Source organism: Mustelus asterias, chromosome 2 (genome assembly GCF_964213995.1).
Source record: "Mustelus asterias chromosome 2, sMusAst1.hap1.1, whole genome shotgun sequence".
In the NCBI taxonomy this organism is placed as follows: Eukaryota; Metazoa; Chordata; class Chondrichthyes; order Carcharhiniformes; family Triakidae; genus Mustelus; species Mustelus asterias.
Genome location: NC_135802.1, coordinates 120,461,296 through 120,588,920, shown reverse-complemented (window position 1 = coordinate 120,588,920; position 127,625 = coordinate 120,461,296). Strand labels below are relative to the sequence as shown.

Here is a 127,625-nt window from a genome sequence, read left to right as displayed (position 1 = left end):
ACATCGTGGGCCGAAGGGCCTGTTCTGCGCTGTAATGTTCTATGTTCTATGTTCTATGGTTGGAATGTGAGTCTTTACAGGTAATCAGGTCTTCACAGATACAGACAATGTGAGTGGAGAGAGGGTTAAGCACAGGTTAAAGTGGTGTCTCCAGCCAGGACAGTTAGTGAAATTTTGCAAGCCCAGGCAAGTCATGGGGGTTACAGATAATGTGACATGAACCCAAGATCCCGGTTGAGGCCGTCCTCATGTGTGCGGAACTTGGCTATCAGTTTTTGCTTGGCGATTCTGCGTTGTGTGTCGTGAAGGCATGTCATCGATGAAGACAAACATCTCACCATGTCATCGATGAAGACGAACATCTTGCCAAGGCCATCCCCACACCCCCACGTCTTGCCTTCAAACAACCGCACAACTGTTTTTGCTTCACTTTGGAAGCAAAAACAAGAAGGCAGATTACTACCTGAATGGCTGTAAATTGGGAGACGGGAGTGTGCAGCGGGACCTGGGTGTCCTTGTGCACCAGTCACTGAAGGTATGCATGCAGGTACAGCAGGCGGTAAAGAAGGCAAATGGCACGTTGGCCTTCATTGCGAGAGGTTTTGAGTACAGGAGCAGGGATGTGTTGTTGCAATTATACAGGGCTTTGGTGAGGCCACACTGAGAGTATTGTGTGGATGTTCTTACTCTCGAGGGAGTGCAGCAAAGGTTTACCAGGCTGATTCCAGGAATGGCGGAACTGATGTACAAGCAGAGATTGATTAGGTTAGGATTGTTTTCACTGGCGTTCAGATAAATGAGGGGGGATCTCATAGAGATTTATAAAATTCTAATGGGTCTAGATAGGGTAGATGCAGGGTGGATATTCCTGATGGTGGGGGTATCCAGAACCAAGGGTCAGAGTCTGAAGATTCAGGGTAGACCATTTTGGATGGAGGTGAGGAGACATTTCTTCACCCAAAGAATGGTCAGCCTGTGGAATTCATTACCACAGGAAGTAGTTGATGCCAAAATAGTGATGTATTCAAGAGGCGGCTGGATATAGCACTTGGACGAATGGGATCAAAGGTTATGGGGTAAAAAGAGGATTTTAATGAATGGCAGAGCAGGCTCGAAGGGCCAAATGGCCTCCTTCTGCTCCTATCTTCTTTTACTCTCGAGGGAGTGCAGCAAAGGTTTACCAGGCTGATTCCAGGAATGGCGGAACTGATGTACAAGCAGAGATTGATTAGGTTAGGATTGTTTTCACTGGCGTTCAGATAAATGAGGGGGGATCTCATAGAGATTTATAAAATTCTAATGGGTCTAGATAGGGTAGATGCAGGGTGGATATTCCTGATGGTGGGGGTATCCAGAACCAAGGGTCAGAGTCTGAAGATTCAGGGTAGACCATTTTGGATGGAGGTGAGGAGACATTTCTTCACCCAAAGAATGGTCAGCCTGTGGAATTCATTACCACAGGAAGTAGTTGATGCCAAAATAGTGATGTATTCAAGAGGCGGCTGGATATAGCACTTGGACGAATGGGATCAAAGGTTATGGGGTAAAAAGAGGATTTTAATGAATGGCAGAGCAGGCTCGAAGGGCCAAATGGCCTCCTTCTGCTCCTATCTTCTATGTTTCTAATTATCATTAGAAGAAGCAACCTGGCCAGCATTCTTCATATCCACACGTACCACACTACAAACCGTGACACTCTCTTAGCAGCAGCAGAGTGAAGGTTCAAACCCGAAAGATTCATAGTTCCAAAATGACGGCCCACCACACATCAACATTGCTCATATACAGAATGATGCCAAATATCAGCATTTAATTGGCATTGAAGCAGCTGCTACGCAGACAACAGGATAACCAGGCAATACTGATGTTGATATTGATGAAGCTTGGAAGTCACTGAGTCCAATCATGTATAACACAGTAGCAGTATATCTACCATGACAAGGTAGATGCTGAGAGGTTGCTTCCCCTTGTGGGAGAATCTAGGACCAGAGGGCATAATCTCAGAGAAATCACCCAATTAAAACAGAAATGAGGAGGAATTTCTTCATAGGGTAGTGAATTCGTGAAATTCTTTACCACAGAAGGCTGTAGAGGCTGAGTTGTTGATCAGTTTTAATCAGTAAGGGAATTAAGGCTTATGGGGATAAGATGGGAAAGTGAAGTTGAGAATTATCACATCAGATCAGTCATGATCTCACTGAATGACGAAGCAGACTTGATGGGTCAAATGACCTACTTTTGCTCCTATGCCTCATGTCTTATGGTCTTATAGCAGCAACATTTGATAAAGGTGGAAACTGCGACAAAGGCTGGTTTGAGACCCACTCAGCTAAGATGAAATCTCATATTGAGGCAAAAAGCAAAGCTTACCTGGTACACAATATAAAACTAACACTGCATAACTTGAAAACAGCCAAGGTAGTTGTGCACAAGACAGAAAGATACTCTGCAAATAAATACTGGACTAACCAATGTCAAGAAATTGAAACTGCCTGTGACAATGGAAATCTATGAGCTATGTATAATAGGATAAAGAAGGTGCTTGGTCCTACCCTACCATCACCAATGTTGCCCCCCCCCCCCCCCCCCCCGCTGCCCAGAAATTTGCAGATGGTGAAGTACTCATTGACGAAACAGACATCCTGCTGGGTTGAACACGACTCTGCGCTTTATTCTCATGAGATGGCCATCTCCCAGTCTGCGGTTGATGCCCTCACACAGCTACCTGTTGTGGTGAGTTAAATGAAGAACCCTCATCGCTGAGCTAAAAAACTATTGATTATTTAGCAAGCAGAAAGATACCTGGCAAGGGTGGAATTCTAGCCAACCTGTTTAAGTATGGAATTCCATCTGTAGTGACATTCGTGTGCTAAATATATGTGACATGAATGAGGAACGTGAATTCCATTTGCTTGAGGATGTCTGGTGGGGTGCATTTACAGCTAAGTCAGTACAAGCAATAGAGCAACTTCTATTCACATTGTTTAGGATACTGTGGTGCAGAGAGACCGTGGCTCCTGGTCACATGATGACTCAGTTACCTGGCTTATTGAACTTCTTAAAGGCACTTCACAACACCATCTATTGCCATACCTTCATAACCTTCCCCTTCACTGTTGGGAGACAGGACATATACGATCAAAAGGACCACATAAAGGAGATTGCAATAACTACAGGGACATCTCACTCCTTAGAGTCACTGAAAAGGTCTTTTCCAGGATCATGCTTAAAAAGCTGTATTTACTTTCACACCGAGTATATCCAGAAGCAGAGTGTAGTTTCATTGTTTGTGGATCTATGGTGGACATGATCTTCTCCATACACCAGCAACAAGAGAAGTATAGGGAATAGGATATACCCCTTTATCTTACTTTTGTAAATCTCACTAACATAGAATCATAGAGCTTTACAGCATGGAAACAGGCCCTTCGGCCCAACTTGTCCGTGCCACCCTTTTTTATAAAACACCTAAACTAATCCCAATTGCCCGCATTTGGCCCATAACCCTCTATACCCATCTTACCCATGTCTAAATGCTTTTTAAAGGACAAACTTGTACCCGCCTCTACTACTACCTCTGGCAGCTTGTTCCAGACACTCACCACCCTCTGTGAGAAAAAACCGCCCCTCTGTACACTTTTATATCTCTCCCCTCTCACCTTAAACCTATGCTCTCTAGTTTTAGACTCCCCTACCTTTGGGAAAAGATATTGACTATCTAGCTGATCTATGCCCCTCATTATTTTATAGACCTCTATAAGATCATCCCTCAGCCTTCTACGCTCCAGAGAAAAAAGTCCAGCCTTTCCTTATAACTCAACATGACCAACACTGTCAGCAAGGTAGGACTCTATGGGCCTTTAGGAAAATTGACTGTCCACCTCAGCCTCATTTTCTCCTTCCAGGACACCAAACACTGCACTGTATAGTTTGATAGCTCCACTGCTGACAGTTTTAGGGAGAAGAATGGAGTGGAACAGGGCTGTATCCAAGCCCCTACTTTCTATGGTATTCCCCATGCTCCTGATCTTTCTTTCTCTGCAGATATGGAAGCAGTTTACCTGAATACTGATCAGACAACAAGCTCTGCAATCTGTCCAGACTGTAAATGAAGACAAGAATACAGCATGCCTTGTCACATATGTTGATAATGCTGTGCTCACCACTCAAAGACACTCAACTACAAAGACTGATGGACAGTGTCCAATGCTTGTAACTTGTTCTTCCTGATTACAAGCAAAAGAAAAACTGTGATTATGGGACAGGGTGTCACATGTCTACCTCTGATCACTCTAAATGGGGGACAGTGGCGTAGTGGTATTATCACTATACCAGTAATCCAGAGACCCAGGGTAATGGTCTGGGGACTCAAGGCAGATGGTGAAATTTAAGTTCAATACAAATCGATTATTGTAAAATCCCATCTGGTTCACCAATGTCCTTTTAGGAAGCAAATCTACTGCACTACTTGGTCTGGCCTACAAGTGACTCCAGTGGTTGGCTTTTAAATGCCCTCTGAAATGGCCTACTCAGTTTAAGGGCAATTAGGGGTGGCAATAAATGCTGACTCAGCCAGCAACGCCCACATCCCATGAATGAATAAAAAGAAATACCCCGTTGAAAGTAGTTAGCAAATTCTGCTATCTTGGGTCCACAGTGACAGACAATCTGTCTAATAGAAGCATAGAAGACAGGAGGCCATTTGGCCCTTCGAGCCTGCTCTGCCATTCATCACTATCATGGCTGATCATCCAGCTCAATAGTCTAATCCTGCTTTTTCCCCATAACCTTTGATCCCATTCGCCCCAAGTCCTATATCTAGCTGCCTCTTGAATACATTCAATGTTTTAGCATCAACTACTTCCTGTGATAATGAATTCCATAGGCTCACCACTCTTTGGGTGAAGAAATGTCTCCTCACTTCCGTCCTAAATAGCCTACCCTGAATCCTCAGACTGTGACCCCGGTTCTGGACACACCCACCATTGGGAATATCTACCCTGCATCTATCCTGTCTACTCCTGTTAGAATTTTATATATCTCTATGAGAGCCCCACCCCTCATTTGTCTGAACTCCAGTGAAAACAATCCTAACCTAGTCAATCTCTCCTCATACATCAGTCCTGCCATCCCCGGAATGAGCCTGGTAAACCTTCGCTGCACTCCCTCAGAAAAGGAGACCAAAACTGCACACAATATTCTAGGTGCGGCCTCACTGAGGCCCTGTATAATTGCAACGAATTGGACTCCTCCGGAAGGCCGCTGCCCTCGACTTGACATGTATGCCCAAGCCGTCAGGAGGTGCATCAACACCAAATTCATCAGCCGCACTCACAAGACAGCCCCGAACATCACCCAAGCACAACATAACGCCATCCACGCTCTCAAGACCAACCGCAACATTGTCATCAAACCAGCAGACAAAGGAGGGGCCATCGTCATACTGAACAGAACGGATTACTGCAAAGAAGTGTACCGACAACTAAACAACGAGGAACACTACAGACAGTTACCTGCAGATCTGACCAAAGAACACATCCGTCAACTTAACACTCTGATCAAGACCTTTGATCCAGACCTTCAGAACACCCTCCGTGCTCTCATCCCACATACTCCCCGCGTTGGAGATCTCTACTGCCTCCCGAAGATACACAAGGCAAACACACCCGGCCGTTCCATCGTATCGGGCAATGGGACCCTGTGCGAGAACCTCTCCGGATATGTCGAGGGCATCCTGAAACCCATTGTACAAAGAACCCCCAGCTTTTGTCGCGACACGACGGACTTCCTACAGAAACTCGGCACACATGGAGCAGTTGAACCAGGAGCGCTCCTCGTCACAATGGATGTCTCGGCACTCTACACCAGCATCCCCCATGACGATGGCATTGCTGCAACGGCCTCAGTGCTCAGCGCCAACAACTGCCAGTTTCCAGATGCAATTTTACATCTCATCCGCTTCATCCTGGACCACAATATCTTCACCTTCAACAACCAGTTCTTCATCCAGACACACGGAACAGCCATGGGGACCAAATTCGCACCTCAATATGCCAACATCTTCATGCACAGGTTCAAACAAGACTTCTTCACCGCATGGGACCTTCAACCGATGCTATACACTAGATACATCGATTACATTTTCTTCCTTTGGACTCATGGTGAACAATCACTGAAACAACTCTATGATGACATCAACAAGTTCCATCCCACCATCAGACTCACCATAGACTACTCTCCGGAATCGGTTGCATTCTTGGACACACGCATCTCCATTAAGGACGGTCACCTCAGCACCTCACTGTACCGCAAGCCCACGGATAACCTCACGATGCTCCACTTCTCCAGCTTCCACCCTAAACACGTTAAAGAAGCTATCCCCTATGGACAAGCCCTCCGTATACACAGGATCTGCTCGGATGAGGAGGATCGCAACAGACACCTCCAGACGCTGAAAGATGCCCTCATAAGAACAGGATATGGCGCTCGACTCATTGATCAACAGTTCCAACGTGCCACAGCGAAAAACTGCACCGACCTCCTCAGAAGACAAACACGGGACACAGTGGACAGAGTACCCTTCGTTGTCCAGTACTTCCCCGGAGCGGAGAAGCTACGGCATCTCCTCCGGAGCCTTCAACATGTCATTGATGAAGACGAACATCTCGCCATGGCCATCCCCACACCCCCACTTCTTGCCTTCAAACAACCGCACAACCTCAAACAGACCATTGTCCGCAGCAAACTACCCAGCCTTCAGGAGAACAGTGACCATGACACCACACAACCCTGCCACAGCAACCTCTGCAAGACATGCCGGATCATCGACACAGATGCCATCATCTCACGTGAGAACACCATCCACCAGGTACACGGTACATACTCTTGCAACTCGGCCAACGTTGTCTACCTGATACACTGCAAGAAAGGATGTCCCGAGGCATGGTACATTGGGGAAACTATGCAGACGCTGCGACAACGGATGAATGAACACCGCTCGACAATCAGCAGGCAAGACTGTTCTCTTCCTGTTGGGGAGCACTTCAGCGATCACGGGCATTCGGCCTCTGATATTCGGGTAAGCGTTCTCCAAGGCGGCCTTCGCAACACACGACGGCGCAGAGTCGCTGAGCAGAAACTGATAGCCAAGTTCCGCACACACGAGGACGGCCTCAACCGGGATATTGGGTTCATGTCACACTATTTGTAACCCCCACAGAGTTTCACTGGCTGTCTTGTCTGGAGACAATACACATCTTTTTAGCCTGTCTTGATGCTCTCTCCACTCACGTTGTTTTGTTTCTTAAAGACTTGATTAGTTGTAAGTATTCGCATTCCAACCATTATTCATGTAAATTGAGTTTGTGTCTTTATATGCTCTGTTTGTGAACAGAATTCCCACTCACCTGAAGAAGGGGCTTGCAGCTCCGAAAGCTTGTGTGGCTTTTGCTACCAAATAAACCTGTTGGACTTTAACCTGGTGTTGTTAAACTTCTTAATTGCAACAACACATCCCTGCTCCTGTACTCAAAACCTCTTGCAATGAAGGCCAACATACTATTTGCCTTCTTTACCGCCTGCATGCTTACCTTCAGCGACTGGTGCACAAGGACACCCAGGTCCCGCTGCATACTCCCGTCTCCCAATTTACAGCCACTCAGGTAGTAATCTGCCTTCTTGTTTTTGCTTCCAAAGTGAATAACCTCACAATTATCCAAATTATACTGCATCTGCCATTGATTTGCCCACTCACCCAACCTGTCCAGATCATGCTGAAGGATCTCTGCTGAGTGGAGGATCCATCTCGGCCTCCTTTGGAGTCCTCAGCATTGCAGATCTCAGTCTTCTGCCAATTCAATTCACTCGACTTGATATCAAGAAACAGCCGAACACACTGGATATTACAAAGGCTATGGACCTTGACAATATTCCAGCAATAGTACTAAAGATTCAGGTTCCAGAACTTGTCGCACCTCTAACCAAGCTGTTCCAGTACAGCTACAATACTGGCATCTAGCCAGCCACGTAGAAAATTGTCCAGGTATGTCTTGTACACAAGAAACAGATCAGCCATGATCTGATTGAATGGCAGATAAGGCTTGAAGGGCCTACTTCTGCTCTTAATTCCTATGTTCCACCGATACCTATGAATCCCCTCTGTTCCAAGACCGCATTGGGAAGTAGCTGAACATCCTTGGGTTTTATCATCAAGAACAAGCTGAGGCCAAGTGTAGAAAGTGAAAGGAATGCATGTCAACACGGGCACCCCACCCACTGCTTCTCCAACCACTGTCTGCCCCACTTGTGACAGAGACTGCAGGTCACCCACTGGACTCCTCAGTCACCTGAGAACTCATATTTAGTGTGGAAGCAAGTCATGCTTGACTCCGAGGGACTACCGCAGAAGAAGAAAACCAGCGGCTTCCTGGAAACATATTGGCAGTTAAAATCCCCTTCCATAATTCAGATCTTGAAATTACAGAAATATTTTTATATAGTTCACCAATTTCACATTCTTCTGATCTAAATAATCAAAAAAACCTATCACTTATTGCTTTTTTAACGCGATGAGCAACGATATCATTAACTCATGTTCTCTGACTGAATATAATTTCTATGACATCAAAGATGTTTTCATTTTGTCACTCCTGTAAATAACTGAAGGATTAAAACAATTTCTGGTATTTTAGTCTAAAAAGCAGTCTGGTACAATCTAGAATGAAGATTCTGCCAAGCATCTATCTTCAGTACAATGCTAAAACAAAAACTAAATACTCTAGAAATCTGAAATAATGGGTCCGATTTTACCAAAAAATCGCGGCAAAGTTGGGCGTCGGGCCTAAAACGCGATCTGCACCCAATTCTGAGCAGATTGCGCCTTTACCAATGGCCGATCCGGGCGCTGCTCCGGTGCGCGCCCGAATCGGCCAGCGCGATGATTTAAATTCATTTGCATGCATTTAAATCAACTGAATGAACTTCCTGCCCAACTTTACCAGATATTTCCACTTTACCACCGTTCGGCCCAATTCGCATCTGCGCTTTAAACGACCTGCTGGATAAAAGTCCGAAATTGACTCGTATTCAGTCGGGGAACGGTGAAGCCAATCGCCCCCGACCATCCTTCGCGGACCACTCCCGCGAACCACCCCGGCAGCCCACCCCCGCCCCCCCCCAATCGGACCCCCCTGAGAGGCAGGCCCCGCTGGCAGCCCCGCCCCCTCCCCCCCCAGACTCCCCTGGGAGGCACACCCCCGACCTACCTTGATCGCTGGTCTCCCTCCACCATCCTTCCGATCTGCAGTCCGTCCACAGCTTCCTGCATGTTCCTGGCCTTGCTCTGCCTTTCCCTGGGGGCGGTGGTGGGGGGGGGGGGGGGAATGCAGAAAGGGAGTGACGTCTCCACCTTTCCCTGGGGGGGGGGAGGGGGGATGGAGAAGGGGAGTGACATGTCTGCCTTTCCCTGGGTGGGGGGGATGGAGAAGGGGAGTGACGTGTCTGCCTTTCCCCAGGGGTGGGGGGTGATGGAGAAGGGGAGTGATGTGTCTGACTTTCCCTGTGGGGGGTGCTGCCAGTCTGCGGCCGCGGCCAATCCCTCCTCCCCACCAGTGGAGGGAACCGAGGAGGGATTCCCCACCAGGGGCAGACACGTCACTCCCCTTCTCCATCCCCCCCCTAATATTAATAATATTTCAAAATGTATATCCCCCCATGCATGTCCTGTAATATTATCCCAGATTTTGGACTGTCAGGTTTTTGGTTCCTGTGATTATAACGTGGACATTATCCTCCAAAGGGAATTCCTTTCATCCTCTCTGCTGTCTGCGCTGCTTTGCCTTTCGCGCCTGCGGTCTGTTCCGAACTGCGCATGCGCAGTTCGGAACTCCGGCCGCTCCAACAGCGCTAAGCCCCGCCCACTAGACCGGCGCCGAAAAAAGGCGTATGGGCGCGCTGGAGCGCGGCTGCCGGGTTCGGATCCGTTTGACGACCGGACCCGGCACTTAGTCCCGATTTGGTAAAATCGGCCCCAATATCTGGCAGGGCTGAAAAGTGTGACAAAGGGTCAAATGTACAAGTTTCCATTTGTACAGTTTAGATATCTACTTATATTCTGTGACCACACTGAGGGGATCATTTAATATTCCTACAAATTACTTTAACTCCAGTTTAGCTAATAGAAGGAGACACGCTCAATTTGCCTACAATTTTTAATTGGGAAGATCCTGTCTCCTTCATTTAATCATACTAGGATTGAGCTGAATTAGCAAACAGTACATTTCATCAACATGCCAAATAATTGCATTGAAAGGGAAACATGGGAAAGGAGAGATTCTATTTATCTCAAATCATCTGCCATGCCAAGAATTCTACAGATTTACTGACGTTGCCCAAAAGTCCAGAATGTGAATGAAGAGTGAATTTTTAGTTGAATTGTAAAGACTGTGAACCTCAAATTCTGTTAATCTGCTTCAATGGAATTTTAATATGATCTGGGATCTAGAAATATTTAATTCCAAGAGCCAAGGACAGAACTTTTTTAAAAATGTTGAAGTTGGCAATTGTTCAACATGTCAATGACAATTTGAAGAGCTTTAAAGTATAATGCTGAGTATGCAAGAGTAATACATTCCAAAAATCAACAACTCAAGCTAAAGAAATCTGACTTAAGTGGATTAACAAATGATAGAAGAAAAATGATTTCTACAAATCTAGCAGAAGGAAAGCAGCAAGATTTCACTGTGTCATATATACTAATTGCAGAAAAAAGCTAACAAAAGTGATCAGAGAAGCAAAGAAAAACATAAAAGAGGAGATGCTAAGTATATAAATAAAAAAGAACTAAAACAAGTAAATCACGTGTTTATTTTGTAGTACAGAGCTTAAGTACTGCTTAAAAAAAGAGACATACTATCAAAGCTTTTCATTTTCTTGTAGGAGAGGAGAACTGAGCTCAGCAGGGGGTCAGCCAGGGGGCAAGGAAAATTAGCACATCAGCAGCACCCTCACTGCAGACTGCCTGTCTCTGCATATACATGAAATAGACAGCGCAGACAAAAGGTGGATGTTTCACTATATCTATCAACAGGATACAGCTGAATGTCCTTGCTAACAGCACCAAAACTGTAATAATGACATAATTAAATGACCATTGTCTGGACGGACATTCCGTCTGTCCACCACTAAAGATTATGACATTACCAATGGGGCGCGATTAAACAGCTATTGTCTTGGGCCTACGTTTTTGTATCATATGGAAATAATTTACCAGCGTGCGTGACTAGAAACAATTATCTTTAGTAGAAGTTGAAAGAATTGCCCTATAAAAAGGCTAACTGTACATAATTAAGCAGAGCAGACTGAAGAAGCCTTAGGAATTCTTCAGTTTTCCTCTCCTTATCGATAAGAAGGCAATAAAGGATCCATCACCCACAAACGCTGTGTCTGAATATCTTTTGAGCTCCAACACTTGCACTCATCAAGACAGCTGTACAAGATAAACCCACAATAATGTGAACAACAATATATCATATGGGAAGAGAGTGCTGATTGGTTGGCAAGTTGGCTCTAATTAGTAGTGGTATTGCCATGGAGAATGTAGCAGTGAACAGTTAAAAGTTAACTACCAAGCTTTTGTTTCAAATTCAAATTATGCAGGTTGACTCATTGTCAAAGCATTGCAAAATTTGAGCAAAATGTGAAGCTAGTTGTTGCATGCTCTTACTATGCAGTAGCAACACAAGTAGCATTCTCCAGTATGCTGCAGTCAAGCCAAAATGATGTTCCGCCTATCAGACAAGTAAGGGGTGATTTTCCGACCTCACTGTGCCTGGCGTGGATCATGCCGATCCTGGAAAACAGCATGTAAGCCTAAAAATTGGTTTTGCGCCTGGCACCAAATGGTTTGCAATCATTCCGGTCCCTTTCTGCTGGTATGAGGCTGATTAGCATGAGACTGACTGGATTTCAATCTTATTAGCGAGTTTGGCACGCGATCGTCTCCCCCTCTCAAAAGGTTTCCACCTCTCCGGCTGAAAGTCACATGGGTGCATGGGGTTATGACTAGGGCTATGAAGGGGGGGCTATGATGGGGGTGGGGGAGTGTCGGGGGTCTGAAGGGGGACATATTGCGAGGACCCCAATGCCAGCAAACTGTCGGGGAAGGTGGTTATGGGGAAACATTCTACCAATTATTGGAGGGGGGGGGCGGGGTCCTGATGTCCTTGGGGGGGAAGGAGGTGGTCTTCCAGTCCACTGTAAGATTGTGGCACCCTTTCAAAATGGTGCATGTTTAGCCCTCCCCAGGACTGGCGCAAAACTTACAGCTCTCCCAAAAGATGACTAAGTGTGGGATCATTGCGGTCCAGTCCATGCCTGACAGACTGGCGAAATTTGCTCCTGTTTTCTCGCCATTCTCATACCTAATCATTTTTTGGGAAAATTCCATCCTGGTACATGAATTTCAGTGCTGGTATTATACTAGGTACGTAGCTTGGACATCCCATTGACTGGTGGATTGTATCAAATAGCTGTTTGGGATGGATAAATTACTGACTGTACCCAAGCAGTCCATCTTGCAAAACTCTAAACATATGTCCAGCATGAGATGTGATTCTGCGATTGGACAACACTTGCTAAACAATGCTGATTGTGCTAATTGTTGGACTGGAAACCAATTTAGGATTCTCAATTGGACTTGCAGTGTGGTTTACTTAAGCCCTGTATTTTAACATACATTTCCTTTGCAGGAAGGAGCATGTCTACAAATTAACTTTTTACAACCAAACAAAAGCTTGGGAGACTGCCATTCCCTGATTCATTCCTCATGGCAATGCCTTGACCAATCATACCTGTCTGGTTTCAATTTGAAACAAAAGCTTGGCAGTTAACTGTTTTCTGCTTTTAAGTTTACTATGAAAATTCCCTAGTTGCCACACTCCGGCACCTATTCGGGTACACTGAGGGAGAATTTAGCATGGCCAATGCACCTAACCATCACATCTGTCGGACTATGGGAGGAACCCGGAGTATCCAGAGGAAACCCACACAGACACGGAGCGAACATGCAGACTCGGCACAGATAGTGACCTAAACTGGGAATCAAACCCGGGTCCCTGTTGCTGTGAGGCAGCAGTGCTAACCACTGTGCCACCCCATGCTGCTGTGCTGTATTCTCCATGTAAAACCACTCCCAGAGTTCACTTGTCAACAAATTAGCACACTCATTGGCCGCTCTGCCTGATGAGCACAAGATGAAAAGCTTTCATAATATATCTCTTTTTCAGCAATACTTAAATCACAAGTGATATTATTTATTTAAAGAATGTTGGGAGAAATCAGGCTTTGTGAGGTACTGACAATTACATGAAAGACAACTCTGTTGCCCTTCAAAGAAAGTGACAAATTAGGGGGCAAAAAGCAGTAGCAGACATTAATTTAACTTCTGTCAATACAAATTAATGGAATTGATTATGAGCATTTTAATTGAGCAGTCAAATCAAAGTAATTATTAATTATACATTACACATTCTGAGTGCCTCAAATTCCACCCATTCATGTTCCCTATGCTTTCACCTTCCCACTCTCCATTTCCTTTCCAGCCAAACTCCCGTTTTCATCACCACTGTTCCAAAATGTGTATTGAATGACCAACTCAAACCTTTTATCCTTCCCTCTGCTTGCTTCATTATTGATTACTCCACTCTTCATCTATTTTCTTCCACTTCAGGCTGATTGCTGGGAAAACAAAGGTCGTCTCACCCTTCAAATGTTTTTAATTATTACTGAAACAAAACGAAAATACTGCAAATGCTGGAAATCTGAAATGAAAACAGACTATTTCCTCAGGTGGATGGAGCTATTACAAGGGGGCATAACTATAGGGTTCATGGTGGGAGATACAGGAAGGATATCAGAGGTAGGTTCTTTACGCAGAGAGTGGTTGGGGTGTGGAATGGACTGCCTGCAGTGATAGTGGAGTCAGACACTTTAGGAACATTTAAGCGGTTATTGGATAGGCACATGGAGCACACCAGGATGATAGGGAGTGGGATAGCTTGATCTTGGTTTCAGATAAAGCTCGGCACAACATCGTGGGCCGAAGGGCCTGTTCTGTGCTGTACTGTTCTATGTTCTAAAATGCTGGATATACCCAGCAGGCTTGGCAGTATCTGTGGAGGGAGGTCTCTCAACACATTCAATTTAAAATTCTCATCCTAATATTGAAATATCTTCATGGCTTTCTCCTACTTACCTTTGTAATCTCTGACAGCCTTAATTCTCTGCGAATTCAGACTCTGGCCTTTTGCACTTTCCAAAATCCAGTCATTAAACCATTTAGGCCCTCAACTTCAAATTTTCATTCTTAAGCCTCTCCTCCTTTACGATCCTTCTTAAACCTAGATCTTTGACTAACCTTTAAGTCATCCTTCCAAATATCGCCTTTGTTGTGGAAGTTTGTGATTATGCTTCCGTGTAGTATCTTGTTTTTTTCTGTTAATGATGTGATGTAAATATCAGTTACTGTGGTAAAAAAAAACCTTTAAATTCCTTAATTTTGGTTTTGTACAGAATATTTCTTTTTGGTGTTGCAGCGGGCAAGATATTGCTTTTAGTCTCTGAAACCTGGATTTCATTCCAATTTAGTGCTGCTGGCAAAGTTACTCACAAAAGCTTAAATATTGATAGAAACCTCACGCAGTGGAGGGAATATTGTGAGGCTGAGGCACATTGCTGGAGCAGAGAAAAAGGAAAACGCACCGCCACGCGAGCATTTAATACTGAAATAGAAAAAAACGTTCTATTTCCTCAGGATTGATAACCATCCCAATTCATGAAGAAAACAACAACTCCCTGTATTGATGCATTAGGAAGAATGTGTCATGTATCAAATGGAATATGTTCTCGCATTAATTCCACTCGTGCCCTAACAGTTCCTGATGTTGGTGTAATCTCTGTCAGTATGCTGCTGGCAGTGGGGAAGCGGAGGATGAAGGAGCAGAAACGAAAGGGAAATGAATGAATGATCGCCGCCATCCCCTGGCTGGGTGACAGAGAGAGCAATGCTGCTGTGTGGGATGTGCCAGTTGGAAGGTTGGCTCTGAGGGCGGCTTTGTGAGGACACAATGGTCCGCAGCCGGCCGGCCTGAGGGAGTTTGCAGGTTCGAGATCGCAGGCGGCGCCGAGTCTCCCAATCAGCCTTCCAGAGCTGTGATGATCTGAATCGGGTGTTTCCCGGTGAACCGAACCGCCGCCTTGCAAACGGCTGCAGCCTGTGAGAGAGTGTGTGGCCGAGCCCTCACTGCCGCTCCCCAGCCCGCCATGTCCATTCAAATATTCGCTCCATTCCCCTCAGCATTGTAAACCCTTCCCCCTCATTCTCCTCCTGTCCACACACCTCCCCCAGTCTCCCTCCTCCCTCGGTCAGAGACACTGTCTCTCTCTCTCCCCCCTGCCTTCCCCCGCACTATGAGTGAGCGGCAGCTGCTGCCGCGCCAGGACGGGCTGAGGGAGAGCGCCAGCGGCGGCGACAACAACGGGGCCTCGGCTGACAGTGGCGGCGGCACGCCAGACGGGGGCGCTCTGGGCGGAGGCTCGCTGGCGGCCGGTCACAGGAGAGGCCGGGAGGAGGAGGAGGAGGCGGCGGAGGGCGGCGAGAGAGACAGGCTGATCTGGGCCAGAGCCGAGGATAGGAAGGGCTGCAGCCCCGCCAGGCAGCAGAAGCGGCCCCCCGAACAGGAAGGCTACCAGAGCGGCCCTCTCTCCTGCTCCAATGATGCCGAATCTCTGTGCAGCAGCAGCAGCAGCTTTCGCAACGGAGGCATCACCCCCACTTGCAGAATCTGCTTCCAGGGCTCAGAGCAGGTAAGAGAAACCTGTGAACACACACTGAACTCTCCATCTTCCTGCAACACCAGAGCTGTCCAAGATCATGCCTATTCACACCATCATATTTCCTCTTAAATCCTCAAGGAAACATGCGTAACTATTACAACTTTGGAATTGGATCATTTGCGGTGATGTGCATACTCTGGAGGCACATGACACACTGGCTGGGTGTCTGACTGGAGAGATACAGTGCGGTTACTTTCAGCACCCTGGTCAGCTCCACCGTTATATTTTCTCGCAGTTCATTTGTGCTCCTCTGTGTGCCAGCAGAGTATGCCGGCTCATCACTCACTTGATACCGCCATTTCTATTAATAAAAGGGTGGAAGGGATCGGTACACTGAGCAAATTAACTCTTTCCATCAGAACAAAACATTTGCGATTTTAATGCCATTTTCAAAACTCTACTCTTCATATTTCAGGTAACTAAAACAACACACAGTTAATAGGTCCATTTAGAAAATATGCCTGTTATTTAAAAACAATGGGGAAGCCCGTCCTCAAGTCGCATCTTCGGGTTTTACAATTAAAATTCAATACAATGATATATTTTCAGGTTTGTGCTTATTCTGTACTTGTTAAAATCGTCTCCACTTGGAGCACGGCACTTGTTAAAATCGATAAGGAACTTGTAGCATTTTACCAGTGACAAGGTGGATGTTTGGGATAATTCAATTTGAGTGACTTAATAGTTCATTTGCACTTTAGATGTGAGTAATTTAAGAATTTTACTCTTTGAAAACACCAGAAATTATTTGCTATCAGTGTGGCGTCATTTAATTATATATATAAATAAAATTCCATAATTGCCCCATCGAAGGCACACAATCCAGATGCCGGGATGGCATTGTGGAGCGTTAACAATACATTTCAGTTTTTTTCGTCAAATAGGAATTGTTTCTCTGAAGAGAATTATCTAATAAATATCCATGTCCCCAGCCAGAATTTTTCTCCGAGTTCATATTTACCTAAAAATTTGCTTAAGCTTTTGTCTTATCCTCAGTTTGTTTTAGAGCATAACAGGCTGGGCATGGTGTAATAGCATCAAGAAAGACATCGTCCAAGCTCAGGCTAAACCAGGCGCAGAAAATTCCTCTTTACTAAATATTAAGAAATCATAGAATAGAGAACAAAAGGAAGACAGGATAACAGTGTTAATCAAAACAGAATCCAGCACAACACCAGAACATGAGATAATGCAAAAGGTATTTGGTTAGAGTCAAGGAATAAGAAAAGAGTTCTTACTTTATTCAGAGCCTACTGTAGGTCAAGGGTGAAAGAGTTGTAGAGGTTTACAGCGTGGAAACAGGCTCTTCGGCCCAACTTGTCGATGTTGTCCAGTTTTTACCATTAAGCCCGCATTTGATCCATATCCTTCTATATCCATCCATGCCCAATATATGTTATCCAATTATATCCATGTAACTGTCTAAATGCTTTTTAAAAGACAAAATTGTACCCGGCTCTACTACTATCTCTAGCAGCTCATTCCAGACACTCACCATCCTCTATGTGAAAAAATTGCCCCTCTGGACCCTTTTGTATCTCTCCCCCTCACTTAAACCTATGCTCTCTAGTTTTAGACTCCCCTGCCTTTGGGAAAAGATGTTGACTACCTTATCTATGCCCCTCATTATTTTATAGATCTCTATAAGATCACTCCTGAGCCTCCAGGGAAAAAAGTCCTAGTCTATCCAGTCTCTCATAACTCAAACCATCAAGTCCAGGTAGCATCCTAGTAAATCTTTTCTGCACTCTTTCTAATTTAATAATATCCTTTCTATAAAATGATGTACACAATATTCCAAGTGTGACTTTGTACAACTTCAACAAGACATCCCAACTCCTGTATTCAATGTTTTGACCAATGAAACCAAGCATGCTGAATGCCTTCTTCACCATTCTGTCCACCTGTGACTCCACTTTCAAGGAGCTATGAACCTGTACCTCTAGATCTCTTTGTTCTATAACTCTCCCCAGCGCCCTACCATTAATTGAGTAAGTCCTGAAGAAAAAAACAAGAATAGCAAGGATATGATGATGAGTGACAATAATTAACTGAAAGTAGGATAAAGTAAGAGTTACAAAAGTCACAATAAAGGGCAGGGTTTAGTCAGCATGCTTTAATCCAAGAGTGACAATTCTGCATCTTGTTCTAAGTAATAAACGGGGAATGTAGATAATATATGGGTAGTGAGCTATCCAGGAGGTAGCTGTGGTAACATCATTTTTCAATATAAACATTGGGAGGGAGCAGTCAAACATAAAGGTGCAGAATATATTGGGAAATAATTTTACTGAAAATAAAAAAATCACTGGTGTGAAAGATTGCACACTAACAATGGGAAATGTTGAATTAGGGCACAAACTAGACACATTTATATGAGAAGTAAACTTGGTCTTGCAAAATCTGGGATTCTTTGGATGAATAGCAATATTTGAAATAAAAATGAGGAATGAGACAAATACAGAATAAATAATGCTGAAGAAAATTAGCCAATAAAGAAAATGTAGAGGGGAAGTATGCAAAAATAAAATTTGGCCAAAAAAAATACTGGATAACTTAGACTAAAGGATTTTAGAAATACCATAAAAGGTAAAGGATAGTTGAAGAAAGGTTAGGAACAATCATGGTCAATGAAGGAAATCTTCACTTGGTAGTCCAGAACTTGAATATTGCTGAAAAGAGAGACATGTCGCCTGTGTGCGTTTGTCATCTTGTACTCATCTGGACAACACCAGAATGCCAAATTTCAATGCCACACATATGTATTCCATAGGAGGAAAGGGGAGCTGATTGGTTGGCATGTTGACTCTGATTAACTGAGTGTTGCCATGGAGAAAGAATGGGAAATTATAGGCTCTTCAGGTAATCCAAAAAAACACAAGGTTTGAACAAATTCCATTTGTTTGCAAAGAATAGTCCCTGAATGTTTGATTTGATTTATTATTGTCACATGTATTAACATACAGTGAGAAGTATTGTTTCTTGCACGCTATACAGACAAAACATACCATTCATAGAGAAGGAAATGAGAGAGTGCAGAATGTAGTGTTACAGTCATAGCTAGGGTGTAGAGAAAGATCAACTTAATGCAAGGTAAGTCCATTCAAAAGTCTGACAGCAGCAGAGAAGAAGCTGTTCTTGAGTCAGTTGGTACGTGACCTCAGACTTTTGTATCTTTTTCCCGAAGGAAGAAGGTGGAAGAGAGAATGTCCGGGGTGCCTGGGGTCCTTTGCCGAGGCAGCGGGAAGTGTAGACAGAGTCAATGGATGGGAGGCTGGTTTGCGTGATGGATTGGGCTACATTCATGATCTTTTGTAGTTCCTTGCTGTCTTGGGCAGAGCAGGAGCCATACCAAGCTGTGGTACAACCAGAAAGAATGCTTTTTATGCTGCATCTGTAAAAGTTGGTGAGAGTCGTAGCTGACATGCCAAATTTCCTTAGTCTTCTGAGAGACGATGATGGGCTTTCTTAACTGTAGTGTCAGCATGGGAGGGACCAGGACAGGTTGTTGGTGATCTGGACACCTAAAAACTTGAGGCTCTCGACTCTTTCTACTTCATCCCCATTGATGTAAACAGGGGCATGTTCTCCTTTACGCTTCCTGAAGTCGATGACAATCTCCCTTCATTTTGTTGACATTGAGGGAGAGATTATTGCTGCCGCACCAGTTCACCAGATTCTCTATCTCATTCCTGTACTCTGTCTTGTCATTGTTTGAGATCCGACCTACTACGGTGGTGTTGTCAGTAAACTTGAAAATCGAATTGGAGGGGAATTTGGCCACAGTCATAGGTGTATAAGGAGTGGGGCACCGATGTTGAGCATGATCATGGAGGAGGTGTTGTTGCCTAGCCTTACTGATTGTGGTCTGTGAGTTAGGAAGTTCAGGATCCAGTTGCCGAGGGAGGTGCCGATGCTCAGGCCACGGAGTTTGGAGATGAGTTTCGTGGGAATAGTAGTGTTGAAGGCTGAGCTGTCGTCAATAAATAGGAGTCTGACATAGGTGTCCTTGTTATCTAGGTGTTCCAGGGCCAGGGAAATGGCGTTTGCTGTGGACCTGTTGTGGCAGTAGGCAAACTGGTAGTCCGGGAGGCTGGAATTGATCCGTGTCATGGCTAACCTTTCGAAGCACTTCATAATGATGAATGGATGTCATGGAATGTGAATGTATGCCATAGAGTTTTGCCCTTCGACCCAAATTGTCCATGTCACCCTTTTTTTAACCCCTCGGCTAGTCCCAATTGCCTGCGTTTGGCCCATATCCCCCTATACCTATCTTACCCATGTAACTGTCTAAAAGACAAAATTGTACCTGCCTCAACTACTACCTCTGGCAGCTTGTTCCAGACACTCACCACCCTCTGTGAAAAAATTGCCCCTCTGGACCCTTTTGTATCTCTCCCCTCTCACCTTAAACCTATGTCCTTTAATTTTCAACTCCCCTACCTTTGGGAAAGAAATATTGACTATCTAGCTGATCTATGCCCCTCATTATTTTATAAACTTCTGTAAGCCTCCTACGCTCGAGAAAAAAGTCCCAGTCTATGTAAGCAGTGTATGTAAGTGAGCTATGTTACTGATTATCTTAAATTAGTGGCACACTGAACAAGTGTTGAATCACATTTATCAGGAGGCATTTTGTTTTGGAATTGACAAACATGGGTTGGTTGAGAATAGTCTATACTCAGCCTATTACGAACATCCGGAGGAACATGTTGTTCAATTATTTGGGATGTATGGGCTATGTAGCTGGCATCGGACCAACACTGAAAATCACGTGGTAGACAGAATATCTTTTTGGTTTGATGGAAGCATCATATTAGTGGAAAAAACCATTCTTGTTGTCACTGCATTGTAACAATGTGAAATAGCTTTTGTTCAAATTGTTTGGATACTCTGCCTTTCCTAGGTAATTTGAGGTAAGCTTGACACTTTTCAGGTCTGAAAGTGGTGGCCTTTGGCCAATTTGTGAGTCTGTCAGTGCGATGCCATTCTTTTTGACAAGTCAATTAAACTAAACAAACTGAAGGACAAAGCTAGAAGAGTATCCCCTTAAAGGGGAAACCACCCAAAGCAAAAACAATGCATAAATAAAACTTAAAACATCAAATCTAAAGGTGATTAAAAGGGTCAATAACACATTCCAGTCCCTGTGGTGCCCAATGGGTGTGGAAGGCCTCAATGGTGCCCGTGGACACTGCATGCTCTCTCTCCAGGTACACCTGGCAGCGAATATTGCCGAGGTAGAGGGACAGACTGTCAGGTTGGATGACCCCCTTGATTGCCTGCTGCCTGGACCTGTAGATGGCAAGCTTCCACAGGCCTGTCAGTGTGATGCCAGATACATCGGCCATAGGTCCCTATTAGCTGATCAAATTAAGCAATATGTTCCTCCAGCTGTTCATAATAAACAGAGTACAACCATACTCAACCAGTCTGCACTTGTAAAACTCAAATCAAAATGCTACTGTTTGATGCAATTCTGCAATTGGGTAGTAGTGGCTGAACGATTCTGGGTGTGCTGATAACTAAATTATCAATCAGTTTAAGATGATCAATTGAGCCAGTAATATGGCTCATTTATGCTTACTGGATGCTGCATACATTCATGTGGCTGGGACTCATTCTCCACAAATAAAAGGAAAATATTCAATCCTCACATCTTTTTAAAATTATTCACAAGCATCCAGAGTTGACTTGCCAACCAATCAGCACTCCTTTTCTCCTGCAGTATAAACTGTAGTGATTGTCTGAAATTTGGCATTCTTGCAGTTGGCCTGAGGTGCAAGATGAAAAGCTTCAGCATTATGTCTATACTTTCAGCAATATTAAAGGACATTTTCCTGTAGAGAATAGAAAAATGATAAACACACTAAATGAGTACTTCACTAAGTTCTCCATCAATGATATTGTGATTGAAGAAGTTCAAGTTGAGGAGGTGTAACAATTAGAAAAGATAGCCATAGATATGGAAATGACACAAAAACTGGTTCTTTTAAAACAGACTGGGCCCTCATTGCACCCCCCCCCCCAAATGTTGAGAAGCCAAGGAGGAAATTATACATTCTTTGATATTTGTAGATATGTCAGTCTATTTTTCTTAGTGAGTAAGCTTCCAGAGGCCATTTCATGGGATGATGTTAATATTGAGAAATACATGGGTGAATTAAAGCTGCTGTGTGTTTGTCTGGTAGACCTAAGAATATTTTGATACATAGGCTAGAACTTTCAGGCTTTTCAAGCCAGTGGGTTCTTCTAGTCCTACCAATGGTGCATCCTCCTCTGGCCAACAGTGTACCACCTCCCACTATGAGAAAAACTTCTGGGGAAGCCAGAGAATCCCATCCATTGATTTTTAAAAATGCCATGAATGCATAATGTGTTTTGGGAAGGAACAGACACAAAAACATACAAGTTATTTGCGGGTGGTGGTGGTGGTGTAGTGGTAATGTTACTGAACTAGTAATTCAGAAGCAAAAACAGAAACTGCTGGAAAATCTCAGCAGGTCTGACAGCATTTGTGGATAGAGAATAGGGCTAATGTTTCAAATCTGAATCCAGTTCTGGAAGCTATATTGTGAAAAGTATTTAGAGTGGAGAGAGTGCAAAGAAGATTTATGAGGATGATATTGGAAATGTGTAGGTGTGTATATACAGCATGTTTCTTATACCCTATATAATCCTATGTAATCCATAGCATTACTTTCATCAATCTCTTTGCTGCATCAGCAAAAATTTCAATTAGATTAGTAAGCAGAAACTGCGTTTTACAAATCCATGCTGGCACTCTTTTAAGAACGGATTGCCTGATTATTATTTCTAAAACCTTATCCACTCCAGTTGACAAAATTACTGGCCTATAGTTACTACCTTATAACGTTTTTGAATAAGCATATAAGGGCAAGGACACTTGCCACTCTCCAATTCTCTGACACCCCACATCTGGGAAAGATTGGAACACAGTAAGAGTTTTAACAACACCAGGTTAAAGTCCAACAGGTTTATTTGGTAGCAAATGCCATTAGCTTTCGGAGCCCTGCTCCTTCGTCAGATGGAATGAATATCTGCTCCACTCCGCTAACTTTCTTTGTCCCAAATAGGCCCCACTTTCCTCTTACTATCTGCTTAGTATTTGGGTTCCCTTTTATGTAGACATGTAACTGCTATTCTATTCTCATATTCTCTGTTTGCCAGTTTTATTTTTCTCTTCACTTTCCCTCTCAACCTCTTGTATTTGGCTTGGATCTTACTTGAAATATTATGCATCACACACCTTTTCCCAAATATTCTCTACGTCCAAAGAGCCCTGGTTTTGGTTCCCCTACTTGTTGTCCTTGCTGGAATGTACCTAACCTTGTTTATAAACATCTGTTACCATTTTTCTGCCAGTCTTTGGTTCCATTTTACTGTGACTAGATCCTTTCTCATCCCGTTGAAGTTAGTCCACTTCCAGTTTAGAAGTTTTAATAATCATTCTTACCCACGTCTTTCCCCACAGACATTTGGTCCACTTGGCCCTCCATTTTTCCCAGTTCAGATCCAGCAATGCCTCCTTTGTAGTTGGATTGAGAACATATGGTCAAGGAAGTTCTCTAGGATGCTAATTCAGAAATGCCTCCCTCATTACTCTATCCTTTACTGTCAGATTATGCCAATCATTATCGAGGTAATTAAAGTTCCCAGTTGTCACCACTCCATAGTTCCTGCACTTTTCTTCTATCTCTCATTATTTGGAGGTCCATAAAATACTCCAAGTAATGTGGTCATTCCGTTTCCGCTTCTGAACCCTAACCAAATTATGCTGCTCTTGTCCCTTTGTGGACATCCTAACTCTACAATGTTTTCTCTAATTAGTACTGCTACCACACCTCCCTTTTCTTTTCCCCATCTTTACAGAACCTTTTTGTATCGCTCCGGACTAAGCACCAAGTCCTCACCATTTTGAGCCACATTTCCATTATTGTATTCAATCATATTCCCACATGGCTATTTGTGCGTATAGCTTATCAACATTATTCATCATGCTTTGTTGTTTATATGCATGCATTCTAAACCTGTCCTTGTTTTCCTCATTATTCTTCTTAAGCTGCCCCTGTCTATTTAGAAACCCTACAGTGCAGAAAGAGGCCATTCGGCCCATCGAGTCTGCACCGACCACAATCCCACCCAGGCCCTACCCCCGTATCCCTACATATTTTACCTGCTAATCCCTCTCATCTCAGGACACTAAGGGGCAATTCTTTAGCATGGCCAATCCACCTAACCTACACATCTTTGGACTGTGGGAGGAAACCGGAGCACCCAGAGGAAACCCACGCAGACACGAGGAGAATGTGCAAACTCCACACAGACAGTGACCGGAGCTGGGAATCGAACCCAGGTCCCTGGAGCTGTGAAGCAGCAGTGCTAACCACTGTGCTACCGTGCCGCCCATATTATACCATTTCCTTCTCTCAATCCTTTATGCACCTTATTCCTCTTTTCTATTCTATATATTTAGTTTAAACTATTCCAACCACACAAGTGAACCTCAGTGCAAGGACATTGATCCCAGTTCTGCTGAGGTGCAAGCCAATCCTTTTAAATAGGTGCCTTTTGCTCTAGAACTGGTTCAGTGCCCCAAAAATCTGAAGCCCTCCCTCCAGCATCATGCATCAAGCTGTGCATATACCTTAAATTGTAAACCTTATGGGATGCTAAGTTTTATAAATAGATACCCAAGATTATTAAAGCCAAAAGGTTACTAAATCAATAGAATCTTTAATGAGATCTCAGTAAGAGTATTCTGTTCAATGGAGCATCTTATTTTAGGAATGATGTTATCATTAAAAAGATATACAATATGGTATCAGTGATGAAAAGCTTTAATTATGAGACAAGACAAGAGACACTGAGAATTTTGATTTGAACTCAAGGTGCAGGATACTATTTAGCTAAGTTTATGGAGCAGCCAGGAAGCAGGTGTAGAGGGGTTGCTGGATGTCTGAAATCAGGTGGCCTTCGGCCCTGTGTTGCAGATCAGTGATGAAAGTAGCATGAGCTGTCATGGAATCTGTCAAAGTTGTCACAAGAGGCGGCAATGTGGTGGGCCTCACCTATCTGTCTCATCATGGCTGATAGCTTGGTCTCCATGTCTTACTGAAAGCCCCAACATAAGTTGATGTTGGATTGCTTCATCCTCTCAGCAATTGTGCATAAACTCACAGCCAGATAGGCCAGTGCATTTAACATTTCCTAGTGTTTTTCCATCAACTTTCTTTCGGAGTCTGGGCTCTTGAAGACAGCATCTGAGCTCTTGTGCCGTTGTTATAGAGTCATAGAGGTTTACAGCATGGAAATAGGCCCTTCGGCCCAACTTGTCCAAGCCGCCCTTTTTTTTTAAACCCCTAAGCTAGTTCCAATTGCCTGCATTTGGCCCATATCCCTTTATACCCATCTTACCCATGTAACTGTCTAAACGCTTTTGTGTTCTTCTCCTGTAGCTCCTCCACAGTTATGCTTGATGAATCACCATGTCAAACCACTTCTCTTGCCTATCTTCTAAAGTAAATGAGGTGCCAGTCTCTCAGCTGGTACTTACTGGGGGGTAGGTTAAGTGATGGTGCATCATGAAGAAGGTGACACTCTTCCTGAAGTATTACTGGGGCCTCAATATTTTCTGCATGAAATTGAGCACCAAGGGATAGCTTTTCATATCAAAGGTAAGCAGACAGGGACGAGTGACATCTTCCAGTCATTCCTAACAGCATTTCCACTTGTCACAGCCATGACTTACCTACAGCCCATTATTTTGAGAACTTGCTCTTCCAGTGAGCAGAAAATGTGTGAGCAACTTCAACCACCTCCTGTCACTGCCTGTTGCATCAGAGAAGTTGGGTGCTCAACGTGGAGCTCTCAAGTCCTTTGTACTGTAAGAAAATGTTTCCTGCTCTCTGCAGCCAAACTGCAACCAAAGAAACAGCAAAATTCTGTGGCACAGAAGGAGGTTGTTCCCCCATCATGCTTGTGGAGGCAAAGAAAACTAAACATTCTAACCCCGCTCTCCAATTATTGGTCTGTACTTCAAACACGTATCCAAGTGTTTCTTGCCTTTAAATGTCCTTTCAGGCAGTGAGTTTTTCCACTGCCCTCTGGGTGAAAAATATTCTTTGAACTCCTGTCTAGTCCTGCTCCCAATTATTTTAAATTCATACCTCCTGATTATTAAGCTCTCTACCTAAAGAACTCAATAATTTTTCTATTCACTGTATCTAAGCTCCTCAAAATTTTATACACCTCTATTAATCCTCCCTTCAGCATCCTCTGTTCCAGAGAAAGTGACCTCAGCCTGTTGAATCTTTCATAGAATCCCCACAGTGCAAGGAGGCAGCCATTTGGCCCATTGACAACAATCTCACCCAGCCCTATCCCCGTAACCCCACATATTTACCCTGCTAATCCCCCTGACACTGAGGGGCAATTTAACATGGCCAATCAACCTAAGCCACAAATCTTTGGACTGTAGGAGGAAACTGGAGCATCCAGGGGAAACCCATGCAGACACAGGGAAAACATGCAGACTCTCACCCAAGACTGAGTCCCTGGTGCTCTGAGGCAGCAGTGCTAACCCACTGTGCCACCATGCCACCAGCCACTGTGCCACCGTTTCCTCGTAGCTAAAATTCTCCAATCCTATCAATATATTTGAAATCAACTGTTTACCATCTGCTTTAAAAAAAGTATACTTTTAAATGGTGTTAATAATGGCAATTTCCTGGCCTCTCCCCCACCTAAAAGATAAACACAGGCAATAAACAGATTGCGGGTTGCAGGTAGTGTGACTCCATGCCTGTCTAATGTTAATAACCTTCCATCACTTGTCTCTGTGGCAATGTGAAAGGGGCATTTGTGCCCTGCCCCGTGTGCCAACTTGCAAGCATGATGAGCTTCTAGGCATGTGTTGGTGTTTTTTGCTGTTGACATGGCAACTTGAATTTTGTGTGGTTTTGGTACCTTATTAAGATACAAGATCATGATTATAATGGGGTTGATAGAAATAAATAGTTCTGTTGAAAAATAATGTACTATTTTACAGAAGGGCAACATTCTGTATAAGAAATCTTTTTCAGCATAGATATATTTTCTTGTCAAATAACAGAAAGACACATAGTTAAACTTGCCAGTTGTAATCATTGTGGTGAGTGCCACATAAACAATTTGCAGTTGGAAGTCAAGTAGCAAAGAACATGTTATGAAACAGACATGTCAATTTATGTAAGTCTCTAAGAACATAAGAAATAGGAGCAGGAGTAGGCCATCTAGCCCCTCATGGCTGATCTGAAGTGGATCAGTTCCACTTACCTGCCTGATCCCTATAACCCCTAATTCCCTTACCGATCAGAAATCCATCTATCCGTGACTTAACGAGGCAGCCTCCACCACTTCAGTGGGCAGAGAATTCCAGAGATTCACCACCCTCTGAGAGAAGAAGTTCCTCCTCAACTCTGTCCTAAACTGACCCCCCTTTATTTTGAGGCTGTGCCCTCTAGTTCTAACTTCCTTTCTAAGTGGAAAGAATCTCTCCACCTCCACCCTATTCAGCCCCTTCATTATCTTATATGTCTCTATAAGATCACCCCTCAGCCTTCCAAACTCCAACGAGTACAAACCTAATCTGCTCAATCTCTCCTCATAATCTACACCCCTCATCTCCAGTATCAACCTGGTGAACCTTCTCTGCACTCCCTCCAAGGCCAATATATCCTTTTGCAAGTAAGGGGACCAAAACTGCACACAGTATTCCAGCTGCGGCCTCACCAATGCCTTGTACAGATGCAGCAAGACTTCTCTGCTTTTATATTCTATCCCCCTCGCGATAAATGCCAACATCCCATTTGCCTTCTTGATCACCTGCTGTACTTGCAGCCTGAGTTTTTGCGACTCATGCACAAGGACCCTCAGGTCCCTTTGCACAGTAGCATGTTGTAATTTTTTTCCATTTAAATAATAATCCAATTTGCTATTATTTCTTCCAAAGTGTATAACCTCGCACTTGCCAATGTTATACTCCATCTACCAGATCCTCGCCCACTCACTCAGCCTATTCGAATCTCTCTGCAGACCTTCTGCTTCCTCCACGCAATTCACTTTCCCACTTATCTTCGTGTCGTCAGCAAACTTTGTTACCCTACACTCAGTCCCCTCCTCCAGATCATCTATGTAAATAGTAAACAGTTGAGGCCCCAGTACCGATCCCTGCGGTACGCCACTAGTCACCATCTGCCAACCAGAAAAGCACCCATTTATTCCAACTCTCTGCTTCCTGTTGGATAGCCAATCCCCAATCCACGCTAACACCCTACCCCCAACTCCGTGTGCCCCAATCTTCTGCAGCAACCTTTTGTGAGGCACCTTATCGAATGCCTTTTGAAAATCCAAAAACACCACATCCACCGGTTCCCCTCTGTCAACCGCACTAGTGACATCTTCATAAAAATCCAGTAAGTTCATCAAACACGACTTTCCTCTCATGAATCCATGCTGCGTCTGCTTGATCGAACCATTCTTATCCAGATGGCCTGCTATTTCTTCTTTAATGATGGATTCCAGCATTTTCCCAACTACAGACGTCAAGCTAACCGGCCTGTAGTTACCCGCCTTTTGTCTACTTCCTTTTTTAAACAGCGGCGTAACAGTAGCCGTTTTCCAATCAGCTGGCACGACCCCAGAGTCCAGTAAATTTTGATAAATAACCACTAACGCATCCGCTATTACCTCTGACATTTCTTTCAGTACCCTGAGATGCATTCCATCCGGGCCCAGGGACTTGTCCACCTTCAGTCCCATTAGTCTACCAAGCACTGCCTCTCTAGTAACAATAATTGTATTGAGTACCTCTCCTCCTACCAACACTCGATTGTTAGCATTCGGTAAACTATTTGTGTCTTCCACCGTGAAGACCGACACAAAAAACCTATTTAAAGTCTCAGCCATTTCCTCATTTTCCACTATTAAATCCCCCCTCTCGTCCTCCAAGGGTCCAACATTCACTCTTGCCACTCTATTCCTTTTTATATATTTGTAAAAACTTTTACTGTTATTTTTTATGTTTAGAGCTAGTTTAGTTTCATAATCTATCTTGCCTTTCTTTATCGCTTTCTTAGTCATTCTTTGTTGTTTTTTAAAGCTTTCCCAATCTTCTAAGTCTCCATTATTTTTGGCCACTCTGTACCCATCGGTTTTTAATTTAATACTCTCCTTTATTTCCTTCGTTATCCACGGCTGGTTATCCCTTTTCTTACAGTCCTTCTTTATCACCGGAATATATTTTTGCTGAGTACTGAAAAAAGATCTCCTTAAAAATCCTCCATTGTTCCTCAGCTGTCCTACCTACCAGTCTGCTCTCCCAGTCCACCCTAGCCAATTCAGCCCTCATCCTATCGTACTCCCCTCTGTTCAAGCAGAGGACATTGGTTTGGGACCCTACTTTCTCCCCCTCCATCTGTACCAGAAATTCGACCATATTGTGATCACTCAACCCAAGAGGGTCCTTCACAAGAAGATCCTTAATTCTACCTGTCTCGTTACACATTACCAGATCTAAGATAACTCGTTCCCTCGTAGGTTCTGTAACATACTGTTCAAGGAAACTATCCCGACAGCATTCTAAGAACTCTTCCTCCATCCCACCACGTCCAACTTGAGTCAGCCAATCAATATGCAGGTTAAAAACCCCCATGATTATTGCTGTTCCGTTTTTGCACACATCCATTATTTGTTTATAGCCCTCCCCACCTCAACATTACTATTTGGGGGCCTATAGACCATGCCTACTAGTGTCTTTCTCCCTCTACTATTCCTCATCTCCACCCATAATGATTTCACATTTTGCTCCTTAGAGCTATGTCGTCCCTCACTACTACCCTGATATTATCCTTTATTAACAGAGCTACCCCACCACCTTTTCCATCCTGCCTATCCTTCCTAAATGCCTGATACCCCTGGATATTCATTTCCCAGTCCTGGTCACCCTGTAGCCACGTTTCTGTAATGGCCAGTAGATCATATCCATTTGTGCTGATTTGTGCCAACAACTCATTTACTTTGTTCCGAATGCTTCATGCATTCAGGCAAAGTGTCCTTATTCCAGCTTTTATCTGGACCCGAATTGTTGAAATGTTATTAACCTCCTCCCTCTTACACTGTCTATAACCCTTCTCTGTTTGCGAGCTCACTTCCTCGCTCCCAGTCACCTCGTCTCGATCCCCTCCCCCCAACCTATCTAGTTTAAATTCTCCCCAGTAGCCTTAGCCAACCTTCCCGCCAGGACATTGGTCCCCCTGGGATTCAAGTGCCACCCGTTTTTTGTGTACAGGTCACACCTGCCCCTGAAGAGGTCCCAATGGTCCAGGAACCTGAATCCCTGCCCCCTGCACCAGTCCCTCAGCCATACATTCATCCTCCACCTCACTTCATTTCTGTCCTCACCTTCCCGTGGCACAGGCAGCAATCCTGAGATTACTACCCTTGCTTTCCTTCTTCTCAGCTGTCTTCCTAATTCCCTATACTCTCTTTTCATAACCCCTTCCTACCCACATCAGCGGTACCAATATGTACCGCTACCTCTGGCTCTCCTCCCTCCCACCTCAGGATTTCTGGGACTCGCCCAGCGACATCCTGGATCCAGGCCCCAGGGAGGCAGACCACCATCCGAGACTCCCACCTGCCTCCGCAAAACATCTGTCTGTCCCCCTTACTGTCGAGTCCCCGATCAACATTGCCGTCCTCCGCTTTTCCTTAGCCCTCTGAGTTACAGGGCCGGACTACACTCTGGAGACACGGCCACTGCTGCTTCCCCCAGGCGGGCTGTCCCCCCCAGCAGTACTCAGGCAGGAGTACTTGTTGTGTAGGGGCACATCCACTGTGGTGCTCTATGTCACCCGAGCTTTCCCCTTCCTGGCTGTTACCCACTTGTCTGACTCCCGTGGCCCCGGTGTGACCATGTTTCTGTAACTGGTATCAATTGTCTGCTCAATCTCCCTCATCAGACGAAGGTCATCGAGCTCCAGCTCCAGCTCAATTACCTGGTCCTGTAGGTGCTGCAACTCAATGCACCTGGCGCAGATATGGACGTCCGGGAGGCTAGGAGTCTCCAGGACCTCCCACATCATACACCCAGAACAACAAACTGGCCTCACACTCATATTTGACCCTTTTTAACAAGGCACACAGGATTCAGATGATACTTATAACCACTTGAGTTTCCCATTATTTGTAACATATTCACGCTTTCTCATTATTTCCATACATACAGTACACGAAACTTGGCACATCCTACAAAATAATCCTATTTTAAATATTAATTTACTTTCCCAAAATTAAACAATGAAAATAAGCTTGGATTGTTTTCAATTTAAAAATAATTATCCAGGAATTCTGTCGTATTTTGTATGTGCAGTGTGCTGCAGATATAGAGTGAAGAAAATAATTGGTAATTTTTACACAGGAACATTGTTACACATGGATTTTCAGTGTTTTTGATTACTTACAATTATGCACCTGCCAAAACCCTCAGCCACTAATTTATATTGTTCCAGCCCTATGTTAAAGAGCAGCTCATATTAGTTTCTCTTTTGTACCATTAATGTGCAGACATAAATTTATGCTCATATATGATAGGATAATCAGTATCTTGATATCTGAGCATGGATTTGAGCATTAAAAGCCCAAAAAATATTTTACTGGATTTCTACACCTTGTAATTTTCCTTGCGCTTTTCAATAAACACTGCTGTCAGCTCCGTTGCACAAATGTTTTCGGACTCCTTACCCTCATTCATGCATGCAATCCATCTGTCATCTTGAAGAAAACCTCAAGCCATAGTCATCATCCTGAAGGGCATTATCAGTATGCATGAAGGCCATCACAGCCTTGGATTTTTACAACTCTGGAACCTTTGTAGAGAATATGTGTAATATCAAAAGAAATGCAAGGATCTGAATTTGCTAGGTAATACACTACCTTTTCCAGAGGACACCTGACTTCAGAAGCAATGGCATTGCAAGCTTGGAACAGTGAGACAGAACCATTCAATTTTGCAGGCTTTCTGACTTCTCTCAGCCTAGTGAGATTTTTGACCTCACACGCACCCATGTGGCTGTGAAGGCATTAACACAGAACTCATTGATACATTGAAGCAGGAAAAGGTTTGTGTCGCTGATCATGCAGATTGTGATATACAGCAATGGATATACTGCACGTGAAAGTACAACATGTGGAAAGCTGTCCTGATACGTTTATCCTGCACCATTTAGCCATTTTTCAGGGAAGGGAAACAAATCATTGACAGCCTGTCCATTCAGCGTGATCATTAACAAAGAATTCGAAAGTGTTACTATTGGCAGATGGTAGAAAGGAAAATAACTCTGAAACGGGTTCCAAATGGCCAATTCCTAGCCATGAATGTTCTGCAGTGTAAAGGGTTAATGGTTATGTTAAGGAGACAATGAGGTTAATGATGAGGTAAACATGACATCAAAGTCAGATGACCAAGAATCTGCAAGAGTGCAAGACGCAGAACTAGAAAACCATTTAGTTACCATGAGGTTTTTGTGAAGTTAATAAATAGTTTGAAAAACTATATAACGAAAAGTACCTGACTAAGGTCAGTGATGATGTGGAGATGCCGGCGTTGGACTGGGGTAAACACAGTAAGAGTTTTAACAACACCAGGTTAAAGTCCAACAGGTTTATTTGGTAGCAAATACCATTAGCTTTCGGAGCACTGCTCCTTCGTCAGATGGAGATTTCCACTCCATCTGACGAAGGAGCAGCGCTCCGAAAGCTAATGGTATTTGCTACCAAATAAACCTGTTGGACTTTAACCTGGTGTTGTTAAAACTCTTACTAAGGTCAGCGAACCATGCACAATGTCGCCAGGTATCAGATAGCCACTATCTCTCCTTTCAAACACATTGAGGGTCCACAGCAAGAACAATGATGGGAACTCCGGAGGAAGGTATCGCACAGCTCCAGGCTTACAAACACAGAAAAAGAGCAAGTGTGTGCGCTTTTCTATGCAACTGGAGCATAAATAATGATGTACTGGTGTGACAAGGGATTGAAAAGATCTTGGTGTCCTACAAGGAGGTTATGAGGGCCTTCATTAAATCCTTCAGCACTGAGAGTCATTGGATGTGCCAGATTCAATCAGATGAGCCAAAAGCCAGGTGAATCCATTGATTCATTCATTATGATTTATATTGATTGGCCAGCAGTTGCAGACACAGTGCTTTAAAACATGAGTTAATTTATTACAGCATAGTAGTCAGTGTGCTCAACAACACACTGTTGGACTTCTTGCAATTTGAAGAGGATTTGACCTTGAGTTTGCAAGGTAGCCAGAGCTTTGACAGAATAATTGGGGTGTACTTCAGGGAGACTTTGCGACTAGGAGGGGTTGATCCAGAATGTAAGCCCAAAATTGTGAGTTCCGTCCAAGAGAGGCTCGTGAAAAAGCCTGTCAAAGCTACCGAGAGAGCAAGGAAAACCCTCCCACCTATGTTAAATGTTCCCGATGTGGCACCTAAAGACCACGCAGCTGTGAAGACTGCCTCGTAAGGGGAGCTGAATGTTTTCACTGTGGTAAGCCTGGATGTTTTAAACAATCTTGCAAATCTGAATCACAGTTAACAGGAAGAAAGCTGGAACCAGCCTCCAACCATTTTGAAGTCCTGGAAATAGGAAATAAAGCATTCCATCATCAAAATTTCCTGAGAGAAATCAAAGATTCTAGCAAGCAGTGCTGGTCTGTAGATTTGGAAGTCTAAAAATACAGAACAAAATTTAAAGTAGACAACAGGGCAGAAACACAGTCTTAACAGACAAATTGGACTGGCTTCAGAACTGGAAGTAAAATCACAGCCACCTAACTTAAAGCTCCAAGAGCAGACCTCAAAGTTCACTACAGTCCTTAGGCAGGAAGATAAAGAAATTAATGAAATTCTTATATCTTACACAAGTAGCAAATTTCTCTGCTCAGCAGGGCAGCTTGTTTTGGGATTTGATCCTCCACAAAAGATCAATGGAAGTCCACTCATTATGCAACTCTTTACACCATCCATTGAACCACAAAAGGAGATTCCAGATCTTTCATTTCTCTTTGAAGACAGATTACAAGAGGGGGAAACAGGTGGCACTATACAAGATGGTGATCATTTGTTAGATGCAGTTCAAGAGAAAGAAGCCATCACAGAAGTAAAATATCTGTTGGAAGAAGAGGTCCTTGATCTTACCACAGTCTTTGACTCCACTGCCAATGCCTCTTACTTCTCTGTGGTCTCTTTTGAGCAGCATCATTGTTTTAAGAAGAAAGATAATAGAGAGATGGATTTGTCTACTTATTTAACTGAACCATAGAATTACTACGATGCAAAAAGAGGCCATTTGGCCAATCGAGTCTGCACCGACAGTCCCAAAGTGCATCTTATCCACACCCACCCCCACCTTATTCTCATAATTCTGGGCATTTATCATGGCTAATTCAGCTAATTTACACATCTTTGGATACTAAGGGGCAAATTAGCATGACCAATCCACTTAACCTGCACATCTTTGGATTGTGGGAGGAAACGGAGCACCAGGGGAAACCCACGCAGACCCGGGGGAGAAGCATCGACAATTGCTTGTAGTCAGCAGAACGATTTTTAGGGAGAATGAGATGTTTAACTACAAGTTGGATCAAACCAATAGAGGAAGTTCAGAGTTTATTCATTTCTATGAATGCAAGCTACAGCCCACAGTTGAGTTTCAACATAGAACATAGAAACCCTACAGTGCAGGAAGAGGCCATCTGGCCCATCGAGTCTGCACCGACCACAATCCCACCCAGGCCTTACCCCCATATCCTTGCACGTTTACCCGCTAATCCCTCTAACCTACGAATCTCAGGACACTAAGGGGCAATTTAGCATGGCCAATCGACCTAACCCGCACATCTTTGGACTATGGGAGGAAACCAGAGCACCCGGAGGAAACCCACGCAGACACGAGGAGAATGTGCAAACTCCACACAGACAGTGACCCAAGCCGGGAATCGAACCCAGGTCCCTGGAGCTGTGAAGCAGCAGTGCTAACCACTGTGCTACCGTGCCGCACCATCAAGGTGATACATTCAAATCATCTTTTAGTGATAAAGCAGAGGCCCAAATTACAGAGCTTCTACAGCTGAAGAGTCCTACGCAGGAATTTCATCCAGTTTCGGATCTGGAGTTTTATTCCATTGTTCAAGATGATGATGTACACCATGCTAACACCATCATTCTATTGGCTACAGTGAAGCAGCCTCACACTGAAGCAAGCATGGAAATAATACCCCTACGTACAGAAAGTGCTACGGGTATTAAGGAAGTTTTTTTGTGCCTTGAATCCTGCAATGTCTTCAGGATGTTCTTTGTGCTTCTTTTCATCTACTAAATTCAGTAATAATCACAGAGACATTGATATATGTCTTAGGTATTGAATTCTTCTCCTGCCATCACAGCAGCAGTGTGTGATATGGCTGCAAAGTTCTTCACAGCAGATACAAGTGCTTCATTTTGTCAAGCTGGTGGTTTCACCTTTACCAAGTGTGCAACGCAGAAGAAGATTGCAGAGAGAATGTCAGTTTGTTGTTTTCCTTTTTAAGGAGTTGTGATCGTCAGAGTAACCAAGATTTCTCTCTTCAATCAGTTTTCCTTGATTGATTTTCACAGCCTCTATAGTTGTTGTAACAGTCACAGTCGAGGAAGCATCTGTCATAGGAAGCTGCTAAACCACTCCACCAACGGGGCGGCACGGTAGCACAGTGGTTAGCACTGCTGCTTCATAGCTCCAGGGACCTGGGTTCGATTCCCGGCTTGGGTCACTGTCTGTGTGGAGTTTGCACATTCTCCTCGTGTCTGCGTGGGTTTCCTCCGGGTGCTCCAGTTTCCTCCCACGGTCCAAAGATGTGCGGGTTAGGTTGATTGGCCAGGTTAAAAATTGCCCCTTAGAGTCCTGAGATGCGTAGGTTAGAGGGATTAGCGGGTAAATATGTGGGGGCAGGGCCTGGGTGGGATTGTGGTCAGTGCAGACTCGATGGGCCGAATGGCCTCCTTCTGCACTGTAGGGTTTCTGTGATTTCTGTGAACGTTTGCATTCCAAGGAAAAAGTAACAAAATTCGTATGTCCGACATGTCTTCAAAGAGAGCTGAGAATACTTGGAGAATGATGCCATTGGTGACTGTGACTTGGTGGGGGAGGGAAATAGAAATTGAATTGAAAAAATGACAGACTAAAAACAATGTCCTTCTAAAGCAAAACAATAAAGTCCCCATACTGACCACGTACAACTCCGCCTCTGTGCACAGCTGTGCGAAAAACATTAGCCAAAAAACTAAAGAAATCACTCATGCACTGGAGAAAAGAATTACAGGGAATATTGACAGAAAATAATGAGGAGCATGCAGATCCAAATTTTTGATATGTGCTCTCAACATAGCAATCGGATCGTGGTGGCATACTGGTATTTTCACTGGACTAGTAATCCAGGGTCCCAGGGTAATGTTCTAGGAACAAAATCAGAAGATGCTGGAAAATCTCAGCTCTGTATCTCTTCTGTCATTCAAGCATTCTGATCACTTAATGGACACTTTGTAGCACCTTCTCAGAACTCTGTATCCTCATTTACATTCCCTTTGTCCCACTCCAACCTCCCTCCCCCTCAGTATAAATCTGCTGATTCTCTTTGCTCTCAGCTCTGACGAAGGGTCATCTAGACTTGAAATGTTGGCTCTACTCTCTCTCCACAGATCCTGTCAGACCTGCTGAGATTTTCCAGTATTTTCTGTTTCTGTTTCAGATTCCAACATTTGTAGTATTTTGCTTTTATCTTAGTATTTTACTCACTGCTCTTCTCTCAGACAGAATTTCCGTTTGTCTCGTGCACACTGTGCACCGTCATTGCTTTCCATTTCCCTCCTGGTGTTTACCAAATATCGCTTTCACAGCCATATTTCCTTCCTCAGTGACTGTCTCCATCTCCGACTCACCCCATGTGGATTCCAAATGAAGTTCTACCCCTCCTCTTTCGAGGTATCCAGGTATCTCCAAGACATACAATGTTCCTCGGACTGCTGTTCTCTCCGCATCCTGAGATCCACACTCAGTGCCATATGCCACTATATCACACCCTCGATATCTCTCTCCAGCAGCACAGACTCATAGAACATAGAACAGTACAGCACAGAACAGGCCCTTCGGCCCACGATGTTGTGCCGAGCTTTATCTGAAACCAAGATCAAGCTATCCCACTCCCTATTATCCTGGTGTGCGCCATGTGCTTATCCAATAACCGCTTAAATGTTCCTAAAGTGTCTGACTCCACTATCACTGCAGGCAGTCCATTCCACACCCCAACCACTCTCTGTGTAAAGAACCTACCTCTGATATCCTTCCTATATCTCCCACCATGAACCCTATAGTTATTCCCCCTTGTAATAGCTCCATCCACCCGAGGAAATAGTCTTTGAACGTTCACTCTATCTATCCCCTTCATCATTTTATAAACCTCTAAGTCTCCCCTCAGCCTCCTCCGCTCCAGAGAGAACAGCCCTAGCGCCCTCAACCTTTCCTCATAAGACCTAGGCAGCATCCTGGTAAATCTCCTCTGCACTCTTTCCAGCGCTTCCACATCCTTCTTATAGTGAGGTGACCAGAACTGCACACAATATTCCAAATGTGGTCTCATCAAGGTCCTGTACAGTTGCAGCATAACCCCACGGCTCTTAAACTCCAACCCCCTGTTAATAAAAGCTAACACACTATAGGCTTTTTTCACAGCTCTATCCACTTGAGCGGCAACCTTTAGAGATCTGTGGATATGGACCCCAAGATCTCTCTGTTCCTCCACAGTCTTCAGAACCCGACCTTTGACCCTGTAATCCACATTTAAATTAGTCCTACCAAAATGAATCACCTCACATTTATCAGGGTTAAACTCCATTTGCCATTTTTCAGCCCAGCTTTGCATCCTATCTATGTCTCTTTGCAGCCGACAACAGCCCTCCACCTCATCCACTACTCCACCAATCTTGGTGTCATCAGCAAATTTACTGATCCACCCTTCAGCCCCCTCCTCTAAGTCATTAATAAAAATCACAAAGAGCAGAGGACCAAGCACTGATCCCTGTGGCACTCCGCTAGCAACCTGCCTCCAGTCCGAAAATTTTCCATCCACCACCACCCTCTGTCTTCGATCAGATAGCCAGTTAGCTATCCAATCGGCCAACTTTCCCTCTATCCCACACCTCCTCACTTTCATCATAAGCCGACCATGGGGGACCTTATCAAACGCCTTACTAAAATCCATGTATATGACATCAACTGCCCTACCTTCATCAACACACTTAGTTACCTCCTCAAAATATTCAATCAAATTTGTGAGGCACGACTTGCCCTTCACGAATCCGTGCTGATTATCCCGGATTAATCCACATCTTTCTAAATGGTCGAAAATCCCATCCCTAAGGACCTTTTCCATCAATTTACCAACCACCGAAGTAAGACTAACCGGTCCATAATTACCAGGGTCATTTCTATTCCCTTTCTTAAACAGAGGAACAACATTCGCCACTCTCCAGTCCTCTGGCACCATCCCCGTGGACAGTGAGGACCCAAAGATCAAAGCCAAAGGCTCTGCAATCTCATCCCTTGCCTCCCAAAGTATCCTAGGATATATTTCATCAGGCCCAGGGGACTTATCGACCTTCAGTTTATTCAAAACTGCCAGTACATCCTCCCTCCAAACATCTATTTCCTCCAGCCTATTAGCCTGTAACACCTTCTCTTCCTCAAAAACATGGCCCCTCTCCTTGGTGAACACCGAAGAAAAGTATTCATTCATCACCTCGCCTATCTCTACTGACTCCATACACAAGTTCCCACTACTATCCTTGACCGGCCCTAACCTCACCCTGGTCATTCTTTTTCAAAGCTGTCCTGATTCCCAGTTTCACTTCATTCTTCATTTCATCCAACACATGAACAAGAAACTTTTTCTCTTCCTTTAAGGCAAGTAAGCTCCAACAACTCATCGATACCAACACACATCTAGGACACTCAACCGTCCCTCAGATCCCATCCCTCCTAACTCCAGCCCTTGCCGTGTATTCACCATCCCCTTTGACCCTCTCCTGTCTGAGGCTGAGCGTGCTGTACTCAGCAAAGGACTCAGCTTTGTACCTTTATGTCCTCACCGTAACACATTTTGGGCTCAACATGATGTTGAAGTCCTCTTCCGCCACCTTCGTCTCCGTGCTCACTTCTTCGGGCAGGAATCCTCCCTCCACTCTGTTCAGTAGATCCTTTCACTCACCTCCAGCATTCCCCCTCCATCTGGATCCCTCACTCTGGCCTCTTACCTGCTCTTGGTAATTTCATCGAGAACTGTCGGCCATCTCAATTTCTCCGCTCCTCTGAACTATTCTAACTTGTCCCCTTCCGAACGTGCTGGTCTTTGCTCTCTCAGGTCCAACCCATACTTTGTCATCAAACCCACCGACAAGGGCAGTGCTGTTGTTGTCTGGCATACGGACCTCTACCGCAGATGCTGAGTGCTAACTCTTGGACACTTCAAAGAACAAAGAACAATACAGCACAGGAACAGGCCCTTCGGCCCTCCAAGCCCGCGCCGCTCCCCGGTCCAGGATTGAATCCTGAATCCAGGATCCCCGCCCAATTTTCCAGCCAATCTACATCCTAATATCCTATCCACCGAGCTGTCCCTCACAGCTACGATGCTTTGTTCATCACAACCTATTAACTCACCCCCACCCCCCCATTCCAGACCATGTGATCTCCAGGGAGAGGCGAAAACCCAGAGTGAAAACCCCAGGGCCAATATGGGGAAAATAAAATCTGGGAAATTCCTCTCCGACCCCCTGTGGCGATCGAAACGAGTCCAGGAGATCACACTGGCCCTGATCAGAAAATGCTTCCCAACCCTATTCATTTCCACTTCTGCTTTACGAACACCATCTGAATTCCCTGCCCCCGAGACAGGTTCCCAACTATCCGCAGTCTCGCTCTGTACTGGCACCAGCAAGATGATCATAGAATGAAGCCTTGAAACGAGAAACAAAGAACAATTAGCCCGCGCCGCTCCCTGGTCCAAACTAGACCACTCTTTTGTATCCCTCCATTCCCACTCCGTTCATATAGCTGTCTAGATAAGTCTTAAACGTTCCCAGTGTGTCCGCCTCCACCACCTTGCCCGGCAACACATTCCAGGCCCCCACGACCCTCTGTGTAAAATATGTCCTTCTGATATCTGTGTTAAACCTCCCCCCCTTCACCTTGAACCTATGACCCCTCGTGAACGTCACCACCGACCCGGGGAAAAGCTTCCCACCGTTCACCCTATCTATGCCTTCCATAATTTTATACACCTCTATTAAGTCTCCCCTCATCCTCCGTCTTTCCAAGGAGAACAACCCCAGTTTCCCCAATCTCTCCTCATAACCAAGCCCCTCCATACCAGGCAACATCCTGGTAAACCTCCTCTGTACTCTCTCCAAAGCCTCCACGTCCTTCTGGTAGTGTGGCGACCAGAACTGGACGCAGTATTCCAAATGCGGCCGAACCAACGTTCTATACATCTGCAACATCAGACCCCAACTTTTATACTCTATGCCCCGTCCTATAAAGGCAAGCATGCCATATGCCTTCTTCACCACCTGTGACGTCACCTTCGAAGATCTGTGGACTTGCACACCCAGGTCCCTCTGTGTCTCCACACCCTTTATGGTTCTTCCTCCTACTGGACCAAGACCCGGCCACCGAACATCAAGCCACTGTTTCCAGGACTGTCAATGACCTCATCTCCTCTGGAGATCTTCCTTCCACAGCCTCCAACTTCAGTCTCCCAACCCAGAGAGCCCGCTTCTACCTTCTTCCCAAAATCTACAATCAGGACTGCCCCAATAGGCCCACCGTGTCAGCCTGTTCCTGCCCCACCAAACTCATTTCCTCCTATCTTGACTCTATTCTCTCTCCTCTTGTCCAGTCCCTTCCCACCTACATCCGCAATTCCTCCGATGCCCTATGCCGTATCAACCTCTTCCAGTTCCCTGGCCCAAACTGCCTCCTCTTCACCATGGACGTCCAATCCCTCTCCACCTCCATTCTCCACCAGGATGGCCTCAAGGTTCTTCACTTCTTCCTCGAACAGAGGTCTGAACAATCCCCATTCACAACCATTCTCCTCCATCTGGCTGAACTGGTTCCCTCACTCAACAATTTCTCCTTTAACTTGTCTCACTTGCTGCAAATAAAAAGTGTGGCTTTGGGCACCCGCATAGGTCCCAGTTATAGAATCATAGAATCCTACAGTGCAGAAAGAGGCCATTCGGCCCATCAAGTCTGCACCAACCACAATCCCACCCAGGCCCTATCCACATATCCCTACATATTTTACCCACTAACCCCTCTAACCTATGCATCCCGGGACACTAAGGGGCAATTTAGAATGGCCAATCAACCGAGCCCGCACATCTTTGGACTGTGGGAGGAAACCGGAGCACCCGGAGGAAACCCACGCAGACACAGGAAGAATGTGCAAACTCCACACAGACAGCGACCCGAGCCGGGATTTGAACCCAGGTCCCTGGAGCTGTGAAGCAGCAGTGCTAACCACTGTGCTACCGTGCTGCCTGTCTTTTTATGGGTTATGCGGAGCATTCCCTGTTCCAGTCCTACTCCAGCTCCCTCACACAACTCCTTTATCGATACATCGACGACTATTTTGGTGCCACTTCATGCCACTCGTCTGGACCTGGAAAATCTTATCAATTTTGCTTCCAATTTTCACCCCTCAATCACCTTCACATGGTCCTTCTCTGACACTTCCCTTCCTTGATCCCCTCTGTCTCCATTTCTGGTGATAAACTGTCCACTAGTATACATTACAAGCCCACCAACTGCCACAACTACCTTGACTACAGCTCGTCACACCTCACATCCTCCAAGGACTCCATCCCATTCTCTCAGTTCCTTCACCTCTGCTGCATCTGTTCTGATGCCACTTTCCAAAACAGCGCTGCCGATATGTCTTTCTTCCTTCCTCAATCATGGTTTTCCACCCACTGTGGTTGACAGGGCTCTCAACCATGTCCAACCCATCCCCCGTGCCACTGCTCTCACCCCCTCCCCTCCCTCCCAAAACCAGGATAGAGTCCCCCTTGTCCCCACCAGCCTCCGCATTCAAAGGATTATCATCCGCCATTATGAGGAGAGACTGAGCAGATTGGGTTTGTATTCGTTGGAATTTAGAAGGCTGAGGGGGGATCTTATAGAGACCTATAAGATAATGAAGGGGCTGGATAGGGTAGAGGCGGAGAGATTCTTTCCACTTAGAAAGGAAACTAGAACTAGAGGGTACAGCCTCAAAATAAAGGGGGGTTGGTTTAGGACAGAGTTGAGGAGGAACTTCTTCTCTCAGAAGGTGGTGAATCTCTGGAATTCTCTGCCCACTGAAGTGGTGGAGGCTACCTCGTTGAATATGTTTAAATCACGGATAGATGGATTCCTGATCGGTAAGGGAATTAGAGGTTATAGGGATCAGGCGGGTAAGTGGAACTGATCCACTTCAGATCAGCCATGATCTTATTGAATGGTGGGGCAGGCTCGAGGGGCTAGATGGCCTACTCCTGCTCCTATTTCTTATGTTCTTATGTTTCTTATTTCTCCCAACTCTAGCATGATTCCACTACTCAACACATCATCTCCTCACCACCCCGTCAGCATTCCGCAGAGACCATTCTTTCCGGGACACCTTGGTCCACTCCTCCATCACACTCAACAACTCACCCCCTGCCCACAGCACCTTCCCATGCAATCGTAGAAGTTGCAACACCTGCCCCTTTATCTCACTGGTCACTGTCCAAGGTCCTAAACACCCCTTCCATGTGAAGCAGCACTTCACATGCACCTCCTTCAATCTGGTCTATTACATTCACTGCCCCCAATGCGGTCTACTCTACATCGGAGAGACCAAACGTAGACTGGGTGACCGCTTTGCTGAACACCTTTGTTCTGTCTGCAAGCAGGAGCCTGACCTTCCTGCCGCTTGCCACTTCAACACACCTCCTGTCCACATGTCCGTCCTTGGCCTTTTACAATGTTCCAGCAAACCCCAACGCAAACTGGAGGAACAGCACCTCATCTTCCGATTGGGCACTTTACAGCCTTCTGGACTGAACATTGAGTTCAACAACTTTTAGAGCATGAACTCTTCCCTCCACCTTCATCCCATTTATTTCATTTCATTTTGTTTCATCCTATTCATCCATCTTTCTCACCTCCATTTTTCCTCTTGCCACCCTGACCCCGCAGAGCAACTGCCACATTCCTCAGGTGGTCCTTTAACAATCTGCACCTCCGTTCTGCCATTCATGCATTCTGATCACTTAATGGACACTTTGTAGCACCTTCTTAGCCTTCTGTATCCTCATTTACATTCCCTTTGTCCCATTCCACCTCCCACCCTCATAGTATAAATCTGCACTGATTCTCTTTGCTCTCAGCTCTGATGAAGGGTCATCTAGACTCAGTGTTGGCTCTACTCTCTCTCCACAGATGCTGTCAGACCTGCTGAGATTTTCCAGTATTTTCTGTTTTTGTTTCAGATTCCAGCATCTGCAATATTTTGCTTTTATCTTATTGCTCTAGAAACCCAGGTTCCAATCCCACCAAGGCAGATGGTCAAGTTTGAATTCAATAAAATCTGGAATTAAAAGTCAAATGATGATCATGAAACCATTGACGATTCATTAATATCCTTTAGGGAAGGAATTTTGCCGCCCTTCCCTGGTTTGGCCGACATGTGATTCCAGGTCTGCAGCAATGTAGTGACCTTTAAATGCCCTCTGAAATAACCTAGTAAAAACTCAGTTCAAGAGTAATTAGGGATGGACAATAAATGCTGACTCAGCCAGCGATGCCTATATGCCCTGAATGAATTTTTAAAAAAGCAAGGATCCAGTCAGCAGGTCCGGAAGCACCTACGAAGAGAGAAACAGAGTTAAAATTTCAGGTCATTGACATTTTGTGGATGACTGCATGCCAACATCTGTCAACGGGGAAACGCTAGAATCCAGTGTTAAGGCATTAGTAGTAGGGAATTTACTCTGAGTCAGAATGGTTTTGTGAAAAAGAAATCATATTTGACAAATTTATTAAAATTCTTTGGGGAGGTAACAAGCAGGGTGGATAAAGGTGAACCAGTAATGCAGTGTATTTGGATTTTCAAAAATGTTCAATAAAGTGCCACATAAAAGGTTATTATTACTCAAGATAGGTGTTGGGAGTAATATAATTAGCACAGACAGGATTGGCCAACATGAAACAGATCTTACCAGAATTTGGCAGAGTATTGGTTCCAGCGAGGAAAAACAGCGTGTTTCTCCCACAGGTCGGTTTTCTCTCCAGATCTTACCACACTCTGAAACTTGCCCAACTTTTATTTTGACAATGTCATGCAAGAGGGCGGGGCCGAAACACATGGGCAAAACCCGGCTGCACTGAGATCAGGTCACGATGTTCGAAAGGTGCACAGATCAGAACATGAATAAACCTCTCCTCCTGCTGCCCATTACAGAGGTCTCAGGCCCCCACTGAACAGAGTCCGAGTTAGAATCAGCACCACTGCCACCCCCCCCCCCCCCACCCCCACCTCCCTCCTTCCCCCCCCAACCCCAACCAGCCATCGTCAGGATCCCCAGCTCCCATGTCCACTCCTGGCCGCCATCACATACAACTGGCCCCACCCCCCTCCCATGAGGCTCCCACAGGGATCTGCCTCTTGGCACTGCCTGGTTGGCATGGGCACGGTGAACCTGATTACACCAGTGGCAAAAAAATCGGAAGTTGCAATCTCGCCGGCGGATTCATGACTTACAGCTTTTGCTGGACATTGAGCCCCCTCTGCTACTCCTGTGGACGATGAACATGGGCTCCAGATCCTGCCAGAGAGTCAGAATAAATGGGTCATTTTCAGATTGGCAAACTGTATGTAACTAATCAATGCCACAGGGATCAATACTGAAACCTCAGTTATTTACAATCAGATGAAGGGACTGACAGTCTTCTAACCAAATTTGCTGATGATACGAATGTAGGTAGGAAAGCAAGTTGTGAGGAGGACACAGTCTGTATAGTGAATCGGCTAAAAAAATTAGCAGATAGAGTGAAAAGTGGAAAAATGTGAGGTTGTTCTCATTGGTGGGAAGAATAGAAAAGCAGAATATTATTTAAATTGAGACACACTAGAATGTTGCAGTACAGAAGGATCTGGGAGACTTGTACAAAAAGGTATGCAGTTTCAGCAAGTAATTAGGAAGGCAAATGGAATGGTGACCTTTATTGCAATGCAAGGTGGATGCAATATAAAAGTAGGAAAGTCTTGTTATAAAAGTACAGGGCACTGGTGAGATTGCATCTAGAGTACTGTGTACAACTTTGGTCTCCTTATTGAAGGAGGGATATGATTGCATTAGAAGCAGTTCAGAAAAGGTTCACTAGGCTGATTTCTGGGATGAAGGAGTTGTGTTATGAGGAAAGATTGAGCTTGTTGGACCTGTACTCATTGGAGTTTAATGTAAGAATGAGCGCTGATCTTATTGAAACATATAAGGTTTGACAGGGTAGATGCTGAGTCGGTGGTTCCCCTTGTGGAGGACTCTCGAACAGCTTAAAAATGGTCCTTCATTTATAATGATTATAATGAGGAGGAATGTCCACTCTCAGAGGGTAATTGGAGTGAAGGCTGGGTAATTCACAGAATCACAGTGCAGAAGAGGCCCTTTGGCCCATCAAGTTTGCACCAACACTTGAGAAATACCTGACCTACCTAACAAATCCCATTTACCAGCACCTGTCCCATAGCTTTGAATGTTATGCTGTGCCAAGTGCTCATCCAAGTACTCTTTAAAGGATGTGTAGCCACTCGCCTCCACCACCCTCCCAGGTGGTGCATTCCAGGCCGTCACCACCCTCCGGGCAAAAAAGCTTAACCTAACCCCCCCCAAAAACCTCCTTCCCCTCACTTTGAACTTGTGTCCCCTCGTGACTGGCCCTTCAACTAAGGGAACAGCTGTTCCCTGTCCATGTCCATGCTTCTCATATTGTACACCTCAATCAGATCGCCCCTCAGTCTTTGCTCCAGCAAAAACAACTCAATCTCTCTTCATACCTTAAATGTTCCATCCCAGGCAGCATCCTGGTGAATCTCCTCTGCAGCCCCTCCAGTGCAATCACATCCTTCCTATGATGTGGTGACCAGAACTGCACACAATACTCCAGATGTGGCCTCACCAAAGTTCTATACAATGCCAACATGACTTCCCTGCTTTTATAATCTATGTAAGAAGTTTAACAACACCAGGTTAAAGTCCAACAGGTTTATTTGGTAGCAAAAGCCACACAAGCTTTCGAGGCTCTGAGCCCCTTCTTCAGGTGAGTGGGAATTCTGTTCACAAACAGAACTTATAAGACACAGACTCAATTTACATGAATAATGGTTGGAATGCGAATACTTACAACTAATCCAGTCTTTAAGAAACAAAACAATGGGAGTGGGGAGAGCATCAAGACAGGCTAAAAAGATGTGTACTGTCTCCAGACAAGACAGCCAGTGAAACTCTGCAGGTCCACGCAACTGTGGGAGTTACAAATAGTGTGACATAAATTCTGATTCTAGGATCGCATGATAAAGACTCAGGAGGAAAAAAGCAGAAATATTTATGTGAAATAGTGTGACATAAACCCAATATCCCGGTTGAGGCCGTCCTTGTGTGTGCGGAACCTGGCTATCAGTTTCTGCTCCGCGACTCTGCGCTGTCGTGTGTCGCGAAGGCCGCCTTGGAGAACGCTTACCCGAATATCAGAGGCCGAATGCCCGTGACCGCTGAAGTGCTCCCCAACAGGAAGAGAACAGTCTTGCCTGGTGATTGTCGAGCGGTATAATCTATGCCTCGATTGATAAAGGCAAGTAATTGAATATTTTCAAAGCTGAGTTAGACAGACTTTTAATCTACAAGGGAGTCATGAGTTATGGAGGGCTGTCAAGAAATTGGAGTTAAGGCCACAATCAGATCAGCAATAATTGCACTGAACGGCAGAGCAGGCTCAAGGGGCCAAATGGCCTACTTCTGCTCCAATTTTGTATAATCTTCTGATGGCCTCACATTAATTTGAAACATTAGCTCTGTTTCTCTGCATTGCTGCCTCACAGCACTAAGAACCTGAATTCAATTCTGGCCTTGAGTGACCGTCTGTGTGGAGTTTGCACATTCTTCCCGTGTCTGTGTGCATTTCCTCCGGGTGCTCCAGTTTCCTCCCACAGTCCAAAGATGTGTAGATTAGGTGGAGTAGCCATGGCAAATGCATGGGCTCATGGGGAAGGGGCGGAGGGTGGACCTGGGCAAGTTGCTCTTTCAAGATACTCTTGGGGCTGCATAGTGGCACAGTAGTTAACACTGCTTCCTCACAGTGCCAGGGACCTGGGTTCCGCTCCCGGCTTGGGTCACTGTCTGTGCGGACTCTGCATGTTATCCCAGTGTCTGCATAGGTTTCCTTTGGGTGCTCCAGTTTCCTTCCATTGTCCAAAAGACATGCTGGTTAGGTGCATTGGCCATGCTGTCTTCAGAGTACCCGAACAGGCGCCGGAGTGTGGCAACTAGGGGATTTTCACAGTAACTTCACAGCGGCGTTAATGTAAGCCTACTTATGACGCTAATAAATAAACTTTAAACAGAGAATTGGTGCAGACTCGATGGGCCGAATGGCCTCTTTCTGCACTGTGGGGATTCTCTGATTCACGGATTCATTTGCAATATTTTGCTTTTGCATGCAGCTTTTGTTGGGAGAGAAAACTCAATAAAAGTCCTCTTTTTCAAGGCAATTGATAGTAATTAAGTGTTAAATTATCAGTTTTTGTTGTGTACTCTCATTTATCTGGAAGTGTAAGCTTACTAAACTCATATTTCATGACTTAGGATCCTTACAAGAGAAGTTTTTTTTTATCCATGCGATCAAGCTGGATGAATGGCTATGTTTCAAAGGCACAATTATTGTATTCTACATAATTAAAATTTAATTCTAAATAGTACACAATAGGGCACATCTTTCCTTTGCAAAATGGACAGTAATCTGTTAAGGGTACATTGCCTCCAAGTCTAATTGTCATTCTGATCAAATCAATGTAATGAAAATCTGTGGGGTTCTATAATGGGTGGGTGATCAGAATACTGTGCATTATAGTGAGTGAAAATTGAACACTGTCCTTGTAAACAAAAATCAAAAACAAAGTAAGTGTAACCACATAACCTTTAAACAAGATCTCTAGTGTTAATCTACATCAAATAATGATTAAAAAACAGTAGAAAATGTATTGCAATTTTTGAGAATGAGCATTTAGAAAATAGTAAAGAACCCTCTGGGACATAAGACCTGTACAATTCAATCTAGCTAAATAAATAAACATCTTATTGCTTTTTAAAAAATAAATGCAGGAAATCCATTTGTGTATAAGGAAATAATTGACAAGCAGCATTAATTATTTCTCAATATATCCATTGCTGATTTCTGTAAGAATCCAGAGATTTACATTGATTTTTGCTACACTGAATTCGCAGCCTCAGTGATATTGTGAGGCAAAAGTAATGATAATGATTTTAAACATCTTAAATAACTTTTTGCTATTGGATGAATGGTCCAACAATAATGTAACTTAATGATTCATAAGTTGTCAAGTGCATAAACATTAATATAACTAACTTTGGTCATGTCTGTGCCATGACATGTTAAAGTTAATGCTTTCAGACTGGTGTGTATGTTTTGGCATTTGTCAAAATGTTGATCTGAACCTAACTACAAAGCCATTTTTCAGATAAAATCCCTTGGAAATTTATTAAAACATAATGAAGTTCAAACCTCTTATATTTGAAGTTTGTTTGTAAATCAATAGTTCATATCAAAATAAATGGTACTCCATAGAGGGCGATGGGGAAATAGCTAGCCAACACTTCCTTGAGAGCCTTTCAATGGTCTATGCAAGAATATCACAGGACTAGGTTACTTGTTGCTCTCCCAGTTCAAGAACACTATGCAATCAGTCCAGATTGCTGCCTCCCATGTTAGCACTGTACAGTCTGAAGCCAGGTCCTCTTGTAAGACCATCTGCCATTGAATACCAGCAATTCTCCACCAGCCATGCTACAACCGCTAGACAGCAATGTGTATGAGCACTAGGACTGGCAAAAATGTGGAAAATACGGATATGAACAGAGATGATTAGCTGGAATTTTATGGAATATTGGCTGGATTATTGGATAGAGTTCATTTGGATTTTTTTTTATTTCAACATTGTGACCAAGGTGATGTTGTGATTTTTAGCGATAGATGGAAGGTAAGGCATGTAAGGGAATTTTAAGTTGTGTTCAGTGGAACCATGGTCAGATAAGGCAATCATGAATACTTGGGCTGGAAACTGTATGTGTTGGTGGCCTACTCCCTATTCTGCTTCCTGTTTAGAAAAAAGAAGAGGTCTGAAATCACAGTTATTTACTGAAAGAATGAAGCCAGAGTAACTTTTACTATACAGGAATCAAACAAGGAAGTTAATCACTTATAATCTAACACACAAAGACAACATTAGTTAAGCAGGAATTAACACACAAATTGCAGTCTGATAAGATATAAATTACACATTAAATAGCAGATATGCATTGGCTCAGCAGTCTAATCAGCATATAGGTAATCAAACTCAGACACAACGGCAGGATCTAGTGACCCTGTTCACCACATGCGCAAATTCCATTGTGGCCATTAAATCTCATGAGGGCCAAATTAGATCATTCCTACAGCAGCGTGATGTCATGCCAGTGCAAATCACTGGTGCCCTCTAGCATCCTGACAATGGGAGGGATGGGGAGGTGCCCTGATCTCCATTGAGGGGAGGGGGTTGACCTTGTATGCAACTTTGAGATCAGGTGGCCTTTGAAAAGGGTGCTCCGATCTCAGAATCCCAGCTTTGCCAGGCTGTTTGTTCTCCATTTCCCCAGATGACTGTGTGATCCTCACCAGCAATTTGAAATTGCGCAAAGTCCTGTTTATTCAGGTGAGAAAGGGTGTCTGTGAAGCTGTGAGTTTCACACAGCTTTTCTCACCTGGTCCAACACTCTGTGCAATTTGTGACTGTCCTTCTTGTGAAAAATCTCAGCTCCTCTTTCTTTAGGATTTAGCCTAATTTGCAGCAGACGGCAGAGCAACTCAAATTCTAAGCATACGGTCATCATCAAAAATGGCACACGTCTATGGAATCTCCTCAACTCAGTCTGGATGGTGTAGGTCCACCAATGTCATCTTAAAGTAACAGAAACGGCTGCAGCAATTGTGTCTTTGCTTATTCTCTGCTTCTGGATCTAGTCCCTGTCTTCCACAGCATGGCCTCAAAATAAGGGGGAGCAGATTTAGGACTGAGTTGAGGAGGAACTTCTTCACACAAAGGGTTGTGAATCTGTGGAATTCCCTGCCCAGCGAAGCAAAGGAATTAAGGGTTATGGTGAGCAGGCGGGTAAGTGGAGCGGAGTCCACAATAAAGATCAGACATGATCTTACTGAATGGCGGTGCAAGCTCAAGGGGACAGATGGCCTACTCCTGCTCCTAGTTCTTATGTTCTTATATCATTTCAGCCAGAAGTTTTGGTTTCCAATCCTCAGTTTCAGTCTCAATTTTCTTAGCAACTGGGAGGGTGAGTTTCCTTTCCAGTTTCCCTTTTGTATTAGTTCCTGCCTCAAAAAATACAATCTTTGACCATGATTCCCTCACACACCACAAATGCTGCCTAACCTGCTGGATGTTTTCAACATTTATCTCACTCTTTGACATGTTTAACATGTTGAGTTATATCTCAAGTAGTTGTAAGAAAAGCTAAATGATGAAGTATTTGATAATCTAACAATTTTATTAGATAATATTACCCTTATTTGCTGCTGATAGAATGTCAAACAAACCATAAAAAGTTGTCACAATTATACCCATGCAACACAATATTTTGGAGCAGGCCCTCTACCTGTTAAAATGATTGTCATCCTGACAAGGTGCTTTGCTTGAAGTTGTAAGTAACGATCAGATGCATTTATTAATACATCAGCAACTAGCCATAACATAACAGGAAAAATGCAGTAAAAAGATCAGTGGAGACTATCCTCAAAATTAAATTAGACAACATAAATAAAAATGACATATGTTGACAATATATAACTTGAAGAGGAAGCTCAAGCATAAAGAAAAGTTAAAATTATAATATGACAAGTCACTATGTTTGGCATTCTTTTACCTGACTAAATGTATTACTTTTTAAATGCACATATTTGTGTTTTGGGAGGAGTTGATGAACCTGACTGTAATGGAACTCAATTTGCTTCTAAATACCAAAACCTTGGGTATTTACATGTGTGCTATATTCTTCAAATACTAACACTATATCCAGGAAAAATCAATTCAGCTGAATGGTGTACATTCAGTTACATTTATTTTCCAGTCGGTACCTTTTCCTACAAAGTTACAATAGACAAGGGGAAGAAAGCTATGGAAATGAACTCCAATGTATATTCTATGCAGTTTGCACAAACAGCTCATCAATAATTAATTTTAACTCTTACATGCTGTAGCCAACAAGAAATGATCCATCATAGACAGAAATTAATTTCATTAATTACACTGTGCAGGTCTGGCAGTGGAAATTTGGCAATACCGTATATTTGAGGCAGTTTTTTCCTCTTACACACTTTGGCAATTCTCTCAATGTTGTAAGCATGTTTTGGGGAATTGAAAGTCACCAGAATTGGCTTTCAACAAACACTTAGTGAGCTTACCTTTGTAGTAACTGAAGGCAACTCGATGTGGCTCCAACAACAAGGATTTATTAAACTATAATAACTATTTACACCCTAAGGGTCTGACAGAACATATACACAATCTACTCTCTTCTACTCCTGGCTTCAACTGAGGTGCTTCCAGTCCCAAGACTCATGCCCTCGCTCCTGATTGGCCCAGGTTCCTGCACCTCTGCTCCATTGGGTCTGATCATGTGACCTGCAAGAGATCCCTCCTTAAAGGGGCCACATTACCACACTCCTTCCCCCACTGACTCTTGAGTCCACCTATGAGTGAAAGCAGAAGAGAAACATAGAAGTACAGACACAATATCACATTAGGGACACCAAGGCAAAGTCCATTCAGACTCTTGTGGAACAGCGCAATGGTAGCACAGCGGTTAGCACTGTTGCTTCACAGCTCCAGGGACCTGGGTTCGATTCCCGGCTTGGGTCACTGTGTGGAGTTTGCACATTCTCCTCGTGTCTGCGTGGGTTTCCTCCGGGTGCTCCAGTTTCCTCCCACAGTCCAAAGATGTGCGGGTTAGGTTGATTGGCTATGTTAAAATTGCCCCTTAGTGTCCTGAGATGCGTAGGTTAGAGGGATTAGTGAGTAAAATATGTAGGGATATGGGAGTAGGGTCTGGGTGGGATTGTGGTTGGTGCAGACTCGATGGGCCGAATGGCCTCTTTCTGTACTGTAGGGATTCTATGATTTCTATGAACTCTATTCACAGTCCTTCAGCAACCAATGGAAAATGGCGTAAACCAATGAGACCCCAAATGGTAGATGAGGGTACAGATATAACCCTTTGTGGATTTTAATGATGACTAACTTTTGGGAGTCTTCATCCAGCTCCAGCTGCTGGTATGCATGACTAAGATCTAACATGTACTTAAGGCCTCCTGCTAATTTTGCACAGAGGTCTTCTATTCTCGGACTGGGGTATTGATTTATCTGGACTTATCACAGTTAACTTATCATCTCCACAGATACTTACAGTGCGATCTGGCTTCAAAATAGGGACTATGGGTGAAGCCCATTCAGAAAACTGCACTGGTTTTATGACACCCAAATCTTTTTAACTTTGCTCCTACTTTTTGGTGAAGTACATAAGGCACTGGGCAGGTTTAAAAGAATTTAAGTGTAGCCTCAGGGTTCAAATAAACTTTGGCTTTAGCCCCTTTTATTTGCCGAGTTCCTTTTGGAAAACTTCTGAGTATCTGCACAGGAACTCCATCCTGAACATTCAATATCTCCAGCCAGTCCAACCTTATCTGTTTCAACCAGATACAACATATGAGACAAGGTTTGTGACCCTTAATTACTAGAACAGGTGCTGCCTGGTTCCTTAGGATACCGATACTGCAGCTACTCCTACTAACATCAGTATCTCTCAAATATAGGTTGATAAAATGGCCTCAGACTTAAAGGGTTGCATCCCTTTCTGGAGGTATCTGAAAGCTTTATGACTGTGGCCGCAGCTCCAGTGTCGACCTCCATCTTTCGAGGTCCGCTGTTGACATCAGGTCTATCTCAATAGGTGGTACCTTGTTGAGTTGGACCTGGTTTAACGTCTACATTTCAGATTCCTTGTTGGGTTCCTCAGCCAGTTGCTTTAACAGTGTTACCTTAATCATCGATTATTTTTGTGCATTCTTTCCTGCGTGCTTTACTCTGCACCAAGACTGCAAATGACCTTTTTTCTTACAGCAAAAACACATATAATTTTGGCACGTCTCCTGGGAGTGCCCTGCCACACACCAAAAACATGCTTCCATCTGTACTGCCTCTCTCGGACTCTGCTGTGCCCTCACTCCGACTGTTCCTCGCAGCAGCCATTTCCTGCCATAACCGGTTCACCTCATTGGGCACACCCTGTAATTCACTAACACCTTGCTCAGTGCATTCTGTCTCCTGGGCCATCTCTATGGCTTTTATCAAAGAGATTTTAATCTCAGCCAGCATCTTTTTTGTATAGTGTGGCTGTTTATCCTGCAGACCAAACAGTCTCTCAACATCTCCCCCAAAGCTGGGTCAAAATTACAATGTCTGCCACAGTGTGGCTATGAACCTGGAGACCATCTCCGCAGCTTCCCTCACAGCAGAATGAAACTTATACCTCAACATGATCATTGAAGGTTAAAATGATCATTGACCAATCCCACTGTTTGAAAGATGTCTGGTGCTTCAGGTGATGTTAGGCTTCTCACCAGGCTGTAAGTCTGTGGGCCACAGACTGTGAGTAGCATCACCTTTTGTTGATGATGAAACAGAAGCATTACATTGTATAAGAATGGGGCGAGTGGCAGTGTGGCTGGATAGATGGGATGGTGGTGATGTACTTGGAAAATGAAAGCTGGGTGCTGCTGAATGTTGAGTGGGGCAAAGGGAGATGCAGAATGCTTGGTAAAACAGAATAAGAGAGGACGGAGCACAAGATGTGGTTGAATCAGTAAATGTACTCACTTTTCCTGATCTACTAGATAATTAAAGTGCATCCTACATTTCATCCAAGATGTGGGCACGTTACTGCTACTTACCTTCTCAGCTACACTCCTTCTTGGTGAGAGCTACTGGTTTCTGAACATTCAATTTCTATTTTAAACTAGTGTGGCAGGGGGGAGGGGATCAAAACAGTAGGTCAGTAAGTACTGAGGCTGGGGTCGAGCTGGGGGCCAGGGCAAGGCAAGCTAAGAAGAAGAGCTTTCTGGAGCAGGATGACCTGAGTGGGCCTGGAGTGCATCTGCTTCAATGCGAGGAGCGTAACGGGTAAGACAGACGAACTTAGGGCCTTAATGCTTACGCGGAATTTGGATGTGGTTGCGGTGACGGAGACATGGTTAAAAGGACAGGACTGGCAGTTGAATATTCCGGGGTATAAGTGTTTTAGGCGAGACAGAGGAGGGGCTAAAAAAGGTGGGGGAGTAGCGGTATTAGTTAGGGAGCATATTACAGCAGTGCAGAGGGTGGACAATTTAGAGGGGTCATGTAATGAGTCGCTGTGGGTGGAGCTCAGAAACAGGAAAGGTGCAATCACTATGCTGGAGATATACTACAGGCCACCCAACAGCCCACGGGAAGTGGAGGAATGGATATGTCAGGAGATTCTGGATATGTGCAGAAAAAATAGGGTTGTTGTAGTGGGAGACTTTAATTTCCCTGGTATAGACTGGAAAGTGCTTAGGGCTGGGGGTCTGGACGGGGAGGAATTTGTAAAATGCATACTGGAAGGTTCTTTGGAACAGTATGTAGATAGCCCAACTAGAGAGGGGGCTATACTGGACCTAGTTCTGGGAAATGAGCCCAGTCAGGTTGTCAAAGTTTCGGTAGGGGAACATGTGGCAAATAGTGACCACAACTCTGTTAACTTGAGGATAGTAATGGACAAGGACGAGTGTTGTCCTAAGGGTAGGGTGCTAAATTGGGGGAAGGCTAACTATAGTTGGATTAGGCAGGAATTGGTGGCCGTTGATTGGGAGAGGCTGTTCGGGGGTAAGTCCACGTCTGGCATGTGGGAGTCTTTTAAGGAACAGTTGATAAGGCTGCAGACAGGCATGTGCCTGTAAAAAGGAAGGATAGGAAAGGTAGGATTCGAGAGCCGTGGATAACTAGGGAAATTGAGGATCTGATCAAAAGGAAAAGAGAGGCGTACGTGAGGTCCAGGCAACTGAAAACAGATGGAGCTCTGGAGGAATACAGAGAAAGGAGGAAAGAACTCAAACGGGGAGTTAGAAGGGCAAAAAGAGGTCACGAAATGTTCTTGACAGACAGGATTAAGGAGAATCCTAAGGCAGTTTATTCATATGTTAGGAACAAAAGAGTTGTCAGGGAAAAAGTCGGACCTCTCAGGGACAAAGGAGGGGAATTATGCTTAGAACCCAAGGGAATAGGGGAGATCCTAAATGAATATTTTGCATCGGTATTCACAAAGGAGAGGGACTTGTTGACTGGGAGTGTCTCAGAGGGAGGTGTTAACCCATTAGAGAGAATCTCCATTACAAGGGTTGAAGTGTTAGGTTTTTTAGGTAACATTAAAACTGACAAATCCCCACGGCCTGATGGCATCTATCCTAGACTGCTCAGGGAGACAAGAGATGTAATTGCTGGGCCTCTGACGGAAATCTTTGTCTCTTCATTGGACACAGGTGAGGTCCCTGAGGATTGGAGGATAGCGAATGTGGTACCGTTATTTAAGAAGGGTAGTAGGGATAACCTGGGTAATTATAGGCCAGTGAGCTTGACGTCCGTGGTAGGGAAGTTGTTGGAGAGGATTCTTAGAGACAGGATGTATGCGCATTTAGAACGGAATAATCTCATTAGTGACAGACAGCATGGTTTTGTAAGAGGGAGGTCGTGCCTTACAAATTTGGTGGAGTTTTTTGAGGAAGTGACAAAAATGGTTGACGAAGGAAGGGCCGTGGATGTCATCTATATGGATTTCAGTAAGGCATTTGACAAAGTCCCTCATGGCAGGTTGGTTAAGAAGGTTAAGGCTCATGGGATGGGTAGAAAACTGGCTTGGCCACAGGAGACAGAGGGTAACAGTGGAAGGGTCTTTTTCTGGCTGGAGGTCTGTGACCAGTGGTGTTCCGCAGGGCCCTGCACTGGGACCTCTGCTATTTGTGATATATATAAATGATTTGGAAGAAGGTGTAACTGGTGTTATCAGCAAGTTTGCGTGTGACACGAAGATGGCTGGACTTGCGGATAGCGATGAACATTGTCGGACAATACAGCAGGATATAGATAGGCTGGAAAATTGGGCGGAGAAATGGCAGATGGAATTTAATCCAGATAAATGCGAAGTGATGCATTTTGGAAGAACTAATGTAGGGGGGAGTTATATAATAAATGGCAGAACCATCAGGAGTATAGAAACACAGAGGGACCTAGGTGTGCAAGTCCACAAATCCTTGAAGGTGGCAGCACAGGTGGAGAAGGTGGTGAAGAAGGCATATGGTATGCTTGCCCTTATAGGACGGGGTATAGAGTATAAAAGCTGGAGTCTGATGATGCAGCTGTATAGAACGCTGGTTAGGCCACATTTGGAGTACTGCGTCCAGTTCTGGTCGCCGCACTACCAGAAGGACGTGGAGGCGTTAGAGAGAGTGCAGAGAAGGTTTCCCAGGATGTTGCCTGGTATGGAGGGTCTTAGCTATGAGGAGAGATTGGGTAAACTGGGGTTGTTCTCCCTGGAAAGACGGAGAATGAGGGGAGACCTAATAGAGGTGTACAAAATTATGAAGGGTATAGGTAGGGTGAACAGTGGGAAGCTTTTTCCCAGGTCGGAGGTGACGATCACGAGGGGTCACGGGCTCAAGGTGAGTGCGGCGAGGTATAACTCAGATATCAGAGGGACGTTTTTTACACAGAGAGTGGTGGGGGCCTGGAATGCGCTGCCAAGTAGGGTGGTGGAGGCAGGCACGCTGACATCGTTTAAGACTTACCTGGATAGTCACATGAGCAGTCTGGGAATGGAGGGATACAAACGAATGGTCTAGTTGGACCAATGAGCGGCACAGGCTTGGAGGGCCGAAGGGCCTGTTTCCTGTGCTGTACAGTACTGTTCTTTGTTCTTCCACCCATTGTTGGGGAAAAGCATGTACCTGCTGGTTCTGACTGCACCCAGCAGTAATTCCAGTGAACTGTCCTTGCTCAATTCTTCCTTTAAATGTTGCTGAGATTGCATCAAGTGGATGTCGATCATGCCCAATGTACAGATAGTTGTGAGGTGCACAACCTGAAGTCAAAATTGACTCGGCTGAGTTGAGGTCTCACATTCCATCCTGCTGAGTTGAATTCTGAATTTCGCCCATAAAATTTCAGCTCAGAAACTGTTATTACTTGTTAAATTCCTTAACTCTGTTACAATCATCTAACCAGTCCATACAATCATTAATAATAGTGAAATGTAAAAAATTCCAATGGCTAGTTAAGTAGAATATAGCCATACAGCGGTTGAACTTAGACTGGGGGACTGGGCGGGGGGGGGAGTGGCGATGTTACCATAAATATTATAAGTCCAGGATGGGTGTGAAACCGGGAGGGTTTCTGGCAGCAGAGACCTGTCATTCAGCCTCTGCTGCTGTCAGTCAGCCTCCATGGCATAAACATACCACCCCAGCCAGCCCCCCTGGGCTGGTATGTTTATGCCATGGAGGCTGGCTGACAGCAGGGGGCCCATGACCTATTGCGAGGGATCGATTCCCCCCTCCCACCCCCCCACCCCATGAGCGGTTGCCCGACCATCCCCCGACCATGACCAGCTGCCTGACCCCCTCCCCCATGGCTAGCCCCAATTGTTCCTCCTCTCTCCCCTGACTAATCCCAATGCAGAGTGCACAGCAGGTCCCCCCACCACCGACTGGCCACCCCCCTCTGCCCCCCCCAACAGACCCCACCCCCCCCCCCCCCCCGGCCCCAGCCCCCTTGGCACAGCCTAGTGGGCAGTGCCAGGGCACCCAGTGGGCAGTGTCAGGCTGGCAGTGCCAGGCTGGCACTTGCCAAGGGGCACCCCCTTGCCCCCATTGCTGGGGACCAGCTATGATTCTTGCCGAAGAGAGCCTCTCCTGGAGAGGTCACACAGGCAAGTGAGTCCAGACAATTCCATCCTGGGTTCATTAATTCAATGTAAAATCAGATTTGAATGTAATGTCAATAAATTATTCACCTCGCACTTGAAATCGTGCCGGATGTCCGGTGCCGGTAAGATCACGAGAGGCGAGAAATTGGCGTGAACCTGATTTTTCAGCTCTCTTGTAATCGTACCCCTTGATATTGGACTTGCGTTTATATGGCACTTTTCATAACCTCTGGATATTTTAAGTGTGTTATAGTGAATGAAATACATTTGAAGTGTAGTCACTATTGGTAATGAGAATAACATGGAGATTGGCATGATTCCAAATTTTGTCAGACTCAGCAAAGCACTCGAGTTAAAATTGTGCTATATCCGGCTGAATATTCCAGTCAAGCGATTATTATCCTTTGCAGCTGGAAAGCTAACACTGAAACGTCCATTCTGGTTCCAGAGTTGAACTTTGAAATTCCAATCATAACACAAATTATCATGCAGAAGTACATTTTAAGCACATTCCATTTTGCAATGCCTAAATCCAGATTCCATTGGAAACTGCTCTTTAACCTGCGTTGCATCATTGTACAGCACATACTCCAAAAGGCATCATAGAAATACTGATATTACAGCCCAGACAGAACCTCAAGTTAGACAAAACCAAAATAAATCTTCCCACAAGCTTCAATACATTGCCATCCAACTGATAGATTCATACATGCTAATAAATGTTATTATATAAGAACATAAATCTATTTTACTTGAAACATTGCAAGTGAGCCTTATATATAATGATCACCAAGAACTCCTGGAGACAAAATTGTCACTACATGAAAAAGAATTGTTCCCTCACATTATCAACAAAGTTGAGGTCGCTATGAAATTCTTCAGGGCTTGCTGGGGAAACACAAAAGTACAGATCTTAAGTGGCTGCATTCTGCTGTTGCTTTCCATTTGCTAATTTACGGCTGGTAATCATAGATTATTAGTTAACAGGGGCAATTGTGAATTTCTGTACCTGGGAGAAAGCCTTTCCTGCCAGTACTTTGAATTTGCAAAACTACCTCGAAGATTTCAAGGATTCTAAGAGTTGAAAAACTGGAACTAACACTTTACACCTGCCAAATCCCTGGATAATATTTTGCAGTTCAGAAAATTCTAAACATGGTCAAAACCCATTGGGGAAGTGAATTAGATTTTTTTTGCATGTTGAGGTATCAATCCAGTTTTTGGAGGACGTGGGCACACCGACAGACATTTGGGTGATTAGTGGGAACATCGGAAAAATATGTTACACTGGAGCAGTCGACAATAAATACTCTTGAAGCTAGTTTAAGGTACTTGACAGAGGAGACAGAGCTTTGCATTGCTTTTAGCTTAATGTTGTCCAATATGTTAATTAATAACTGCATGCGGCTTATTTCATTTATGATTAGTAAATAAAAATGGGTAACAGTGTTGTTGAACACTTATCAGCATGACATATGTATATGTATGTAAACCTTTTTGTTGTGTTATTGTGAGTTCTTTGGTTCTTTGAATATTAAATGCTGCTTGTTAAGTAAAAATGAACATACAAAGTACTGTGTGAGGGTGTTTAAGGAATTTTGATTAAAATAGTCTGTATGTAGCTAAAACTGTTACCAGTGCAATTTCTATTGGACAATCTGTTTATGCTAAAGCAGTCTTAAGAGTGATTGATACTGACAATGTTAGCTGAAATGGAAAGTTTTTCTTCAGCACTAGCATCCGTCATCTTGATATACATAGAAACGATGATGGAAAAATAGGAAGATTTATGGAATTTTAAAAACACAATCGCAAAGCTTAAAATTTGCAGAAATTTATTAGAAACTATGATTGCCACACTCAAAAGAACTCACAAACACAATCTGTAACCTGCCTTATTGAATCAAAAAATGAAGAGCACATCAATACATATAAGCATAATAAAACAGAATCATGTGATTCAGATGGACAGACAAAGCAGCATTTAAAAGCTGGAGATAAAGGAAGGAAACAAATCATGGATGAAAAGTTATGAGTAAGGAAAGCAATCAACTATTCACAACACAGCGTACTGTGATATGCAATAAAGAATCAGCTGCGGCTATAGAGGGTATGGTTGAAGAGTAAGGGTCATTTTGAGAAGTTGAGCTTGTTGTAATTGACATAAGTGATTCTGAAGACAATGGCAGCAAGGCTGAAGTATATGAGATTGAAGAACCAGCATGACACACAAAGACGTCACCAACTGAGTAATATGAAATTTCCTGCATACCTAATGCATTGTGTAGTGAAACAAGTTTATGATATAAGACTGATTTTGTGTTGTGGATTTTCCTTGGAGTAGCAGGCCTGCTTCTTTTGTGTCAATGGCCTTGTTGAAATGAATGACATTCTAGACGTGGCTACAGCACAATTTATTCAAGATCCAGTGAGGTTTGCCACTGATTATATATCCGATCAATTGCAAATTGATAATTGCTAACTTTTAGGTTTTAGCCATGAAGCTACCTAATTTGTAAGCATTTTCTATAGCTGTGATTTTGTCTTTCTACGAATGAATATGGTTCATACTTTTTAAGATTCATGCTCATTTGTTTAACACACATAATGCATGATCCATGACCAAGAGAATAGGCAACTCATTCCTAAGCTTCAGACATTGTTACTTAGACACCGGGGGCAATTTTGTGCCTGTGTTTACCATCAGTGAGAATGACAGCGCGGGTGCAAAGTCTTGTGAGAGTCGGGAAACGAGATTCTTACCAGCGGGATCTCTTTCTGACTTTTTTTATGACTGGTGACATAGCAAAGTTCCTGCCCAAAAAGGGTGGGAACTTCTTTTAAGTACATTTTAATGAATTTACATATTATTAAAGGGCCAACACACCACATGATTCCTCCCTCACTGAATATTCAAACCTCGCTGACCTGACATAACATCGGTGAAGTTCATAACAGCTTTTACAAGGGAGAGAAACAATTGAGGGGTTCCTGCCATGGGTACCAAGGTCAAAATACCTCCAGAGGAAGAGGGCATAGACCACTACATAGAACACTACAGCGCAGTACAGGCCCTTCGGCCCTCGATGTTGCGCCGACCAGTGAAACCAATCTAAAGCCCCTCTAATCTACACTATTCTAATAGCATCCATATGTTTATCCAATAACCATTTGAATGCTCTTAATGTTGACGAGTCCACTACTGTTGCAGGCAGGGCATTCCACGCCCTTACTACTCTCTGAGTAAAGAACCTACCTCTAACATCTGTCCTATATCTCTCACCCCTCAATTTAAAGCTATGTCCCCTCGTGCTAGCCATCATCATCGGAGGAAAAAGGCTCTCACTATCCACCCTATCTAATCCTCTGATCATCTTGTATGCCTCTATTAAGTCACCTCTTAACCTTCTTCTCTCTAATGAAAACAACCTCAAGCCCCTCAGCCTTTCCTCATACGATTTTCCCACCATACCAGGCAACATCCTGGTAAATCTCCTCTGCACCCTTTCCAACACTTCCACATCTTTCCTATAATGCGGCGACCAGAACTGTACGCAATACTCCAAATGCGGCCGCACCAGAGTTTTGTACAGCTGCAGCATGACCTCCTGGCTCAGAAACTCAATCCCTCTACCAATAAAAGCTAACACACCGTACGCCTTCTTAACATGCCTGGTCATTGCGCCCTGATACTGGCCCCTGGCACAGGTTGGCAGTCATGATGTGGAGATGCCGGCGTTGGACTGGGGTAAACACAGTAAGAAATCTCACAACACCAGGTTGGCAGTACCAGCCTATGCTGGGGACATTGCCAGATTGCCAGGGATGGGGCCTCTGGGGAGCCCAATTGTGGGGGGTTCTCATTGTGTGTGGTGAGGGAGAGTGCTGAGGTCTTTGAAGGGAGGGGAGTGGCCATTGAAGGGGAAACTTGCATTGGTGGGGGGGGGGGGGGGGGGGGGGGGGGCCTTGCAGTGATGGGGCAGGAGGGCAGAGCAGGCATTGAGCGGAGGAGTGGTGGCGATACTGCCGTGGTGGCTGTTCTGGGGGGAGGGGGGGAAGAGCCCCTAATAATTGTTCCATGGCAATGGGGGGGTGGGGAGGGAGAGAGAGAGACCCCTGAAACCTTCGTGGAGCGGGTGGGGGGAGTTTATCGTCAGTTCTGATCGGGGTGCCTCCTTATCTCTGTGGAGCCAGCCCGCAGGCTTTATCAGATCCTGTCCCGCCAGACTGATGACGTAAACCACACAACCCAGATTTTGTTTTGCCAGAGTGGCTCTAAGATCTGATCCAGAAGCTCAGCTGTACATCTGGAGAGATACACATTGGAAAATTCCTATTTGGCAAGAGATGTGGCAACTGTCTATTTTATTTTCTTCTTCTTCTTTGTGTATCAGTTCAAGATCAATAATTCATACCTTCCTTTATTTCATGTTCGAGATCAGGAACTGAAAAACTAAAAAAAAGTACTTCAGATTTGTGTGTCAAAGAAAAAGACACATCTGAAAGTATTATATCTAAAGTTCAGATCAGGCACTTTCTATTCAAATCTCAGCTTTTTTTAAAGACCATTTGAAAAAAGAAATGAAATCGACAGAAACTTGATCAAGTATAGGTTTAAAAGCACTCCAAATTAATTTGAATACTTTGAAAATGGTATGGTACCTGAAGATATATTTCATGAGGGAACATCTGAACTAAGCACATTTACACAAGTTTGTGACAACTGTACTGCAGTTTTTAAAATCTTTTTTGTTCTCCCTTTGTGCCTCCTTAAGGGTGAATTGCTGAGTCCTTGTCGATGTGATGGTTCAGTACGTTACTCGCACCAGCCATGTCTTTTGAAATGGATTAGTGAAAGGGGATCATGGAGCTGTGAGATTTGCTGTTACAGATACCATGTTGTGGCAATAAAGATGAAAAGACCATGCCAGGTAAAGAGTCTTCATATGAAGTATTCAATAAAAAAGTCTATTTCAAACCATAGGCTGAGATGTCTACCTCGGGGAGGCTTTCATGTTACGATGATAGACTTTGTTTATGTTTAATTAGTTATGACAGTGCACCTTTAATATCCAGTGAACTTTATTTTATGTGTTCACATGAAGATGCTTCTGACAATGTGAGCTGCCTAAAATATTGAGAGTAAGTTTGCATCAAATGTTTCCACAGCTCAAACTGATGTGTGCTTCTGCTGTCCAGACACAGAAATAAGACCTCAGCATGAGCATGTGACCATTCAATCCAGAAAGAATTGTGATAAATACCTCTGTATGTACTGATGTCACATTTATCCCCATTACAATTATAATTTTAAGATAAGAAACAAATACTGCTTTATATAGAATATAAAAGAATACATACTGTGAATTGAAACCGCATTGTTTGACATTAGTAGAAGAGTGTGAACAGATTCACAATGTTTGTCTATTATTTGAACAAAAACACTAACTATATTTTAATATTGGTAACACATTGGTTGCTTGCTTTTAGTTTAACATACTGAAATTGGATACTAAAGGCATATTTATGATTTTTTTGTAATTGCAAAAGATGTGTGGGTAAGGTTGATTGACCATGTCTGGAGTGCTTATACTTCAATGCAAGGAGCGTAGCAGGTAAGACAGATGAACTTAGGGCCTTAATGCTCACGAGGAATTTGGATGTGGTTGCGGTGACAGAGACTTGGTTGAAAGAGGGACAGGACTGGCAGCTGAATATTCCGGGGTACAAGTGTTTTAGGCGAGACAGAGGAGGGGCCAAAAGAGGTGGGGGAGTAGCAGTATTAGTTGGAGAGCATATTACAGCGGTGCAGAGGGAGGACAATTCAGAGGGGTCGTGTAACGAGTCACTCTGGGTGGAGCTTAGAAACAGGAAGGGCGCAGTCACTATGTTGGGGGTGTACTACAGGCCCCCCAACAGCCCAAGGGAAGTGGAAGAACGGATATGTCAGGAGATACTGGATAGGTGCAGGAAAAATAGGGTTGTTGTAGTGGGAGACTTCAATTTCCCTGGTATAGACTGGAAATCGCTGAGAGCAGGGACTCTGAATGGGGAGGAATTTGTAAAATGCGTACAGGAGGGTTCTTTGGAACAATATGTAGATAGCCCGACTAGAGAGGGGGCTATACTGGACCTCGTACTGGGGAATGAGCCCGGTCAGGTCTTCAAAGTTTTGGTAGGGGAACATGTGTCAAATAGTGACCACAATTCTGTTAGCTTTAGGATAGTGATGGAAAAGGATGAGTGGTGTCCCAAGGGTAAGGTGTTGGATTGGGGGAAGGCTAACTTTAGTGGGATTAGGCAGAAATTGGCAGCTCTTGATTGGGAGAGGCTGTTTGAGGGTAAATCCACATCTGGCATGTGGGAGTCTTTTAAGGAACAGTTGTTAGGGCTACAGGACAGGCATGTGCCTGTTAAAAAGAAGGATAGGAAGGGTAGGATTCGAGAACCGTGGATAACCAGGGAAATTGAGGGACTGGTCAAAAAGAAAAGAGAGGCGTATGGTAGGTCCAGGCAGCTAAAAACGGAGGGAGCTCTGGAGGAGTACAAAGAAAGTAGGAAAGAACTCAAACGGGGAATTAGAAGAGCAAAAAGGGGTCACGAAATGTTCTTGGCAGACAGGATTAAGGAGAATCCCAAGGCATTTTATTCATACGTTAGGAACAAAAGGGTTGTCAGGGAAAAAATTGGACCTCTCCGGGACAAAAGTGGGGAATTATGCTTGGAGCCCAAAGAAGTAGGGGAGATCCTAAATGAATACTTTGCGTCGGTATTCACAAAGGAGAGGGATGTGTTGACTGGGAGTGTCTCGGAGGGGAGTGTTGAACCGTTGGAGAAAATCTCCATTACAAAGGAGGAAGTGTTAGGTTTGTTAGAGAATTTAAAGACTGACAAATCCCCAGGGCCTGATGGAATCTATCCAAGGCTGCTCAGGGAGACGAGAGATGAAATCGCTGGGCCTCTGACGCAAATCTTTGTCTCGTCACTGGACGCAGGTGAGGTCCCAGAGGATTGGAGGATAGCTAATGTGGTCCCGTTATTTAAGAAGGGTAGGAAGGATAACGCGGGTAATTATAGGCCGGTGAGCTTGACGTCCGTGGTGGGGAAGTTGTTGGAGAAGATTCTTAGAGATAGGATGTATGCGCATTTAGAAAGGAATAAACTCATTAACGATAGTCAGCATGGTTTTGTGAGAGGGAGGTCATGCCTCACTAACCTGGTGGAGTTTTTTGAAGAAGTGACCAGAATGGTTGACGAGGGAAGGGCCGTGGATGTCGTCTATATGGACTGTAGTAAAGCGTTTGACAAAGTTCCTCATGGTAGGCTGGTGAAAAAGGTTGGATCTCATGGGATAAAGGGGGAGGTGGCTAGATGGGTGGAGAACTGGCTTGGTCACAGAAGACAGAGGGTGGTAGTGGAGGGGTCTTTTTCTGGCTGGAGGCCTGTGACTAGTGGTGTTTCGCAGGGCTCTGTATTGGGACCTCTGCTGTTTGTGATTTATATAAATGACCTGGAAGAAGGTGTAACTGGGGTGATCAGTAAGTTTGCGGACGACACAAAATTGGCAGGACTTGCAGATAGTGAAGAGCATTGTCAGAAGCTACAGAAGGATATAGATAGGCTGGAAATTTGGGCAAAGAAATGGCAGATGGAGTTCAATCCTGATAAATGCGAAGTGATGCATTTTGGTAGAAATAATGTAGGGAGGAGCTATATGATAAATGGCAGAACCATAAAGGGTGTAGATACGCAGAGGGACCTGGGTGTGCAAGTCCACAGATCCTTGAAAGTGACGTCACAGGTGGAGAAGGTGGTGAAGAAGGCATATGGCATGCTTGCCTTTATAGGACGGGGCATAGAGTATAAAAGTTGGGGTCTGATGTTGCAGATGTATAGAACGTTGGTTCGGCTGCATCTGGAATACTGCGTCCAGTTCTGGTCGCCACACTACCAGAAGGACGTGGAGGCTTTGGAGAGAGTTCAGAGGAGGTTTACCAGGATGTTACCTGGTATGGAGGGGCTTAGTTATGAGGAGAGATTGGGTAAACTGGGGTTGTTCTCCCTGGAAAGACGGAGGATGAGGGGAGACTTAATAGAGGTGTATAAAATTATGAAAGGCATAGATAGGGTGAACGGTGGGAAGCTTTTCCCCAGGTCAGTGGTGACGTTCACGAGGGGCCATAGGTTCAAGGTGAAGGGGGGGAGGTTTAACACAGATATCAGACGGACATATTTTACACAGAGGGTGGTGGGGGCCTGGAATGCGCTGCCAGGCAAGGTGGTGGAGGCGGACACACTGGGAACGTTTAAGACTTATCTAGACAGCCATATGAACGGAGTGGGAATGGAGGGATACAAAAGAATGGTCTAGTTTGGACCAGGGAGCGGCGCGGGCTTGGAGGGCCGAAGGGCCTGTTCCTGTGCTGTATTGTTCTTTGTTCTAAATTAACCCTTGTGTCAGGAGGATTAGCCGGGTAAATATGAGGGGTTACTGGAATAGGGCCTGGGTGGGATTTCGGTTGGTGCAGACTCGATGGGCCGAATGGCCTCCTTCTGCATGTAGGGATTCTATGATTTTATAAGTATGAGTAATTTCATCATGTTATATAATAATGAATTTTTTCTTGATTAAAATTCCTAATAATAAAATAAACTTTCATAATTACTGAAAACATTCAATTGTACAAAGTGAAACTGATAGGAATATTCAAGTTGAAGTTTTATTCATGCTAAACATATGTTATGTTACACCTTCACACAATAGATAAAATGGTGCATCTGTCTTTTTCTCTATGCGTCTGTGAATTTATTAATATATCTGTGCAGAAATGATAAAGTGATTTTCACTATTTTGACATTCTCATCTGTTCAGGTTTAAATAATAATACACAAATAATAATATCTCATAATTGCAGTGAGGTTTTACAATTTGAACTGCAACTGATAATGTCAGAGTCAGCTGTTTTTAAAATAATTCTAATTAAGTATTTGGTTCTCCTATTAATGATGAATTTAATGCTTGTTCATTGCGAGATAGTTAATCCAAGGGGTCCAAGGGTTGATTTACTTCTGATACATCAAAATTACTGAATGCATTTGTAAGATACTAATTTGTAGACTTGGCTAATTCTGCAAACATGACAGTGCATAGATCATATATCAAGTTCCAGATGGAATAACAGAGGATATTTAATTATTGGGAAAGAAAACTCTCTCCATTCAGTTGCATCTGATTTGTTTTACAAATTTTATGTAAAGTAAAATTTGAAGTTAAGCGGAATAGGTAATCCTACAATGCAGAAGAGGCCTTTCGGCCCATCGAGTCTGCATCAATGCATAAAAGGCCCTGACCTGCCACCTAATCCCACTTGGCAGCACTTGGCCTATAGCCTTAGATGTTATGGCGTTCCAAGTACTTTTTAAAAGATGTGAGGCATCCTGTCTCTACCACCCTCCCAGGCAGTAATCCCAAATTCAATATGGGCAAGATAGATGGTTTATGAATTGAGATAAGGATTATAATCCACTGAAGAAACTCTTGGTGAGATCTGTTATATGGTTAATAGTGTTCATCATTATTTATGTGGAAATTGGACAGCAGCTTCTACACATGCAGAATGAAAGGTGAACCTTGCTGCACCAAAAACCGTATCCTGCTGAGAGATTCACATTCAAATAGAACTAAAAATGATAATGCTTGGTTTCATTGGTCAGAACATTTTCAGAACATTGAATACAGGAGTTGGGACGTCTTGTTGAAGTTGTACAAGACATTGGTAAGGCCACACTTGGAATACTGTGTACAGTTCTGGTCAGCCTATTATAGAAAGGATATTATTAAACTAGAAAGAGTGCAGAAAAGATTTACTAGGACGCTACCGGGACTTGATGGATTGAGTTATAAGGAGAGACTGGATAGACTGGGACTTTTTCCTCTGGAGCGTAGGAGGCTGAGGGGTGATCTTATAGAGGTCTATAAAATAATGAGAGACATAGATCAGATAGATAGCCAATATCTTTTCCCAAAGGTAGGGGAGTCTAAAACTAGAGGGCATAGGCTTAAGGTGAGAGGGTAGAGATACAAAAGTGTCCAGAGGGGCAATGTTTTCACAGAGGGTGGTGAGTATCTGGAACAAGCTGCCAGAGGCAGTAGTAGAGGCGGGTACAATTTTGTCTTTTAAAAAACATTTAGACAATTACATGGATAAGATGGGCATAGAGGGATATGGGCCAAATGCAGGCAATTGGGATTAGCTTAGGGGTTTTAAAAAAGGCGGCATGGACAAGTTGGGCTGAAGGGCCTGTTTCCATGCTGTAAACCTCTATGACTCTAAAAATTAGGCAGACAGAATCCATTATGTTTAGTCCCCATCACAAATTCCATTGTTTAGCCACCATTACAGTTACATTCGCTGGTAATTGTCAGAGGCTGAAACAAACAGTTTTCAACCTTGGTTGCCAATCTGGCCTTGGGGGTTATGACCTTTTGACGACATATCTGTTCCATCACTCAGATTATCTAACTCTACCTCTGTACATTGCCTAACCCTACCCCGACTCAGCTCATCTGCTGTTACAACCATACCTTTGTTACCGTTGACACATCCTCTCACCTGACACCTTGTACATTCCTGATTTTAATTGCTCCATCACTGGTGGCTGTGCCTTCAGCTGCGGAGAGTCAAAGCTCTAAAATTCGCCTCCCATACTTCTTTGTCTCTACCTCGCTGTCTTCCTCTAAAATATTCCTGAAAACTACGGCCACAATCTTTTCGGCTCTGGCAAGGCGAGATAGTAAGATAGGGCTAGAGGCGAAAAATTAAGGGGACATAAGCAAAGGCCATTTAGCAGGCATCCCGCTGGGCGCTATAGCCTCCGCATGACTCCGGGAGGGGGAGGGGGGGAGGAGGAGGGGGGGGGGGAGGAGGAGGGGGGAGGGGAGGGGGGAGGAGGGGAGGGGGGAGGAGGGGGGTAGGGGGGGAGGAGGGGGGTAGGGGGAGGGGAGGGGGGAGGAGGGGGGTAGGGGAGGGGAGGGGGGAGGAGGGGGTAGGGGAGGGGGGGGAGGAGGGGGGTAGGGGGGGAGTAGGAGGGGGGTGGGGGAGGGGGGGAGGAGGGGGAGGGGGGAGGGGGAGGGGGAGGGGGGAGGGGTAGGGGGGAGGGGGAGGGGGGAGGGGTAGGGGGGAGGGGGAGGGGGAGGGGGAAGAGGGGAGGGGGGGGGAGGAGGGGAGGGGAGGGGGGGAAGAGGAGAGGGGGGGAAGAGGGGAGGGGGGAAGAGGGGAGGGGGGAAGAGGGGAGGGGGGAAGAGGGGAGGGGGGAAGAGGGGAGGGGGGAAGAGGGGAGGGGGGAAGAGGGGAGGGGAGGGGGGAGAGGAGGGGAGGGGGAAGAGGGGAGGGGAGGGGGGGAAGAGGGGAGGGGAGGGGGGGAAGAGGGGAGGGAAGGGGGGAGGGGGGAAGAGGGAGGGGGGAGGGGGGAAGAGGGGAGGGGGGAAGAGGGGAGGAGGGGAAGGGGGGAGGGGGGAGGAGGGGAAGGGGGAGGGGAGGGGGGAGGAGGGGAAGGGGGAGGGGAGGGGGGAGGAGGGGAAGGGGGGAGGGGAGGGGGGAGGAGGGGAAAGGGGGAGGGGAGGGGGGAGGAGGGGAGGGGGAAGAGGGGAGGGGTGGGGGAGGGGAAGGGGGAAGGGGGTGTAGGGGAGGGGAGGGGGGTGAGGGGAGGGGGTGGTAGGGGGAGGGGGGGGTGGGGGGAGAAGGGTGGGGGGAGGGTGGGGGGGAGGTGCCCCTGGGCATTGCCAGCCTGGCCTCCAGCACTGCCCAAGGGGAAAAGTGGTAATGCCCAAGGGGCACCCTGGCACTGCCCACTGGCAAGGGGGTGGAACCAGCGGGGGACAGGGCCTAATGGGGAGGCGGGGCCTCTGGGGAGAGATGGGTGGGGTCCCGCTGCCACTCTGCAACCGAGATCACAGGCAGAGGGAGGGAAGGGGCTGATTGGGGCTGGCCATCGGGGTGGGGAGGTTGGCCTGCTTGGGGGAGTGGAGGCAGACTATGGCGGACGAGGAGTCAGGACTGCGGTTGGGGGGGGATGGGGGTAATATTGCTTTATACGGTGATGTCCAATTAGTTTTAAACACCAAGTGTGGATTCTCATTACCACAGAAGATTAATAATGGAGAATTCCATTTTATTTTTGCCTCTGTCTCTTTTATCTCTCTCCCATAATCCCATCTGTTTTTTTCAAACTTTGTTTCACTTTTCATCCATTGTTTAAAGCTAATTGTTATTTTCTGCATCAAACAAATTGGCTTAGACTCTATGACCACCAGATTGCAATGTGTGGCACCTACCTTTTTTGGTGGTGTGGCACCCATAGCCTTCAGAACGGTCTCTGCAGTGTACCAGCATGCTTCTGATACTGACCACACTGAATGGCATTTTGGTGAGATATTACCATGCATGCAGGAGATGTTTCCAGAAACATGTTGAATATGCAAAGCAAGACGGGGTAGGGACAGGGGAGGAAAGGAGGAATGGAACCGGCCAGGTTGGGAGTGCGCAAACCCCATCCCTATCCTGCGCTGATGAAAATCACTAGTACTGTGAATGTTGGAATCGGGTCCTGCCTGCCAACTTTAGGTATCAAAAGCATCAAAAATGCAAAACATGGAACATAGAACATTACAGCGCAGTACAGGCCCTTCGGCCCTCAATGTTGCGTCGACCTGTGAAACCAATCAAAAGCCCATCTAACCTACACTATTCCAATATCATCCATATGTTTATCCAATGACCCTTTAAATGCCCTTAATGTTGGCGAGTCTACTACTGCTGCAGGCAGGCCATTCCATGCCCTTACCACTCTCTGAGTGAAAAACCTACCTCTGACATCTGTCCTATATCTATCACCCCTCAATTTAACGCTATGTCCCCTCGTGCTAGCTATCACCATCCGAGGAAAAAGGCTCTCACAATCCACCCTATCTAATCCTCTGATCATCTTGCAATGCCTCTATTAAGTCACCTCTTAACCTTCTTCTCTCTAACGAAAACAATGTCAAGACCCTCGGCCTTTCCTCATAAGACCTTCCCACCATACCAGGCAACATTCTAGTAAATCTCCTCTGCACCCTTTCCAATGCTTCCACATCCTTCCTATAATGCAGCGACCAGAACTGTACGCAATACTCCAAGTGCGGCCGCACCAGAGTTTTGTACAGCTGCAACATGACCTCCTGGCTCCGAAACTCAATCCCTCAAACAATAACAGCTAACACTCCGTATGCCTTCTTAACAACCCTATCAACCTGGGTGCCAACTTTCAGGGATCTATGCACATGGACACCGAGCTCTCTCTGTTCATCCACACTACCAAGTATCTTACCATTAGCCCAGTACTCTGTAATCCTGTTACTCCTTCCAAAGTGAATCACCTCACACTTTTCGCATTGAACTCCATTTGCCACCTCTCAGCCCAGCACGGCAGCTTATTACAAACTCATTACAACTCATTACAAACATCACCCCCCTTCATAGGCATTGCCTCTCCTCCACCTGCCATGCGTGTGCATGCATGCACACACACACACATGGGAAACCCACTCAATACAGCTCCGCAGAGGCCCCTCCTTGGCACTGCCAGGACTGCCATATTGGTACTGCAAGGGGCAGTGTCTAGGTGCCAGTGGGCAGTGCCAGACTGTCAACCATGCCCCTCACCACCCAGGAGCTATACCTTACTGTGCGCCCCGGTGTGTTTGTCATGGCTGGTTTTCATTTTTGAAATCCAGTAGTGATTCGCGGAGCGTGATGGCACATCAGGTGGGTGGAAACATATGGTGAGGGCAGAAATAGTGGCATAATGCCAGCTAATCAAAGTTAAATTTATTATATTCTGTGCTAATCAGGTTCGTGCCCTTACTGGACATGAAACTGATTTGATCACTGGTGATGGATGGGGAAAATCGCATTCTGAGGGCTCGCCAGCACATATCCTGTTTTTGGCCTCTTGCGATATTTAACAAAAAAAAACACTTTTAATAATGGAAGTACCTCACACAGTCTACAAATGCAACTAAAATTAATGCATAATAAAAATATATTATTTCTGATTATAAGGAAGTTAGATTTGATGGAGATATTCAAAATGATGTGGGGCCTGGACAGAGTAGAAAGGAAGAAACTGTTCCCATTGCTGGAATTATTGAGAACCAGAGGCATAGACTAAGTTAATTGGCAAAAGGAGCAATAATGACCTGAGAAAAGACCTTTTTACGTAGAGAGGAGTTAGGACCTGGAATACACTGTTTGAAAGTATGGTGGAGGCAGGTTCAATCAAGACATTCAAAAGGAAATTGGATTATTATCTGAAAAGGAAGAAAGGGAGTGGGAAGGAAGTATGTTGGCAATAAAAAATTGTCTTTCTTTGTGGGGATAGTGCTTGGCATATCCACAAAATTATCTGCACAGAACTGTGGCAAACATAAATTTGCAATTTGTTGCAAACACAAAATGATATCTTAATGTTTTCAGAAAACAATCTGTATGAATGGTGGGAACCATTTGTTTTCCAAAAAATAGTGATGTTCTCAAAATTGTTCTTTTTTCCATCCTGCAGTGGGAACCTATCACAGTGACCTTGGTTGAGAAGGTTCAAATAATAGCAGTGATCCTCGGTTGCCTTTTTCTGATAGCAAGTGTGACCTGGCTCTTATGGTCAGCCTTCAGTCCTGCTGCAATTTGGCAGCGAAGAGACATCTTATTTCAGATCTGCTATGGAATGTATGGCTTCATGGACCTTGTTTGCATAGGTATGTTGAATGCATAAAAGTCAAATCACAATTTCCATTCGCACATTAAAGCCATAAATTTACTGATAAAGAAAGGACAAAACTTATTGTTCTGTTCAAAATACATATGTACCCATGTAAAAGTCAAATTTTTGAGACCAATTACTTTAGGCAAAGTTTTAAGGGCTGCCTTTTACATGAATAATATTTTGAAGGGTTGTCATGCGTGCCTGATTTGGATCTGTATCCTGTATGGATTGACTGGTCTATGTGATTGTCCCACTGATTGGTCCATTATGATAATACAGGTTGGACAGATTGTGCTTTTTTGTTCCAAGTCCCAGTACGACAGGGTGAGATTGGCAATTTGTTTGGTTGCAGGGGTGCCTCAGTGTCGAGTGCTGTGATTTTGCCAACATTAGCATAACAAATGTTCAATCAACTCCCAGTGGTCAAGAAGACCAATGCAGTAAGAAGTCTCACAACACCAGGTTAAAGTCCAGCAGGTTTATTTGGTAGCAAAATCCACATAAACCTGTTGGATTTTAACCTGGTGTTGCGAGACTTCTTACTGTGTTTACCCCAGTCCAACGCCGGCATCTCCACATCAAGAAGATCCACAGCAGATCTTCCTGGACTGCAACCTCTTTTTGGTGTGTATGCAAACACCCCCAGAGGGAGCAGCAAGGGGAACGGGGCACCCAAGGAACTTTGGTCAAAAACTAAGGTTAATATTTGCATAATATCGACTTTTACTTGGGTATATAGTAAATGGATTAATGTTGTTTTAAAATAATAGTGAAACATCAACTCATTAGATATTCATTCATTAATGCATATGCAGTTTCTAGGTATGAGGTATTAATTACGGATTTTGCTGAGTATGAGAGAGGACAAATTTTGAGATGGGTGGGCACTGGAGCTCCATGTTTGTGAAAGTAGTTATAGCTCACAGTAGCCATTTTCTGTCTCATTAGAGAGTAGTATTTTGGTATACTTTCTGCCAGAAGCATTCCTTTCTGAAATGTGGAAAATCAGTGTGGGAAAGTGAAAGACACATAGTAAGATGCTATAAACCTGGATGGAATTTTTTTAAAATCTTATTGTGTAGCACTAAATTTACACAATGGGAGGAGTCCTGACTTGTTAAATAATAATGTATTGGATGGAGAACATTTTAAGTACCGGTTTAAGTTGCCTTTATTGCAGATTTATTAATATCAAAAATTTGAGATGTTTTACAATGTTCTGAAGAGGTGATTAAAGTGGTGAACAGGGGAATATCTGTGAATGTTTTTTATATGGACTTCTGGAAGATATTTCATAAAGTCTCCAAAAAGAATTGTTCGCTGAAGTGAAAGCTCCCAGAACTGGAGGCAAATTATAGACCTGGTTAGGGACTGGCTGAACGATAAGAGTCATGATGTGGAGATGCCGGCGTTGGACTCGGGAAAACACAGTAAGAAGTCTCACAACACTAGATTAAAGTCCAACAGGTTTATTTGGTAGCAAAAGCCACTAGCTTTCGGAGCGCTGCTCCTTCATCACCTGTTGCTCCTTCAAATGGGAGTTTTGTTCACAAGCAGGGCATATAAAGACACAAACTCAATTTACAAAATAATGGTTGGAATGCGAGTCTTTACAGGTAATCAAGTCTTAAAGGTATATGCAATGTGAGTGGAGAGAGGGTTAAGCACAGGTTAAAGAGATGTGTATTGTCTCCAGCCAGGACAGTTAGTGAGATTTTGCAAGTCCAGACAAGTCGTGGGGGTTACAGATAGTGTGACATGAACCCAAGATCCCAATTGAGGCCATCCTCATGTGTGCGGAACTTGGCTATCAGTCTCTGCTCAGCGACTCTGCGTTGTCGTGTGTCGTGAAGGCTGCTTTGGAGAACGGTAGCTCTGGGAGGCACGGTAGCACAGTGGTTAGCACTGCTGCTTCACAGCTCCAGGGACCTGGGTTCGATTCCCGGCTTGGGTCACTGTCTGTGTGGAGTTTGCACATTCTCCTTGTGTCTGCGTGGGTTTCCTCCGGGTGCTCCGGTTTCCTCCCACAGTCCAAAGATGTGCGGGTTAGGTTGATTGGCCATGCTAAAATTGCCCCTTAGTGTCCTGAGATGCGTAGGTTAGAGGGATTAGCGGGTAAATGTGTAGGGATATGGGGGTCAGGCCCAGGTGGGATTGTGGTCGGTGCAGACTCGATGGGCCAGATGGCCTATTTCTGCACTGTAGTGTTTCTATGATTCTATGATTCTCATGCTTACCCGAAGATCAGAGGCCGAATGCCCGTGACCGCTGAAGTGTTCCCCAACAGGAAGAGAACACTCTTGCCTGGTGATTGTCAAGCGGTGTTCATTCATCCGTTGTCGTAGCGTCAGCATGGTCTCCCCAAGATACCATGCCTCGGGACATCCTTTCCTGCAGTGTATCAGGTAGACAACGTTGGCCGAGTTGCAAGAATATGTACCGCGTAACTGGTGGATGGTGTTCTCACGTGAGATGATGGCATCCGTGTCGATGATCCGGCACATCTTGCAGATGTTGCTGTGGCAGGGTTGTGTGGTGTCGTGGTCACTGTTCTCCTGAAGGCTGGGTAGTTTGCTGCAGACAATGGTCTGTTTGAGGTTGTGTGGTTGTTTGAAGGCAAGAAGTGGGGGTGTGGGAATGGCCTTGGCGAGATGTTCGTCTTCATCAATGACATGTTGAAGGCTCCAGAAAAGATGCCGTAGCTTCTCCGTTCCGGGGAAGTACTGGACGACGAAGGGTACTCTGTCCACCGTGTCCCGTGTTTGTCTTTTGAGGAGGTCGGTGCGGTTTTTCGCTGTGGCGTGTCGGAACTGTCGATCGATGAGTTGAGCACCATATCCTGTTCTTATGAGGGCATATTTCAGCGTCTGGAGGTGTCTGTTGTGATCCTCCTCATCTGAGCAGATCCTGTGTATAAGGAGGGCTTGTCTGTAGGGGATGGCTTCTTTAACGTGTTTAGGGTGGAAGCTGGAGAAGTGGAGCATCGTGAGGTTATCCGTGGGCTTGCGGTACAGTGAAGTGCTGAGGTGACCGTCCTTGATGGAGATGCGTGTGTCCAAGAATGCAACCGACTCCGGAGAGTAGTCTATGGTGAGTCTGATGGTGGGATGGAACTTGTTGATGTCATCATATAGTTGTTTCAGTGATTGTTCACCATGAGTCCAAAGGAAGAAAATGGCATCGATGTATCTAGTGTATAGCATCGGTTGAAGGTCCTGTGCGGTGAAGAGGTCTTGTTCAAACCTGTGCATGAAGATGTTGGCATATTGAGGTGTGAATTTGGTCCCCATGGCTGTTCCGTGCGTCTGGATGAAGAACTGGTTGTTGAAGGTGAAGACATTGTGGTCCAGGATGAAGCGGATGAGTTGTAAAATTGCATCTGGAGACTGGTAGTTGTCGGCATTGAGTACTGAGGCAGTTGCAGCAATGCCATCGTCGTGGGAGATGCTGGTGTAGAGTGCTGAGACATCCATTGTGACGAGGAGTGGTCCTGGTTCAACTGCTCCATGTGTGTTGAGTTTCTGTAGGAAGTCCGTAGTGTCGCAACAAAAGCTGGGGGTTCTTTGTAGAATGGGTTTCAGGATGCCCTCGACGTAGCCGGAGAGGTTCTCGCACAGGGTCCCATTGCCCAATACGATGGGACGGCCGGGTGTGTTTGCCTTGTGTATCTTCGGGAGGCAGTAGAGATCTCCATCGCGGGGAGTACGTGGGATGAGAGCACGGAGGATGCTCTGAAGGTTCAGATCAAAGGTCTTGATCAGTCTGTTGAATTGACGGGTGTGTTCTTTGGTCGGATCTGCGGGTAACTGTCTGTCGTGTTCCTCATTGTTCAGTTGTCAGTACACTTCTTTGCAGTAATCTGTTCTGTTCAGTATGACGATGGCCCCTCCTTTGTCTGCTGGTTTGATGACAATGTTGCAGCTGGTCTTGAGAGCGTGGATGGTGTTGCATTGTGCTTGGGTGATGTTCGGGGCTGTCTTGTGAGTGCGGCTGATGAATCTGGTGTTGATGCACCTCCTGACGGCTTGGGCATACATGTCAAGTCGAGGGCAGCGGCCTTCCGGAGGAGTCCAATTTGACTCTTTCCTCTTCGGTTGCTGCACTGCGGATCTCTCTGTCGGCTGTTCTGGTTCATTGGCTGTCTCATTGTGTTTGCTGTTGGCCTTTTGAGGTTTGTGGAAGAACTCCCGCAGCCTCATTCGCCTGATGAATTCCTCTGTGTCCGCTGCGAGACTGATGGGGTCTATTTTGGTGGTGGGACAGAAATTGAGCCCTCGGCTGAGAACTTCGATTTCATCTGGTTGAAGTGTGTAGTCCGACAAGTTGACAATGGACTTCCCTGCAGTTGTACTGTTTTCTACTGTGGTACCAGGGGAGGCTTGGTTGCTGCTGGTGGTGATGCCAAGTTTCTCAAGTTTCCTGTTCTTGGTGTGCATGTAGATGGCGTAGTTCCTTTGTCACGTCTGCTTGGCAGAGTTTTGCAGCTGGTCTGCGTCCTGAGCACAAGTTGAGAATATGGACTCTATCTTGGTTTCCAGGATGCGGCGTTTGCTGTAGAGCTGGTATATAAGGTGGTTGAAGAGTGTCAGAGAGGTGCGACGGCAAAGTCTCTCAGCGTAGTCTGTGTTAAAGGTTGACCTGAATGGGTTCGTGATCTGTAGTCCTTTCGGTATCTTGTCTGCTTTCTTGCATCTTTGTAGAAACTTGATGTCTGCGTTGAAATGCGCGATCTTCTTGGAGGACAGAACTCCCACTTACCTGACGAAGGAGCAGCGCTCCGAAAGCTAGTGGCTTTTTCTACCAAATAAACCTGTTGGACTTTAACCTGTTGTTGTGAGACTTCTTACTGTGAACAATAAGAGACAGAGAATAGTAATAATGGACAGGCTTCTAACTGGCAGGATGTGATGAGTGATGCCTGCAAGAATCTGTATTACGGCCGCAACTATTCACTGTGTTTGTTAATGACTTACATAATCTTGTCGCAGAGGTAGGCATAATTGTAAGCCGTATAGATGAAAGTATAGAATTACAAAAATATATTGGTACATTAACAGAATGGACAAACCAGTGGTAAATGGATTTCAGTGTAGCCAAATGTGAGGTCAAGCACTTTGGATCTAAAATGGATAGAACAGTGTGCTTTATAAATGGTGAAAAGTTAGAAATAGTGTCAGTCCAAGGAGACTTGGGCTCCAGATACATGGATCACTAAAATACCATGAAGAGGTACTGAAAATAATCAAAAAAGCTATTGGAAATTGGCATTGAGAACTAAAGAAGTAGAATAGTAAGGGCGAGAAGTCATGCTTCAGCTATATAAATGCCTGGTTAGACCACATCTAGAAATCTATGAACAATTCTGGGCACCACACTTTAGAAAGAATTGGAAGAAATGCAATGTAGGTTTATCAGATGATAACTGGAATCTATTGGTTAAACTGTAAGAATAGATTATGTAAACTGGGGCTGTATTTGCTGGAATCTAGCTGGTAAGGAGTGCTTTAATTAAATTTTCAAAATATTAGGTGCACAAATAGGGAACTTTGAGAGAAAATATTTCTGTTGGTAGGAGAGTCCAAGACTAATGGCCTTGTTTAAAAATGAGAGCTGGGTCTTTCAGGAATGATGTTAGGAAACAATATGAAAGGTGGTTAGGAGTTTGGAACTGTACTCCAGAAATGGCAGTTGGTGCGAATAATGTATAATGAGACAGGATTAATAAATAACCTTATAGTAAAGGATCCTGTAGGTTAAAGTGATCATAACTGTGATATATGTATATAATATATGTTGGGGTATGGGGTGCGTATTGCCCCTTTAAGAGTGCAGATCAGATGACCCCTGGAGGATTAGCTCCTCCCAGTGTGGGACCCAGTTGTGCAGTCTTAGATCTGACTGTGGAACAGTGCACAACTACAGTGGAGAGTTCCCTCGTGTTCAAATTACCAAGATAACTGCGTGGTGTTTTAGGCACCAAAAGTCGATAGTGCTTACGTAATAACTGGCGACAAGGCTGCTTTATGGCCTACGCATTCTGCTGGTGTCCCATTCTGGTGAAGGGGGCAGGGATCAAGTGTTGCCCCGGACTTCCTAGGACGACGCTGGAAAGGAACTGAAGCATGGCAACCCTGTGAAGAATGGGTCGGAGTGTTCCGACTGCCATTGCTTCATTTGATCAATCAGTTCAGGAGGAGGTAAGACTTGCCTAGGAATCGACTGAAAACGTTGTGGGAAGCAGTCGCCAAGGGGACTCGGGCAGCAATCGAAGGCTGGGAGGGGGCCACGGTCAAGAGAACAGCTGTCGTGGGGAGTAGTATCCAAGGGGACTCAGGCTGCGGGCGGCTGCTGGCGACAGTAGGAGGCGGCTTCGGGTTTAGATTTGTGTGGCAGGAAAAATTCCTGCTGGTGGCAAAACAAAATGGTGGCCACATTTGGTGCCATAGGCCCCTTTGACAATGAGGCAGAGAGCTGGATACCTCATACAGAGCACTTCAGTGCTTATCTGATGGCAAATAAGGTGGGTGATGACCTGGTTGTACCAGTTTTATTAAGTACCATGGGAAGCAAGACCTTCGCTGTTTTAAGACAGCCTGGTACAACCTGAAAAATTGGCTGAGAAGACTTATCAAGAATTGTGTGATGCACGAAAAGTCATTTCACTCCCAAGCCATTGATGATTGCAGAGCGATTCAGATTTTATAAATGCGCAATTCATGGCAACTCTGAAAAGAGTGGCAGAGGACTGCGAGTTCAGAAATGTTAGCAAGGATGCCTAACGGGACTAACTGGTTTGTGGTCTCCAGCATGAAGCCATTCACTGGAGGTTATTGGCTGAAAAGAATTTAGTGGCAATTATTGACTGAAAATAATTTACAGTTGGAGATCGCAACTTCTATGGAGATAGCCGCCAGACAAGCAGCACAGTTGGGTGTCAGCACCTGGGTGCACAAGTAGTGGAAGCCCCGCAGAGTTGGGTGCTTGCAAGTGGAATGCCACTGATGTGGCAGGACAGGCTATAGGGAGCGGAATTGCTGGACATAAAAGACCCGATATCGCAAGTGCAAGCGAGTTGGTCACATTGTCCAGAATTGCCAGGTGCAACTAAGCCCAGAGAAGGAAAACAAAAGAAAGCTTTTCGAAGGACAAAACAAAAGGTCCATGTTGCCAGCCATGGCGAGGATAGGGAGTCAGCTGGGTCTGCAGAGGAAGCAGACAGTCCAGAGAAACAAGAGTTCAAGAGGTTTGAAGCCACGTCTGGTAGCGTACGCCATTAGGCCCAAGGTGGAGCCTGAATTGTATTGACTGGTGGATCTGAGTGCCTTGGAACCAGTGACCACCAGTGAATGGGCCACCCTTATTGTTCCAGTTCTGAAACCAGACACATCGCTGAGAATTTGTGGGAATTTTAAAGTCATAAAATCATAGAAATAATAGAAACCCTACAGTACAGAAAGAGGCCATTCGGCCCATCGAGTCTGCACCGACCACAATCCCACCCAGGCCCTACCCCCATATCCCTACATATTTACCCACTAATCTCTCTAACCTACGCATCTCAGGACACTAAGGGCAATTTTTAGCATGGCCAATCAACCTAACCCGCACATCTTTGGACTGTGGGAGGAAACCGGAGCACCCGGAGGATACCCTCGCAGACACAAGGAGAATGTGCAAACTCCACACAGACAGTGACCCAAGCCGGGAATCGAACCCAGGTCCCTGGAGCTGTGAAGCAGCAGTGCTAACCACTGTGCTACCGTGCCGCCCTTTTCCCAGCAACTGATGTACCAGTTAATCAGTAAACCAGTGACAGTTAATCCAGCTCTGTCTGTGGACCAATACTGGCTTCCTTTCATCGAGGACCTATTCAGTGGCCTGGCAGAGGGAACGAAATTCTCCAAATGGACCTATCACAGGCCTATTTGTGGATGGGGGTAGTGAATGATTCATAGCCGCCGCTAAATGATAGTCAAACACAGGGGCCTGTTCCACTATAAGCAACTTCCTTTTGGCATTACATCAGCTTCAGCTCTGTTCCAAAGGCCCTTGAGTGGGTTGACAGGAGTCTAGTGTTACCTGGACGATATCTTGGTCACGGGTTTGACAGAGGATGAGCATTTAAAGAACCTAGAGAATATCTTAACGAGGTTACAGGAGCACAGCCGACAAATCAAGAGAGAGAAATGTGAGTTCTTTAAGGACTCAGTTGAGTACCTGGATCATGTAATTGACAGCGATGAATTACATAAGGCACCATGGCCATAATGAAGGCCCCAAGACCAGGAAATGTGTCCCAATTGTTTCTGGGACTTATTACTTACTACAGCAAATGCATTCTGGATCTGGCAACCGTGTTGAAACTGGTACATCAGTTGCTGGGAAAAGGGCAGCCGTGGAAGTGGACTAATAATGTGGGGAGGCCTACCTGGCGGTAAAGCAGGCTTTGAGGAGATCGGAAACGCTAGTTCACTTCAACCCAAAGTTACTGCTGCAGCTTTCTGTAATGACTCATCCTATACGGTTGGGGCCGTCCTATCCCATATGCCACATGGGGAGGAAAGGTCCATCCTATTCGCTTCAAAATAATTGAAGGGGCTGAGGAAATGTAAGCTCATGTGGAAAGGAAGACTTGGGCACCGTCTTTGGCATCAAGAAGTTTTATCACTTCTTATATGGCAGGCATTTTGTACTTTTGACAGACCATACGCCTTTGACATCCATCTTTGGACCATACACAGGAATACCACCCATGGCGGCTGCTCAATTACAAAGGTGGACATTGTGTTGTCAGCCTACTCGGACAAAATCCAGTTTCCATTCGAAGAACATGGCAACACAGATCCTCTGTCAAGGCTACCTTTGCCTGGGGATTAAGATGCTCCCGGCTGGAATCTGAAGATAATGTACTTCACTCAAGAAGTGAAGTTCTGGTAACTGTTAACCAGGTGTGGAATGCCACTCGGAATAATCTGATTATGAGCCAAATAGTGGACCTAGTCCTGAGAGAGAGGTCGAGTAGTAGAAACCATCTGGAGTTTCGACTGTTTATGTCCCGAAGGTGGGAGTTATCCAAATTGGATGGATGTTCGGTATGGGGTATGAGATTCGTCATTCTCCCATCATTAAGAGGAAGGGTGCTGGAACAGGTGCACCAAGGGCACGTGGGGGTGGCGCAAATGAAAGAAATAGCAAGAAGCTATTTTTGGTGGCCGAATGTTGATGCCCAAATGAAGAAAAGGTAGGATTGTGAGAGTGCGGCACCTTGGTATAAGAGGTGCTGCCCGTGTCACCTCTTCATCCATGAGAATGGCCCCAATTGCCTTGGCAGTGAATCCACTTTGCTGGTCCAGTGGAAGGGCAGATGCTTTTAGTGGTCTGGGACGCTCACTCCAAGTGGCTGGAGGTCATGGCAATGAAGTCCATGTTGGCAGAATCAATGCCAGACAAACCTGATGAAATATTTGCCCGGTTTCTAATCCAGAACAAGTGGTCAGTGACAATGGACCCAGCTTGTGGCCCAAGATTTCACCAAGTACATGGAGCATCACGGAATCAGACATGTGAGAAAACAAGAACAAAGAACAGTATAGCATAGGAACAGGCCCTTTGGCCCACCAAGTCTGTGCCGACACAAATGCCTTTCTACTCTAATCTTTTCTTGCCTCTACGTGGTCCATATCCCTCTAATCCCTGCCTATTCATGTATCTATCCAGATGACTCTTGAATATTGTTATAGAATCTGCTTCCACTGCCTCCTCCAGCCGCATGTTTCAGGCATTCACCACCCTCTGTGTGAAAAACTTGCCCCTTACATCTCTTTTAAACTTTCCCCTCTCACTTTCAACCTATGCCACCGAGTAATTGACCCTTCACCCCTGGGAAAAAGACTCTGACTATCCACTCTATCCAATAATCTTGTAAACCTCTATCAGGTCCCCCCTCATCTTCCGACGCTCCAATGAAAACAATCCAAGTTTGTTCAACCTTTCTTCATCGTCCATATCCTCCAAACCAGGCAACATCCTGGTAAATCTCTTATGCACCCTTTCCAATGCATAAACATCCTTCCAGTAGTGTGGTGACCAGAATGTCCACAATACTCCAAATGTGACCTAACCAAAGTATTATACAGCTGCAACATGATTTTCCAATTCCTATACTCAATGCCCCGACCGATGAAGGCCAGCATACCATACACCTTCTTCACCACCTTGTCCACCTGAGTTGCCACCTTCAGGGAACTGTGGATCTGCACACCTAGATCCCTCTGCGAGGTTGGCACCGTATCACCCGGTGATGAATCGTCCGGTGAAATGATTTGTTCAGACCATGAAACAATCTCTGAAGTCATCGCAAGGGGAGGTGTTGCTAGAGAAGTGGATAAATAAATTCCTGAGTATGTACCACAACATGCCACATGTGAGCACCCAGTGGCTTTGTTGATGTTCAACTGAAAATTGAGAACAATGTTCGATCTGGAGCCCCGAGAGGTGGTTAAACAGAACCAAGAGGGATAGGTGGCCAGAATTGCAGGAAGTGCAAAGTTGAGGACTTTACAGAAAGGGGAGTTAGTTCTGACCAAGAACCATACTTCTGGGGAGAAGTTGATACCAGCTACAATTGATGCACAAACAGGACCCATGTCCTACACAGTACAGACCAGGGATGAGCTGGTTTGGAGGAGACGTGCACTACAAAGATGGGAAGTCTCACAAGCGGCTGAACTGTCCAGGATGGTTTGGTCCGAGCCTAAAATTTCAGAGTCAGTGTCGATCACCCCGAGGGAGGGAGCAACATCAGTGGCATTAGCGACCTGCAGCCCATCACAGAGGGACCCCCACGCTGAGCAGCAGGATCTTCCTGAATCCCGGGAGACTACTCTGGAAGAGATTCCTGAAACAAGGAAACAGCCTCCACGGAACTGCCACCCCCCCTGACAGACTTATTATGCCATGTGAACTGTCTGAAGAGAATTTACATTGGGAACAGTATTGGTTTGCAATGCTTTGTATAAATATTCTCCATTATATGTATATACGTTTCTCCATTGTATGTATATATGTTTCAGTTGGGGAAGTTTTAGATTTGAGGGGGAGGGGTGTGATATATGTAATGGTTGGAACCGTTATCTTGAAATTATGTCTTTGTAGTGGATGAGGTGGAGGGCTGTTGTAGGCTGCAAAGAGACATAGATAGGATGCAAAGCTGGACTGAAAAATGGCAAATGGAGTTTAACCCTGATAAATGTGAGGTGATTCATTTTGGTAGGACTAATTTAAGTGTGGATTACAGGGTCAAAGGTAGGGTTCTGAAGACTGTGGAGGAACAGAGAGATCTTGGGGTCCATATCCACAGATCTCTAAAGGTTGCCACTCAAGTGGATAGAGCTGTGAAGAAGGCCTATAGTGTGTTAGCTTTTATTAACGGGGGGTTGGAGTTCAAGAGCCGTGGGGTTATGCTGCAACTGTACAGGACCTTGGTGAGACCACATTTGGAATATTGTGTGCAGTTCTGGTCACCTCACTATAAGAAGGATGTGGAAGCGCTGGAAAGAGTACAGAGGAGATTTACCAGGATGCTGCCTGGTTTATGAGGAAAGGTTGAGGGAGCTCGGGCTGTTCTCTCTGGAGCGGAGGAGGCTGAGGGGAGACTTAATAGAGGTTTATAAAATGATGAAGGGGATAGATAGAGTGAACGTTCAAAGACTATTTCTTCGGGTGGATGGAGCTATTACAAGGGGGAATAACTATAGGGTTCATGGTGGGAGATATAGGAAGGATATCAGAGGTAGGTTCTTTACGCAGAGAGTGGTTGGGGTGTGGAATGGACTGCCTGAAGTGATAGTGGAGTCAGACACTTTAGGAACATTTAAGCGGTTATTGGATAGGCACATGGAGCACACCAGGATGATAGGGAGTGGGATAGCTTGATCTTGGTTTCAGATAAAGCTCGGCACAACATCGTGGGCCGAAGGGCCTGTTCTGAGCTGTACTGTTCTATGTTCTATCTATGTCTATATATGCCGTGTTTGTGAAACCTACCTCTCCACTCACCTGATGAAGGAGCAGCACTCCAAAAGCTCATGATTCCAAATAAACCTGTTGGACTTTAACCTGGTGTTGTGAGACTTCTTACTGTGTTCACCCCAGTCCTATGCCAGCATCTCCACATCATAGCTTCCTTTGATGAAGGAGTTGTGTTATAAGGAACGGTTGAGCAGATTGGGCCTAGATTCAGTGGAATTTAGAAAAATGAGAGGTGATCTTATTGAAACATATAAGATCCTAAGGGGCTTGACAGGGTTGATGAGAGGGAACTTCCTTTTGTGAGGGGATCCAGAACTAGGAGGCACAGTTTAAATATATGATTTCCCATTTGAGGCTATTCACTCAGTGTCTTTCTTCTACAGAAAGCAGCTGGGTCATTGAATGTCTTCAAGGCTGAGTTAGACAGATTTTTGATTTACAAGGGAGTTGAAAGTTATGAGAGGCAAGCTAGAAAGTGGAGTCAAGGACACAATCAGATCAGCCATGATCTTATTGAATGAAAGAGCAGATTAGATCACCTACTCCTGCTCCTATTTCCTATGATCTTAGAGCAATTGTAAATTTCAAATCGGAGATTGATAGATTTATTTTACGCAGATATTAAGGGATATAAAGTTAAGTTGTAGATCTGCCATGCTCAAGGAGCTAATTATAAAGCAGACAAAACAGTGGCATAAGCCATTCAATCACCACAGGGTACCTAATGAGAATGGCAGAGTGTTTCCTGCCATCTGGGGATGGATGTATAATCATAAGAATTGAACTGAAAAAAAATCCCATGTAATTGTTTAACATCAGTAAAAAAAAGTTATATAGATATGAAGAAATCTCAGTTATAACGTTCCTGCCTGGATTTAGCTAATTTATGTATCAGGACTTGTTTAGGAAACTGATTAAAAATGTAACTTCCCTAACATAGAAACATAGAAGATAGTAGCAGGAGGAGGCCATTTGGCCCTTCGAGCCTGCTCCGCCATTCATCAAGATCATGGCTGACCATCCAACTCAATAGCCTAATCCTGCTTTCTCCCCATAACCTTTGATCCCATTTGCCCCAAATGCTATATCCAGCTGCCTCTTGAATGCATTCAATGTTTTGGCATCAACTACTTCCTGTGGTAATGAATTCCACAGACTCACCACTCTTTGGGTGAAGAAATGTCTCCTCACCTCCATCCTAAATGGTCTACCCTGAATCCTCAGACTGTACCCCTGGTTCTGGATTCCCCCACCATCAGGAACATCCTCCCCGCATCTATCCTGTCTAGACCTGTGAGAATTTTATAAGTCTCTATGAGATCCACCCTCATTCGTCTGAACTCCAGTAAAAACAATCCTAACCTAGTCAATCTCTCCTCATACATCAGCCTGGTAAACCTTCGCTGCACTCCCTTGAGAGCAAGAACATCCTTCCTCAGAAAAGGAGACCAAAACTGCACACAATACTCTAATGTGGTCTCACCAAGGCCCTGTACAGTTGCAACAACACCTCCCTGCTCCTGTACTCGAAACCTCTCTCAATGAAGGCCAACATGCCTTCTTTACTGCCTGCTGCACCTGCATGCTTACCTTCAGTGACTAGTGCACAAGGACATATACCCAGGTCCCGCTGCAAACTCCCCTCTCCCAATTTACAGCCATTCAGGAAGTAATCTGCCTTCTTGTTTTTGCTCCCAGGTAGTAATCTGCCTTCTTGTTTTTGCTCCCAAACCTCACAACTTTCCAAATTATACTGCATCTGCCATTGATTAGCCCACTCACCCAACCTGTCCAGATCATTCTGAAGGAGCTCTGCATCCTCGTCACAGTTCACCCTCCCATCCAACTTGGTATCATCTGCAAATTTTGAGATGTTACATTTTGTTCCCTCATCCAAATCATTAATATATATTGCGAATAGTTGGGGTCCCAGCACCGATCCCTGTGGCACCCCACTAGTTACTGCCTGCCAATTTGAAAAGCACCCATTAATTCCTACTCTTTGTTTCCTCTCTGCCAACCAGTTTTCTATCCATCTTAATACACTTCCTCCAATCCCATGCGCTTTAATCTTGCATGACAATCTTTTGTGCGGGACTTTGTCAAACGTTTTCTGAAAGTCCAAATATACATCTACTGGTTCCCCCTTGTCAACTCTACTAGTTACATATTCAAAGAATTCCAACAGATTTGTCAAGCATGATCTCCCCTTCATAAATCCATGCTGACTCTGATTCTGCCACTGCTTTCTAAATGCTCTACTACAAAGTCCTTGATAATGGATTCGAGAATTTTCCCCACTACTGATGTTAAGCTTACTGGTCTATAATTCTGTTTTCTCTCTACCTCCTTTTTTGAATATTGGAGTGACATTCGCTACCCTCCAATCTTCAGGGACTATTCCAGAATCCTGGAAGATGACCACCAATGCATCCACTATTTCTAGAGTCACTTCCTTAAGTACTCTGGGATGTAGATTATCAGGCCCTGGGGATTTATTCACCTTCAATCCCATCAACCTTCCCAGTACCATTTCTCTACTAATATTGATCTCCCCCAGTTCTTCCCTCTCACTAAATCTTGCATTCTCCAACATTTCTAGTATCTTTTGTGAAGACAGAACCAAAGTATGTATTCAGTTGCTCAGCCATTTCTTTGTCCCCTATTATCCATTCCCCTGTTTCTGTCTGTAGGGGACTTACACCAACCTTTCTCTTGACGTATCTATAGAAACTTTTAGTGTCAGTCTTTATGTTCCCTGCAAGCTTACTTTCGTACTGTATTTTCCCCTTCTTAATCAATCCCTTGGTCCTTCTTTGCTGAATAAACCAACACAAGGCAGATGAAGAAGAAATATTAATGCTGTACCTGTGATACTTCCAAAGTTATTTTCTTAAAAATTAAGAGTTGTCCCAGGGTGTATTCCTTTGTTTGCACCCATTGCATTCCTTTGCAGCATTGTCCAAGATAGGACCACATTATTATAGGAGAACAATTGTTTAAAACTGTAATTTACACTGTATTTCCAGCAGCTTTGGAAATACTTCTTAAAGGATAACCTCTTATCCTTGGTGGCATCCACAAACCACCTACCATGCTCACTAATTTCCAAGCTTCATCAATGTAAATGAATAAGTGTTGATCAAGACTATCCTGATAGCTCAGTCTTGGTAACAGTAACTGTTTGTAAACCAACCAGAGCAGTAAGAGAGGTCAGCAAATTGGTCTCAGTGCCAACACATCCGGCCCGCAGCGGGCTACATCTGGCCCGCAGCCAGTGGGGTGGGGTGGGGCGGGGTGGGATTCCTGCTGCCGAAAACACTCCCGCGTCCGGAACCTCACCGCTGACTCAGGATCCGGACGCGGGGACGGAAGCCACAGGCCGGACATTTGCTGCCGCTCCGCGCGGTGTCTGATGGACCCATGGGAATCCCCACCCTCTTTACCGGCCTATTGTCCAATCAGAGCTGCTGTCCTGTGACTGACAGTTCATTAAACGAATCAGCAATTGAGACATCTGTTATCCAATTGCCGCTCTGCATTGACTGAGTGACAGCTGCTTTATCCAATCTGTAAGCTCCATCTGTCTGAAATGAGTGAGAACAAAGTCAATAATGGTGGCAATTCAGTTAGGGAAGGGAAAAAGAAAAGTAGACAGTGAGTGCTGCCTGTTTAATGAAGAATGGGGTGTAAAGTACTTCTTTGTACAAGCAGGTGATAAAGCCTTGTGTGTCATATGCAACAAAACTGTTGCAGTTTTGAAGGAGTACAATCTACGTCGGCACTATGAGACCAAACATGAACCAAGTTATTCCCAATTCACAGGAACACAGTGTTCAGAAAACTTTGAATCAATGCAATGCTGGTTGCTTTCCCAACAAGCTTTTTTTATGCAGAAGATAACTGAAAATGAAGCTTTAACCAGGGCCAATTACAAACTAGCTTATGTGTTGGCTAAAAGAGGAAAGCCATTCACCGATGGAGATCTCATCAAAGAGTGTATAATGGAAGCAGTGGAAGAGTTGTGCCCAGAAAATGCAAATCTGTTCAAAATCTTGCGCCAAGTACTGTTGCTCATAGAATTGAGGATATAGGAAGCAATATATTTCATCAAATTGCAGACAAAGCAAGACATTTTCAGTTGTATTCTCTCGCACTTGATGAATTGATTGATGTGTGTGACACATCACAACTCCTAGTATTCATCCGTGGCGTCGACAGTGAATTTAATGTGACACAAGAATTAGCATCAGTGCATAGCATGCACAGCACAGTAACTGGAGAAGACATCTTCAAAGAATTGCAAAAAACTGTGTTAGAATATAACCTGGAGTGGAATAAACTGCAATGCGTGACAATTGAAGGAGGAAAGAACATGTCTGGGGTGAAGAAAGGTTTGGTTGGACAAATCACAAAAGCTTGTGAGGTAAGTGGATTATCAAAGCCCATCTTTCTGCATTGCATTATCCATCAACAAGCATTGTGCGGAAAATATGTGGATATGTCTTGCGTTCTGAAACCTGTTGTTTCAACAGTGAATTTCATTCAATCTCACGGGTTTAATCATCGCCAGTTTCGTGATTTTCTGAAAGAAACTGATTCTGAGTCGGTGACTTGCCTTATTATACAGCAGTTCGATGGCTTAGTTGTAGAAAGGTTCAATCGCAGTTCTTTCAGTTCAGAGAGGAAATTGATTCCTTTCTCACAGAGAAGAATCGATCCGAACCACTTTTATCAAACAGTGACTGGCTTTGGAAATTGGCATTTTTTGCAGACGTGACAGGCCATATGAATCAATTGAATCTGAAGTTGCAAGGTGAAACAAATTTGATTTGTGATCTATTCGCGCATGTCAAGGCATTCAGGGCAAAACTGATGCTATTTCAAGGACAGCTGAAAGTTCATAACTTGGTTCATTTTCCATGTTGTGAAAAATTTCATGAAGAAAGTGAAGCAGAATTTCCTTCTTCATTTGCAACAGAAATCATTAAGGACTTGCAAAAACAATTTCAGGAACAATTTTCGGATCTTGATGGAAACACAGATGAAATAAAGCTGTTTCAAAATCCATTTGGCTGCAATGTTGAAACACTCCCAAGTCAGTTTCAAATGGAAATTATTGATCTCCAATCAGATGACATGCTGAAAGACAAGTATAAAGAAGGAAATCTGATCCAATTTTATAAATCTTTGCAGCCTGAGCAGTTTCCAAATTTGAAGCGATTTGCTTATGGATTTGTATCAGTTTTTGGTACAACGTACCTGTGTGAACAAACATTTTCAAAAATCTTAGAATCTTAGAAACCCTACAGCACAGAAAGAGGCCATTCGGCCCATCGAGTCTGCATCGACAATCCCACCCAGGCCCTACCCCCATATCCCTACATATTTACCCACTACTCCCTCTAACCTACAGACACTAAGGGACAATTTTAGCATGGCCAATCAACCTAACCCGCACATCTTTGGACTGTGGGAGGAAACCGGAGCACCCGGAGGAAACCCACGCAGACACGAGGAGAATGTGCAAACTCCACACAGACAGTGACCCAAGCCGGGAATCGAACCCAGGTCCCTGGAGCTGTGAAGCAGCAGTGCTAACCACTGTGCCGCCCTATGAAGTATGTCAAGTCCAAATATCGAGCAAATTTATCTGATGAGCATTTGAAGTCCATTCTAATAATTGGCTCCTCAAGCCTGAAACCTCAGTTCAGAAATATTTTGAAATTAAAAAAGCAGTTCCATCATTCCCATTAATCTTGTGCAAAACTTCATGATTTGTTGATTACGATTGAAAACTCCAATTGCCAGAATTATGTAGAAAGGTGCAGACTGAATTTATTTTTGTTCGACCTTTATTAATGGTTCAAGTTTGTTTTGAATTTCTTTGCTTTGTTTTACTGAAGTTCTTTCTTGGGGCGTGTTTATTTTTCTTATTGTGTACCACAAAATTAGGCAAATTCTCAGTTCAAGTGAACATTTGTAAAATTTCAGTGAATAAAATTAATTTAAAAATGATTAGCCCGCTTTTCTCATCTGCGGTTAAGTAATTGATTATTTTGTCAGAGCATTTGCTAATGTTTGACATTTTTACTCATTATATATCATTTCTCAGTGTAAGCACGGCATTGTTTCTTTGTAATTGCCACATTTCTCTTTTGTTCTGAATCATATCATGCTGATTACAAAGATGATCCAAATAAAACTTATTTATTCATTTAGATTTTATTCATTCATTTATAAAACAAATTTTTTTCCTTTGGCCCCCGAAAATGTGTAAAATATGCGATGTGGCCCTCATACTGAAAAGTTTGGAGACCCCTGCTCTAGACTGACAAGGGGTGAAAATAGCCAAGCAGTCTCAGCCCTGATTCCTACCGCAAAGTATATGTGTGTGTGGCTTACTCTCTGTTTCAGACACGAAGAATGGTCACTCAGGTGTGACATTTGACATTATCTAAGCTTAGGCAGTATTGTCAGAGATTTGAACATTGAATATTTCCTCATCAACAATCAGGGAGTAAATGCCTTTTCAATCTCAGGCTTCCAAATGTAAAGCACATTTTCGCTTTGTACCAATCTCACATGTTTTCTGGGTGTTTTGCGAAAGGCCCATTTTCTTACATGTTCGGGGGTGGAGTTGACAATGGAACTCAGTTTTTAAGTAAGCACGCACACAATTATCGTCTGCTCTTTGGCTTGTCTTGGAATGGTTTAGGTTTTGGATTGAATGTAGTGCAGGTTAAACAGTTCCCCATCTGATCTGGAGATTATCTCCATGCTTGTGGATAATTTGTTGAGGGTATGGTCCAGTATTGCAGTGTGGAATTCAGTCTTTTTGCACATGTTTGAACCATGGCTGTAATAAGGTGAGAGCGACTGCCATTGATATCAAGGTCACATTTAACCAAGTGTGGCATCATGGAGCTCCAGCAAAACTAGAATCAATGGGAATCAGAGGGAAAACTCTCAGCTGATTAGAGTCATACCTGGTACAAAGTAAGGTAAACACAGTAAGAAGTTTAACAACACCAGGTTAAAGTCCAACAGGTTTATTTGGTAGCAAAAGCCACACAAGCTTTCGAGGCTCTAAGCCCCTTCTTCAGGTGAGTGGGAATTCTGTTCACAAACAGAATTTATAAAGACACAGACTCAATTTACATGAATAATGGTTGGAATGCGAATACTTACAACTAATCAAGTCTTTAAGAAACAAAACAATGGGAGTGGAGAGAGCATCAAGACAGGCTAAAAAGATGTGTATTGTCTCCAGACAAGACAGCCAGTGAAACTCTGCAGGTCCACGCAACTGTGGGAGTTACAAATAGTGTGACATGAACCCAATATCCCGGTTGAGGCCGTCCTCGTGTGTGCGGAACTTGGCTATCAGTTTCTGCTCAGCGACTCTGCGCTGTCGTGTGTCGCGAAGGCCGCCTTGGAGAACGCTTACCCGAATATCAGAGGCCGAATGCCCAAGACCGCTGAAGTGCTCCCCAACAGGAAGAGAACAGTCTTGCCTGGTGATTGTTGAGCGGTGTTCATTCATCCGTTGTCGCAGCGTCTGCATAGTTTCCCCAATGTACCATGCCTCGGGACATCCTTTCTTGCAGCGTATCAGGTAGACAACGTTGTCCACCTGATAAGCGTTCTCCAAGGCGGTCTTCGCGACACACGACAGCGCAGAGTCGCTGAGCAGAAACTGATAGCCAAGTTCCTCACACACGAGGACGGCCTCAACCGGGATATTGGGTTCATGTCACACTATTTGTAACTCCCACAGTTGCGTGGACCTGCAGAGTTTCACTGGCTGTCTTGTCTGGAGACAATACACATCTTTTTAGCCTGTCTTGATGCTCTCTCCACTCCCATTGTTTTGTTTCTTAAAGACTTGATTAGTTGTAAGTATTCGCATTCCAACCATTATTCATGTAAATTGAGTCTGTGTCTTTATAAATTCTGTTTGTGAACAGAATTCCCACTCACCTGAAGAAGGGGCTTTGAGCCTCGAAAGCTTGTGTGGCTTTTGCTACCAAATAAACCTGTTGGACTTTAACCTGGTGTTGTTAAACTTCTTACTGTGTTTACCCCAGTCCAACGCCGGCATCTCCACATCATGACAAAGTAAGGTAGTCATGGTTGTTGAAGGTCAACCATTTCAGTTCCAGGGTATCACTGCAAGAGTTCCTCAGAGTAGTGTCCTAGGGACAACCATCTTCAGCTGCTTCATCAATGACCTTTCTTCCATTATAAGGCCAGAAGTGGGGATGTTTGCTGATGACTGCACAATGTTCAGCACCATTCGCAACTCCTCAAATACTGAAACAGTCCATATCCTTCATCTTCGGGCAGCAGAGAGCACTGGACCTGTGAGGAACACACCTCACCAGTACAGTGATATAAGAGAGCATGGGGTTCGAGGCCTCCACTCACCTTTGGGCAGCGGACAGTCCTGGACAGGCAGCAGAGAGCACCAGGCTTGCGAGGGACAGCCACTGTTCATACAGCGTGCTGAGTTTGAAAATCATCTAAGAGTGACATTACAGGAAAGCGGTAAGCTGATTCATTGGTGAGTGACTGGAACTAAGGACTGTGTTTAAATAGCTGAAGCTAAAGGAAACATTATTTATTGGGAAAGTATTATTTATTACCTGTATCTAGGGTGTAAATTTTAGGAAATGTCAGGTGAGAACAACGAAGTGGAATGTATGGCTTGTTATATGTGGGGAGCCTTGGACACCGCCAGTGTCCTAGGTGACCACATGGTGCAGGAAGTGCTCCCAGCTGCAGAAACTGGAGCTCTGGGTTTCGGAGCTTGAGCAGCGGCTGGAGACACTGTGGCACACTTGCAAGGGCTGAAAGTTACATAGATACCACATTTAGAGAGGTGGTCACACCACAGCTCAAGGGACTAGATGAAAGAAGGGACCACCAGGCAGTCCAGAAAGAACAGTGAGGTAGTGCAGGAGTCCCCTGGGGTCCCGCTCACTAACCTGTATTTCATTTTGGAAGCTGATGAGGGCACTGGTACCTCAAAGAAGGTAGGAAGTCTCACAACACCAGGTTAAAGTCCAACAGGTTTATTTGGTAGCAAATACCATAAGCTTTCGGAGCACTGCTCCTTCGTCAGATGGAGTGGAAATGTGCTCTCAAACAGTGCAAACAGTGCTGTTTGCACTGTTTGAGAGCACATTTCCACTCCATCTGACGAAGGAGCAGCGCTCCGAAAGCTTATGGTATTTGCTACCAAATAAACCTGTTGGACTTTAACCTGGTGTTGTGAGACTTCTTACCGTGTTCACCCCAGTCCAACGCCGGCATCTCCACATCATGACCTCAAAGAAGTGCAGCCAGAGTCAAGCTTCTGGCATCACTAAGGGAGAGCAATAGTGATAGGGGATTCATTAGTCAGGGGAGCAGACAGGCATTTCTGCGGCTGAAAACACGACTCCAAGATGATGTGTTGCCTCACTGGTGCCAGGATCAGAGATGTCATTGAATGGCTGCAGGGCATCCTGAAAGGGGAGGGTGATGAGTTAGAGACCACGGCACAGATTGCTGCCAATGATATGGGCAAAGTGAGGAATGAGGTCTTACATCAAGAATTCAGGGAGCGAGGCAGTAGATTAAAAAGCAGGACCTCTAAATTTGTAAACTCTGGATTACTCCCGGTGCCACATGCTGGCAAGTATAGAAATAGGAAAATGGGATACAAAGAACAAAGAACAATACAGCACAGGAACAGGCCCTTCGGCCCTCCAAGCCCGCGCCGCTCCCTGGTCTAAACTAGACCATTCTAATGTATCCCTCCATTCCCACTCCGTTCATGTGGCTATCTAGGTAAGTCTTAAATGTTCCCAGTGTGTCCGCCTCCACCACCTTGCCCGGCAGCGCATTCCAGGCCCCTACCACCCTCTGTGTAAAATACGTCCTTCTGATATCCATGTTAAACCTCCCCTCCCCCTCACCTTGAACGTCACCACCGACCTGGGAAAAAGCTTCCCACCGTTCACCCTATCATAATTTTATACACCTCTATTAGGTCACCCCTCATCCTCCGTCTTTCCAGTGAGAACAACCCCAATTTACCCAATCTCTCCTCATAACTAAGCCCTTCCATACCAGGCAACATCCTGGTAAACCTCCTCTGCACTCTCTCTAAAGCCTCCGTGTCCTTCTGGTAGTGTGGTGCCCAGAACTGGGCACAGTATTCTAAATGCGGCCGAACCAACGTTCTGTACAACTGCAACATCAGACCCCAACTTTTATACTCTATGCCCCGTCCTATAAAGGCAAGCATGCCATTTGCCTTATTTACGACCTTCTCCACCTGTGAGGTCACCTTCAAGGATCTGTGGACTTGCACACTCAGGTCCCTCTGCGTATCTACACCCTTTATGGTTCTGCCATTTATCATATAGCTCCCCCCTACGTTAGTTCTACCAAAATGCATCACTTCGCATTTATAGAACATAGAACATAGAAAGCCACAGCACAAACAGGCCCTTCGGCCCACAAGTTGCGCCGATCACATCCCCACCTCTAGGCCTATCTATAGCCCTCAATCCCATTAAATCCCATGTACTCATCCAGAAGTCTCTTAAAAGACCCCAACGAGTTTGCCTCCACCACCACCGACGTCAGCCGATTCCACTCACCCACCACCCTCTGAGTGAAAAACTTACCCCTGACATCTCCTCTGTACCTACCCCCCAGCACCTTAAACCTGTGTCCTCTCGTAGCAACCATTTCAGCCCTTGGAAATAGCCTCTGGGAGTCTACCCTATCCAGACCTCTCAACATCTTGTAAACCTCTATCAGGTCACCTCTCATCCTTCGTCTCTCCAGGGAGAAGAGACCAAGCTCCCTCAACCTATCCTCATAAGGCATGCCCCCCAATCCAGGCAACATCCTTGTAAATCTCCTCTGCACCCTTTCAATGGCTTCAACATCTTTCCTGTAATGAGGTGACCAGAACTGCGCGCAGTACTCCAAGTGGGGTCTAACCAGGGTCCTATAAAGCTGCAGCATTATCTCCCGACTCCTAAACTCAATCCCTCGATTAATGAAGGCCAGTACGCCGTACGCCTTCTTGACCGCATCCTCCACTTGCGAGGCCGATTTAAGAGTCCTATGGACCCGGACCCCAAGGTCCTTCTGATCCTCTACACTGCTAAGAATGGTACCCTTCATATTATACTGCTGCTTCATCCCATTGGATCTGCCAAAATGGATCACCACACACTTATCCGGGTTGAAGTCCATCTGCCACTTCTCCGCCCAGTCTTGCATTCTATCTATGTCTCGCTGCAACTTCTGACATCCCTCCAAACTATCCACAACACCACCTACCTTGGATTGAACTCCATCTGCCATTTCTTTGCCCAAATTTCCAGCCTAACTATATCCTTCTGTAACCTCTGACAATGTTCCTCACTACAGATGAATATGTGGCTCAAGAGTTGGTGGAGGAGGGAGGGGTTTAGATTCTTGGATCACTGTGACTGTTTCTGGGGAAAGTGGGACACGTACAAACGTCTGAATCTGCACCTTGGGGCCAACATCCTTACAGGTAGGTTTGCTAGTGCCGTTGGGAAAAGTTTAAACTAGTCTGGCAGGGAGAGGGAAACACAGTAAGAAGTCTCACAACACCAGGTTAAAGTCTAACAGGTTTATTTGGTAGCACAAACCACTAGCTTTCGGAGCGCTGCCCCTTCATCAGGTGAGTGGGAGTTCTGTCCACAAACAGGGCATATAAAGATACAAACTCAATTTACAAAATAATGGTTGGAATGCGAGTCTTTACAGGTAATCTTAAGAAAGCAATTAGCGGAGTGAAAAAGGGGCATGAAAAAGGACTTGCAAACAAGATTAGGGAGAATCCCAAGATATTTTATAAAAGCATTAAGGGGAAGAGGTTAACCAGGGAACGAGTGGGGCCCATTAGAGACCAAGGGGACAAGCTGTGTATGAAGCTCCAAGATATTGTAAGGGTGTTAAATAAATATCTCTCATTAGTCTTCACTCAGGATAAGGAGGGCATAGCTATAGAATTCAGGAAAAAGGACTGTGTGGACCTTGAGCAGTTTAACATAGGAAGTGAGGGTTTATTGGAGGCTTTGACGGGCTTAAAAATTGACAAATCCCCAGACCCAGATAAACTTTTTTTTATTCATTTGTGGGACACGGGCTTGGCTGGCTGGCCAGCATTTATTGCCCATCCCCAGTTTCCCTTGAGAAGGTGATGGTGAATTGCCCTCTTGAATCGCTGTAGTCCATGTTCTGTGGGTTGATCCACAATGCCGTTAGGGAGGGAATTCCAGGATTTTGACCCAGTAACTGTGAAGGAATGGCGATATATTTCCAAGTCAGTATGGTGAGTGGCTTGGAGGGGAACTTGCAGGTGGTGGTGTTCCCATATACCTGCTGCCCTTGTCCTTCTAGATTGAAGTGGTCGTGGGTTTGGAAGATGTTTTTTAAGGATCTTTGATGAATTGCTGCAGTGCATCTTGTAGATAATACATACTGCTGCTACTGAGCGTGGAGGGATTGAATGTTTGTAGATGTGGTGCCAATCAAGTGGGCTGCTTTGTCTTGGATGGTGTCAAGCTTCTTGAGTGTTGTTGACGCTGCACCCATCCAGGCAAGTGGGGAGTATTCCATCACACTCCTGACTTGTGCCTTATGGATGGTGGATAGGCTTTGGGGAGTCAGGAGGTGAGTTACTCGCCACAGTATTCCTAGCCTCTGACATGTTCTAGCAGCCACCGTGTTTAGGTGGTGAATCCGTTTGAGTTTCTGGTCAATGGTAACCCCAAAGATGTTGAGTGGAGGATTCAGTGATGGTGACACCATTGAAAGTTAAGGAGGGTGGTTACAGTGTCTCTTATTGGTGATGGTCATTGCCTGGCATTTGTGTGCGTGAATGTTATTTGCCACTTGTCAGCCCAAGCCTGGATATTGTCCAGATTTTGTTGCATTTGAACATGGACTGCTTCAGCATCTGAGGAGTCACGAATGGTGCTGAACATTGTGCAATCATCGGCAAACATCCCCACTTCTGACCTTATGAAGGAGGGAAAGTCATTGATTAAGCAGCTGAAGATTGCTGGGCCTAGGACACTACCTTGAGGGACTCCTGCAGGGGTGTCCTGGAGCTGAGATGACTGACCCTGCACAACCACAACCATCTTCCTATGTACCAGGTATGACTCCAACCACAGAGTTTGCCCCCTGATACCCATTGATTCCAGTTTCACTAAGGATCCTCAGTCGCATGCAGCCTTGACATCAAGGATTGTCACTCTCACCTCACCATCTGAGGCTGCTGTGGGAGGTCAGGCAGGAAATATTCATTTTTGACTCCTCTCTGGCCACAGGGGAAGTACAGTAAGAAATCTCACAACACCAGGTTAAAGTCCAACACGGGGGAAGTGCCAGAGGACTGGAGAATGGTGGTTCCACTTTTCAAGAAGGTGGTAGAGATGGAAAAGCATTGGAGAAAATTTTGAGAAGAGAATTAATATCCACTTGGAAAGACATAGGTTAATTAGGGATAGTCAGCATGGCTTTGTCAGAGGTTGATCATGCCTGACAAATTTGATAGAATTTTTCAAAAAAGTGATCTTGTGTGTGGATAAGGGAAGTGCAGTTGCTGTAGTTTATATGGATTTCAGCAAAGTCTTTGACAAGATCCCACATGGAAGACTGATTGAGAAGGTTGAAGAACATCGAATTCAGAGAAACGTGGTGAGATGGATCTGAAACTGGCTCAGTAGTAGGACACAAAGGGTGGTGGTAGAAGGCTGTTTTTGTGACTGGAGGCTGGTGTCCAGTGGCATACCACAAGGTTCAGTGCTGGGACCCTTCTTGTTTGTTATATACATAAATGATATAGATAATAATGTGGGGGGAACAATAAGTAAATTTGCAGATTACCCCAAGATAGGTAGAGTGGTTAATAGTGAAGAAGAAGGTCGTAGGTTACAGGAAGATATAGGTGGGTTGGTCAGATGGGCAGAGCAGTGGCAGATGGATTTAACTCTGATAAGTATGAGGCGAGGCACTTTGGAAGAAGTAACAAGACAAGGGAGTGTTTAATGAATGGCAGAACACTAGGAAGTTCAGAGGAACAAATGGATCTTGGGGTACTTACTCACAGATCCCTGAAGACGGCAGAGCAGGTGATTGAGGTGTATAAGATTGAGAGGTTTGGACAGGGTGAATAGGAAGTAGCTGTTTCCCTTAGTTGAGGGATCAATCATGATGGGGCATAATTTTAGGGCACGAACCAGGAGATTCAGAGGCAATTTGAGAAAAAAAATCACTTAGAGGGTGGTGAGAATCTGGAATGCACTACCTGGGGAGGTAGTGGAGCACTTGAAATATCATACTATTCAAAGATAGGGACAAGTGAAGGAAAATGAGATTAGTATGATATTAGTGGTAATTATTGTTGGTGCAGACTCGATAGGCCCAAGGACCTTTTCTGCACTGTCTGATTCTGTTACTCTTCTGTCCCAGTGCAGCAGGACTTGTCAATCCTAGCCTGGATATTGTCCAAGTGGCAAGTAATATTCATGCTACATGTGACCATCTCCAATAAGAAAGTATCTAACCAACATTGCTTGATGTTCAATGGCATTACAATCACCGAATCCCCTACTATCTGGGTGTCACCATTGACCTGAAACAAAACTGGACTAGTCATATAAATAATGTGGCTACAAGGGCAGGTCAGAGGCTAAGACTCTTGCTGTGAATATCTCATTTCTTGACTCCCCAAAGACTGTGCACCAACCACAAGGCACAAGTCAGGAGTGTGATGGAGTACTCTCCACCTGCCATGATGGGTGCAGCTCCAACAACACAAGAAGCTTGACACCACCCAGGACAAAGCAGCCCACTTGATGGCACTCCATCCACCACTGACAGTGGCAGCAGTGGGTACCATATACAAGATGCACTGCAGCCACCCCCATTGAGCCTCCTCAGACAGTACCTTCCAAACCCACAATCACTACCATTTAGAAGGATAAGGCAGTAAACACGTCAGAACATCATCACCTGGAAGTTCCCCTCCAAGTCACTCACTATCTGGACTTTTTTTGATTTTGATTTGATTTATTATTGTCATATATATTAGTATACAGTGAAAATATTGTTTCTTGCGCTCTCTACAGAAAGCATACCGTACATAGGGAAGGAAAGGAGAGAGTGCAGAATGTAGTGTTACAGTCATGGCTAGGGTGTAGAGAAAGATCACCTTAATGCGAGGTAGGTCCATTCAAAAGTCCGATGGCAGCAGGGAGGTAGTTGCTTTTGAGTTGGTTGGTACGTGATCTCAGACTTTTGTATCTTTTTTCTGACGGACAAAGGTGGAAGAGAGTATGTCCGGGGTACGTGGGGTCCTTGATTATGCTGGCTGCGTTTCTGAGGCATCTGGAAGGATAGACAGTGTCAATGGATGAAAGGCTGGTTTTGTGTGAGGATGGACTGGGCTTCATTCATGCCCCTTTGTATGTTCTTGTGGTCTTGGACAGAACAGGAGCCATATCAAGTTGTGATGTGGTGTCTCTGTAGAAGTTGGTGAGAGTTGTAGCGGACATGCCAAATTTCCTTAGTCTCCTGAGAAAGTTGAGGACTTGGAAATATATCACTATTCCTTCACTGTCACTAGGTCAAAATCCTGGTACTCCCTCCCTGGGTGTAGCTACATAACATGGACTAGAGTGATTCAAGAAGGCAACTCACCACTACCTTCTCAAGGGCAATAAGGGCTGGGAAACAAATGCTGCCCTAGCTGGTGATGCCCACATCCCAAGAATGAATAATAAAATAAAAATTCCAGCTGCGCAAGTGGCAGGAATGGCCAGGACTGTTGTTCCTGGATTCAAAGCCTTGGAATCCAGGTGAGTTTTGGTGGGAGTTTCTCTTGATGGAGTGGAAGCAACATGAGGTTAGAACTTGGGGAGTTGCTGATGTGGAAATGGGTCCTTAAGGCAACCACCACCCCTTTCCCATTTGAGGCCAGAGCAGATGTGAGGGCAGCAGTGGAAAGATAACCTGGGGAATTTTATGCTTCCCCCACCGCAAGCAAACCTCCCTCAGTACTGAGGGAGTGATGCACTGTTGGAAGTTCTGTCTTTTGGATGAGAATTAAACTGCCTGCTCGGGTGGATGTAAAAAAATCCACTATTTTGATAAACAGCAGAGGAGTTCTCCGCAGAGTTCTGGCCAGTATTTATCCCACTAAATGAACAGATTATCTACTTCTTGTCATGTTGCTGTTTGTGGTAGAATACCGTATGTAGTTTGGCAGTCATTTTGCCTACATTACAACAGTGAGTACAGTTATGAAGCACTCTGTGTTCATGAAAATTGTGATATCAAAGCAAGGCTAAGGGTGGCACCGTGGCACAGTAGTTAGCACTGCTGCCTCAGAGCGCCAGGGACCTGGGTTCGATTCCCAGCTCGGGCCACTGTCTGTGTGGAGTTTGCATGTTCTCCTCGTGTTTGCGTGGGTTTCCTCTAGGTGTTCCAGTTTCCTCCCACAGTCCAAAAGAAAATGTGTAGATTAGGTTGATTGGCTATGCTAAATTGTAATTTAGTGTCAGGGGGACCAGCAGGATGAATATGTGGGGCTTTGAGGTTAGGGGCTGGGTGGGATTGTGATCGGTGCAGACTCGATAGGCCGAATGGCCTGCATTGTAGGGATTCTATGATTCTATCTTTATATTAGCTCCAATCCTTATTTTGTGCAGTAACCTTTTGTGCGGCATTTTATTGAATATCTTTTGAAAATCCACATGTGCATCTACTGGATAGCATTGGAGAAGCAAGTAATATCACATTGAGCAGACGAAGAAGGATTGTAAGGACTACAAATGTAGGTTTTGAATGCATGTATGTAAATACACCAATGGTGAATAAGGTTGGTGAGTTACAAGTGCATACTGACTTTACAGAATACAATGCAATGGCAGTGACAGAAGAGTGCCTTAAAATGGTGAGAACTGGGTAATTAATATTCAAAGATACAAAGTGTTTGGAAAAGATAAAGAGCAAAGATGGGTGATGGGATGGCAGTATTGATTAGGGAAAGGATTGTAGTTTTGGATAGAGAGGAGCTCCTTGAGGAGGCAAGGACAGAGAGTCCATTTGGTTAGAGTTGAGAGGCAAGAAAGGTGTGATCACACTACTTATGGAAGGTATTCCATAAGCTTTTTGATAGAGAGAGAGATAGGGGCAAATCTGCAGACAAGTAACAAACATGTGCAAGAACAATAGTATAGTGATATTGGGGGAGTTAATTAAGGAGAACCCATGCTGAGAGTTAATTAGGGATTTGTGAAAAGCAGCTAATCTAATTGAATTTTTTGATTAAATAACAGAGAATGCTGACGAAGGGATTGGTTATTGTCTGAGTGGATTTGAAGAATTATTTCACAAAGTAACACATAAAAATCTGGTTAACCAATTCGAGGCTTATGGAATAGGAGTGTCAGTGTTGGATAGAAAAAAACTGGAGGACAGAAAACAGGGATGGTACACAGTGGTGTTTCCCTAAAATTTCAATATTTGCTGTGATACTAAACTTGGAGATGTAGCAAATTGTGAGGGTGATACCAATTGACAAACTACCAAGACATAGATAAGCAAGCTGAATGGGAAGACAAGTGGGAGATGGAATTTAATATATAGAAGTGTGTGTGCATTTTGGCAGAAGGATTGGGACAGGCAATATATCTGTAATAATCTGTCCTACAGAGGGACAGAAGCACCTGGCAATTCATGACGTGGGGCGTTGACGGAAACATCGACAGGGTGGCCTTTGGTTTCACCTCCACCCAAGCATACAGAGATGGCCTGTGGGGAATTCTGGCTTTCAATTTTAGCACCCCCGCCCCCCCAACCCCACCTAGCTTCATAACTCACCTTGGTGGTGGTGGGGGGGGGGGGGGGGGAGGGGGGAGAGGGAGAGAGTGTAAAATTTTGCCCAGTGGATCCACTTTACTAGATTACTAAATAATCCTATCCCATTAAATAAAACACAATTTCATAGAATTCCTACAGTGCAGAAGGAGGCCATTCAGCCCATTGAGTCTGCGCCGACCACAATCCCACCCAGGTCCTATCCTATCCCCTTCGCCTTGCTAATCCCCCTGACACTAAGGGGCAATTTAGCATGGCCAATCCACCTAACCAGCACATCTTTGGGCTGTGGGAGGAAACCAGAGCACCTGGAGGAAACCCAATGCAGACACGGGAAGAATGTGCAAACTCCACACAGACAGTCATCTGAGACTAGAATTGAGTTTTTGGCACTGAGGCAGCAGTACTAAGCACTATGCCACCGTCCCACCCTTTAAAGTAGTCTCTTCCTTCTTTGGTTTTCTAGAAAACTGTTTAGAATACATTCTAAATTATTTTTGTCAATTTGATTTATCTGGTCTATGTGAGTCCAAAGATATGTGGGTTAGGTTGATTGGCCAGGCTAAAATTGACCCGAGTGTCACAGGGATTAGCAGGGTAAATATGTGAGTTTGCGGGAATAGAGCCTGGGTGGGATTGTGGTTGGTGCACACTTGATTGGCCAAATGGCCTCCTTCTGCACTGTAGAGATTCTATGATTAACATTCCGCTATGATTATTGCATTGCCTTTGTGATGGGCTCCTCATTTCTTTTTGATAAATACTCTGTCCAACAGTGTAGTGTCCTGGAAGAGACAGGATTGGAAATAAATACATATCCCTGTCAGCCTGGCTGCTTTATAAAATCATTTTACTCTGTTTTTCAAAATGGACAATCGCTGGGCTGATACAATGTCGCCTGCTAATCACATGCTAGCTTCTGGAAGTTTCTGAGTAGTTTGAAAGTGAACAAAGGAGAACACCTCCTGGAATGTAACATTTCTTGCATCTCATCAACGCTCGAGCCAAGCCAACACAATGGTTTCACAAATGAGATGTCTGCCCCAGCTATGAACAAAGACAGCCATTTGCAACTCCTAGCTGCTAATCTGGTGTTAATGGTCTAATGTTGCCTGTTACAGCATACAATGGCTTTCAATCAGGGGCCTCATTTAACAACCTGAAACCAGTGTCACATGACTGAGACTTAAACTGTCTGAATTTGTTTAATTAACAAGTTATTGGAAGTTATAGGCAGTCACTATTTAATCTCCAAAGAGAAACAGTAGCACCTGGCAAGCAGCCTGTGCTGGCTACCATTTTACCATCAAGCAGCTGGCAGAGGAAGATCTCTAGCCCTCATCAAAATTGTGAACTCCTGGAAGATTGGAACTTGTACCTGCAAGACTAACTCAAATTTATGTGCCTTCTCCCATCAGAGAGATCTCACTTCTGGAAAGATTAGATTTTTGATACTGGACACATGTAAAACCTAACTTGTATTTTAATATGGGCAAGCCCTGAACCTCCTTCCTTTCAGGGCTTGTTTGTATTTGAAAATAAACTATTTATTTTATCATGTGTTTGCTGTGTGATTTATTCATAGAGGAGTAGGACACACCAAATGTAAGGGTTGGGGATAATATGCCACCTCTAATAAAGGGGGAAATCAATATCAAAACACTTTTCTGTTTACGGATGGGTAGTGAGAGGAGAAATCAGGGGTGTTTAAATTAACCTTCCTCCTATCTGTAACAGTAGATATTGTTAGGAGGTCCATATATAAACCACTTCCAAAGACCTTTTCCAACCCTTGTTATTTCTTATCTTCATCCATGGGGTAGCACGGTGGCACAGTGATTAGCACTGCTGCATCACAACGCCAGGGACCCGGATTCGATTCCACTGTCTGGAGCCTGCATGTTCTCCCTGTATCTGCATGGGTTTCCTCCTGGTGCTCTGGTTTCCTCCCACGGTCTGAAAGACGTGCTGGTTAGGTGCATTGGCCATGCTAAATTCTCCCTCAGTGTACCCAAACAGGCACCAGAGTGTGGCAACTAGGGACTTTCATAGTAACTTCATTGCAGTGTTAATGTAAGCCTACTTGTGACACTAATAAATGAACTTTAAAAAAAAATTTAACTTTAACATTCAAAATTCAACATCCTGCTCCTTGGAACCATGCTCTCTCTCTATTACTTTGGTTATGTCATCCATTATTGTCCAGGTAATGGCTCCTCCTTTTCCATTTTGTCTGCCTATTTGAAATGTCAAGTACAATGGAATATTACATTCCCAACATATCTATAATGACTATTAGATCAAAACCATTTATCTCGATTAGTGTAATTAATTTATCGATCCTGTTACAAATATCTCCTACAATCAGATAAATTTTACAATTTTCCCTGATTTGAATTTATTAACAAATGTACTATTACCATTAAACATTTTGAGAGTGAAATTGGTCCTGGACAGCACCATGAAATGCGCTTAGTGAGTTGACGGTTGATTTTTCACTGCATTAATTTTTATTTTCCATTCCTTGGAAAAGTTGTCAAGAATTTTAATTTCAAACCAAGTAAAAGTGACAGTAAAATGAGCAAATTAGTTTGAATAATCGTCTGAAGTTCAGTGGAAAGAAGATCAGCTATAGTGAAAAACTAGCTGGCAATTCGCTCTGAATATGTTTCACACTTCTGTAGCCCAATTTTATTCCCTTTATCTTTCCCTTTTCTTTGTCCAAATTGGTTAACTTGTTCTGTGGCCTTGACTTTTCTCTTTAGATTTAAAAAAAATTGAACTTTCTCCTCACATTTTAGTTTAAAGCCCTAGTTTTACAATTTGCCTGGAGAATGGTTCCAGACCCAATTAAGTGGAGTAGGGTCCAATGGAACAACTCAATGAGCCAAATGGCCTCCTTCTGTGCTGTGCCGTGACTTATGACTCATGCCCTGTTGTCCATGGCTGCTAACAAGACATGTGCCACTGTCTAACTTACAAGATGTGGCTGCCCCCGCATCACTGTAATGTCTTCACCTCCGATTCCAGCTTAAGAACTCTTGAGCTGAAGTTCCCTGAAATGCAGACACTTACTGCAGAAGTGGCTGTCTGAGATTGCATGCTTTCCATAAACTCCCACATGCTGCATCTGTGACACCTGCATTACCATGCTGATATAACCTTGTTTGGTTTCTTTGGTGAATTAGTCAATGGGCGAGATTTTGCAGTGCCTGGCATTGACTGGCAACAGAATCTTTTGGTCCGTGGTGGGGGTGCTCCATCGAGGGAACAGGAAGATTCCGCTGGTGAGAACAGCCAGAAAGTTCTAGCCAAAGTTATCATTTAGCTTCTCTGCCATTTCTCTATTCCCCATTATAAATTCTCCTGATTCTGCCTGTAATGGACCCACATTTGTCTTAGCCAAACACTTCCTTTTTACACACCTATAGAAGCTGTTACAGTCCATTTTATGTTTTTGCTAGATTGCATTCATATTCCTTTCCCCCTTTCCTTATCAGTTTCTTGGCCGCCTTTCACTATATTCTAAAAACCTCCCAATCCTCAGGTTTAGTACTATTTCTGGCAACTTTATTAGCCTTTTCTTTTAATTCATACAATCCTTAACTTTCTTTGTCAGCCACAGTTGACTGCTTTTGTGGTTTTTTTGCATTCTGAAGGAATGTATAAGTGCTGCACATTATGTAATAGCTCTTTGAAGACTATCTGTTGCTTTTTTAATGTATTTTCCCAATCCACATCAGCCAATTTGTCCCTCATGCCTTCATAATTTCCTTTCTTCAACTTTAACACCTTGTGTTCAGATTGAATTCCTTCACTTTCAAACATAAGGTAAAATTCATATAGTGGTCATTGATTCCTAAAGATTCTTTTAAAACAAGATTATTAACTAGCCCTTCTAGAATAGTCTGTCCTCTAGTTGGCTCCTCAACATACTGCTCTGGCTACCCATCCCTAACACACTCTAGAAACCCGTCTTCCTCAGTATTAGTGCTCACTTGGTTTATCCAGTCTATGTGCAATTGAAGTCACAATGATCACAGTATTGCCCATGTCATATGCATCTCTTATCTCCTGATTAATACTATGCCATACATTACCATTACTATTCGGTGGCCTATAAATAACTCCAACCAATGTCCACAGCCCTTTACTGTTTCTTCCACACATTGTTTTCCAATTTGAGATCCTCCCTTACTATTGTATGAATCGCTTATTATCAGCGCAATTCCACCTCCTTTCCTTCCTTGTCTGTCCTTCCTAAATGTTGAATATTCTTGAATATTCAGTTCCCAGTCTTGGTCACCATGCAGCCATCTTTCCGTATTGGCAATTATATCAGACCATTTACCACTATTTGTACCTTTAGATCATTACCTTGTTATGAATGCTGTGTTCATTCAGATGGCGTGCCCTTAACTTTGTCGATTTGACACCATTCCGCACTTGATGCATACTCAATGCTTTGCTTTGTTTCTCCTGCCTTCTAGTCCCTTTACTACTTCCTGTTGTCAACATACCACAGGATGTACACTCCACTTGGTCCAGCTGACCTGCCATTCCGTAACACTAAAAACTATTTATTACACTTAGTAAAAGTAGAATGAGTAAAATGAATATGAGTAACTTTACTACTCTTACCCTAACTTTATCTAACTTTGTTTATTACCTTATTTCACCTTGGCTTAATTTAACTTTACTTCCCTATTGCTTGTGTCCCTCACTGAAATCCAAGCAGCTACTTCTTTATAAATGATACATTTTTCTAGTTTAAACTACTTAAACACAATCCCTAATTGCAGCTTCTCAGCAACCATTGAACTTACTGTTTTCCTGTGATGTTATTCCTGGATTTTGTTTTCAAACGCTCCTGTTGCCCAGTAGAGATTTCCCTCACAGAGCCAGCTGTCTCTGCTCCTGGGAATATGAGGGGAAGAACCCCTTAACTCAACCAATGAACTTATGTTTATACAGTGATAAGCTAGGTGCTGCTGACTGCCTCTCCAGCATCCTTCTCTCGCACTGTCCTCTAGCTGCTGCTGACTGCCTGTCCAAGCATCCTACTCTTGCCAGAAAGATCAGTGCTGCTAACTCAACTTTTTACAAAGTATATAAATCACTTGGATGAATGAGCTGACAGGACGGTTGCTGAATTTGCTGATGATGCAAAGATAGATAGGAAAATAACTCATGAAGACTGGTTGCACAGTGGTTAGCAATGCTGCCTCACAGCACCAGGGACCTGGGTTCAATTCCGGCCTCAGGTGACTGTGTGGAGTTTGCACATTTTCCATGTGTCTGCGTGGGTTTCCTCCGGGTGCTCCGGTTTCCTCCCTCACTCCGAAGATGTGTGGGTTAGGTTGATTGGCCATGTTAAATTGCTTCTTAGTGTCAGGTGACTAGCAGGTAAATAGGCGGGGTTATGGGGAGAGGGACTGGGTGGGATTGTGGTCAGTGTAGACTCGATGGGCTGAATGACCTCTTTCTGCACTATAGGACTCTATGATTCTATGATTGTGAGGAAAATTAAATACAAAAATAGAGAGAGGTCAGTTTTACAGAGCATTGGTGAGACCACATCTGAGGTACTATATACAGTATTGGTCTCCTTATTTAAGGAAGGATATTAATGCATCAGAAACAGTTCAGGGACTAATATCTGGAATGGGAGGGTTGCCTTGCTACAACCGGGATGGAATGAGTGCGCAATGTAAGAGTACGTAAGTAGTTTTTCTTTTTTCTCTCTTTTTCTCTTGGCATTGTAGTTGTTGTAAATTAACTTAAGGGTTAAGTCATGGCAGGAGATCTCAGATCCATGTCATGCTCCTCTTGGGTGATGTGGAAATTCAGGGAACCTTCCGGTGTCCCTGGCCCCTTCACATGCTAAAGACGTGTGTCCAAATGCAGCTCCTGTAAGACCGCTTGACGGCTCTGGATCTGCGGATGGATCATTTTGGAGCATCCACGATGCTGAGGAAGTCGTGGATAACATGTTCAGTGAGTTGCTCACACTGCAGATAAAAATTACTGAGGGAGATAGGGTATGGGTGACCGCCAGACAGAGGAAGAGTAGGAAGGCAGTGCAAGGGTCCTCTGCGGTCATCCCCCTCCAAAACAGATATGCCATTTCAGATACTGTTGGGGGAGATGGCTCACCAGGGGAAGGTGGCAGCAGCCAAGTTCATGGCACCGTGGCTAGTTCTGCTGCACAGGAGGGCAGGAAAAAGAATGGCAGAACTACAGGGATAGGGGATTCAATTGTAAGGGGAATAGACAGGTGTTTCTGCGGATGCAAACAAGACTCCAGGATGGACCCTGGTTCAAGGGTCAAGGATGTCTCAGAGCGGCTGCAAGGCATTCTGGAGGGGGAGGGTGAACAGCTAGCTGTTGTGGTGCATATAGGCCGGGCCAAGGTCAAGCAGTTTGGGCTGGGTCAGGTCAGGCCAGGTAAGGCTGGGCTGGGTTAGGCAGTTTGGGTCAGGTCGGGCAGCTTGGGCCGGGTCAGGTCGGGCCGGGTAGTTTAGGCTCGGTCAGGTCGGGCAGTTTGGGCTGACTCAGGTCAGGTGGATCAGCTGAAGCCGAGTGGGTTGGGGTTGAGTTGTTCAGACCAGAGTACAGGAAAAACCCAGCATGAATAACTGGTTCATTCTGCCACCACGTGCACACAGCACCTAGCCGAATTGTCCCAGAGAATTATTTTACTGATTTAATAACAACAAAAATTGATGCACGGCAGCTTATGAAAATGTCTGATTTTTCAATAACTGGACTTAAGACACTGTACCTGGATAATAATAATTTAGAACTTGCACTAAAAAAAATCAACATTTATTATTTGTACTTTTAACTGTACCCATAAATGTTAGATGCGCAAGCAGATCACTCAGAGTATAAACTGATTTTACCCAGCTATTCTTCTGTTCATGATATTCTTTTAAGCACCAATCATCTCACTCCAAGTAATTTAAAAAGTAGTTTTTGTGATCAGGTTTTTAAAATAGAATTTTCTCTGACTAACTGAAAATTATGTAATATTTTTCTGCTCTACTCGAAAGGTTACAGGAATGACCAATTGGGGAAGTCATCAATAATGTGATATGGTCTGTGACAACTTGGGGAAAATAATATACCGAATAATATTGATTAAAAATAAGGATATTTAACTCCATTCTTATGTGAAAAGTAGTTTTAACCAATATATTTAGATTCTAATTAGGATTAGAAAGACAGGATGACATTCTTATTGATGTGTAAGCCATAGACTGAAAGGTTGCAGACTCAGTTTCCACCATCTGCTCATTTGCGAAGTGCATTGCAGGGACCCACAATGTGCTATGTGGATGTTGGTATCTCTCTGTAAAAGTCCAATTTCAGTGCTTTGACTAGAGGTGCTCGACAGATAATTTCCATTTAGATAGATGAGGCTATTAACAGAGTCCTTCTGCTATGCTCATAATGCAAAGATGAACTGTAATCACATTCCTTATGATAATTTCATACTTTATGCTTCATACTTGATACTTTTTTAACAGGCTTAATTGTTCATGAAGGAGCCGCACTATATCGAGTATTTAAACGCTGGAGAGCTGTTAATCTACACTGGACCGTTCTAAATTATGACAAAGCAAAGGATATAGAAATTAATAGCAGCAACGCTGAGAGCTCTGCCAATCAGACCTTTTGGGCCTCTCTGAATCAATTCAGAACACAAAGATCTGTTGGTTCTACACGGTTAATGTCTGAAGGATTTCACTGCAGCTACACTTTGCTACATTTACTCACCCGACTCAGGCCACACGATGAGGAGTATGATGACAACAGTTCTGCTGAAGTAGTAATGAGAGTAACAACGGTATGAAAATATATTCCTCACAATCTAATGACTGGGCAATGGTTATTCCTACATTTGTGCTATAAGATCAAATATACAGGGTAAATTAATGTAATATATTTAAAATACTTTTATAAAATGCATGCACTTTTGATATGGTGCTTACTTGATTGCTACTGTAATATATATATTTTTAAGACATTAAATGTCAGTTAATTTTTGTTTGTATCTTAATATTTTATGCATATGTTTTTCATGGTGTACTGCAATGAAAAGTTTTCAAAAATAAAACACATTGCCAAAATATGTTTGAATCCAGACTTTGGAATTCAAAAATATTACTTTGAAAAGATTCCACAAAGTTTCTTGCAAAATTATAACTGAATAACACATCAAATAAAAATAGAGGCCAGTTACCTAACAGTGACAAATCAGAGTGAAATTCAAGTGGTTTGTTTCCCAAATGCTTTTGTTTAAATTTGGTGAATTTTGTACTCATCGGAGAAGCCAATGTTAGAAATTGGAGAAACGTCCTGTTTTTTAAGATTCAGCATTGGTATTCAATGTTCTCATTCCGAGGTGAGGCACTGGTGAGGGTTAGATACAGGGTAAAGCTCACACTATACTGTCTTAACAATATGCCTTAAACCTGATTTTAGTGCAGCTTTTAACATTTTTATTTCCCAAACATCTTTTGTGCTCTCTTTTTGAGTAATATGAAAATTTTAGTGTGATGATCAAGGTGAAATTACAAGAAATCATATGCAGTAAACTGGAATCTACGCAGAGTTGGGAGTGAAACGGCCCAAAATTAGTTTACAAGAACCTCTCCCAGCTGTTATCTGGGTTAAATTTAAATCCAGACCCAGGGCTGAAAAGGTAGATGCAAATTTATTGTGCTATCTTTGACTAAAGAGTTTTATGCAGGTTTCCTGAACCCAGAGCTTGTTTTAAATCCTTTACTTCTGTTAGCTATGTTGTATAAGTAATTCTTTTACTAAGAAGACCTAATGAGTATTGTATATGTAAGCCTGGGTGCCTTACCAGTATTAACAACTGCCTCAGATCCTTGTAGAATGACATCAGATATAGTGCATATAAAGTGTCTTCATAATGTAAGCAAGTGCATTATACTGATCATGTGACTGGAAGAAAGGTAAAGTTATTTTATGCTTTGAGATACTGGTTTACTTACTCATTTGTGTACATTATAATGTAATTTTTAGCAGTTCAATAAAGATGACAGCTTGGATGCTGCAGTGCCATTGATATGTCCTTTTATTTGTTTAATTTAATAAAATGTTAAATCTTTAAACAATTGACTGGTGTTTATTGCACTGAGTTTGGAAAAACCTGTGGACTGGCTGACCTTTTGGTTTTTGTGCTGTTGTGTGAATTTGTGCCACAAAAGTGCCAGACAAAGGGCATTTCCAACAAGAGAGAACTTGACCATTTCCCCTTGACAATCAATAGCACGAATCCCCCATTTTCAATATCCAGGTGTTTACTATAGAGCAGAAACTGAACTGGACCAGCCATATAAATTATGGCCACAAGAGCAGTCAGAGACCAGGAATTTTGAGGTGAGTAATTTATCTCAGAGGGACGGCATGGTAGCACAGTGGTTAGCACTGCTGCTTCACAGCTCCAGGGACCTGGGTTTAATTCCCGGCTCAGGTCACTGTCTGTGTGGAGTTTGCATATTCTCCTCGTGTCTGCGTGGGTTTCCTCCTGGTGCTCCGGTTTCCTCCCACAGTCCAAAGATGTGCGGGTTAGGTTAATTGGCCATGCTAAAATTGCCCCTTAGTGTCCTGAGATGCGTAGGTTAGAGGGATTAGCGGGTAAAATATGTAGGGATATGGGGGTAGGGCCTGGGTGGGATTGTGGTCGGTGCAGACTCGATGGGCCAAATGGCCTCTTTCTGCACTGTAGGGTTCTATGATTCTATGATTCTAATTGCCCAAAGACCATCCACCATTTAACGGGCACAAATCTGGAGTGTGGTGGATGAGTGAGGCTCCAACAACACTCAAGAAGCCTAACACCATTCAGGACAAAACCGCCCACTTGATTGACAAATATCCATCACATTTCTGAATGGAGGACTGTGACAAGTGGCATTCCTCAGGGATCAGTGCTGGGACCTTTGCTGTTTGTAATATATATATATATATATATATAAATGATTTGGAGGAAAATGTAACTGGTTTGATTAGTAAGTTTGCAGACGACGCAAAGGTTGGTAGAATTGCGGATAGCGATGAGCACCGTCAGAGGATGCAGCAGGATATAGATCGGTTGAAGACTTGGGCAGAGAGGTGGCAGATGGAGTTTAATCCGGACAAATGTGAGGTACTGCATTTTGGAAGGTCTAATACAGATGGAAAATATACAGTAAATGGCAGAACCCTCAAGAGTATTGATAGGCAGAGGGTTCTGGTATACAGGTAACTTAAAGTGGCAACGCAGGTGGAGAAGGTAGTCAAGAAGGCATACGGCATGCTTGCCTTCATCAGCCGGGGCATTGAGTTTAAAAATTGGCAAGTCATGTTGCAGCTTTAGAGAACCTTAGTTAGACCGCTCTTGGAATATAGTGTTCAATTCTGGTTGCCACATTACCAGAAGGATGCGGAGGCTTTGGAGAGGGTACAGAAAAGATTTACCAGAATGTTGCCTGGTATGGAGAGCATTAGCTATGAGGAGAGGTTGGAGAAACTTGGTTTGTTCTCACTGAAACGACAGAAGTTGAGGGGCAACCTGATAGAAGTCTACAAAATTATGAGGGGCATGGACAGAGTGGATAGTCAGAAATTTTTTCTCCAGGGTGGAAGAGCCAATCACTAGGGGGCATAGGTTTAACGTGCGAGGAATAAGGTTTAAAGAAGATGTACGAGGCAAGTTTTTTTACACAGAGGATGGAACTCGCTGCCGGGGAAGGTAGTGGAAGCAGATACGATAGTGACTTTTAAGGGGCGCCTTGACAAACACATGAGTAGGATGGGAATGGAGGGATATGGTCCTCGGAATGGTAGGGGCTTTTAGTTGTCAGGCAGCATGGTCAGTGCACGCTTGGAGGGCCGAAAGGCCTGTTCCTGTGCTGTAATTTTCTTTGTTCCTTATTCACATTCATTCTCTCACCATCAACGCACAGTGGTAACCGTGTGTACTATATATAAAATGCACTGCAGCAACTCACCCAAGGTTACTTTGAAGCACCTTTCAAATCCATGACCTCTACCAGCTAGAAGTATTGATGCATGGGAACATCACCACTTGCAAGTTCCCATCCAAGCCATACACTATCCTGACTTGGAAATATATCACTGTTCCTTCACTGTCAATGGATCAAAATCTGGAACTCCCTCCCTAACAACACTGTGGGTGTACCTACACCTCATGGACTGCAGTGGTTCAAGACGGTGGCTCACCACCACCTTCTCAAGAGCAATTAGGGATGGGCAATAGTGCTAGCCTAGCCAGCCATACACAGATCACACGAAAGAATGAAATGAATGGGTTTAGGTCTCTCTGATGTATAGTATAATGGTATTCATAGAATCATAGAATCCGTACAATGCAGAAGGAGGCCATATTGGCCCATCGATTCTGCACCAACCACAATCCCACCCAGGCCCTATCCCTGTAACCCCACGTATTTACCCTGCTAATCCCCCTGGCACTAAGTGTCAATTTATCATGGCCAATCCACCTAACATGCACATCTTTGGATTGTGGGAGGAAACCCAAGCAAACATGGGGAGGACGTGCAGACTCCACACAGTCACCCGAGGCAGGAATTGAACCCAGGTCTCTGGCGCTGTGAGGCAGCAGTGCTAATCACTGTTTCACTGTGCCGCCCCACATATACATTTTTGGTACACATATTTGCTGTCAGCTGTAGCTCTAACATAGTTATATCAGTAACATCCTTCAGCTGTGTGTCTCAATTTTACATCTTTGGTACAATTGCAAATATTCTATTTCCAAAGATCCCCATAATTCCTGTAGCCAACCTGTCAGCCCAAAGTTCTGTCAAGGCAGCCTTCAAAATCCATTTAACTCAGTCTTACTTGTCCTGGTTTCTCCTCATTTTTGGATTTGCCCTATTTCAAGATTTGGAATGGGCTTCATAGTCCTACATCTGGCAACACTAATCCAAAAGACAGCATCTCCAACAGTACAGTATTCCCTCAGCCTGCACTGAAATCTCTGCATGGACTTTGTGCTTAAGCCTCTGGAATGGGACTCAAATCCATGACCTCCTGCCTCAGATTGCTACTACTGAGCTGAAGCAGGACACCTATAGGGTTATGAGGGAGGTTTTCCTAATTATTCATCTTGGTTTACTGGAAACTTGAATACAAAGAAGATTGGAAAACTGGGCAGATAGGAATGCACGCCTATTTAGGAAGAAATCGAACTTTCACCCCACAAATTAATGGAAAGAAAATCATTTAGTGTCCTTTACAGGTGTATGCTCTGACTCTCCTTAATTGTTGTGTCCCGGAAGTCCAATCCACCAGGTTACACACCAAGGAAAAGTTTATTTATTAGTGTTACAAATAGGCTTACATTAACGCTGCAATGAAGTTACTGTGAAAATCCCCTAGTCACTACACTCCGGCACTTGTTTGGGTACACTGAGGGAGAATTTAACATGTCCAATGCACCTAACCACCCCCCAGCTCCGACAAAGGGTCATTTAGACTCAAAACATTGGCTCTATTCTCTCTTCACAGATTTTGATTTGATTTGATTTATTATTGTCACATGTATTAACATACAGTGAAAAGTATTGTTTCTTGCGTGCTATACAGACAAAACATATCGTTCATAGAGAAGGAAACGAGAGAGTGCAGAATGTAGTGTTACAGTCATAGCTAGGGTGCAGAGAAAGATCAACTTAATGCAAGGTAGGTCCATTCAAGAGTCTGACAGCAGCAGGGAAGAAGCTGTTCTTGAGTCGGTTGGTACGTAACCTCAGACTTTTGTGTCTTTTTCCTGAAGGAAGAAGGTGGAAGAGAGAATGTCCGGGGTCCTTAATTATGCTGGCTGCTTTGCCGAGGCAGCAGGAAGTGTAGACAGAGTCAATGGATGGGAGGCTGGTTTGCGTGATGGATTGGGCTACATTCACGACTTTTTGTAGTGTCTTGCGGTCTTGGGCAGAGCAGGAGCCATACCAAGCTGTGATACAATGCTGACAGACCTGCTGAGATTCTCCAGCATTTTCTGCTTTTGCACCGAACCAGCACTTCTTTTGAACTGTGGGAGGAAACCGGAGCAGCCAGAAGAAACCCACACAGACAAAGGGAGAACATGCAGACTCCGCACAGACAGTGACCCAAGCCAGGAATCGAACCCGGGTCCCTGGTGCTGTGAGGCAGCATTGCTAACCACTATGCCGCCCATAGCTTCCTTAATATGTGATCTCTTTCTTATCTATTGGACCAACAAAGCTAAAAGTTGATACCCTACAACCATCATATTAATACATCAATAATATACATATCATTCAAAATGAGCTAACAATCCTGTTACCAAAGAAGACTGTTGGAGGCAGAATCAAAATATGAACAACCTTACCAATGGTACAAATTTCTAATTAGGTTATCGATTAGGCGGCACGGTAGCACAGTGGTTAGCACTGCTGCTTCACAGCTCCAGGGACCTGGGTTCGATTCCCGGCTTGGGTCACTCTGTGTGGAGTTTGCACATTCTCCTCGTGTCTGCGTGGGTTTCCTCCGGGTGCTCCGGTTTCCTCCCACAGGCCAAAGATATGCGGGTTAGGTTGATTGGCTATGCTAAAAATTGCCCTTAGTGTCCTGAGATGCATAGGTTAGAGGGATTAGTGGGTAAATATGTAGGGATATGGGGGTAGGGCCTGGGTGGGATTGTGGTCGGTGCAGACTCGATGGGCCGAATGGCCTCTTTCTGTACTGTAGGGTTGCTATGATTCTATCCTATTACGGCTACTGAACTGGATCTTCCCTTGTGCAAGTGCATAGGCTGCAGAAGCTGCAATGTTATTTCCCCACCTATCTGCAGCTCACTTTCTGGAAACATATGGCACATGACCTGGAAGAGCCTGCAGATATGATAGGTTTGCGACTGGATTTATCACACACTTGGGCCAGAGACAGGACAGAGGGAGGCAGGAGCGGATAAGATAAATTAATTGTTTTCCTAATTATTTCAAGATTACAAAATCAAGAACAGATACAGTTAGGAAATGCAATTTTTAAAGTGGAGAGCAGCAATTTGAATTCACTTTCTGGGCTGAGTTCATAGCGGGTGAGAACGCAATGCATATTCAAACCCACACATTTAAATATAATTAGTGGGCTTACAACCCAAGTCAAATGGCCCTTGCTATTCCCCCACCTGCCCAGCGGGATTCGCAGCTGGCAGGCTTTTGTACAGGTTCTACAAGACCCTTATGATTTTGGGAACGCACACAGGCATCCTCCACCCTCACCCTCAGATCCCCCACACAGTCCCTGTTCCCCCTCAGACATAGAACATAGAACATTACAGCGCAGTACCGGCCCTTCGGCCCTCGATGTTGCGCCGACCAGTGAAACAAATCTAAAGCCCATCTAACCTACACTATTCCAATATCATCCATATGTTTATCCAATGACTATTTAAATGCCCTTAATGTTGACGAGTCCACTACTGCTGCAGGCAGGGCATTCCACGCCCTTACCACTCTCTGAGTAAAGAACCTACCTCTGACATCTGTCCTAAATCTATCACCCCTCAATTTAAAGCTATGTCCCCTCATGCTAGCTATCACCATCCGAGGAAAAAGGCTCTCACTGTCCACCCTATCTAATCCTCTGATCATCTTGTATGCCTCTATTAAGTCACCTCTTAACCTTCTTCTCTCTAACGAAAACAACCTCAAGACCCTCAGCCTTTCCTCATAAGACCTTCCCACCATCCCAGGCAACATCCTAGTAAATCTCCTCTGCACCCTTTCCAATGCTTCCATATCCTTCCTATAATGCGGCGACCAGAACTGTACGCAATACTCCAAGTGCGCCGCACCAGAGTTTTGTCCAGCTGCAACATGACCTCCTGGCTCCGAAACTCAATCCCTCTACCAATAAAAGCTAACACTCCGTACGCCTTCTTAACAACCCTCACACCCCCACACTGCCCCCCTTCCCCCTCAGACCTCCTACTCACCCTCCCTTCAGGCCAAGCACCTTGGCAATACCAAAAATGCACTGCCCACTGACACCCTGGCCTGACGTATTGCGCCCCGTGGAGGGCTTGAGGAAGTAGGTCAGAGGCTATTTGCCCCTCTCTTGCTGCCAGGCTTCTGAGGAAGGGTCTCTCAAGTGTCCTGGGAGTTGGGCTTCCCAGCAAGCTGAATTCTTTGAAACCCTTTCCATTGCATTTGAAGCCTTTGATCTGTAACAAGTTCAAGGTGTAGTGACTCGTAAAAAATTCAGCTGTCAGATCAATGGATTTCTATCACCCAGACACCTGTGTTTCTTTTAATTGCCCTTCACGGTTGACTGCACATCAAGTACTCCATTGATCCTGAAGTCAAAGTAGACTAGAGCCTAATCCGGATTGACAGCCTGTGGTTTCACATTTTTACTCCCCAAAATCTGTCCAAAACCTACATGGCACAAGTCTGGAGTCTGATGGAACACTCTCCATTTACCTGGATGAGTGCAGTTCCAACACCACTGGAGAGGCTTGAAACCTCCAAGACAAAGAAGCCTACTTGATTGGCACCCCTTCCACTGCCTTAAATATTCACTCCTCCACCACTGATGCACAGAGGCAGCAGTGTGAATCACTGATGTACTGCACAAGATGTACTGCAGCAACTCACATCGGCTCTTTTGACAGCTGATGCGCGATTAATTCACTCGGGAGGCTGGATCGTACCCGGGAAATAAAGGCTTTTATTAGCAACAAGAATAGAGCATACTGCTTAACAATACAATCCCAGACTAAAGAGTCACTAGGAAGTGCAGTGACCTTTATACTCCTATAGGAAGGCGGAGCCAACCGGAGTGTACCACAGAACAATGCCAACAGGTGGAACACCCCAACCCTAACCCCAACAGTAACAAGAGTAACATATGTACAAGTACCCATAGTGATAACCATCTATGGTTCAGTACCCATAGTGGTAACCATCTATGGTTCAGTACCCATAATGGTAACCATCTATGGTTCACCACATTCACCCCTCCTCTAAAAACAAAGGCCGGTGGGGCAAAAAAAACCAGTACGACCTGTCCATATATTCAGAAGTTCAGTCGTATCGGAGGTCCGCACCGTCTCTGCGACCTCCGCAGCACTGGCAGTAGCGCCGGTTCTGGTGACCGTGGTGTCCCTCTCTCCAAGGTGGTGTCCAGTGACTCCTCCAGTTCCTGACGGACGGGTGGACCTCGAGGTGGCGACAATCTCCTGGACTCAGGCAAGCTGTACACGGGAGTAAGAGGATTAAGTGGAGGTCCCGATACTGCCCGCGCCGTGTCAGGAGGGGAGAGAATGGGCAAAGGAACCCTAACCAGGGGTGCGGGAGCGACGGGGGTTGCCAGGTCCCCTGCAGGCGCCAGATCTCGGATAGAGACCGTGTCCTCTCGCCCGTCAGGATATGCTACATAGGCATATTGAGGGTTGGCGTGGAGGAGATGGACCTGTTCAACCAAAGGGTCGGACTTGCGGGTCCTAACATGCCGCCGCAGGAGGACAGGTCCTGAGTACGTCAACCAAGACGGCAGTGAGGTCCCAGAGGAAGACTTCCTAGGGAAGGTAAACATCCGCTCATGTGGGGTAGCGTTGGTTGCCGTCCACAGGAGGGACCGGATTGAATGGAGTGCATCAGAAAGTACCTCTTGCCAACGGGAGACTGGAAGACCCCTAGACCTCAACGCCAGTAAGACAGCCTTCCAGACTGTAGCGTTTTCTCTTTCGACCTGCCCGTTACCCCTGGGGTTGTAACTCGTAGTCCTACTTGAGGCAATTCCTTTAGAGAGCAGGTATTGCCTCAAGTCGTCGCTCATAAACGACGAACCCCTATCACTGTGGATATAACTGGGGTTGCCGAACAGGGCTTTGATGACCGTGGCAGCGGACATGTCAGAACAGGGAATGGCAAAAGGGAATCTGGAGTACTCGTCAACCACGTTGAGGAAATACACATTCCAATCTGTCGAAGGAAGGGGGCCCTTGAAATCAACACTCAGTCATTCAAAAGGGCGAGTGGCCTGAATGAGGTGTGCCCTGTCAGGTCGGTAGAAGTGCGGCTTGCATTCAGCACATACCTGGCAGCTTCGAGTTATCGACCTGACATCCTCTATGGAGTAGGGCAGCTTCCAGGCCTTTACAAAATGGAAGAGCCGAGTGATCCCCGGATGGCAGAGATCATTGTGGAGGGCCTGTAGCCGGTCCTCCTGCACACTGGCACATGTTCCACGCGACAGGGCATCTGAGGGCTCATTGAGCTTTCCCGGACGGTACATGATATCATAGTTGTAGGTGGAGAGTTCGATTCTCCACCTCAAGATTTTATCATTTTTAATTTTTTCCCTTAACGTGTTGTTGAACATGAAGGCCACGGACCGCTGGTCCGTGAGCAGGGTAAATTGTTTTCCAGCCAAATAATGGTGCCAATGCTGGACGGCCTCCACAATGGCCTGAGCCTCTTTTTCCACAGAGGAGTGCCGAATTTCAGGGCCTTGGAGGGTGCGAGAGAAAAAGGCGACGGGCCTGCCCGCCTGGTTAAGTGTCGCGGCCAGGGCGAAATCAGATGCATCACTCTCCACCTGGAAGGGGATGGACTCATCGACAGCGTGCATCGTGGCTTTCGCGATGTCAGCTTTTATCCCTTCAAAGGCTAAGCGAGCCTCTGCTGCCAGGGGAAAAGAGGTAGATTTTATGAGCGGATGGGCTTTGTCCGCATAATTGGGAACCCACTGTGCGTAATACGAGAAGAAGCCTAAGCATCTTCTCAGTGCTTTGATGCTAGTGGGTAGGGGAAGTTCAAGGAGGGGACGCATACGGTCTGGATCGGGGCCGATGACCCCATTTTCCACCACGTATCTGAGGATTGCTAGGCGATGCTTGCTGAATACACACTTCTCCCTGTTCTAGGTCAGATTCAGGCGAAACGCAGTGCGTAAAAACTTCAAGAGGTTGGCGTCGTGGTCCTGCTGGTCATGGCCGCAGATAGTGACGTTGTCCAGGTACGGGAAGGTAGCCCGTAGCCCGTTTTGGTCCACCATTCGGTCCATCTCACGCTGGAAGACCGAGACCCCATTAGTGATGCCAAAAGGGACCCTTAAGAAGTGGTAGAGACAGCCATCCGCCTCAAAGCCCGTGTATTTTCGGTCCTCTGGGCAAATGGGGAGCTGGTGGTAGGCTGACTTCAGGTCGATGGTGGAGAACACCCGGTACTGCGCAATCTGGTTGACCATGTCAGATATGCGCGGGAGAGGGTACGCGTCCAGCTGCGTGTACCTATTAATGGTCTGACTATAGTCTATGACCATCCGGGGCTTGTCTCCAGTCTTAACCACCATGACTTGCACTCTCCATGGGCTAGTGCTAGGTTGAATGATCCCTTCCCTGAGGAGCCGCTGAACCTCAGATCGAATAAAGATCCGATCCTCAGTGCTGTAACGCCTGCTCTTAGTTGCGATGGGCTTGCAGCCTGGCACGAGATTTTCAAATAAAGAAGGCGGGGTAATTTTGAGTGTCGAGAGACTGCACGTGGAGCGCGCTGGGCAATTTGGAGGCTGCTGTTCTCCCACTGAAAGTGGAGGGAGTGGCCCATCATACTGCAGGGTCACACTCCTCAGGTGGACCATAAAGTGTAGTCCCAGGAGTACCGGAGCGCAAAGGTGCGGTAACACGAGGAGCCTGAAGTTCTCATAAACTGTGCCCCGCACCGTTAGAGTTACCACGCAGCTCCCAAGAACGGTAACAGATCGGGACCTCGACGCCATAGAGATTGTCTGCCTGACAGTTTGTACTCGGAGAGCGCACCGTTTCACGGTATCCGGATGAATGAAACTCTCCGTGCTCCCGCTGTCAAACAGACAATGTATCAGGCGTCCGTTTACCTCTATGTCCATCATGGACTTGTCAAGTCTGTGAGGCTTGGCCTGGTCCAGGATGATTGACGCCACCGTTGGATCCCGAGTGCAACTGCAGGCAGCTGAGATGGTCGACGATGAGGACCCCTGCTGGTCTTCTGCGGCCGGTGTCGACCAAAATGGCTGCGTCCATGGATCGCACGTGGTCGATGGCGTTGAAAGTGGCAGCACACGCAGGTCGCACGTGTCTTGCGTCGTCGTCATCAGGAATGGCGGCGCCCGTGAATCGCACGTGGTTGAAGACCTCGACGAAGCTGGAGATGAGGAGACGGATCCCGGGGAGTCACACGCAGCACTGCTTGGCTTCGAAGGGGGCTTCGCTCAGCACACTTTAGCATAGTGCCCTTTCTTTCCACAAGCGGAGCAAAATACCGTCCTGGCCGGACATCTCTGGCGAGGGTGCTTCGCCAATCCACAGAAGTAGCACCGTGGGCCTCCTGGAGCTGCCGCAGCCGTCAGGTCCGAGGTTGAAAGCACGATCGCGCAGTTCCTAGGAGCCGCTGGGTAGAGTTGAGTCGGTGGCTGTACTTGCCACGATGTTCCCACGTGGTCGGTGGGGTAAGTTTCAAGACTTCTGGAGGCCGTTTCCATCGCATCAGCCAATTCCACCGTCTTAGCTAGGTCTAAGTTACCTTGCTCTAGCAGCCGCAGGCGAATATAGGATGAGCCGATTCCCGCCACGAACGCATCTCGGATCAGATCGTTAGTGTATTGAGTAGCCGACACTGGCTTGCAATTGCAGGCTCTGGCTAGCTGCTGAAGTTCGCGCAGGTACCGTCCCGTCATTTCGCCGGGCTGCCACTGTCGAGTGGCGAGTAGGTGACGAGCATGAATCTCGTTTGGCGGTTTATGGTACAGCTTCTTGAGTAATTCGATGGCCTCTTTGTAGTCTTGGGAATCACGGATTGTTGCATACACAGTGTCGCTTACCCTTGCGTGGAGGACCCGCAATCTGTCGGCGTCGCTTTGGACTGCTGTTGAGGCGTCGATATAATCCTGGAAACACTTCAACCAATGGTCGAAACTGTTCGACGCTCCAGCGGCACGCGGATCTAAGGTTAGCCGATCGGGTCTTAACATCTGCTCCATGTTTTTTTTTCCAAAACAAAAATTGGTGCTAATAAAATTGATGCGCGATTAATTCACTCGGGAGGCTGGATCATACCCAGGAAATAAAGGCTTTTATTAGCAACAAGAATGGAGCATACTGCTTAACAATACAATCCCAGACTAAAGGGTCACTAGGAAGTGCAGTGACCTTTAGACTCCTATAGGAAGGCGGAGCCAACCGGAGTGTACCACACAACAATACCAACAGGTGGAACACCCCAACCCTAACCCCAACAGTAACAAGAGTAACATATGTACAAGTACCCATAGTGATAACCATCTATGGTTCAGTACCCACAGTGGTAACCATCTATGGTTCACCACAACAGCATCTTCCAAACCTGAGACCTCTACTACCTAGAGGGGCAGCAGATGCATGGGAACACCTCGAAATTCCCCTCCATCCTGACTTGGAAATATATCACTGTTCCTTCACTGTCACTGGATCAAAATCCTGAAATTCCCTCCCAAACAGCACTGTGGGTGTACCTACATCACACAGACTGAAATAGTTCCAGAAGGTGGTTCACCAACACCACTTCAAGGGCAATTAGAGATGGGCAATAAATACTGGCCTGGCCAGCGATGTCCACACCCTGTGAAAGAATACATCTTTAAACATTGTTGACTGGGGAGTTTAGAGCTGTCAGCATGCAGGGATGGGTGAGGGTTTTGGAGTCCACAAATATGCGACGTTGCGATCCAGGGAGTTTCAAGATCTGGGAACACTACTTTGACCCTGTCCCACCTTCCTGTGTTGGATATCTCATAGACCCATTTCTTCTCAGTTCCAAAATAACTCACTCCTGAGATGCTATTCCCCGACAACACATCTCTGACAGAATATACAATCTCTCAACAGTAATGCTGCACTTGTTAGAAGAGTCTTGCAGGATTTCAGGGTCCTTGTGAAGGAGTTAACTTACTTTCTTAAAAAGGGAAATACAATCTAAAGGTTTTAATCCTTTATAAATCATGCAATTGGAAAAATTAAGCTAATTGTAGTTGAAAATATTTGATAATTAATTTTCAAGATTCTAAAACAAGGCTTTTTGAGGCTATGTCACTGGTTTATTGTGACTTCATAGATGTGTAACCATGAGAGACAAGATTGATTTTCTCTTTACAGAACTGGTGACCAACTCAGTATCAATTCACAAAAAAATAACCTTCAGTTCACAGTGGAATCGATGAGTTCAAATTCTTGTGAGAATACACAAAGAAGGTGAGGTTAGTAATTAAGTAGAATCATAGGATGAAACATCCCAGAAGGATACCATTGGGCCCATCATTCCAATGCCAGTTCTTTGAAGGATGATTATCTGGAGCAATGTGTTGTAGAAGAAACAAGAGAGACGGCCAGACAAGAATGATGATCAAAGAGTTGGACTTAGTCAATGATTTAAAAGTAAGGAAACATTGGTCTAAATGTGAATCAACTCCAACTTCCCTGAACCTTCTGAATCACCTCGAACTCCCCACCTTGACCAGACTACCCCCCACCATCCAATTACCGCCTGACCTTTCAATTCCACCCTTGACTCTCCTACTCCTCCCCGCCAGGCCTGACTAGTTCCCATCACCCATCTTCCCCCCAACCCAACCTGACCTCACTACTCCACTCACCTTACCCCTTTACTAACCATACCATATTACTCACCTTACCCACCTCAGCAAGGTTTGAGGAGGGAATTCCAACAGTTAGGGCTCTGAAGCAGCAGAATGGTGGAGATACAGTCATCAATTATAGGGCAATGGAAATATGGAATGCACAAAAGGCAAGAGTTGGAGGAACACAGAATTTGTAGAAGGTCATTGGGTTGTAGCAGGTTACAAAATGATTGTATCAGCATTGTCATAATTCAAAATGCCTATTATTCCTTTGCTAGTCATTCTAATCTGTATGTATTGTTTGCAACAGTACCAACAGGGCCTCATTAGCCATCTGGCTACACAGCATGATGCTACTGACACAGTTCATACTGCTACTAAAATTGCCTTCTGCAAATTGACTGGATGCAGCTTTTAGACTGTGATGGAAGACTAACATAAATATGACTCGGGCAAAATTGAAGAATAAACAGTAAAAGTTATTGGAAGTCGTCCTGTGAGGAAACAAGGCTCAAACCCAACCCTGCCACATTTTCCTGGTGTGTTTTATGCTGTGGTTTCACTATGGCCTGCACAACAAAGGAGGAACACATTAACTCTGATATTTACCAATGACTTTGGGGACAACCTACCCCGCCCACCACGGGAATCGTAGCGGGCGGGGGGGGAAAGAGGTGCGTGGTTTGGAAACCATGCAAAGGTCTGTTGACCTCAGGCAGGATTTTGGGGTGAGTGGGGCCAGAAAATCCTGCCCATTGCCTCTTCTTTCTAGTGCAATGATTTCATGTGCCAACAGCACCTCAAGACGCCCAGCCCTGTGCATTCACATATTTTAGAGAGCAATCTCCTTAGTGATTATTGAAAGGTACAAGTGAAGAATATTTCCTTTATCTCACTGAATATATGCTACAACTGCTCAATGATATTTTTCACTTTTATGTTGCAGGAATCTTTGTCTAATTCTTGATGCAGTAATCAGGATGAATCGCAGTGAAGAATTTGCAAACATGTTGGTAGAGTTTGGAGGAGATATAAGATTATGCAGTTACAACAAAACTTCTGGAAAGAGTCAGAAGATTGCTAACAACTCCTGTGCAACATCCCAAACAGCTAACAGTATGGTCACATTTACAATTTTTACCTGAATTCTGCTCCTTATGTACACATTCATTGGAAAGTAATTCTGAGGGAACATATTTATTTGCAGGACCATTCTCCTTCAAGTTTTGTTCATAAGTGTGTAATGTCAAAGGAGATCATAAGTATTTTTAATTAGATCAGACCATAGCACAGAAGGAAGTTATTTGGCTCATCAAGTCAGCATTTTCAGGGGAGAAGGGAAATATCTGTGGGTAACTGAATAACTGAAGTAAAGAATTAGCAAGTAACTGCTGTAATATCTCTTTCCTTCCCTCAAAGCCAATCCTCCATATTAGATTACATGAGTCGCATTGATTATGTGTTGTGTTTTACAGCAAATCCAAGGTTGCTTCAAAATGTTTGTCGTCTCTGCATTCGAAGGTGTCTGGGAGCAACTCGACTTAACAGCATCCATCAATTACCACTGCCTACCTTCCTCAAGAACTATCTCCTTTATGTATCTGTTTGAAATATAACAAATGTCCTTACCAGCAAGAGCTTGTTACACTTGCAAAATGAAGCAATAAAGCTATATAACATCAAAGTCGTGTCTTATGGTACTGAACAAAAAAAAACATAATCAGAATGAATTTGAATAATATTTTGAATAATATACAGTAGCCTCTGAATTTGTATCACATTTACTTTTATTAATCTTTACAACAGGCCTTGCACATCAGTTCGATTATAGTGAGGGAGAGTTATGCATCATCCTTATCCTGACCTTAGTCCAAGTGGCAAGACTAGTCTAGACAGCTGGAGGTCATTCAGTGGGTGACCAGGATGTTTTCAGAGTCTTTTTGTGTAATAGGCATTCACCAACACAGTGCTAATCTACCTTGAAGACCATTGGATCTAGAATGGTCCCATTCAGCTAACCCACTGGAATCATTCTGCCAGGATACACAAATCCCTAAAGAGAGCCAATGGCTCCCCCCCACTGGGGTTTGCTGGTTTGTGCTGTCAAATGCTAACCACAAACTGGAGCCACAGCTGAGATCTTGGTGAAGGTGAGGATCAATACAGGATGAACCAATCCAAAGAGTGCAGTCACGTGCCTCTCAGAGGGTCAACCTCTCCTCTATACTCTTTTAATGATTTACTTTTCTGGGTAGAGGGGAGACATTTGCAGGTCAGACAGTAGCATCATTTTAGTAAAGTGCAGTAATTTGAAGCAAAACCCAAAAGCTACCCACCTTTTTCACTCACCTTTCTCCCAATAGGCCCAGAGTAATTGATTATGCACAGTGTTTCCTCTGTTACCTGAACGGAAGGTTAGAATTCTTTATTTTTACCTGCTTATCTTTGGCCAGATTCAGGTCTTTGTGGCCACTTTTCAGAGTGGTGAGGCACCAGTTCAAATTCTCACCCCATAATGGTACACACATTTCTGTTCCACTGCTACACGTGCCAGGCACCTGACCTAAATGTTTAAATAGGACAGGATCGGTGGCTGGCCAGGGTGGCAGTTGGGCATCTCTCACTGCCTTCTCTCAGAGGGTCTTTGGACTGTTTAGGCTTTTATTTTGAATGCTGTATCATTCTCAAATCTCAAGCAATTTAGTATTTACAAAATTATATTTTATTCCGTATATTAATGCAGATCTCCTAAGATATTCACTGACAGGAGGT

The 127,625-nt window shown here is 44.7% G+C and overlaps 2 protein-coding genes across 5 annotated transcripts; one reads left to right on the top strand and one right to left on the bottom strand.

Annotated features, from left to right (window-relative positions):
* The first annotated feature begins 15,465 nt into the window (after positions 1-15,465).
* On the top strand, positions 15,466-111,030 carry LOC144481005 (E3 ubiquitin-protein ligase MARCHF11-like). The gene is made up of 4 exons (XM_078200633.1): positions 15,466-15,861; positions 63,185-63,340; positions 73,011-73,203; positions 110,705-111,030. Exons 1-4 carry the CDS (start codon positions 15,466-15,468, stop codon positions 111,028-111,030), a joined length of 1,071 nt encoding a protein of 356 aa, XP_078056759.1.
* On the bottom strand, positions 76,463-88,603 carry LOC144503758 (uncharacterized). 4 transcript variants are annotated; one of them, XM_078228602.1, is made up of 3 exons: positions 88,438-88,603; positions 85,269-85,442; positions 76,463-78,057 (listed from the first exon to the last, which is right to left on the bottom strand). In XM_078228602.1, exon 3 carries the CDS (start codon positions 77,645-77,647, stop codon positions 77,048-77,050), a length of 600 nt encoding a protein of 199 aa, XP_078084728.1. In that variant the 5' UTR covers positions 77,648-78,057; positions 85,269-85,442; positions 88,438-88,603; the 3' UTR covers positions 76,463-77,047. The 4 variants fall into 4 exon arrangements, with proteins under 4 accessions (XP_078084728.1, XP_078084718.1, XP_078084736.1 ...); XM_078228592.1 differs by lacking the exon at positions 88,438-88,603 and adding an exon at positions 88,110-88,239; XM_078228610.1 differs by lacking the exon at positions 88,438-88,603 and adding an exon at positions 88,110-88,174 and having other exon boundaries at positions 85,269-85,395.
* Positions 111,031-127,625: the final 16,595 nt, after the last annotated feature.

Coding starts and splice junctions, on each gene's coding strand:
- LOC144503758 (XM_078228602.1), bottom strand. CDS start 77,647: ATGCACACCAAGAACAGGAAACTTGAGAAACTTGGCATCACCACCAGC.
- LOC144481005 (XM_078200633.1), top strand. CDS start 15,466: ATGAGTGAGCGGCAGCTGCTGCCGCGCCAGGACGGGCTGAGGGAGAGC. Junction 63,341..73,010: donor AGATGAAAAGACCATGCCAG/GTAAAGAGTCTT, acceptor TCCATCCTGCAG/TGGGAACCTATCACAGTGAC. Junction 73,204..110,704: donor CATGGACCTTGTTTGCATAG/GTATGTTGAATG, acceptor CTTTTTTAACAG/GCTTAATTGTTCATGAAGGA.